This window comes from Rhea pennata, chromosome 23 (genome assembly GCF_028389875.1).
Source record: "Rhea pennata isolate bPtePen1 chromosome 23, bPtePen1.pri, whole genome shotgun sequence".
Taxonomy (NCBI): domain Eukaryota; kingdom Metazoa; phylum Chordata; class Aves; order Rheiformes; family Rheidae; genus Rhea; species Rhea pennata.
The window spans coordinates 2,012,219-2,154,972 of NC_084685.1; the positions used below are offsets into that span (position 1 = coordinate 2,012,219).

The 142,754-nt window shown below is 51.5% G+C and overlaps 1 protein-coding gene across 1 annotated transcript; it reads left to right on the forward strand.

Annotated features, from left to right (window-relative positions):
• Positions 1–60,170: 60,170 nt before the first annotated feature.
• On the forward strand, positions 60,171–112,320 carry FOXO6 (forkhead box O6). The gene is made up of 2 exons (XM_062594258.1): positions 60,171–60,602; positions 107,039–112,320. The coding sequence occupies exons 1-2, from the start codon at positions 60,171–60,173 to the stop codon at positions 108,449–108,451; spliced, it is 1,845 nt and encodes a 614-aa protein (XP_062450242.1). The 3' UTR covers positions 108,452–112,320.
• Positions 112,321–142,754: the final 30,434 nt, after the last annotated feature.

A 142,754-nucleotide genomic window follows, 5' to 3' on the forward strand; every position in this document is an offset into this window, starting at 1 on the left:
GCTGCATGGAGTTAGGATTTAGGAGATTTCCCTTGATTTCAGGAAGCAAATACTGGCAGGATCTAGGTAAAAGGCCTGCTGGGAGCAGCAGGGAAGATCTGGTAGTGGGATAGTGTCCACTAGGCCTGGGGAGGGATTCCTCAGGAGAAAGACAACATCTTGTTCCAGAGGGAGAAGATCTCCAGCACCTTCTAGGCAGTGGAGGTTCTTTTTTAAAAGAAAGCTCAGCATTTCCTTTGCTGTTCACATGCATACATATGGTTATGCTGAGTGAATTGACATGGCCAGTCCTAAGCTGTGAAGTAGGGACCATGAGTGAGTGTGGAAACAGTCAGAGCAGAAAAGTTGTCTGAGCCTGAGGCTTGGAGCTAGGACTTTTGATACTCCAGACCCGGGCCTGACCCTGGTCTTCTCCGAGGCCTCGGGGTCAGTTGCTTAACCTTTCCTCATTTGTGACATTACTGACCTTGCAGAAGGGCTGAGTGTTAGGGGCTCCATAAAATTTGGGGAGGGATTGTGTCTTCTTATGATATAGAATGGAGAAGAATTTGGGGGTCAGGTTAGTGGTCTCTGTAGCCTGCTTTGCAAATGCTTTCTGATGGATTTGACCCATCCTGTGCTCCCCCCAGCACGTGTCTGCAAAATCCTGCTAGCACAGGGCAAATGGAAAAAATCATCTGAGTGCATCAGCAGGGTTGATTATCTCTCCTCTCACTCACACTTATGGAACAGCCCCTCGCACCTCCTTCCAGCTGTGAGAGAATGAGAGAGATCAAAGAGAGAAGCAGAGCCCAGGAATAAAGGCTTAAATCTAACAGGAGGGCAGGCAGAGATTGGCTGGGCCACCCCACAGAGTCAGGGAGACAGAGGGCTCCCCCTCTTCCTCACCGAACGTGAGAGGTGCATGGCCATGAGCATGCCATGCTAATATCCTCTGCTTGTCTTGCCAAATGTTAATGCTGATGCTTGACAGGCTTACTTAAGGAGCCTTAGCCAGTGTCCAAAAGAGATTTCCAAATCTTTTTCCCAAATGAGTTTTTTCTGAGCAAGCTGTCAGCAGCTTCCTGCTTCCAGTTGAGGAGGACCTCCAGGTCTCCCCATGGAGATGTACCTTCCCTGGAGGGGCTGACTCACCTCCAAAGGGCTTGAAAAGGCCGAGGAAAGGTGCTGGACTGTGACTCACAGATTCAGTCTGATGCCAGGGAAAACTGTTAGATCATCTCTTTCCACCTGCTGCTTAGCACTGGACCCCATATTTCACCCACAGACTGGTCCTCTTAACCTGGATCAGCCAAAGTCTCTCTCCTTAAGGCACCTGGACTTACAGACACATGAAGAAAGAGATTCCACCTCTCTGGGCAGTGTGTGTGAATGTCTCTTCACCTATGCTCCAAAAGCCAGGCCTGAGCTCTCATTTGAGCTTGTCTGGTTCTGTCTTCCAGCCAGTGTCTCTTCTATCTTCCTTCTCTAGGGTGAACCTCCTAGTACCTGGAATACTGCCATGTGAGTGTCCACACAGCACACATATAAAGTGTACTGTTCTCTGATTACTTCTAGTTCCTTCTTGCCTCCTCTTCATTTTCTAACAGCTCTTTAACCTCAGGACAGCAGAGCTAGTTGCACTTTCTCATTGCTAGTCCTAGCATGTGCTACTCCCTGTCGGGGAAAATCACTGCCCCTCACTCTTGCTCCCTACTTTTTATGGACACTTCCTAGGGATGCAGGTGGCCTCTGGTCTTCAGACAGCCTGTGCTAGTGGTTGTCCAGCTTTTTCCATTTGTGGTTCCTCCATACAGTGACAAGTAGCTCCTCATCCTGGCCTGCACTTAACTGCCCCTTTCAGACCCTTTGAATGCAATCAGATAACACAAGGCACTGTGGTCTGAAGGCTGACTTGCTGTATATCAGATTCATAGGTTCATTTTTCCTAGCTCCAACAGCTTCTCCATCAAGGACATTATCCTCCCCTTGCCTGTCCTGGGAGCTGGTGCATGTCGCTGCAGTCTCCTAACTCTCCCAAGGGCTTCTGCTGCTGGGACTAGCCTCACTCTCTAGGCTTAGCTTGCAGGCCTCCTTCTAGGTGTACCACCTTGCATCTGAGGCTATTAAAACATATTTTGTTGGAATGAGCCCAGGAAAGAAAGCGATCCAGCTCTCTGAGTGACTGCCTCATTATTCACAACTCTGCCAATCTTTATGTCATCTACAAATTTTATCTGGAGAGATTTTGTATTTACTGCCAAGTTATTGATGGGATGGTGAATAGCATCTGGCCAAATGCTGACACCCCTTCAGCACTAAGATGATGTGGCCAGCCTGGAATCATTTCCTAGCTTACTTACTACTCTCCTCACTGACCTTCAGGATGTCATTTAGCTCTGTATCTTCAAAGATATTTAAATGCATAAAGCGCCACACCAGTGATAGAAGCACTAAACAATTTACACACTTGATTTACTAGAATCATATTTGTCCTGGGTATTGCAGCAAGACCCACTGGGAAGTACCAGTACCTTCACAGAAGCGGCTTGAGGGGAACCAGATCCTATGTTTTATTTTGCCAGACGACCACACAGACCTGTCCATATACTTAAGTTTCCTGGTCCTGAGAAGAAGAAAAGGGCAATTTCTGTCTCATGGGAGCTGCCAGGATACTCCTGTGAAAGAGCATGAGCTGGGCATTGTTCTGACAGTGGTGACCAGGAGCATTTCAAGGTGGGTAGAGAGAAACTGGAGATGTTTCTCAAGCAAGGGTCTATTTGCACCATGGGAGTAACAGCATGCTTACTGTCTGTGTGTCTGTGTTCATGGCTACCTCTGTGTGGTACTTCTCCTATCATCTCCCTTGGGAGACATTATTAGAACCCAGGTAGTCCAAAATACTGTTTTTCCACAGACCATCTGAATCTGATTGCTTTCACGATCTTGCTAAGAGGCACATGGGATAGTAGGAGGCTATTACTACAAGGTAAGGAGGTCATCTGCCCATAGTACAGCCAGGCTGACATTCGATCTAGGTACTACCTGCACCATCATATGCTCCATCATATGCATTCCTATTCACCCAGCACTGGAGCTCTGCTGGTGCCTGGATCCCTAATAGAAAGTCCCAGCACCCCTGTGCTCTGCCCCAGAGCTAAGCATTCTGTAGCAACAGGAGGGAGACAGGAGATGCTATGGCTGCATGCTGAAGGGTGTCTGACATGGCAGCAGTTTGTGTGCACATGCAATCAGCTGCTCAGAGTGCAGGGCTGGTTAATGAACTATGTGAAAGTGTCATCCATGGGATCACACAGTCTTTTGCAGCTCTGCTGGAGGAGAGAAAAGGCAGAGGAGAAGCAGGCCAGATAATGACCTTGCCCAGCTTGTAACCTTCACACCCCCTTGTAACATATTTGGCTGCTTTACTCTCTTTTTAAATTAAAGCATAGTGTTGTTTAACAATTAACAGATCTGAAGGAAGCGATTTCCAGCGTAGACTTACACAGAGTTGCAGAAACTGTCCAAGGCTTGCTGAAGCAAGGGCTGTCCTCAAGGAGGAAAGCCAGGTCATGCCACCCTCCACCTATAACTCCTCCACCCCCCAGCTACTCCTGCGTCATCAGTGACTGTTGGCACTAGTTTGGAGGGGTTGGAGTCCATCAAGACAGAAAGAGGGACTCTAGCCTCCAGCAAAATATATCTCCTGTTCATTCCTCTCTGCTGGATCACCTGAATCTAGTGTGAATTACACAGCACTGGTCTGTTGGAGAAAGACAGGGTAAGAATGAGTTGGCTGAAACCTTTTATAGAGGAAGGTGAAACCAGACACATTCAAATACGAGATAAGGCCCAAATATTTCACAGGATGGGAACTGAGCAGCGAAACATGCTGCCCAGGCAGTAGTGAATTCCTCATCCTTGCAGTCTCCAGATCCAGATCTGAAGCATGTCTGGAGAGCACTTTCACCCATAAAAATAATGTGTATCACAGCTCACAGCTGTAGAGATGCAGCAGTAAAACGAGATACTCCAGTGCTCACTCCTGGCCCTGCACTCTATGGCTTTGAGAGCAAAGATCGTGAGAGCAAAGATCTGGGACATTAGAGATCTGCCGTCCCAGAAGTTTGCCAATTGCACGGGTTGGATATAACATTTCCAGAAATTTGTTACTGTCTTTATTGCCCTAGACTGTGGGATTTGTCTGACTGAGTGTGAGTGTCTGCAGTGTAAATGTCCTCATGGGAACTAGCCACCCTGGGAACTTGTTGAACACCTAGCAGAGCCCAGGACTTTTGACCACATCAGGGTCTGTTCCTGCATGTGATGAATTGCTCCCTCATTTCTGTACTCCACTGGCTGACTCCAGTGCAGACACTGACATGTAGATACCAACCTTCTGCCAGATAGATCCCTTCTGCAGATGCTGCAGGCTGTTCCTATCAGAGCGTTCTTGAATGAGGTCATTTGCTAGTGCACAGGGGCCTGCATTAGGAGCCAGCCTCTGCTGACATGTGTGAGCCAAGAATGAGGAGGAGGCTGGGTGTCTTTGCTAAGAGGACCATTGTTTTCTGAGGGTCAGAAGTATGTGCATGTGATGATGGTTCAACAGACATTATACCTAGCTGCTGAGTGAACAGAGTTGCATCAGCCTGGAATCCTTTTCATGCATGATTGGTGACATACCTGGTGTGAATGCTGATCTGCAATGTGAGTCTGAGGGAGCAGGCACTGTGAGGGTTAATCTCTGCTGAAATACACGCATGGGAATCAGCCAGGCAGCTGCCAAGGCTCTATAGATTTTGGAGCCGTAACTCTTCAACTGGAGAGTGAAAAGGGGACAGATAATGAGACTCATGAGATCTGTTAATACTTAACCTAATGCAACACCTACTGGCCCCGGCAATAAATCAGAGATGAGTCCTGGTATGTTGTTCCAGCAGCATCCTGGCCTGCCAGCAAAGGCCCCACCACCAACGCACCTACAGGGGTTCCTCCACTCTCACCTATCTTGGAGTTCAGTTTCCCTTCTTCTCTGCTCTGCTTTCTGAGAAGTCTGATGGAGACTGGTGTGGCTAGTACTTCAGAGAGGTCTGGAAAGCAGCCAGAAAGCCCACCTCCAGGGGATTGTGGGCTCAGCTCTGGAAAGGTCACAGGCATGTGAAAATTCAGTCTAATGGTCTGAGGGTGGGAGCATTGGGTGGCAGCTTGACATTCATTTTTTTAAAACCTCTATAGGAAAATCTAGCTTTGATTTAATCAGTACTGATTAGCTTTGGCTGCCAGAGTAGAGACTGCTGTCCACAGCTCTGCACATATAGAGAGCTTGATTTCCAGCGCTTACTCTGATTCTCAAGTTGCTCAAAGACTTCTGTGCTTTCATTTAGTGCTACAATTAATTTCTCATGCAAAAATCATCCAATAGAGGCAGAGCCCTCCTGGTGGGACCATGTTGCAGTGTGGTGGCTAAAGAGGTGCCCCCTACCACGAAAAATACAGAGTGCTCCTCTTTAGGAGGCATAAGACATTTCAAAGGCAACACTAATCCCCTGTCTAAACTTTTTAAATGTCCATGTAACAGCAGAAACAAAACTGAGTTTGTTAAATCACATTAAGGGTCTTTCAGTGCTAAAGGAAAGGAAAACAAGGAGCTGCCTTTCCCTTGTATACATGCTCAAACCTGGTCTTATGGTCTTATGTGTAGGTAGATGCCAAAGGGGCTGGGGAGAGACCAGTCGGTATTTGTTAGTACTGTTCATATAGCAGAGATCACTGTTACAAAAGGGCATCTAACAACAGAGTCTATTTCATGGATTCCAGGAACTGTGGTAGCTGCAAACATGTTTGGATCAGACAACATGGTACCATCTTGGCTGGTGGTTTCATGCTTCGGACATGACTGTGTCTGCTTCTCACTGTGTGGTCTGCGACTGACATTTTATCTTGCTCTCCCATCTGTGGTGCTCATGGAACAAGTTGAGATTAGTTGGTGTAACCTGAAAACTCATTGGCTTTTGGCTCTGGGATCTGATTTGGATACGTTCAGTTTTCTGAGGAGATGGCTCCAGTGAAGCTCTCAGAAATTTTCTGTGATTAGAATTCAGTGAAAAATCATATATTAGATCAACAAAATGGTGAAAAATCCTTGTTCTTTAAAGGAAACTCACAAAATACAGCATTTCAGAATAATCTCATTTTTTAATGACCTAATAGTTTCCATTGGTTTTATCTCCTCCTTTTCCAAGAAGGCAAAAAGGAAAAGGAGGGAAGGGAGACAAGGAAAAGAGAGGGAGAGACAAAAGCCCTGGTCTGGAAACTCCTATACTTTGGGAAGAGCACCAGGACATCTGGAATAAACTAGAATAATCAGTCTGGGGAAAAGTCTACAAATGGCGCATTTCTGCTAGTCTTCATAATATCATTCTAAAGCTCCCCAAGATGGGCTTCTGGCAAGCATCTGCCCTTACTGGCAGCTGAGAGCTGGGGGTTTTACTTGGTGCTGCCATTTGCACTTCACTTCCAACCTATCTGACTATGTACCATATGGGTGAATCTGAGCTGATACACCAACAGGAATTGCTGAACTGAACCTCTCAGAAATCATACGCACTTATCTGTCATCCTCAACTCCTCTAGAAATCCACGGTGAGCAAACTCTAAGGGAGAATTACATTTCTACTTGATGTGTTGCCAATCACAGCCATTTCAAAGAATTTGAGTCATGTTCCTCTAACAAGAAACAATTTTCTCTGTCAAATCCAGCAGATCTGTGCTAACATTGGATCAAAGATGTGAAACTTTATGAGTTTCTGTGGTGTTTCTGAGTCCTGTTCCCTACTTTGGCTGCAGAGGTCACACATGGGAGATTTATCTCTGCTATCAGCAATCTTGTCTGACCAGTGTAGGACAGCAAAGGCCGTCTAATCCCAGACAGAGTATGTCTGTGGATGATGTTTAACAGTTCCAATGCCATGACGTATATTTTTAAACGTAAAGTCTTGGCATCTCTTTAGCCTACTAGATTGACGTGATCTTTTGTGCTTGGTCTTTGCTGAAGCATGTGTGTCTAATGTTAGAAACATTTTGTGTGTGTATGTGTGGGTGTTCCTTTGAGATGATCAAATTCTGCTCTGAGACCTTGTCATGATTTTTAGTCCAAACACCTCTGTCTGCAGTTCCACTCTGTCGCTCTTTTAAGACATTCTTGAAAGGCCAGTGCTGAAGGGAGTTCTCTACTAACCACTGTTTTGCAACAGCTAATATTTTTTCAATATCAGGATTGCTGCATGTTGCCTAACAGGTGCTCTGGACAGTGATACGAATGATAAGCTCCCAAACAAGGGAAAACAAAAATTGGCCTTCCCCCAGAATCATAAGACTAGCTCAAAAATCAGAAGATTTGAAAACAATTACTGGAGCGCTTCCTGCCTTCTCAGGATGCTTTCATCATCCTGTTTGCAAGCAGTCTCCACCATCATGTGCTTTAGAAATTTTCACAACTGAAAGAAGCCAAGACTCCCCTTTGCTCACATGATGCCAGGACTAGAAGCTATGTGAATATAACATCAAACATCAAAGATGTACAGTGAGATCATGAGATGTGGTCATTCCACAAAGACTTAGGGCTCATCTTTATCTTTTCTAGCCTTTGACTATCAGCACAGCCTTTCTATGGGATGACTTCTGCCTCCCACTGGACCATTTCCCTGTATTTCTGTCTGCTTCTCCAAGAAGCATACATATGTGGACAGGACACAGAAGACTGAGTCATCTGGGATGGGTGATCGTTCCAGACTCAGGGAGTGGTGACACAAGCTTCATTACATAGTTTGCAGGTGCTGAACCTCATCCTGAGAGGAGTGTGGCTTCTGATCCTGGCACTTAGCCTGCCTATGGGAGGACAAGTCTAACTAGGCTCATGGAACACCAGATGAAAGAGAGGAGGACCATGACCAAACCCTGCCAGTACATTTCCCTGGTAGTTTTCTATCTATAACAAGTCAGAGAGCTAAATAAAAAGAAGGCAAGCAATCCGCCAGCCCACTTAACTGCAGTTTTCCTCCATCAGGATCTATTTAGTTTTATTCAGTCTGACATTGCTCAGACAGAGGAAGAAATTCTGGGAGCCTAAAGCCAGAAGGAGACCACACAATGTGTGCTGGACGTACTGGGGGAGCTTGTCTCTCTTATTGTATCTGACATCAGCCAAAAGGAGCCAGGGTCTGTGGCTGTGGGTGTGAAGAGCCTTTCCAGGGATGGAGAAACCCTCCCCCACTCCACGGTGGCTGTGCAGACATTGGGATCCTGCTTTTGCTGCCATCCTGCATTCTGAGAAACACATCTCTGCCAAGAAGGGAGTGGGGCCTGATGGACAGTATACTGCCAATAGCCCCCAAGCCTCTAAGTCTCTGCTCAGCTCTGTCATGCAAATGTAGGTGATTCTATGATTCTAACTGCCCTGGTGGTGCTCCAGCTGTGAGCTGGGGAGGATGACATTAAGCCTACATGTTGGAAACCACAGCTGCATTTTGTAGGCAGAAGCACATCTGTGTTCCTGCTTTCCAGAGAAGCCTCTTCTCAGCCCAGATTGCCATGGAATAGGATCTAATGCCATGTAACACAGACAAGAGGAAGGAACAAACATGCTAGGATGCCCGTCCCTATAGTAGAGCCCTTAGTTGTGGGATTTGCCACACTTCAATGGATGGATTATTTGATATAATGAGGTATGGGAGTGTGGGGTCTACACGGTGAAATACTGAGGCCTGCCAGGCCATGGGAAGTGGACAGTTCCCAGCCTGTGACCAGCACTGCACAGATATTGAAATATTCTCATTAGTTCCCAATGTCTTGGGTGCAGCTCCTGCTGAGAGTGAGAGCAGTCCCCAAGTGCTGGGATGCAGCATTTATCCAGGAGACAGAAGTATCTGAAGGGAATGGGAGACGTTATAGCACTATCATAACGATGCTGTGGAGGGCATATGTCTAGCTGGGTCTCTTCTGAAATGATCCCAGAAGTAGTCCCTTGGCCCATCCTGCCCCTGTACAAACCATTTCTTATCATGCTTCAGCCCGAGGATAAGCTGTCCTGGACAGGACAATTCTGAGGCAACTCATCATGCTTCTGGCAGTGTGCACTTCTGCATTTTTCCCATGCTGCACCTACCTAGAGCTGCATAGATGACCATGTATCTGAGTTGACCGTTTCTGAGTGCTGTCAGAGCCCCTGGACCTGCTCATGTGGACACTCACAGGGATCTTTTCTTGCCCATCCTGTTTTTCTTGCCATGCAGTCTTGTTAGAGCAGCAGCACTCCTGTGATACTGCACCTCCTGCCACCCAAAATGCTTCTGTCTATCATCTACCGAGCCAATGCTCTTCCTGTATCATACCTCTCTTTGAAACTTCCTCCTGGCTTAGCTTTTGCTAGTACATCAAATCGAACTACTTATCTCCATTTCCACAGCCTGTCCTGCTCTGTTCCCCTCTGAGCTGGAGTCTCTTTGCATGGAGATTTTCTCTGTGTTTTTACAGCACCAAGCACAAGGTGCACCTTTTCCACATTGAAATCTCTTGCAGAAGTGCAATGGCACAACCAGCAATCTTGGTGCTCCTTCTGCATACAACATCATCCATCCTATTGTCTCCTTATCTGCCTCTTTCCAGGGACTGTCCAGCCTTGATCCACAATGGTGCGGAACAGAGTGGGGGGTGTTCAGAGAAGAGCTGCAGGAATGACTGGAGGTTTGTAACTCCTGGCTGACAGGGAAAGACTGAATGGCTCAGTCTATTTGGTTTATCAAGGGAAGGTTAAGAGGCAACTTGATCATAGTCTATAAATACTTAAAGAGGGAGGAGATTTCTGATAATGGAGGGTTTTTTAATCTAGCAGATAAAAACCTAATGAGATTCAATGGCTGGAAGCTGAAGCTAGAAAAACCTAAATTGGAAATAAGATGCATCTTTTAAACAGGGAGTATAATTAACCACTGGAGCAATTTGCCAAAAGATGTGGCGGATTCTCCATCATTTGTGGTCTTTAAATCAAGACTTTCTAAAAGAGATGCTCTACCCCAGCCAGAAGCTACTGGGCTCAGTATTGTCATTGCTGCAGGAAGGAAAACATTTCCCTGTGCTGCAGGAATCACTGGTGGATACTCCATCTGATATAGTATGGGGGTTGAACTAGGTGACCACCATCATCTCTACTGCCCTTTCAAACTGGATTTTGCATCACCTTCCAGCCTGCCTGCTAATTTGCACATGAGCAATGTATTCCCAGATAAGAATGAGAGTATGTCACCTCCTCCTCCTGAGCTGGGGGACATGAGAGATAAACAATGAAAATCCAGGCCTTGTGCATGTACCACACACCTTGCATTTGCCCAGCTCAAAGACAAGTGACATAGATGAGACTGGAAGAACTCATTACATAGTCTGGACCCTGCTGGCGCTGCCCAGGCCCTTCTTCTACAGCTCTTTATGTGCATCCTCTGTGGAGGATGTGCTGGAAAGGAGGGAAGAAGGACAAGATGTGCAATAAGCCTTGACTTCCTTGGAGAAAGTTGTGCTCATCCACCTGCTTTTTCACCAGTGTCCATCTCTACAAGTTCCCCCTACAGTGGGAGTGCCTGCCTCAGGCAGGCTGAGCACCACTGCAGGAACTTATGCTGCAGCATCTTGGCACCCTGGCCTCCAGGCCTATCATTTAGGGTGACTGCTTCTGGGAGCCTGGCAGCCACACACACTCCTTTGCTGGTGCTGTCACTTTGCTGCTTCTTTTCTTCCCTTGGTTTCTTTCTTGATATTTTTTCCTTGCTGCCCTATTTTTTTTTTTCACCTATAATTTTCTCCATTGACTTTAATTAAGCTCTCCCCAGGCTCACTCTGTAGGCAGGCTTCCCCAGGTCTAATTAGACTCTCATCATAAGTAATCTACATGGAAAGCAAACATGTGTGTGTGTGAGAGAGCCAGTGAGATTTATAGAGAGCATGCAGGGAGCAGATGGGTGCATAAAACACTACAAATAATTCTGGTACAGATGCAAAAAAGGCAGGCAGTGTGGTGGGGACTGGAGTCTTCCCCACATGCTCCCATAAGTCAAATTTCTGTCTCTCTCTCTCTCTCTCTAGGTATCACCACATTTCCCACAATAAAATCAATAGTGCAGATCAGAGTAAATCATCTTTGACTGGAAAAGCAGGACTCGTTGATAGCAGCAATTCCCAGATGAGACTTAAGGAGATGTTTCACACTGATCTGTTTCTAACCATGCACTTAAGACCCAAGGTGTATGCTGAAGTAATTATCAGAGGTAGGCTGCCCATGGTGAGAGTTTTGTGCTGTTTGCTCAGGGATGCAGCAGAGAATGTTTTACGATGTGAGGATGAGATGCCTGGTGTAGCCTTGGAGCTGATTACATGCTCCTGCCGCCTGGGACCCCGAGGGAGGCAGAGCCCAGCACACCTCTCAGACATGAGAGTTGCGAGGAGCCTTTGCTGCAGCAGGAGAAAAAAAAATTGCCCTAAAGGGAAAAGAGAGATTAGAAGTGGGCAGGTTTGAAACTAATGAAGGGAGTTAAAAATACCCACCAGCCAGGGGTGTGTGGAGTGCCTTCCCTCTCTGTGTGATGCCAGTGCCTGTCTGCCTTGGGCTATCTGCCACCAGGGAGTGTGGAAAGCTGATCCAGGATGGCAGCTGTGCTCTGGGGCAGGAGAGGTCTTGGGATGTCATCAGTGGGTCCTGTTGGGCTGTCACAGTAGCTCCATGGTCTTGACTAGGAGATACCATGGCATGGAGGAGAAAGCTTACCCGCTGTGCCCTTTTCCCTGCTCCTACTGGGAAGCAGTTCCTAGTAGAGAAGACAAACAGAAGATGGAGAAGAGCCACAAGTTGTTCTGTGAGCTCTCCTGGGGGTATTCTTGCATCCATAAACAACTGAAGCCTCACCTTGTTCTTAATCCCTGCTTCATCGCTTATCCAACCAACCTTGCACAGAAGCAGGGAGTGAACATCTACACAGCCTCTCCCCAGCCACAGTGGGAACGGCGGGCAGATAGGAGAGCTGACATACTCCCCACACCAACTGAACATCCAGAGATGAACCATCCTGTTGTTGGGCACCAGGGACTTTTAGCAAGCAGTTTGAGGGAGAAGGGGTAGGAAGCCAAGGCCCAGCTTTCAAGCTGGTCTCCGTGCTTGACCCTTGTATTCCCCCAGCAAAATTGAGAGCATCTGTCATACCTGGGACGGAGACAGGGGCAGGCTGAAATCCAAGTCGAGCACCAGCTATGGGGCTCTGAATTCTGCTTCATGAAACTCTTGGTGCTTGATTGGCAGGAAGGAGGACTCTGCCTTGTTGCCCATTCCCCAACCCCAGAAGAGTTCTGTGCATGAAACCACAGTTCAGTTGCACTGCATCCTGCACTCTCACAGTAGGTAGTGTGGGTGACTGTGTTCTGCAGGAGGGAAGCCACTAGACATGCCTGAGATGTTTCGCTCACAGCTGAGTTTTCCAGGGACCTAACCAGCAGGCTCTGAGTATCTCCCTAGGAGATGGTTTGTGCCCAGCAGACCGGGGACATGTGGCTCACCTATGTTCCGGTTTGCATAGGGAGGTGATGCAAGGGAAGAGCATGTGCTGGTGGGCTGGACTTACCCTTTTTCTCCACCCAGTGTGACCAACCTTTCTTAGCATCCTCTTTCTCTTCATCACTGCTAACACATAAGATTGGCACTGATCTTTCCCTGGGGAGTTCTACCACTTCATCTGCTTCCTAGAGGCTGATTAAGATTTCTCTAGAGCATCTTTCATTTGCAGTGATTGACCATAGCAGAAATGTGATTCTGTGTGTCCAGCACAGGGCAAAGGCTCAGTGTGTTATATACCAGAGCATAGTTGTCCTGGTTTGCTTTGCTTGGTTTGGGTCACATACTGCATCTCTGCTCTTGGAGGAGGCAGACAAAAAGCCCTATTGTGTACTCTGCTAGGCAAGTACTGGCCAGGAAGACATGCCCAGAGAGGCTTCAAAGGTGAGATAATGAGAGAAACTGGAGATAGGTGAGTACAAGGAGTCTATATGTGACAACAGTGTCTGCACACCAGCAGTTCCACAGGGTTTAGATATGCGCCCATATTTGTTTTGTCCCAAGACATCTTGGGCAGGAATCCCAGTTCCATGGCAGTGCAGGTGCAAGTGCACTGTGTGAAGACGTGGCAAATCCCTGCCTGCCTCTGTAATGCCTCCCAGGCCTTCTTTAACACCCTGCATTCAGGAACAGAGTGAAAATAGGCTGGCACCCAGGCAATAATGGCTTGAATTGCTGGAGACTGTGACAACTTGGCCTAGATATGGAAATCTGTGACCCTGGATCTTGGTAACTTGTACTTAAGTGAGAGCTCTGAGACAGAAAGAAGGTGCTGCTGGCCATGAAGAAGGACCCATGATTCACTGAGTTGAAAGACTGATGAGGCAATTGAACCGTCTAGATCTGGTGGTTTCAGTTTTTTCTGATGTGAGCTGTCACTGAGCAGATTCTTGGACAGGTAATTTAAGTCCTGCTGGCAGCTTTTGGCTCTTCTTCATTGCTCCTTGAGGACCTTTTGGCTGGTCCTGTGGAGTTTACTAACACAGGCTGGGAACTGTAAGTTCTTATGTCCATAGCTTTCCAGATCAGATGCTTTCCTACACTGCCCTGTGGTTTAAGCCCCATACTCATAGCTGAAACCTCTTGGCAGAAACAACATGAGATGGAGCCTCCACTGCCCCGACTTTGTGGTTGAAATTCCCTTGCACTAAAAACCTGTGCCTTATTTCTAGCTGAAGTGGTTGTAGCTGTGTCTCTAACCTGGAATGGATTCTGTAGACTCTGAGACTGCTGAGATTTAAGCCCCATGCAACTACTTACGGATTTTTTTTTTTTTTTTTTTTTTTTTTTACGTTGTACTTGTTCAGTGGTTCCCTGTAAGGTGTTTTCTCCATCCCTTGTATTATTTCTGTGGCTCTTTTCTCATCTTCTGCGAACTTTTTACAACCTCCATAAAATATGGACACCCTAACCTAGCATGGTATTCAGGTATTTGCCTCATCAATGCTTTTTCATGCAGTATATAATTACATGGTGAAACTCACTACCATACAATGTCACGAAGACCAAAGATATAAACATCTGAAAAGGCAGATTAGACAAATTCTTGGAGAACAGGGCCACTGATGACTGCCATGGGACCTGCTGGAATGACCCAAACACTTTGTACAACTTCATGAGTCCTTGAATCATTGGCTATTGGAAGTTGGTGGATGAGTATCTGCCTTGATTCTCTGAGCATCTGCAGCTGCACTTGTCAGAAGTAGTCCAGGGTTTAGCTGGAGCTTTGGTCTGGTACAGTCCACCAATCTAATGTCCTTTTGTGCATAGAGAGAAAGAAGAGTCTTCAAATGGTGAAATATCAGCTTCTCCCGTGCAAGTGTGTCTCTTGGACTGTTCACCCAGGCTCCTGTACAGACTTTGGATACAAAAGAGCACTTCCAGGACATGAATTAGCTTGTTCTGAGCTAGTCATGTGAAACAGGACAGACGATTCACCACCTAAAGTGCCTGATTCTCCCTGCTGACCCAAGGAAACCACTGTCCTGCATCATCTTGGTGCTCCACTGCTCCTCTACAAAGGAGGGCAGTAACCTTTGCTACACCCACTCTGTGTGGGTCATCCCTACAAGCCGCTGCTGCCATTGCACATGGAAAGCATTGATTTAGACTCAGCTCACCATCATTTTCTACCCTTTTGATTCTGCAATACCATGATCAGGCATAAAACAAACCCTAGCTACCTCTAGAGCGTGGGGAAAATATAGGCAGCAGGAAATCTAGTGCTGGGCCTACAGACCTCTTCCAGATCCCCCTGTGTGACTGTTCCCTTGAGAGTCTTTAGGGTAGTCTCTTGAGCCTGGAGCCACCAAACCTAGTATCAAACACCCATTTGAAGGTACCTACTGGAGTGACTAAGTATAATGGGAGGCAACAGATCTCTGCAAAGGGCAGTTCATCCCTTCAGACAACAGTTCTACTGAGCAGACTTACTGGAGCTGCATCTCTCTCTGGCAATTGTTGAGTCCTGTCTGTGCTCCTCTGATGTGTCTGGGGACCAGGCAGAGTCTGAGTTCTGGACCCGACCCATATGAATTATCTCATTTTCCTGGTCACAAAATCATTTAACATTGACACTAGAGGGTTGCAGAAACCCTCAGCCAGCTCTTTTCAGACTCTTGATGTGTGAAATTAGTCTGAATATTGAGATTATGATTATTTTTAGGGTGATTTAGAAATGTTTGTCCCACATAGATGTTGTTTGACATTCTCCTTGGATACAAAGAGGCTGAAGAGCTCTTCGCTGTCCTTGCATGTTGCAAGTGCTTCTTTCCAAATATGCAGAACAGAACTACTCATTGATCATGTCTGCCTCTTCTCTCTAGTAGCGCCCTTTGCCATCACTAGGATTTATTTTATTCCTAATATACCTCTAAAACTTCTTCACCTTGCCAGCCCAGGAGTTTGTCCCAATACTTTTGCCACTTATGACTTGAGGACTGTCACTTTAGTACCAGCAAAGCAGGCATGGAGAGGCGCAAGCATCTGGAGAGCTTTGGGAGAGGCTAGTACAGCAGAAGGACTGGATGAGTGCCAGCAAGGGATGGGAAAGATCACAGACATGTCCACATTTCCGAACTCACCCTGGGGAGCAGACCCAAACCAGCCCTGGTATTGTGGTTGTAAAACCCAAAGCAAACTCTACAGTCACTGGGAGACTGAATGCAGGAAGGAAGGGTGAATCTGGGTCACTGGCAAGCCAGAAGGCACCCAAGGCTGAGCTGGTGTGGTCGCCCACACAGTTTCTGCTGAAAATGTCTCCATGTGGCAGGGTGTTGGCAGAGCAGGGAGTTTCACCACCCAAGAGGGACAGTTGATGCATCTCCATGGCCAGAGCCTCTTTCACTCATTCTCCTTCCCTGATTACACCTGCAGCCTAGAGGTTCCCGATTGCTGTCCTTGGGGGTGGTAGTGTTGTCAGGCTAGAGGGTAGGGAATTGCTTCTTGCGTTATCCTTAACTGAATGCCTGTGGGTTTGCTCCACTCATCTATTGTCTCCAGTTACTGTGCTTGATCTAGGATATACATTGGCCCCTCTCCAAGATATACACAGTCCCCTCTGTGGCATAAACACCATCTCCTTTCTAAATACTGTCTTCTCTATGGGTTATACACCATTGCCTCTGAGGTTGTGCTGTGTTCCCAGGCTTCTCCATGGACTTTAAAATAACAGGAGAGAGGGAGACGCTTCTGTCTTCCAGCCTCTAGCAGGTCCTGGTGTGGGACAGTGCACCCGTTGGGTTCTTTTACACCTGGTCACTCAGAAGCAGAGTTGCCCTTTCCAGTATCATTGCAGCACTGAGACAGAGCCGGACTAACTGAACAGGTCCCAACCCGCCAAATTTCACATGTGCCTGACAGGGTACCTTGCCTCACTGTGTCATGCAGGGCCCTGTACCTGCGTGCCCTGTGTGACATGGGTACCTTTTAGGTGTCAGCTGGTGGGTGTGACTGTGAAGGACTGTCATCCTCCCATCCCTGTTTCAGTCACACTGCATGTGGACAGAGGACCTGTGTAGCATCACAGCCTTTTGTGTACCTGCTTCCTTTACCTGTGTGCCATGGCTCAGACCTTCCTGAGGTCTAATAGCTGCTTCCTCGCCTGTCACATGGGGAGAGGGGAAGGCGTTCTCCCAGTGCCAGATCTCCATGCCCCTGACTCCTGTTTGTGAGGCTCTGGGCATGGGGCTGAGTGCAGAAACAAAACAGCAGGTTGCCTGCCCTGAGCAGGCTGCAGCCTGTGGTGCCTCTTTCACATTGCAAAGGCACAGAAAGATTTGTAGATAAAGGGGCTTATGATAAAGTTGATAAACCTTCCATGGATGTCCCTCCACCACAGCAGAACCATGTTGTTACCAGCAGAGCTGAGCTCAGAGAAGGCTTTGCACACACCCAGGAGGAGATGTGCCCACAGCTGACTTTGGAATAACTGTCCTTGCTCCTTGCTGGACCAAGCCATGGAGCATAGGATGTCCAAAGGGATATTCGCCATCCCTTCTGTGGCACAGATGACAGCTGAGGACTTGTATTTGTAATGTTTTGAGCTTGGAAACAGCTGCTTATTCAGCGCATGCTATGGGAACAGTTGTTTGCACAGATCCAGCAGAGGCAAATGTCCCAGGTAGAAATGGGATTCACCCCTGGGGTGGGACATTGCCCATGAAATGGCCAAGGTTAATGGATAAACAGTGGGTGACCTGCAGTGATGTCCACATGACAAGAACATGTGATCCCCTAACACCAGAACTACAAAGGCTATTTCCACAAATAGTATGATCTCACTGTCATTTTATGGGGCTACTACGGAATTTGGCTGCACTTGGGCAAATCATTTTGGCTGAAAGCCAAATGCAGAAAGGAAAACAAAAAGTTTCCCTTTTACAAATCTGAAAGATTGATTTTGTTTTATAACCAACCATGTTAAAGAGGTGAAAAGAAAATCAAGAAGAGAAAAGATATGAAAACAAAGTCCACTTAATTTGGAGAAGAATAAATTCTTTTAGGTCAACTCAAAATGTTTCCTTTGCTTTTGCTGTAGAAAAAAAAAAGGAAATTTCTAATTTAGCTTAACATTAACCATTTTTCTTCTGTTTTACCTTTTGGTCCCCAAAAGAAAATTCACTGGGCTCTGCCTGATGTGATGACTTTCCTCAGACACTGGTGCTTGAGATACTCCAAGCTGCCAGCTTTACCCTGAGACAGCCACTACCTGCAGCTCCTATGGGAGCAGTCAGACCCTTACTGAAACTTTGGGCCATTCCCACCTGCAGCATTTCTTGTCTGTCAGCCTTGTCCAAGTTTGGACTACTGCTTCCCTCTCCCTGGTGCAGGATAGCCCCTGACTCGTACACATGCAGACAGAGAAGGACAAGGAGTGAAGGTTGCCAGCCCTGAATCCTCTTGTCTACCCCTGGAGAGTGTATTTGTGCTCCGGCTGCTGGGGCTGGCCAGCCCAGCTGCTTCAGCCTCCACCGGCTGGATCTGGTAAACTGCACATTGTATATTTGTTTCAGATATTTAAATACATCTCAGGGTTCAGATCACAGCTTCTCAACAGCAGTTAAATAAGTAACACATTCATATTTTGTAAACTGTTTCTCACAGCTTGTTTATTTAGGGTTATAACTCGATTTGGGCTCCTTATGGAAGTGTGACTCATTGTTTAATGTGTCAGCTCATTAGCCATACTTGTTTTTGCCTTATATTTCTGTGCTACCACTAATTGCTGAGCCCACTGTGAGCTTCAATTTCCAATGGCACTGTGGAAAATGCAAGAAAATAAATGAGTTACTAGATAAAAGGCAACAGAAATAAACAAACCCATGAACCTGCCGAGGAAGCTTTTTAGCTACCGTAGTTTTACTCCAAAGAGAGACTTCCCTTGTTTGGTAAATTGATGCCACCAGTTCCTGGGCTCTTCTATTAGAAGAATTTGAGCAAGACCAGGTTAAGGAACAAACTACATAAAAAAAAAGAATCAGGACCAATTCTTCACATCAACACAAGTGGATTGAGCACATAGAGCTCAGAAAAATTCAGTCTTCTGTTTTTGATTAGCTGAGAGAATTCTGTGCCTTGGTGCCCCAAGAAAGGAGAAATTCATGAGCTGGAATTTGGGCATTTTCTCAACACAATTTTTTTCTTTGATACAGTATCCCCTAGGGCTGGGAGAAAGGTGTTCAAAGAAATATTCACCTTTCTCCCTTTGGGGAGAGGACAATGTGTCCCAAGAAATAGCCTTCAAGGTCCTTTGTAGACTTACGTAGAAAGTCTGAAAAAAAGCATCCTCCTTAGAGAGACTGCAGACAAAGCTGAAAGCAACTCCAGCAACCCCCCAGGATGAACTGTAGGAAAAACCATCACAGAACAAGGATAACTCTGCCATAGCTTCATACGCAAGCTCAGCATCTCCTCTTCTTGGCTGACTGCTTTGCTCTGAAATAGTTTGTAGAAAAAGTGTACAGGCTGTAGGATGGGTGGTTTCTCATTTACAGTTTTCTGCTGGGACCACATCATGTCTTTAACAATTGGCAGCTAGAGACAGAAGAGCCTTTGTCATTTAGGTTTCACATGATAACCATGACCTTTCTAAAACAAGCCTTGAAAATCCTAATGTTCATGGTCACATTGTCTCTGACAAAACAAAAGTTCTGGACATTTGAAAATCAATCTTGCTTACTTGCTTCCTTCTCTCTGCATCACTCAAGTAAAAATCTTTGCTGCTTTGCTGGCACAAGCTTCAATTTAAGAAGAAAAGTGCTAATGTTTTATATTGTTTTCATAAAGTATTTGAAGAAACAACAAGCACCAAATGAAACACACTTTGTGGGAGAGAGGTGAGAAAAAAATGGAGGGGCCAGTGATGATGACAAAGAAGGGAGAATGAGCCAGACTTCTCTGGCTAATGTTTTTAATGCTTTTCTCTTTGCATAACCTCTTTGGGGTGACACTAGGAAGGGGTTACTGGACCTGGCCAGTTCCCTGAAGGAGTCAGGCTGGAAGTGATGTTTTTCAGGTGTCACCTCCTGCTCCAGCTTCCTGCTCCAGCATCTCTCCTCCTTCTCAGGAGGAAGGAGTCCTCACAGGCTGCTGCTTCCCCGCTGCCTCACAGTTGCTCACTCTGCTGCTGGCTTCTCTGAGAGCTGCTTGCAAAGAAGGCTGCTGGCCCTCAGTGTGTGTCACTGGTGAGCGCTGGGTTGAGGCTTATCCCTGAATTGCTGTAAAGTGGTGGCAGGCAGAGGATGCACCAATACAATGCTACTGGCCTCAAAGGTAATATTTCAAATAATAAGAGGGAAGTCAGATAAGTCTAAGTAAATGCTGGCTAAGAAGAACACTGCAGAAGCAAAAGCTCCAAGGTGATGCCTCCGGCAACAAGTGCTGCAGATCTGGAAAAGTGTCCATTAGAACTGGGGAACATACAAGCTGGGTATAATCTGGCCCTGATTTCAGTAATACTGAGAGGTGATTCTTATGTAATCAGTTATAAATCAAACCTTCTCCTACTGAAATATAGTGCGCAAAATTGAGGAAAGCCCACTGGCAGAACAACCTTGGCATTCAGTACTTATCTGCTAGGTTCCTCAAGGAGGCCTTTGTGATAATCCAGGTCTGTATGGGGTTGCTCAACAGCACCGAAAAAACAGGCTTTTAAATACAGCTGGGAAGGTCTCTGCTACCCTGCTACCCTCCCTACAGTGAAATGTAACACAGTCAGTGCATGAACTAAAATTTAACTGCCCCGCTCTGGAGAGTCATTGCAGTATGTCCTGGGCTTCTCTGCTAGCTCTGTGGGAGACATCCAACCCATCTTCCCCAGAGCTCTACTGAAGTTGAAGCCCAAGACACACTAACTCTGTCTCTGTTCAGTATACCAGAGAGAAAGAAAAATTCATTGTCTACTAGATGTAACAGGGGAGAATTGCATTTTCCAGCTCTGAGGAGGGCTTTGCAAACAATGGAGATTAAAAAATAAATAAAAGCCATAAAATGTGCTTGACAATGCCCCTTTAAATTATATTTTTTTTCCTGAAAATATGCAATAAATCCCATGCAAGAGTCATAAAAGTACCTGAAATGCTCTTAGAAAGATTTATGGGCATCTTACCACTATTCTCAATAAAGTGAATATGCTACTTCAAAGATAATTTCTCATCACCCATACTTCAGATTCCTTAACTCCTTTCAGTCAGCCTATCCCAAGAAATACTGTAACATCAGGCTGTCTGAATTACGTCTTCTTAGAAATAACCTCCTTGTCTGATTTATATGTGCTAGCTGAGACCTTTCTCCTTTGCCCACGTTGCTGAATCCAGTGCTTTTTAGCTTTGATCAAATGCCAATGAGCTGCCCATGTAACTTTTACAAAGAGCTTTGTCTTCCAAAAATAATCTAATTATTGTCCGAAAATAGTTTGGAAACTGCTTCTGAGACAATCACACCTGATATGAAAAATAATACGTGTCTAATATTTGCACATGGGATGTTATTTGTCAACAGAGGCACCTAGGAGAAGAAGGTGGAAGGGATACAGTTGCGTCTCTCACTATGAAAAAGGAAGAAAAAAATGACTTTACTGGACAGGACAAACCACTGGTTACAAATGGAGATCCTGTTCCCAGGCCCACCTGCCATGCAGTCTAGGATCACTCATGACACCCCTCTGAGCAGAGCGGCTGCTAGAGCAGAGGGCCTGCCCAGCCAAACTTTGGACTGATCAAGGCAACCACTGGTTCCTGGGTCACTGCTCCTGGCTTCTGCAAACCAGTGTGCCTTTGGTTTCGCTGCAGGGCCTGCACTCACACTGGTCAGCATCTTCATGGTTTTGCATTGCTTGCTGGAGTTGTTACGGGATAGTGTCTATCTGTGGGCCTGTGGAATTGCTTGGCCTCTTGCTGGATGGTGGAAAGGCTTTAGACAGTGCAAGATTCAGGTGACTAAAACATGACAAATATGATTCCAGCATCAGCCTCCAAATGGCTCCACCTGAGATGCGGCAGAGCCTTTGCAGGTTGCCCACTGAGGCAGGGTGTGAGATGCGCTCACGTCCTCCTTACCTTGCTGTGTCTTCTCCATCAGTCACATCAGGGAAGGTGCTCACATTCCTACTAAAATAATTATCCCAGGCAAATAAATGCAATGATGTCTGAGATTTCCAGAGACATCTACAAGAACTGACAGCACTTGGCTTACTCAGGAATGGAATTTATTGAGAAGAAAGAAACATCATTGGGGAGGAAAAGCCTCAAATAATGGTGTTATATGTTCATTCCCCAGCAGGGCTTTTTTTTTTTTTTTTTTTTAATTTTTTTGATTAAAACAGTTATCCTCTGAAAGAGATAATAACTGCAGAAGAATGATACCCAGAACTGTTAAGGGCTCTGTGTTTATTGCAGTTTTTTACCTTCTTTCTTTTCCCACAGTCCCTTTTGTCAATTTTCTAAGGTGAAGAAGTTTGCAAAATTAGGCAGTGGCAAGGGGAAAATTATAAAAAAGAAAGGAGAATAAGAAGAAAAGGCAGCTGACATTGTAAAAGGCCGGTGCCCTTAATCCTGACAAAAGGATGTGGAAAATAGCAATTTGTTAAAGGACCCTAAAAAATGGACAAAAAAGGCAAATTATTTTTTCAACAGCAACAAATGGGAAATCAAAGAAAATTATATCCATGGGCTTTTGATGAAAAGATGTATTTTTATTAAGACATTATTCTTACAGGTTTCTTGGGACACAATTTTTGTCCTCAGAGTTAACTACTGTGGTCTGTCCCGTGGCATCTCAGATCAGCTGTGCAGTGAGATGTTTTTGGGAAGCTCTTACCTTTGAGACTGTATGGTCCACCCCCACCAGAACTGTATAAACCTCACTAAAATCTTTGTCATGCCTTCTTACTAGTGAGAAGTAGTGGTGGCATAACACAAGGTAGCTAACAGGGAGGTAAACTAACACAGAGCCAACAACAGGTAGCAAGTCTAAGATATTTTTCCTGACTGACACTTAAACATATTGCTGTTTTCCTGTGTATTTATGTACTAGCATAGCTGCTCTCAGTGAAGATCTCCCTGGCTGTTCCTACCTGGCAAATTCAGGCATGCAAGGTAAGCACAAGAAGGGGCTACAGGAGAAAGTACAATATCCTTTACAAGGCAGTGGCCATTTTCTCTGTTTTCCGAGGTTTAGTAACTAACTGTAAGGTAACTAAATGCTCCCATCTTGCTAGCACTATCTGATAATGAATAATCTTCTTTTGGTATGATATAATTCTCTGTTGCCTTACACAAGCATGGACAGACACACATGCAGGCATGCATTTATACTACAAACTTTTCTTTTGAGGCCCCTAGTTAAAAATCATTGCAGCATCCACCGTAAGGAAGTGCATAGCTGAGGGTGTGAATTTTCTTGCAGATGCCTTTGATCTGCCAAAACAGAAGGTGCTCGGAAAGCAAAGCACTGTGAAGAGCACAGCAGAGTCCTGTCACTACTAGGAGCACCAGGGGCTGAATGTGTCCCAAGGGGTCTGTCCCGGTTATATTAAATCTGATCCCACCATCCAAGGACAGATCATCCACAAGCCTGCCCGGCTGAGCTCTCAGCTCAGGGCAGGGACAGGGACTGGCAGGCTTGGGTGAAGGCAGGTGAGTACACCAAATCTAGTCTTGCTCTCATCCTAAGGCTCAGTTGGATTCAGCTCTAAGGACCTTTAAGATTTCTCTGCAAATACCTGTGCTTTCTTCCAGTGAGTATGAAAAATCAACTCCAACTCAGAAGATGAATTTACAGGAAATAAAAAAAAAAAAAGAAAGAAAGAAAAATCTCACTTCACTTTCATACATTTCTAACTACTTTCTTTAATGGCAACTGCAATATTGGAATCAATGAGTTAGATCAAGGCAAGGATTTAAGTCATTCAGATCTGCAGAAGGGAGAAGGTCCTTGTTGTTAATCCGACTGAGACAGGATCGGAACCTGTCTCCCAGCACTGCTCGAAGAGGGGTGGAGGGCACGACAGACAGGCATTCACCCCATCCTTCAGGAGACTGCTATGGGCACAAATCTCCATGCTCAAAAAGCCTGTCCCAGCATCACAAATCAGCCTTTTCATCATTGCCCAAGTATCTCCATATTGTATCATCCCAAAGTATTGAGAGAATTAACCTCAAACTTAGTAACGTTCTTAGCTGTCCGGTCATGCATTTCATTGGTGAGATTTGGGGTTTTGCCTTATACATTGTCATATAAATGTTTTATTACAAACATGCTTATTCATCTGTGGTGAGAATCTTTGTGAGAGCCCTTGATCTGTGTCTCAGCCACTGCAGAAGCCCACACAAATGCCGTGGGCTGTCCTGCACTGTCCCAGAGGGGTCTGCTCTCCAGCATTTGAACCAGTTCCTCTCATTCCCTGTGTGCACCAGACAAGCTTCCCAAGGTGATGCAGTCATGCTGGAGCCAGAGTGCTGATCTAGACAGGGCTACATTGACCTTGAAATGGTGGTGCTGGACCTGGGGCTTGATTTTCCAGCTGGTTGCCCTTGGCTGCTCAACCTGATACTAGAGCAGTCCTGCAGAAAGAGGTGCCAGGTGCATGCCTGGCTGCCTCTTGGAGAGCACAAACACGGAAATAATCAGGGAGCTGTATACACTGAAGAAAAAGCCAGAGTGGAGATGAAGGAAGGACTGTGGCACATGGCCTCTTTGGCAAGATGGAGAACAAATTGAGAATTCAAATAATTGCAACAATTAATTGCTTGTGTGATAGGAAGCATGCGCTGACTATAAAAACATTCCTGCGCTGGCTCATGCTTCTGGAAGCACAGACACACATGGGTGTTTGCACACCAATGACGATATCATGCTTTCATGAGATTTTTTGATGCTGTGGTCATTTGTCTGCAGCATTGATCTGTCTTAAGGAAAACCAGCTGTTCTCTATCTGCACTTCTGGATCTGCTGCTACAACAGCATCCTTTGAGCTCTGTCTAGCTCTAAAGGAACTGGCATCTGCTAGCCTCACACCCCATTCCTCAGAAGGGCAAGCCATACTACTTGGGATGGTGGCATGTGATATGAAAGAAGGGGATAAAGTTTGTTGAGATGTTTGAGGCTGAACAGACTCACTAGGGTGAAGGCTGATTGCTACCTTTTCCCTGCATCCTTGCCTCAGCCCCCATCTGATCGAGGAGGAAAATGACTGCTGCCAGTGCCAGGTGTCTGCTGTGATCCCTGTGGGATCCATCTCTCTAAGAATAAGCATCTGTGTCTCCATGGGCTCTGGAAAGCCAATCAACAGTACTCATTAGCTGCCATTTGGGCTCCTAGTGCCTCCAGCCTATAATTCAGTGGCTTGCATGTGTTAATTGTCAAACTCCGTGTGCTACAGTGCCCAGCCTGACTTTCTTGTGGTTTATATTGGCACCTTTCAGCACAGGCTCACCGTCCTTCAAGTTAGCTTTTAGACAAAGAAGGCTTTGTGTCTGAGGCTTTGTTCTCCAGGTTACATCAGTGGTCCTAGCCTCTGTGATCTGGTTCCAGCCCAGTCAGCTGGGATGTCCCGGGTCTGTGAGAATGAACAGCACCAGTGCTCCCCATAGGAGCACAGCAAACCCTCTCTCGCCCTTCTGCACAGATCTGCAGAGATTCTTCAATGATCATGGTACTATCCAGTTATCTTTGAGAGCTAACAACAGCCTTTAAGTCGATGATGTCTCATGGGGCTGGGTGCTTCTAGCTGCTGCCAGGCCATGCTCCCAAGTCCTTTGCAGCATAGAGAGATCCAGAGCAAGGTGGCCATCTCTGAGGATGTTACTGCAAGTCATATGATTTCCTTTCAGCTTGCAGTCAGGTGATCGTAAGAGTGATAGGACTTTTAAACTTATTGGGTAAATGTACACATGGGGCTCCCAGGTTGGATCCAAATGCATCAATGTGTTTTCACAACTCAGTGCAGGCTGATAGACCCTCCACTCGGAAACCATATCACTGTTACCCAGATGACAGAAGCATGCCACAGAGCTGCATCCATGTGCTCACAAAGCCCATGCAGACTCTGTTGCATTGTTCATGCAACCTCTTGAAGCAGGCCAGTCTCAACATCCTTTAAAACACTCAAGAAAATGAACCTAACAAACAAATAACTCAAGTGACTTTATAATTTGCTCATCATCCTCTGTGACTCACTAGTGAGTAACATAGCCTGAGATCCTGGCTGCACCCCCTGTTTGTGGGTTGCAAATGCTCATTCTGGGCAGATCTTTGATCTCTCATTCAGAGATGTCTTTTACCTGTCATAAGCTGCTGCTTGCAATATTACAGCAATAGTGTGTGCATGGGGAGAGAATTAGGGTAGGTAGATAGGAGCCTTTTATACTGTACTCTTCCATCAATAGCTTAAGTTCCTCCTGAAACTGTGGGTGCATCAGGGATCATAATGTTGTATGGACCTGTCCTTCTACTGTGTATATACTGGGCTGCATTAACAAGAGCAAAGCCAGCACATTGAGGGAAGTGATTATTTCCCTCTAGCTGGCGTTGGTAAGGCCATGTCTGGAGTGCTGCTTTGGCTCCTCAGGGCGATAGAGCTATCACAAAGGTGGAGAAAGGCAGTCAAGATGGTCTGCGAGCTGGAGCACATGATGCATGAAGACTGGCAAGGAGAATTAGGCTTGTGCAGTCTGGAGAAGAAAAGGCTTTGGAAGAGGGTCAAATTTCTGTCTTCTACTACTGAAAGCAGCTGGTAGATAGAGAAGATGAAGCCAGACTCATGACAGATGTTCAGTGAGAGGACAAGAGACAATGGACAAAATTACAAAGGAAATGCTATATGGACCTGAGGAAAATATTCTTCACAACAACAGCAGTGCAGAGATGGAACCAGTGCCCAGAGATCGTGGAGTCTCCATCCTTGGAGATTTTTAAAATTTAGTTGGACCAGGTCCTGAGCAAGTTGCTGCAGTTTTGAAGCCATCCCAGCATGGAGCAGGAGGCTGGACCAGAGAACTTCAGAGGTCCCTCCCATCCTAAATCTGTCTGATTCTGTGTTTCTGTGATTTCCAGTCCCTGTCTGTGTTCAATTATATTTTACAGTTCTGTATATTCAGTGGCCATGAATCCCACAAAGATTATGTGTGGTTTGGTTTAACTCTGCTACCTGATCTTTCCCATAGGGTAACTTCAGCTCCTTACTGTGAGAAATGACAATGCTTTCCTCCCTGTGTTGCTAATGATTTTACAAACAACTATGAAACCTCTCTTATTCATGCTTTCCCCATACTGGAGGGAACTTGAATTCCTTCTGCATGGGTAAGAGATGCTCCATATGCCAGTCTTCAGGTCTACCTTTTGGTGTCTTCATCATTTGTATTTCACATTTTGATTGCTGGGATGCATTGTGTATATCAGCTGCAGGATTATGGTTGCAAAATGATGTATCATGTTTTGTCCTCCAGTCCTCTCCTTAAGTTTGCCTTTCTGACCACCACTAAGTTCTGAACTGATGTTTTTGCTCCACTCTCTTCAATGCCTCCCAGCTCACTTCCCTCAGTAATATGAGCTAATTTAGAGTCTATCTTTGCACAGTCTATGTAGCCTTGTTCTTCCTCATGTACACTGCCCTGTGTTCACTGGTGTTGAATTTAATCTGCAGTTTTATTTCCCAGCTGCTCAGTGTTGGATTCGTCTGTCCAAACTGCAGATGCATATACCTAGCCATCTATATTTCCTTAAGAAGGAGAGAGAGATCAGCAGTTCTAAGGCATAATTCATCTCGTCCAGAGGAGACCATCTAAAACTGGGCAGTTGAGCTGCGCCACAAGGTGCATGCTCCTCTCCAGTAGCTCCAGTGGGACCAACTCGAATAGAGGACTTCCTGACAGAAGAGCAGGGTAAGTGGCTGGTAATGAGTCTTCCCCTCCCCAGACACATGGGTCTGTAAGCAAGACATTAGACATAGGGTAAATGTGAGAAGCAGGCAATATCATGGAAGCACAAGCCTTGCAGTGTTGGTAGATTTTCAGTTTCTTGTGCCGAAAACTAGTATTACATCTCCCCATCAACCTTCTGGCACCCATATAGCACTTATACTGTCCATCTAGTATAAAGCCAGGCTCTGGTCTTCTTGTCTGCATCACCTCTCGAGCCCTTTTCAGAGGTATCACATCTGCCCTCCCTGTTTCTTTGCTGCCAAAGATAATTGAGGATCAGTAGTTCAGCATTTTCATAACTGGGTTCCTGAGATCTCCAAAGCTAATTCCACGTGGTTCCGGTGATTTTCTCTTTCCAACTGATATCTCAGTTTGAAATGCTGCCTGGACCCCCATTGCCAAAGAATAGTTCTGGCTCAAGGACCTCGTGAAGCTCTCCCTGCGAACAATGATGCAGATAATTCATCTGTGTGACCTTTTCCTTACAGGGTGCTTCTCTTACATCTTCAGCATCTCTTGGCCCTGCAGACTTTTTGGCAGGCACTTTCCTTCTGATGTATTTGAAAAAAAAACTTTATTACTAGCTTTTACACCATTAGCAAGCTGCTCCTCCAGGCCTTACCTGGCTTGGTCTGCCAGGGTTTAATATTTAGCTCACTTGCCTTTATGTCATTTTGTTATATGCACACACTGGGGGAGGCTGGTCTCAGCTGCCTGCGTCCTGTGTGTGTGTGTGTGATCTCCCTTATGTCCCCCAGGGTCTTCCATTCCCAGAGCAAATACACGGGCAAAACCTTTTCATTGTATGGCAACATTTGGTGCTTTTCTTAAAGCTTCAGCTTCTGGAGCCAGGTAACTTCCTGGCAATCTCAGCTTTCACTGTCATCTTCTTCCAACACAGAGGCAAGAAAACAAAAAAAATAGTTAAGGCGGCTTCAAGAGCACTGGGAAAATCAGTACCCCAGGATGAAGTAGGAAAGGCCAGAGAGGATCAAGTGGTAAGAGACCAGCAGCAGAGGCCAGTGAGCCAGGAGCTGAGATGTAGTATAAGGTCATAAGTGTTGTGGAGCTACCTGTAACTCTGGACAGAGGACAGTGAACACTAGTCTGAGTGCTCTGAACGTAGGTGGTTCTTCAGACACACCAAGGGCTCTGTCCTCCTCTCCAAACTAACTAATTCAGTCCGCACCTCCAAGGACCATCACACCAGTGTCCTCAAGGTCCTGGTCTGGGTTTCACAGTAGCAGGCAAAATTACCTCTTGTTCTACAGGTAGTCTAGATTACAAAATTTTCTTTGATTCAGAGCTCTTCACATGTCCAAGCTGGAGTCCTGATAAATGTGGCCCAACACATATCCTGTTGGAAAGCAGCTCTTGATGATAGTTTTCAGACAAAATTTCTCTTCTCAGTCCACCACTGATGATCATGGGGTGCTGGTGCCCTATGCTCCCTCCCAGGCTGGGCTACCCGGGCACATAAGGCCTGGTCTCAGTTCCTTTCTGCCCTCCTCAGAGGATACAACAAGCCCCAGGAGCATCTTCCACTGAAGCACTGAAGCATTTCAATTCTAGCTGCCGAGAGCATGTTAGGGTGGTTCCATAAGCTGGTGGTGGGAAAGAGACCACTTCATACCAGCTACAGTATTTAATAAATAGTTCTCGTTTGATACGAGAGTGAAGTGATCAGTTCTCCTCCATGCTTTGTCTCAGTCCATATCACACGTGGAAGGCAGAGAAAGTCTACTGGGGTGAGACAGTAGGACACAGGGTTTCATCTGGATGTTAACAGAATTCAGACAGCTGATGACAAGATGCTTGAGCCAGACAACTGGCAGGAACCACCTCTGGCATTCAGCAGTACTTGTGTGACATGGTACAGAGCCACTGATTACGCCGAAGCCCTTTGGCTGGGTGAGGGGACATTACAATCAATAAGCAGCTCTGGATATTATTTAAGAAGTCAACAGTACCAACTTCAGAACTCTCTCATCAGATAACTAAGTGGCTGGGAGAAATTCAGATAACACTACTGTGTGGGAAAAAGAGGTTAAGAGGCACAGTTGCCTCCAAGCAGCACAGACTATGTCTTATCTGCTGAGGTACTACTAGGCTTTACTGTCAGACTTTAAAGCTTTTAATGATACAGTCTGTGAATGAAAATAACCCCTTTAAAAAAAATTTGGTGCCATTTTTCAGTCTTCCAGTATTAGCAAGCAACTGTTTTTCATACGAACATAAAGATCTAGATTGGTTCATGGTACCCAAGGAGAGTACAGCTTAGGGGCTCCGAGCAATGCACCATGGGCTGACATCTCACTGCAGGGCCAAAGGAAACTTCTCTTTCACCCTTGACTTTACTTTATTTGTTGCCATCAGCTGGGGTTCCCCCCCCCAACAAATGGAGAAATTTTGCTCAGTTAGGACTGCAGCATAAACAGAAGTTGCAATAACAGTACTCTTATTTCCATGTAAAAGGCCTGCTGATAAGGAAGACAGGAAGGAGTCTCTTACCTGGGACATCACTGCACTCTTAATGAACTTGTTCATTCGGGTGAACTGCTTGTAGTAGCTACAGACATAAAACAGAAGTATGCTCTGGATAAAGCATGCTGTGATCTGTACTGTTTGTGAAGGAAACTTCGGGCAGGAAGAGTCTACAGGAGCAGGTTACAATGCTGCGGTTTGGTACTACCCTGTGTAACCAAGAAACAATAAAATGAGAGAAAAAATGGCATCATCCTCAGCGCATTCACAGGTTGAATGTAACTGGGATCCATTGCTGGCAATTGGTATCTCTTCGAAAAGGAAAAGAATTTCTGGCCATCTTCTGAAATGAGCATATGTGCTGTTAGCTGAGGAGGTCTTAAAGTTTCATTCTGCAGAGATGCTGCCATCTATACCTATTGCCTCACTGTTTGAAGAGGGGAATGCAGAGGGTACCTGCAGGAGAAAGCCAGATTAGGAACAAGGGAGTGGTGTGGATTGTGGGTCACAGAAGGGAGAACCAGCTTCCCCAGTGAAGTGGTGCAACAGCTTCCTGACTTCTCCTCATGCTTCCAAAACAAGCCCTAAATGCATGGATACTGATCAGCTTGCCTGGCTTACAGAGGTCCACTAGAAAATATTCATATGGTCCCTTGTATTAGCTGCTCCTAAGTGGGCCAGTGCTGGTTTTGGCCACATACAGCATCATGTGCTCTGCACTAACTGCTGCTGACAGACTCTGGAAAGACATTCAGTGTAGAGGGTGTCCAGAGGTGGCTAGGAGGTGATAGCTCTTACAGTGGTGAGAAGATCACCTTGGGCACAGCACTGGCCTGTTAATGGGATCCTGCCAGGTCTAGCTGGACAGCCAATGGAAACCATAGCCTATCTGATAGATACTGAGATACTGAGACATGCATGCATCCCTGTTTTTTGGGACAGCAAGCTCCATCACACTGTTGTCAAACTATGGGCTCAACATAGTTGATCTTGTCAAATGCTGGGATCAAGCTGCTCATGGATGAGATACCTTCCTGGAGACCCTTTCCTGGAGACTCACATGCAGTAGTTCTGTGAAAGGGATCATGGTCTCTGTAGAAAGCAGCCCAGCATAGGCTTGTCTTGCCTTGCATCTTTGCCTGTGCAGTGGGGTCTCAGCTCTGCTCTCAGCTGTGCATTTGCCAGAGAAGAGCAGACGGGTCCTGCCTGAGCTGGTTGCAAGAGTCTGTGCAGCAATGCTGTGTACAGCCAGCTGGGAAGTGCTGAGGTGATTTGGATGCTGTACTTCTTCAGGGTTTTTTTCGCTTCATGGTGTACACAGCTGGGGAGCCCAGAGGTGCTGGGGCAGGCCTAGCTTGCTCACAAGTACAGGGCAGCTGTGGAGGGAGCAGGCATGTGCCTCAAGTTGCATCAGAAATCTGCCTTCTGCACTGAAATCTCGGATCTGCTTTGTCTCCTGTGCCATCATGCTTTCTCTTGCAATGCTGTTGCCCCTCTGCTTGTCCTCTCTCCCTTGTCTTCCATTCCTTGGGACATCCCAAATCTGTCTCTGGACTGACTTACATCATGCATTAGGTCATCAATGCTTAATGATGTCCCCAAGAACTTCTTCTCAGGCTTCTCAGTCTCAGCAACTGGGTGGGGGGCTGAGGACAGAAGCAGCTTGTGCTTCTGTGAGCTATTAGTGAGCTCCCAGACAGGGCAGACAGCTGGGAGAGGGAATGGGGCCAAGCTCCTGCTAAAGACCAATTTTCATCATGCCCCCATCCTCAGCACTGATTTACCCCTCCCCTGCAATTTCATTGCTGCTTCTCAGACCCCTCTTCAGCCTGATGGGGAGTCTACAACCCATGGACATGTGCCAGTCAAGTGGAACCTTTTCCTGTCCATCTTGATTCTGACCCTGGCCTTGCTAGTCTGCCAGGCAGAGGAGGAGTTTGTCTGAAGGAGGGTGGACTCTGCAGACAGAAATGCCCAGAGGTGCAGGTAGTTGTGGGCAGCACCTTCTGAGGAAGCTCATGAAGAATGCTCCTTCCTCTGCAAGAGCCCTGCCACTTCCTCCAGCATTCACACCTGCGCAGGGCTCTGCCCTGTGCCTGTGGCATGCTCGGTTCTTTCCCTCCCACAGTGTGTGCAGACTTCACTGTTCCATGGGTGATTCCTGAACAAAGGGTGTTTTTACAGGGGAATTTTGGAATGGAAATGGGCCATGTGCTAGGAGTGTCCAGCCCTCTAGCTGTTACTGCCTACTGTTCCATCTCCAATATTACCTTCCCTCGTGCTATGCTGGTGCTTGTGGCTCTCTGGGCTTGAAAATGTAGGGCTGGTGGCATCCTCTCCTAGTGCTTGCAGTACATTTAGCACTCATAAATCCCTGGGGTCATGATTAATTCTTCATGGTGTTATTTATCTACTTGCCAGGGGTTCATATGGATAACTCCAGGAAGATGACAATTTAGGGAAGGCTTTACCATATTGTGCTCTAAAGGGAGTTGCTGGCTTTGAGTAGCTCTGTGAGCAACCACTTTTCCATCTGGACAATTAAAATAAGGGATATTAAAGTACAGCGCTCCTGATTTGACCCCATGATTTGAACAATTGTATATCCATGGGATCGTTACTTCCCATAGCCTTTTGGCCGGTGGTCCCCAGAAAACTCCAAATTTTAGTGCTAGACTCCTGCAGACTTTGAAGTCATCTAGATTTCAGTCCTGACTTCCTACAGCTTTGAGTTCCACATAGGTTTGACATTGCAGGATTAAATATTTCTTTTCTGTTATTCAACTTAAAATAATCTATGTTTTTATGGGGAGAAGCTCCTTGATCCTTTAACACAGGGGAACAGTTCAAGGGGAACTGATGAGTTTTTATAGTCTCCTCAGTCCTGAAGAAGGCTGTGAGTCCCCCAACATCATCCTCCCCCGGTACCTTCACTTTTCCCTTCCCCATCCCCTTCCCAAAGCTACTTCCTTCTTTGCAGTCTTGTGTGTATTGCAAATCTCTGCTTTCCCCAGGGCTGAGGTGACCAATTCTCGACCTGCTCTCTGGGGTCCCAATAGCCTGTGATATACAGGGCTGTTACCAAACATTATGCTCCAGTATCTGCCATTCACTTTCCAAGGATAGTAAATAGCTGTGCTGTATGCACAGGATATTCCTAGGAGGAGGAGAAGGATCTGACTATAGCCTTTAGCATTGCCTTCCTCTTCCCTGCTCACTGTGGTATTTCCTGCTGCTCAGGAGCTTTGGCTGAGATTCTGAACAGAGCCTGAATTTCTGAGATGTTCTCCTTCTCTGGCTCATCAGGAAACATCCAGGCCCATCTCCCAGACTAGAAGAAGAAAAGGTGAAAAAATTTGAGATTGCATTCTAGATTTCCTCGTGACTGAGCTGCAAGCAGAGCATGATTGCTTGGATCGGGCAACAGAAGGACCCATAACATGCTGTCAACCTACTTCGCTGTCAGCAGAGTCTGTAGTACTCAGGTCTTCCCAGGCATGCTCAACTCTATGCACCCTTGAAGAATGAAATAGGTGAGCTGTGCAGTGTTTCACTCCCCAAAGCATCAAGAAAGATCAGGGTTCCAACCAGTCATTGGGAATGGAATGGAAAATCTGTGTTCCTGTGAAATACGGAACTCCTTCATTAATGACACACAACCTTGAACGTTTTGATTTGATTTGGCAAAAGAAAGAAGGAAAGAAAACAAATCTGACCTAGCAACATGGTGAGCCTCCCCTTGAGGAAGAGAAGTGTGGTATTAACTCTCAGGGTGCCTTGCTGGTACTGCCCTGCCTGCCACTTCTGTCTTGTTCAAGGTCTGGGAAGTAACAGAACTCTTCGTTCAAAAGGAAGAACAATTAACAAGAAATAAAATATCAGTGAGCCTTGAAAATCACCTGGAAGATAATAAAGGGAAGACAAATCTATCCCGTTTTTTGAGAGCTCCTCTCAGCTCAGTAGATTTATTGTTGCCTTTTTAAATTTTAACAACTTGTGAGACCAATGCACTGACTTCCATTACATTAAAACTTTCGCTTTTTATTCCCTAATTTGAAGCAGAAGGGAAGCTAAATCACTGAGCTCTGAGAAGTTTGCAGTTGACAGGCTCTACTGTGCAGGGAAATAGATTTCTCTTGCAAGATGTCCCGTCTGCTAGGTGGCACTGGGGTACAAGGGAAATTGCCTTCCCCAGTTCTTGGGGATGAGCAGGGAGAGAAGCAGGCTCTTGCAACCTCTCAGGGTCCCTGAGAGCAGGTGAGAATTTGCTCTGAGAACCCACTCCAGCATTTTGAAGTCACAAGACATGTATTTCCCAGGACAGGGCCTGGTTGTGGTGAAGTGCCCACTGAGAGACCTAATGTCTTAGAACATAGATGTTTGTGGTTTGAGATGATTCTGCATGAGCCAAGTGTGTTGCTCTGCTCCCACAGGAATGAGGTCTGATCCTACCCAGTGATGAAGAGGTCTCAGTCTAGCCAAGACTAACGGGAAGATGCTGTGCTCTGCTGCTCACTTTCTCTTGTTGCAAGACCACGAGCAACATGCTCCTCTCAAGCTTCATCTACAACAGAGACCAATAAAAGGTATCTTCTTTGAGAGTCTTACAAAGCTTTCTCACTTGTCATTGTTTGGAGAGGAGCCTCAGAGGGATGCTCATGGGGGTTTCCACATCCTGCCTTCACCCACTACATCCAAGCACAGGGAATACTGCACTCCATGTTTCCATCTGGGATCCTCAGGTTGGTCCCTAAAATTCAGAGAGCCAGGACAATGTGGAGAGGTGCAGTGCCTTACATTGCCTTCAGAAGTTCTGGACCACAGGAGCCCAAAGAGATGTGCAGGATGCCACACAGGGCATGGCCATGATTGGGGCTTTCAGGTCCTAATACTGATATGTGGTAATCACCCTGGACAATGAAAAAGACAATTGCACTGAAGGTTGTAAATATTGTGTGCAGCTACATGTTCCTGGCTCAGTGCACAGGTTTCCTGTGGTCATTAGACTCATTGGGGGTAATTAATTAAAATTGTTGAGCCTGGTAACAATTCAGTGAATGCTTCATTAATGAGGGGATGTGGTTCGGGTAGTCCATGCCAGCCTGACAAATCAGAGCAGGCAGACAAGCTGGGGCAGCTAGACATCCTCGCACACTATTTTGGAGGCCAGGGAGTGTATACAGCACTGTGCTCATTTGCACATCCTGGTAGCTCCTTCTCCTTGTGCTCTGCCCTGCCAGCCTCGCCAACCAGACATTAAATATTGCCCTTCAGATGCAGGGCAGCTTGTTCCTGCTGGGTCTCTACTTTGCAGTTCTCCACTGGTCACAGAAGTCCAAAGCAAGCACAGATGTTCTCATCTTTGACACATATATGGCTAAATCCTGTGGGTTTTATTTGGCCAGAATTCAGGGGAAACTCCTAAAGGGACAAGTTTTCCATCCTTCTCCAGCCACTCTCACCTTTTTTAGCATGTGCCACACTGCCAAACACCAATCCACACCCCTACACCACCTTGTCCTTCTTTGGTGACTCCAGTTTATAACCACAGCTCCTACCCCCTGCTCTCACTGCAGGATGGCCCTAACTCAGTGATCACCCTGCAGTAAATCAGCTCTGAGGCTGATCTGTGGACTTTGATGAGAAATTAACCTGGGAACAAAGACCAAGCAAGGTCTACCAATTTTGTTTCTAGCTACTGTGTAAAAATATTCAGGGTCACATCCTCTTCCTTTACATGCAAAAGATGTTTCACTTGGGAAACAGGTTTTCCTGGCCTGGGAAACCTTATGGCCATTATCCTGCAGGTGCCTAAAGTACTGCATTACCCATATGCCAAGGGGATCTGCCAGCACAAAAAAGAGGGTGATGCTCAGGCTTCAGATTTCATCAGGATGGAAAGGGAAGCGAGATGGCACAAGCAGAGGTTGTGCAAGCATGTGGAGTTACTCATGGTCAGATGTAGCTTTAAGAACCTGCTTTTCATGAGGAACTTGACTTGCTAATGGGCCATGAATCTGGGTCAGGCATTTCCCACACTGGGAATGGGTGGACACAGGTATTGGCACCCTGCCAAAAAACCTGAAGACATGAGGCAGAGCAGCAGAATTGTCTTTTGCTGGGCCAGCCACAGGTGAATTTTTGCAAAAGGCCCTTGGCTTCTGTGTCCTGCCAGTTTTGCCAGGTTGGGGTATGTGTCCCCCCTGGCTGAGAGCAACCACTTTTGTGAATTTGGCCCTGACATCATCACGGAAATTTGGCTCTTAACTGAAGATGCCTGATGCACAGTGGGTACAAGTCCTTTCAGGCCCTAGCTCCTCCTGGCATCTGGCTGAAGCTCATGGATGTCCCTCTCCTAGGAGCAAAGCAGAAGCTGCTTTGGAGATTATTCATTACTTTTCTAATGCAAGAGAAGTCACTCTGTGATTTCTATGTGCTGCTCTTTGTGGGGTTTTCTGGGTGAGGGACTGACCTAAGCTGTGTATCAGAAACCAGATCCTGATCCATGTGATACAAAAGCAGGTGCTCTCCCAGCTTAGCTGAGCGAACATCTCTGCAGATTGCTGTCTGGGTCAGTGCAGCCCTTGTTCAGTACTCTTCAGCTGCTGGGGTGAGAAAGACATTCTCCAGCACCTCCTTGAATGTTCTCCGCATGTCCATGAGGATACTGACATCACTGTGGGGGCTGTTGCGCTCAGGGACTGTCTGCCAGTTCTGGCACCATGGCATGTTCTAGCTGAGCCCTCAGGGCTACACCATCATAACCACAGGGAGAAAGAGCGCATCTTTCATCTCCTCTCTGTCCTGCACAGTGATGTGGTTTGGGTCACTCAGATCTTTGACCAACATTTCAAAAATAATGCATAGCAGCCTATTTCATTTGTATGCATGTCTGGGCACTGGATTTGAATATGAAATTGGTGAACTAAACAGGAGTTAAAGTACAGGCAAATGGCTAATCAAATCTTTACATCCTGTGTGCAGACTGGGATGCCCTTGCCTGATTTGCAGGTTACTCTGCTTGTAGTCCTTTAATTCCTTGATCCAAGCTGCACATTCAGTGAAAATCAAAGTAAATAAGACTCCTGTGGTTCTGCCTCTCCGCATCAGAGCCCAGTACTCAAGTCAGATGGACCAAAACTGCTCTCAGTGACTTACTCATTTTTTAAAATGAATTCAGCCCAGAGCAGGATTACATGGATTAGCAGCAGAGCATTCCCCTGCCTACAAAACATACACTGCCAGCCAGCCAGATATTTGCTGATGGGAACCCTGTCCTCCAAACACTACATGTATTTACATGGCCTCTTGGCTGCTTGCATTGGAGCCCATCTGTTCGTCTGATTTGGGGTCTGCCCATACTCCTGAACTGCTTGGACCTCTGCCCTGGGGTGGGGATGCCAGGCACAGTGCTGTAAGTGGATGAACTGAGATTGCTACGAGTTTCCTTCTCTGTCTGCAGGAAAACTACTCCCTGACAGTATTGCATACTGATGGGTGTCATGGAGCCAAGCAGAAGGCCTCCTCAGAGCAGAGGAGTATAGGGAAGCAAGGGCTCTGGCAGAATAACTGGCATTTTTTTACAGCTGGATGCCAACAAAGCTGATGGCATTTTTGAGCAGACCCCTTGGGGAGGTCCTGCCTGATGAAACACCTGTAGAGGTGGGAAAAGGATGAAGTGTGGCCTGAAGTGATTAGATCAAATCCCTTGCTAGGAGGGATGTATTGGACCACAAAAGCACTGGTGATTTCCAGGCCTCAAAAGGCACCTGAACACCTTGTCCAGGACCCTCACTGGGATGTGATCTCCAAGTCCCACATGAGATAGCAGAATCAGGCATGAGATCCTCTACCTGTAAAGAAAAATCGCAATGGGACCTTCATGGAAGAAAACAATATCCTAGCTGTAACTGTGGCCAGCAGCACATTGGCAGCTGAGGGAAGGATTTCAGTCCTGAAGGGTTGAGTGACTCTGAGCCACATGGAGCAGCACAGAGAGGGCCTGGATCCATCCTCATATCTGCCCCCTTGAAGGGTCAGCCCTGGGCAGAGCCCACTCGTCCCCATTGAAGGGCCTGTCTTCTGGCCAGCCCAGAGGAGTCAGTTTGGGGGCCCAGCTGGGTCAGTGGTGAACATGTAGGTTTGTTGTGGTGCAGAGAGTCCACTCAGCTGAGTCATGCAGGTGGGTAGGACCAAGGTGGATTGCTTCCTGTGGAGTGGGGCAGGTGGGATGGGCCATGTGTGTTGTCAAAACTTCAGGAATACAAGCAAGCGCTGCGAGGATGGCACTACATCCCAGTAGGTCACTGGGGATGCCCTTGAAAAGCAACCTGTGGAGTGAGAAGGGATTGTTGATGGTGGAGAAGGAAGGAGAACAGTCTGGAGTGTCTCACAAAAGAACTGATGTTCCAGCCCCCACGCACTGGTTGATGCTTTGACCGACATTAGTGTCAAGTCCTTCCTCACCTCCTTAGAAAGTTCTTGCTCTTCATCCACATTTGCTGCTAGGACAACACCAAGCTCTAGAAAATGTTTGCAAATGGTAGCCACCATAGAGAGCCACACAAGCTCTAAAGTTGATTGCATGACTCTGGCTGCTGCCAGCTCTGCTCTGCTCTTCTCCCCACATGTGCCCGCACTGCCTGGTATGAAGTAAAGGCCACAGCACAGAGGAGTGCTGTCCTGCCCCAGTCCCTGTGCGAGGGAAGCCCACTTGGTTAGACAAGATTATTTTCTTTAATTGAAGTGTTTAAATTGCTTTCCACTGAACAGAGCAAAGTCAACTCTCTGCCTTGTCCTTGCTTAGAGAAGACAGCTGGCTCCTGCCCTGATCTGGCCTCCAATGCTGAGTGCCAAGCAGACAATACATGGGTCCCACACTCTTTTTCATGCATGCTTACATGAGGAAAGGGGTGCCCATGCAGTTGTGGGATAGCTGGGACTGCTGGATGCTAAAACCTGACCAACAGTGTAGAAATCCCAGCCCTGAGTAGACACTGTTGTGTTGCCAGAGGAAGCAGCAGGCTCAGGCTCTGACCCCCAACCACAGTTCATGGGAACTCCCTAGGACTCCCCGTGTTGGTGAACTCCCCTGGGAATTCCTTCTTGTGGGCCCAGACATGTCACAGCTCTGCCCAAGGAGTGACAGCTTGAAAGAGACACTCAGGCCAGTTCAGACAGGTGCTGACAATCTCCATCCTCTCTGGCAGATATTCTGACTTAGTCTGGTTTGAGGACTGTGGACTGCATCCTCCCACCTGCATGGCCAGGCTCCCTGCATGGGCCTGCCCTGTTGTGTTCCTGCAGAGTCATGTCCGTCTCTATAAATAATCCCATATAGACTTCCCAGGAACTGCCCCTAGAGTTAAAGAAAAATTTTGAGGGGGGAGATAGGTGGTAGAGCAAAGCTGAGGTGATCAGAGATGGCTGGGTGGCTAGCTGAACAGACAGATGGATGGATGGAGGAATTCAGAAAGGATTCTGCTTCTTTTGAAGGATCCTCTTATTAATGTTTTGCTGGTGATTCCTATCTTGTTCATAGCAGAAGTCACCTGGGCTTCTTCTACCTTGCTCAGTGTAAGATTTGGACATGAATGGGCTTGTGATTCACTGAATAAGTGCCGAGGAAAAGAAAGTATTGAGCAGCTTTGTTATTCAGGATGCATTGTTCCACCTTCACTGAAAAAGGCAGGGGTGCATGCTAATAATCTGAGATCTCATAATTAAATATCCTGCAGCCTGAATATGTATAAAAAAGAGCAGTTACAGTTTCATGGACAATCTTACTCATGACATTTCTGTGGGTTGCTTTGCTTTGTAACCTTAATACTCATGTAGGGCTTACTGTATGTGCCATACTATCAATCATAGGTGCAAAAAATCCCCCAAGCCACTAGAAAATGGAAACAATCTTGAATGTTCCTGAAATGAAAGCACAAAGACATTCCCAGGACAGCAAAATGCCTTTTTAAGGAATTCAGACAGAAAATGTAATAAGGAAAAGCTGTACAGAAAAAGAAAACCCCACTACCTGCAGCAATGCAGTAACATAGGATAATTCATGATGGAAGGGACTTCTGGATGTCTCTAGTTCAACCTCCAGCTCCAAGCAGTGTCAGACCAGGTGGCTCAGAATTTTATCCAGTTAGGTTTGAAAAACTCCAGGGACAGAGACTTCATAACCTGTGTGGGCAACTTGCTCCAGTGCTTGCCTTTCCTCATGTAGAAAAGCTTTTGCTCATATCCAATCCTCGTTTCAATTCTCAACACTTGTTTCAGCTTCTCAGCTCTCTTGTTTCAGTGCATATCTATCGTTTCTCATGCTTCCATAGTACACAGTTGTGAAGTGCCTGGCTCCATTCTCTAGATGACCTTCTTATACTTAGTCTCAAAGGCTGTCATTAGGTTCCTCTGAAGCCTTCTCATTCTGAGACTGAACAAATCCATATCCCTCAGCCTTCCCTCGTAATGACATGTGCTACATCTTGGTGGCCCTCCATTGAACTTGGTTCAGTTTATTGATGTCTTTCTTGTATTGCAGGGCTCAAAACTGGATGCACTATCTAGATGTAGTCTAATGAATGCTGAGTAGAGAGGAATGACAAAGGGTCACAGCTCCTTCCTGAGCACCTCTAACCTTGTAGCCTGCTGCACCAGGCGTGCTCTCCCCCATCAGGACAGAGATGTTAACATAGGCAGGTGGCCAGTGAGGACTACCTGGGAAATCCTGAGAATAACAGATCCCTGGATGTGAAAAACTTGACAGGAGAGGACTAAAAGCACCATCCTGGAGTACAGCTGGATAGACTGGCAACTGAAGGTGATGACACCATTTTCCAAAGAGGTTACAGTCTGGGAAGAGGACAACTTGTCCTCTCAGGGACAGCATCAGACCCACAGCACCTGCCACCCCTCTGAAAGGCTCCACAGGCAAGTGGGAAGACAAGACATCAGTCAGGGTGGAGATGTTCAGTGTGGGGAAATCAGCTTGGCTGTGGCTTCTCCATGGCAGAGAGAAAGTGCAGCACCACCCTCCCTTGGGGCATGAGGCCAATGTGTCTCTGCAAGAATAGGCAGAGCTTCCTGAACACAAGACAGACCAGCATTCACTGCAGAGACACTATTGAAAATTTTAGAAGAATTTCTCTACTCTTTAGTGCCTCCTGGGAGGCATCTGCCCACTCCAGTGTACATACTGCTGCATCAGAGGGACCTTGCCAGTGTAACAGTCATGGACCTAAATTCCAAATAAAAATGCTTTCAGTGGAGGCTGTGAAGTAGTTCCTCAGCTACTCACACATCTGGGAAGGAGCAGAGCCCTGGCTGTGCCCACCAACTGTGATGGGATTGTTCAGACTCTAAGTGATCTTTGTCATGAATTTATAGCTAACGCTGAGATACTAGAAGTGACTTCTAGTCACTGATGCAAACAAAGGCCTACCTTAGTGTCAGGGCTGAGACATGTGAGGTGGAGGAGTGGTTCACACTGTCTGCTGCTGAGGAGAGGAGTGGGGATGTTGCCTGCTGTCCAGTCCAGGGTAATGTCTTTTGCTGAACATCAGCTGAGTGTGGCTGGGCCATGGGTTTGAGGTGGGTGCTGGAAAGTGCAGTAGGTTGCAGGAAGAACTGAGGTGGATGCTGTAATGCTCAGAGTTGGGGCAAGAGTTTGGTGTATGTTGTAAAATCTTCACTGTCAGCTACCCATTACATATATATTGCTTAACTAATTTGTCTGCTGCAGTCAGTTCTTACCTTTTCATCCTGGGACTGTGGTGCATGTAGTATTTAAATGCAGATTGCCTGGCACTGAAGTACTTTGTTTCATATTTACGGTTGCCTAAAGAGTTCTGCAGATTGTCCAGTTTTTAAGCAGTTAATTGCAGAGCTATTGACATGTCTGCAGTGCATCAGAAACTGGAGACATGTATTTTTTTCAAAGGTCTGCTGAAGATTAGACAAATCATCCAGATTTGCTGACAAGAACACACTTTGACCTGGACTCCCTTGTTCATTGCCAAAGCAAGCCAAGACCCTGGTAGGCAAGAGAAATGTTTTCAGGTAAGTGTAGTCCATGCACTGGGCCTTGGAGAAAAGCATATCACAGGAATACTGCTTGTAAAGTGCAGTCATTGAGGAATTACAGTTTTCCACCAACATTTTGGGAAAAACAATCACAAAATAATTTCTTCTAAACTCACTTATTATCCAGGAGAAGTAACTAGGCTCTGGGTAGTTCCTATGACACATCTCCAGACCAACTTGCCAACTCTCAGGGTGACATTCACAGATGTCTGGGAGAGAGATGAGTCTAATCTGAATCCTAATTTACTATCTTCACTCTCAATCACCCACAGCATGAGGAAGAAGAAGACACTTGCTATGGGGCTGGTCTGGTCAGAGTTAATCGCAAGTGTCCTGGTTCAGGACATTGTCCAAAGCATATCACGATCATCTAATGAAGATCCCACCACTGGGAATGAGTACCCCATAGTTGCACTGCAAGCAGAGAGCTCCAGACCACGCAGGACAAGATGCCCATGTCCCCCATCTCTCCTGGTTCTTGACTGTAGCCTGTAGCAGATGTAATTGGCCACTGGCCTGCTGTGCGGTAGCAGGATGGGTGGAGGGCAGAATGCGGACTCAGGTTCAGCCTGATGGACTCACCTGATGGCTGACAGGAGGCAGCACTTCCCAATGGCTGGATCAATGGCATGAGAACCTGGGTCTTCCTGGCTGCTTCAATTGTCTACAAAATGGGGGCCAGTGCATTGCTCGACCTCCATGCAGCATCTCTCCCAGTCACAAGGAATGAAAACTTCACATTGTTGCAGTGTGTCTCTGTGCCTGGGTGCCAAGGGCCTGCCAGGTTTTGTGAGGTGATTGCATGTTGGTATGGGACAGTGTTAGCATGTGTTGGTACATGTGTTGAGTGTGCGTGGTCTGCGGGTGAGATCTCAAAGGCATCTTCCCACCCTTGTCCAGGCACTTAGCTGTCACCCCTTGGTGCTGCAGCAGTGCCTGTTTCATGCACTGCCACTGGTTCAGCTCAGCTCTTGGAAGCTATATCAGGCTGAGCGATAACTGAGGCAGGCCAGCAGTACAGGAAAGGGTGTTTGGGGAAGGCAGAAGGGCTGTACTGTGAAGGTTGGAAGCAGTGGGTGCCAAAAGCAAGGGGCATTAATTGACCTGACTGTCCCATAGGCAAACTGCGAGCAGGTGACTGCATCCATCAGGCTCTTCTGTGCAGGGTGGGACCTTTGGCTGTGGGACCAGAGACTAAGGCAGCACTATTTATTTATATAGCTGTTGGAGAGGAGCTGGCGGGTGAGCACGGCCATGGGGTTTGGGCCATGTGTCAGCCGGGGTGGGGAAGGCCTGGCCTTCTGCTGGATGCATTTGCCTTTCGGGATATCTTGGGCTTAATGCTTTGCACACGGCTGAACAACTGAAACGGTAGACGCGCCTACTTTGGGGAGTCCTAGGGGTGTCGTGGATGAGTTTAGCATTCCTCCAGCGCTTTTGGAAAGCCTGCTGTTTTTTTCCTCCCTGTGGGCAGAAGCAGGGAACTGAACGTACTCTCTGAGCTGACCTCTCCTTTGGGGTCAGCAGGTCCACTGGCCCAAACCGCAGGAATGCTGGAGCACAGGCCGTTCAGATGTCTTGCTAGTTAACTTTAGTCTGAGCACTGAACTCATTTAGAACTATCCTCTGACAACTACCTGCCTCCCTCCTCAGCACAAACAGGGAGCCTCTGCAAGGAAAAATATCACCTAGTTCTTTAAAAAATATCTGTAATTTTCCATGAGATGGAGGTATGCTTTTGGCTTTCCTGCCCTGCAATTGCTCTGAGGTCCTTGCACACCATCCTGGGGACTGTAGCCACCAGGGTTCACCCTGCCCCTCCACCAGTGGCTTTCCAAGCTCCGGCTGAGCATGGAGTGGGAGGGAGTGTTACCTACCCGGCGTGACCCTGGAGGGTGAGGTTTGAAGAGACGCAAGCACCCGCCTAAGACTTCCCAGCAAGCATCTGGCACAGCAAAGCTGGGAGCAGGTCCTGCCTCCCATTCCTGCACTGACCCGCTCAGCCGCACCCTGCTCCTCTGTTTGCCTGCGCCGTCTGCTTTGCGCTTTGAGTTATTCCCTGAACACCAGCAGGTTGGCACTGCCTGCACCAGCTCCTCACCTCCATCCTACACGAGTGTCAGGCACCTCCCAGCTGGCAGCTTCAATGGCCTTTCACACTCCCATGGGAAAGAGCTGAGATGGGCTCTTGGCTCACAGCCAAAGTGGGTTGCCTGACCCTAGTTTGGGACATTGGCAGGAAGCATGTTCCTGGACAGGAGCCTAAAATCAGACACAGTGTTTGGAGGGAAGAAATGTCAGTCTTTGTGTCTGTGATGAGCTGTGCTGGATGCCCTCATGTGCTCTCAGAACCAGTTCTGTGTACTGAAGCTCTGACTAGTGTCATGGTACTGGAAGCTGTGGGTGAGAAATTCCCAAACGCTTTCAAGGACCATGTACCTGACTGGACAAGAGAGGAGAGAAGGCTGCAAGGGGAGAATGCAGCCTTGGGGAAAAGTCTGGCAAGGGTTAGACACAAGAGCTGCACAGAGGCACTGGAACATGACTGGGTTGCCCAGCCTCTGGGTGCAGTACCCAGCCCCATTTGTTGAGATTCTGCTTCAGCCTGGAGACAGCCTTGGGGACATTCTCACTTTGCAGACAACTACTGCGCAACCAGCACCCAGCCAGCCCCTGGCTGTGAGCATCAGCTGGAGGGGAAGAGCTTGGTCCGGGGACAGGACCAACGTGTGCAAATGTCTGTTATGGAGCGTAGTTCCCCAGCCACCCAGCACATCCTCCTCAGCACTGCACCCTGGATCCTTCTTGCAAAAAAGCATGACTGGCAGTCCCCTAGATGGGTCTCTCTCCTTGGCACAAATTCTTGTTCAGCAGGGACTGGTTGCTGGAGAGAGCCTAACTCCCAGTAGTGAAGGACTGGGCAGGCTCCTCCTGGCCTTTAGCTGCATGAGGAGAATGTGTTATTGAGCTCCAGAGCCAAAGAGGCACTGCAGAGTGGAGAAAAGATAGTAAGGGGGGGCTGAGTAGCATTAGAGAGAGCAGAGGGAGCTGGACCCTGGTTCTCAAGGCACGAAGGGTCCGCGAAGGTACTGTCAAGGATGCAGCGCTCTTGACAAGTACAGCTTCTCTAACGGCAAATCCGGGCTAGTGCTTCACCCAGGCACTGTGGAGCACACCAAGGCACTGGGAGATGCCCAGCCCTTCAAGATCTGGCCCTGGTGCATCTCCCCAGATCAATCCCATCTTCCCTATTGGCTCACACCAGGCTGTGGCCTGTCCAGCTGCCTGTTTTGTCTCCTCCAGATGAGCTCTCTTCTGCATGCTCTGTCCTGCTGGGCCCTCCCAGCTCTCCCCAGGCATGTGCAGCCAGGATGCTCTAGAGAGACAAGAACCTCAGCACCATCCAGATGGCTCCAGGAACAGGAACAGGCATGAATGTAAGAGCAGTGCACAGACCCAGGAGTGCAGGACCCTAGAAAACATACTGTCCTTCATCATGAGAATGGTGTAGCTCTGTGCTCAGCATTGGCAGGGAGAGTTAGCACAGTGATGCTCTCAACTCCCTCTGTGGGTCAGTGGTGCAGGACCCACCTGGTCACGTGCTGCAATGGGACAGGATTCCCATGGTCACTTTAAGAGCAAGGGTTTGTGCCTTTTGTGGAGGTAATTTCCCTCCTGTGGAGCAGCACTGGCAGCAAAGCCCGGCAAAGTGTCAGCTGGCTGTACTGAGAAATGCTCTGAGTGGGCAGAACATTAACCTGTGCTTTGCACCTCATCTCTGAGCTGTAACCCCGGCGGCTCCTCGCAGCCCCTGTGCTGTGCACCCGGCAAGCGCTAATGAGAAACACATTCCCTGCACTGCTGTGACCTGCAGCGCTGCCTCCTCCACCCCCACCGCTCGCTGGCTCCCTTCCTCATGCACGCAGAGGATGCTTCATTCCTGGCTCATGATAAAGCTGCCTGCCAGGCATGTTCTCTCTTTGAGGGGCAGAAGGGAGACTGCTGGGCTGCGTGGCCTGGCTGAGGTGTGGAATGCCATGAGCAGTTGGCATGGGCTGTGGAGTGTGGCTAGCATGGCCTGCCTTTGCCAGAGACACACAGAAAGGCAGCGTAAACCCAGCACTCTCATCTGTGAATCCCCAGGAAAACTGAGAGTCTTGGTGGCATTTGAGTGGTACAGGGCTAAACGATCTTCGTGGGACAAGACCCTGGGCACTAGACCTGAGTGGTGGATCCCAGTCTGTGCAGAGCAGGGCAAGGCCATAGAAGGATATGGGAAGACCTGGAGCAAGGGATCTTCAAGTGCCTTGGAGGCCTTGAAGCACTTCTGTTCTCCTCCTGACTGTTTTAGATACAGCAAGAATAGTCTCTGGAGCCCAGTGGACAGAAGAACTCTGTTTCAAAAGTGGCACAGCTCTGTTGCCAGAACTATAGGCAGCCTAAGGAAGTCAGAACTCCCTGGCTCTGAAACTGAGTCAACCATAGCTCACGGAACTATGACCTCTGAGCAGGTGCATGTGGGTTTCTACGTGAAGGTGTGTGTGTGTGCGCGCGCGCGCGCGCGTGTGTGTGTGTGTTTGCATGGCAGATATACATGCACACATGTATGCATATGCGTGTGTATGTATATGAATGTGGGCACATGCATCTACGTGCACATGTATGTATGCGTGTATGTGCACATACCAGTGTGTGCACAGGAGATTGTGCATGTGTGTGTGCCAGCAAGTGTGTGCATGCATGCATGTAGATGTGTGCATGCATATGTGTCTGCACAGACGTGTGTGTGACCACGCTCATACAGCCTTGTTCTTTTGCTCTATGAGCTTGCTCCACTCACCTTCCTACAGGTGGAGGTTCTACATAGGAGTGCACATATCCCCAGGAGCCTTCCTGCAGGCATGTGCACTCCTATTCTCTCTTCCTTGGAAATGCAGGTATTTATGTGTGAAAATATGGGCACATATTCAGTCTCTGCTCAGTGACCTTCAAAACCATCCAGCAAATTCAGCTTGGACACTGAGCCCAGCCAGATGGCCCTTCTCAAGCATGTTGGCCGTGCAAACTGGGGTTTTACTCTTGATTCCTGCTCCTGCTCCAAGGCAGGCTCGTGAAACAGCGTATTCAGTATGTGCTCTGGGAAGGCAGCCACGCAGCCTGGCTCTGAGGAGGAGGATATGGGGAAAGCGCCAAGCCGAGGTGGAGAGGGAGGCGGGGGAAGGGAGGATGCAGTACGCTCCGGCAGCCACGGGCAAGCAGCCGAGAGGCTTTGGGATTTCTAATTGAAATGTGAAACACAGAGTTAAGTTTGGGGAATCCAAACAACCCACAAGCTCAAGGAGAGGGGGGCTACTGCTGTGCACCCGGAAGCCCCAGCTGAGATGGGTAAGGAGGCCGTGTGCAGCCGCCCGGGGACGTCAGTGCCGTCTCCAGCTGGAGTGGCCGCTGGAATGTACGCGTGAGGCTGGGGGCGGTGAGAGACATCTCTGACACTGGCAGAGAGGAGCCTGTGGGAGAGTGGCTGGGGCTGCCTGCATCTCCTGCCCTGACTAATGGAACTGGACCTGGCTGCAAGGCCAGGGCTGTGCACTGAAGACTCTCTCATGGAGAGCTCACATCCCTCCAGTCTGTCTCCTTGAGGCTGGGACTCCTCCCCATCACTGTGCTACCGCCAGCCGCTAGCAGGTCAAAGGCACTGGTTGGGACTGGTGGCTTTGACCCAGCACAGCAGCCTCCCAGAGCCTCCCCAGAGTTGGGGCCACTGAGAAGAGACAGGCTTTTATTTTGAGACCCTCAAAACAATGCCATCCCCTGATAGAGGTGCTAGAGTGAGGGCCAGACCCATGAAAACCACCATCTTGGTCTGTGCCATCTCCCTGGCTGCTGACTGTTACCCTAGCTGGTCCAGTCAGTCCTTGGTTGCGGATTTGTATAGCTTCTGGCATGTGCTCCCCATCATGCATAGGGATGATGGTTGCAAGTGGCTTCCTGGTGCCAGGAGCAGGGATGGCTCTGCCTGTGGTTGCTGCCAGCTGGTGAGCAGACCCAGAAGTGCATCGTGCCTGTGTATGTGGCCAGGCCCAGTTACACTGGGTCAAGTAACAGGGATGTGTAAAGACAATTTAGCCCCTTGGCAGGCTTGGAGCCTAGTGAAGAAAGGCATCTCTTGCATCTCCTTCCAAGGAAATATCTAGTAAAGCCCCTGTGCCATTGCCCTAGGGCAGCTGCTATCCTTTCCAAGCAATTGCCTTCCTCTGCTCTGAAATGAGGAGATAGCATGGGGGAAAGGGTCTGGGGATCATATTTGGCAGCCCCAGAAGCTGATGGGTATGAATGTAGCAGTGTGACTGACAGGGCTGGGCATTCTGGAAGAGGAGTTGCCTATAAGAGAAATCAGGTCCAGGTCTCGTAGTGCCCTACAGCCCCAGACAGCAGCACTGCTCAACTTGCACAGGTTGATTTGAACACCTGATCTTACAGACAGACACAGACCCCCACAGAAACCTGTTCTCGACTCCAAGGAGTCAGCAAGACTCGGATCTCCGAGGAGCACCATGAGAACAGCATGGTTCCTGAATCCTGGAAGAGAAGAGAACCAAATCAAAATAAAATAACCTAATGGAAGAGTAGAGTTAAAAGACCTGACAGAGCTGTGACTCTGGAAACATGGGAGACAGCTGGAAAAGATTTAAATAACTCTTTACTGTGTTTCTGCAAGCTGTGGGTGCCAGCAAAAGGTAGTCTTATTTCTGATAATATCTGGTCTGACACACTCAATGTGTTTAACAGTTTTCAGTTCACTCAGGCAGATGAGACTAACTAGGAAGCTATAAAGCAGGAATTCCTGGATGCTGCATTAAAATGCAGTCTCCGAGAGGAATATTTTCAACTCTACATGCAAATAGAAGCAGAAACTATTGAAGAATCTGTGACTGATCTGAGCCGGGAGAATAAATTTTGCAAATTTAGGGGTAATCGAGTCCCCAGCGTGGATGTGATCATACTCGGAACCAGAACGAAATCGGACAGAAAGATATCTGGGAGACCCACATGTGACACTTGGAGAGGCAGTCCAGGGCGAAGTACAATGCTTTGTGCAGGCAAAGGTAGATGGAGCCTGGATGCTCTGACTGGACTGAAAACCCAAGAAAAGGGAAAATCCACTGATGAAAAAGGTGAGAGAAACCTAAAAACAAGCAAGAGGAGCTGAAGAGATTGTGCATGCTGCACATGCACAATCACCCAGGATGCAGTGAGAGGGGCAAGAAATGCCTGGGCAAGCTCTGAGGGACTTCTCATAGATGGCTCAATTTCCCATGCCACTGCAATGGTCCAGTGTCATCCTGAAAGCAAACAGGCCTTTGCCTACCTCCCCACTGGAGACTGGGCCACAGGAGCCAGTGCTGGCCCTGATGGGGAAACTGCTACAGGCAAAGATGTCTTGGTGCCTGGGCAACAGGGAAACATGTAAATCTACAAAAAAAAGCCAAGTACATGCAAAACAGGACTAGCTGCAGCATTCACAGGGAGAGACACTTTGAGGGAAGTGGCTGATGCCAACTATTTCCTTCAGATCAACAGGGTTCTGTCAGGGCACTGATAAAAACAGAGCTTACTGACATGGGACACAATCCCTAGTAGTGACCTGAGAGGTGCAAAGGGCTCCTCAGAGGAGGAGCTCAGTGCTACACGGGAAAAACAAAACGCAAATGTTCCTAAATGCTTCCCATTGTGATTGGCACAGTTAAGCAGCATGCCCCAGCTGAAGACCTGCTACCTTGTGCACCGTGGATGCTAAGAGCACACTGATGCAGTCACACAGAAAACGAAGCTCTGGCAATGGTTTCATGTCCTCCTCTGTGGGACACCAGCATTATCTGGAGCTGATTGCATCCCACCAGGAGCCAAAACAGTCCTCATTGGAGCTAGAGGACTCTGCCCAGGGAATCAGGGGCTATAACAAGTAAATGGGCACTGTTTAGGTAATGCTGTGGACAGAGGAGCTGATGCAATCTTTTGTTATAGAAAAAGGGGAATGTTGTGCCGGCCTGGACAGATTTTATTGTCTTTGCGTTTGGCAGTGCTAACTATGCCAGGAGGTGAGATTAGAAGGTTCATGAACTTGTTATATGACATCCACTGTTTTCTATCGAGCAAAGATATTTTTAATCATATGGAATTAGTACCAGGAATTAGCATTGAAAACTATTATTAAGCATTACTATTATTAAAGAGTAGCTACAGCGTGTTCTCTAAGTGCCATTCTGCAGCAAAATTTAACAGCAAAAGCGTACATCAAAGGCTGGTCAGAAATTTTCCACTCAAATTGTATTGCATCAAAAAATGTATTTATCAGCTACATGAGACTGTTTATGAAATTTCTGCTTGATTTTTCATCAAAGTCCCAGCAATTCAAAATGCAAAGATTTTCATTTTCAACCGAAAATTTTTGTTACTGAAATTTCTCCAAATAAAGGCAGGAGTATTTAGTTACACTTTTGTCCTTTTGGTTTGACATGAACATGAGGAAAGGATTAACCCTGCTGCTGATGGTCTGCCTGCACCCCCTCCTCAAGACTAAGGCTTCAGGATAAGTCCTTATCAGATGCTGGAGAACTGAGCCCTGAGATGCAGAGTGGACCTGGTAGTGCCGTCAGCATGAGGTGTTCCCTGTCTCCATCCTTCCTCTTTCCAGGGGATGATGATGGCAGTCTTGCCTCTCTGGCAGTGCCCACTGCAGCTCCAGGAAACAGTTCAGGTGACTTACAAATGGGTGACATAGCTCTTTGCTAGAAAACTCTCTAAGTAGTGCTGAAGAAAAACATTGTCTGGAATGGTTTTCCATCAGAAAACATGGTTTTATTGAAATCAAAGCTTTCCCTGAGAACTTATTGATTTTGATGCCATTTTCTACAGGAAAAAGTCTAGCAGAATCACTTTGACTTTCTTGTTTCAGCAGTGTCAAAATGTTTATTCTGATCATGTCAAAACACCAAACTCATTTCAGGAAAGTAAAAATATTTCATTTTAACTTTATCATTTCATTCGCTTAACTTCAAGTTTATGTTCCGTGAAAGTATTTTTTAATATGCACTGCTTGAAATCTTTTTGCACGGGAATATACAAATGCTCTGAGAAGAGATGACTTAGTATTGCCACACACAACTTTTCAAAGGCCTGAATTAGTATTCAGGCGAATTTTCATTTCATAGGACATGCTTAAAGTGTGTCTTTTCCTTTTAATGCAGAACAGATTTTTTTCTTTTTTTTCAGACTGCTGGAATTTTCTCAGAACAGAAGTTCCTCCTGGCGCTCTACAAAAATCCCATGGGAAATCCTGTTAGTCGATTCCCACTGGGACTGTGGTCTGCCAAGCCACCTTGGAGCCAGCCCATGGTGAGGGTGGTGGGCTGCTGTGTGGGATGAGCAACCAGGAGGCTGTGGAGAAGCAAGGTCATGTTCATCTCCCTAGCTGTGGCTTCCTCTCATCTCACATGATCTCAGTGAAGTTCACACTGAACCTCACACAGGTACAGTTTGTTGTGACCCTGAAAGTTGGATTTCTCCTTGGCAGTGAAACAAACTGGTAACAAATGTAGTCTTTGGATCCTGCTGGTGTTTTTGCGTGGACTCATCGCTGTGAAAAACAGCGCTGGGCAAATACCTCCATCTGCCTGCCACTGGGGCACTCTCCAGTCCAGTCCCTCCTTAGTTCTCACACTGGCCCACAGGAGCTCCCTTGTTCCTTCCAGAGACAGCTCTGCTCTGGGCCCTGGCTTGCTGGGACACTTCCAGCAGTGACAGTGAAGGGGCAGTGGTTTTGAAACAGCCCTAAAGTGTAAATCTGTCATCAGTGCTGCTGAGGAATCTCCAGCATGGTGGGCCCAGGAGGCTGGAGGACCTTGCTGATGGGTAGCATGGTGGTGGTGACTGGCCTGGGCTGGCTGTGCCCTGTAACAATTAAAAATCAGAACTGAAATGCAAATGAAGCTGCTGTAAAGAGCAGCAGGCAGCAGGGAAGGTGAGAAGAGTGGGTCTGCCTCTGCAGGCACATGCTGCAGGAGTCAGTCAGAAGGAGGAGAGATCCAGGTCTTGCTGCCCTGGTGGGATAGGAAGTCACACCAGCTCCAGCCATGGACATCCAGGCCTTGGCTTTGTCCAGAGGCGTAGAGGAGATGGCAGTCCAGGAGCTTAGGCTGGCTGGGCTGCCTCGCGTGGCTACCAGGCTCCAGCTGGTGAGAAGCTGCTTGGATCAGGAGCTCTCCTCCTCCAGTGTCACATAACTGGCCCGTCTTCCTTTGTCCCTCCTCTCTGTGGATCTGGCCCCACCACAGCTCTGCCCAAACACTGTTGCTGGGATGCCATCTTCATCAGGAGGATTTTCCAGAGGAGCAGATGCTATGGGGCTCTGCATGGTACATGCTGGAGACCTTCCTGCTATGGTCCCTGTGGAGACGATTTAGCCCAATTTTGCAGGCGAGTTGAAGTAGCTGAGACACAGAATGAGGCCCTAGGCAGGAAAGCATTCACCTACTTACTACTATCACAGATGTGATGCTTACTAGGGGGGCAGTGCTGGGACAGGGCAGGCACAGCCTCCCTTTCTGCCACCTTCACTTTGAAGAAGTGGCTCACACACATATGGCCATGGCAAGATGTGATGGAGCTGGCCCTCCTCACCCCTGTCCCCACCACATTTCTGCTTTCTCCTGCCACCCTGGAGATGGCAGACATCTTGCTGAAGCTGGACAGATCCAAAGAAAACATCTCCTCCCTCCCTTCCCTGAAGTATGATGTTTGCATGATAAATCAAGGTGTTGAGTGGCATCATCATCAAGAGAAAACTGGCTCTTCCATGCCTGTTTCAGAGCCAAGTAGAATCACAGGAGCATGTTTCCTGGCTGGCAGGCTGGGAACAGGGGAGGTGAGGACCACACCCCAACGGAAAGTGTTTTCCCAGATGCTGCTGGAAGCCAGCAGGTAAATGACAAATTTGGCAGGCAAAGGGGGACCCTGGCTCTGGGAACGCATGGCTCACTTAGCACCCAGCCAGCCCAAAAACTGTAACAGCCCTCATCCCACCAAGTCATCTTCACACTGCTCTGAGAAGCTGGAAGAGGGTCCTGGATGCATTGTGTTGTGTTGTATTGTGTTGCATTTGGCAGAGGCTGCACCAAATGCTAACCCTATGCCAGGGCTGTGAGTACTGGAGAAGGGCCAGGCCATGTGAGGTTATTACCTCCTATGATTAGGACACAGGCTGGTATCTGGAGTCACACACCTGTGTGATCCTGGGCCAGTCACTTGTGCACAATTTTGAAAGATGCTGGCTGTGATGGCACAGCCTATCCTGAGCTTATCAGACCTGTTGTAATCACTAGTGGATCTGGATAAAAGTCATAGAAGGAGCTGGTATCTGGGAACCTGATACCTATGGAGGGTCCAGACCCCTCCAGCCCTGACCAGTGAGAATTGTTCCCTTTCCTGGCACTGCACAGAAGGAGCCCGGCCAATGGGTCTGCAAAAATCTGGCCAGAGGGGGTCCCTCAAAACCCTCTGCTGTAGTGCACACCTTGGCCATGTGGCAATCCCTGAAATCCAAGTGCTTGCCCTACAGAGCTTGTCTACCTCCCTAGGCAGAGTGATGCAGTGTTGTGGGCACCAGCAGGCCCTGGAAAGGCAATGGAACCAACTTACGTGAAAATCGGACAGGGTCAGGCAGGCCTTTGAGCTGTCCTCCTACAGTCTGCTCTCCCTGCTAAAACTTTCAGGGTCAGGCAGCTGGGTCAGTAGCAGACCCCAGCGGGAAGTCAGACAGGATATGGAAGAGAGGTGAGACAACTTTCTGTCCCCACAGCTCTTCTCCCAAAGCTATGTCTTCCCCAAATGGCAATGAATGAGTAGCAAGGCCTGTTGTTTAACTGGGATGGTGTCAGTGTGCAGCTGGCTTAATAGAGATGCTCTTGCCTCATGTCAGGCAGTTAAGTGATAATTAATCAGGTGCTGAGGAAGGTGATGCTGGAAGTCAGCTCTGTGCTGCTCCTGCAGGGTAGAGGGTTGAACATGTACCTCCATATGCCCCAGACTTACGGGTTAGAGCTGCCTCTGATTGGGCTATGTTGTGCCCAGAAACACACTGATCTGCACTCTCAGGTGCTGGAAGAGGAAGCAGAGGCCTTTAACATTTGCCCAGGCTGCACTTCCACACTTCAACATTTGTCCAGGCTGCACTGCTTTCTGCCCCACATAGGCAATGCTCTAAGTGTGGTGCTGGATGGTGTCTTTGCCTTGGGGCCAGTGGAGGCTACGTGGATGCTGCTGGTCCTAGAGGGCAGTGCACCTGCCAGGAATGGGCCCTTAGGCAGTCCAGGTATTTGGGAACTTTGATTGTTTTTAGTTGTAAGAAGAAGTTATGAAGCTAGACAACAATTGCCCATCATCTTCATCACAGCTGCGAGCAACCATGCATGGTTTGTCACTGCTTGATCACAAGAGTATGCACTGCTTTACAAGTGGGGAAACCAAGGCACCAGGTGAGTGAGAATAGCATGTTTCTGCAATATTAGGTATTGATAAGATCAACATTTGACCTGACAGTATGGACATGGAAGTCTAAATGCTGTTGCCCAAGGGGCTAGGCAGCTGGAACATGACATAGTGCACCAGGTAGTTGCAGGAGAGATGGACTCATGCTGCAGAACAGGCAGCAAAATGCTGACAGAGCTGTATGAGAAATTGAGCAGTCATCATGCAGGAGGAAACTGGGGGAGGCAGCTAGGTTGGCTAATACAACTAGGACCAGGAGAAGGATGGCTGGCAAGGCACCCATGAGAGCAGTGGGAAAGAGCAGTGCCCCCCTGCAGTCGTGCAAGGGGCAGCAGCACCAGGACATTCAGACTGGGATCCTCCTATCCTTTTTGGCATGACAGAGCTGGGTCTGGCCCTGAATACTTGGAAATGGCTGGAAAGAGGCCAGAGGGAGCACTAGGAGGTCTGGAAAAACAGGGCTCTAGTAGAGGATGAGAGATGTAGGTGTGTTTTGACTAATAAAGTCAATGCTGAGGGAAGAAACACTACCAGCTTCCAAGTGGGCAAAAGGCTTCTGAAAGAGGGAGGAATGATCCTTCCTCCAGGCCCTAAGAGTAGGTGAAAGAAATTGTGGGTATATACTGTACCAAGGGAGATTTAGGATAGATACTAGAGAAATGCTCGGGTGAGGATGGAGAGGAGATTTGGAGGCTGACTCTCTATCCTGGAGGTCTGTAAGGAGAGGGGGGGGGGACCGCTCGCCTACCGGGAGCGGGTCTAGTCACAGGTTCATCATCTCTGGTTTTGGGGCTCCTGTCCATATAAACATTGGAGTGTGGGAGTGGTGAACTCAGAGGGGCAGGAGCTGGGGTGGGCAGCCTGGCCACAGCCTGGCAGCGTTGGCAATACGGCCCACAGCCGCTTTCTGCCACCTTCGCTCACAGTATGACCAGACACATGCCCTTATGTGATTGAACAGAGGTCTCCTTTCTCATGGAGGATGTGTGTCCACACAGGACAGACATGTGATGTAGCTGGCTACCCTCTGTCACACATGGGGACACATGTGCAAGCCAGATCAGGATGGAGGCTGCCTCTGTGTTGGCCACATAACAAAGATGTGTGGTCACTCCAGGGGAAGGGCTGGGGGATCTGCCCCCTTTGGCAGTGCCCTGGGCTAACAGTGACCTGGCTAGGTGGGGTTTTTGGCTGAAAAGTGGGAGCTGCTCTTGTTGACATAGAGTAGGACCGGCTCTCGGTGCTGCACATACAACTTACTGACTCACCTGCTTCTATTCTGACTTCTCATGAGCAAGAGACCTGCCACAAACTCCAGGGCCAGATCCATCCTAAGGCTGTGTTGCCCTAAAGGGGCAATAGGCTGGCATTGCACACCTCGTGTGGTTGCGTATGGGCTGGGGAAGGTACATTTGGTTCCAGTCAAGCAGAGCCCAAGTGAACCAGCTGAATCAGTAAACATGGGTTTTGGTCAGCGGGTACCAATCTGCACTGCAGGCAGTTGGGGAATGTAGTACCTTTTTAGCCTCCAACTGAAATGTGCTAGCAAATGCCTCCAGTGATGGCTGGGGGCATCTCTAGACACCACTGCTTGTGGGCTGTGTGAAGCAGAGCACTTGTCAAGGCTGTGCAGTATACTGTATTGTATTGTATTATTAGGGCTATCAGGATGAACACTTCAAGGCAGGAATCATCAGCTTTCCAGTTGCTTGGGTAACCTTAGCCCATTCCCTTGGATAATGAATGGGACTGCAGGAAAAATACAGCATGTTACTGTGGCACTGAAGAGAGTGTTAAAATACAGGCACAACCGGTGGTGGCAAAGGTGACAAAAAAACCCAATATCTCCCTTTGTGATATCTGGCTTTTTCACCTATGAGCACAGCGCTTCGTTAATTCTCTCCCATGTCCTCCTGAAAGAGGAAAAGTCAAAGGAAACACTGAGAACCATCACCCTCCCCCAAGTTAGCTGAGTTGTAACCTACAGCCTCTGGGGTAAGCTGTAGCAGCAGGCAAGGGCAGAGATTGTTGGTGAAATGTCTGGCCTGGTCCACGTCTTCGGGAGGAGTCCCTCAGCACAGAGATGTGATGGCCCTCATGGGGAAGCTCTTACCCAGCCTTTCTCCTTTCTCATCTCTTCACCCACTGCTTTGGTAACTCCCACAAGCTCTCAGCAGCAACTTTCAGTGTGGCCCAGCCTTAAAGAGCTGGAGTTCAGCTGTTGCTTGGTGCAAAGCTGAATGTCCCAGAGACAGTGATGGATGGGGAACGTGAATATTTGGCCATCTGAACCTCCTCAGAAGCCACACAGTGCAGGGCGTGCTCCCACGTGAACCAGCTGCTGTCTCGTCTTACAGCATGTGAGCCCAGTTACAGCCTTGGGACTGACCTGGTCCTCATGGTCCTCACTGCAATTGCATGGCCATGTGATGTGAACATGTGGCAGAAGCTGGGGCCAGCTGATGCACAGGGATGTGGGCACTGGGATCCTCCTTGCTTCTCTGTACAGTGGTGCACAGAACTGTGTTGCCATCTGCACAGGCTGAGGAAAATCCTTGACTGAGCCTCTCCAGGGCTGGTGAAGCACAGTGAGTGGGGGAGGGTACCACCAAGACTGGAATGGGGGAGCAGGGGTGAGTCTGTTGTAGAGATAGTCACAGCAGGGAGTGTGGAGTGGGTCTGCTGTGCGGACAAGACTGGGGGGCATGGACCTGCTGTGAACAGCCATGCCCCCGGGAGGTGCAAAGGCCTCAGGTCCTCAGTGGGTGCACAAGGAGGCATGTACTGGCCGTGGGGTGGTGGTGCTCAGAGGAGCAGGGGTGCATCTCCAGTGAGTACGAGGCAGGAGGAAAAGCAGTTGATGTGCACCGCTGTCCGGATGCCTTTGGGGAACACCAGCTCGCCCACAAAGCCCTCCTGCCGCTCTGGGCCCAGCCCTGCACAGGGGCAGCTGCAGCCCCACTGCCTTGTTGGAGCTGGGAGCAGGCACCCGCCTGGTTTTCACGCTCCAGCCGTTCCCGTCACCTGCGTGTGTCCTCCCCATCGCGCCAGCAGCATCAGCCGTAACACCCTCGGCCTGGTTCGTGCTCTCTGATTTCACTTCAGCAGCATATCACTGCAGTGAGATCATCAGGGAGTCACCGGCCCAATTACCCTAAGGAGCGTATCCTGCTGCCATGCCAGGGGGAGCGGTGGCCCAGCCCAAGCTGCTCCTTGCTGTAGGACAAGCGCAGGAAAAGTGGGCCAGGGCCAGCACCAGAGCCTGCTTCCTGGAGCAGGGACAGCAGGTTCCCAGGGACGGCTATTACCCCATGTCCGGCCCTGCTGGGAGGCACTAGCAGAGACTGGAGCCGTCCCAGGCCAGCCTCCTCCATCGGGAGACCCAGTTGAGGGTCAGCAGCGTGGGGGGTGAGACGGGCTCTGAGCGGAGCAGGGTTGGGCTCATCCTGCCCTTCTCCTTGTCGGGATGATGGCAGGAGCCGGCGCTACCCCGGAGCCCACATGGAGGTGCTGCCTGTGTGCAGGCCCCAGTGCCGGGGGCTCCCGGGACGGGGGTGTGGGTGGTGCGTGCTGTGGCCTGTGCATGCCTGGATCCGCTCGGCCCGGAGCTTGGCCCAACACCAGGGCAGCGCTCAGCCTGAGGCGGGCTGCCCGCCGCTCCCTCCGCGTCCTCACCCCAACCCCGTGCGCGCAGTGCCGCCGTGGCCCCGCGCAGCCCCACGCTGGCTGCAGGCCTGACGCCTCGGGGGCAGCCGAGAAGCGGCCCCCGGGGGAGGCTGCCCCGCACCCACTGCCAGCCCCGGGGCCCGGGTGGGCCAAGGGGGCGGGGCTCCGCGGGGAGGGCGGGGCTTCTGCGGAGAGGCGGGGCTTCCGTGTAGGAGGCGGGGCTTTCAGAGCAGCCTGTGTGCGACCGGGGGCGGGGCTCTGATGAAGGAGGCGTGGCCATCGGATCGGGGCGGGGCCTGCGCATGCGGCCGCGGCGCGCGGGTCTCCCTGTCCCCGCCGGCGGGGGCGTGGCAGCGGTGGGCGAGGGGGCGTGGCCCGTAGTAAAAGGGCGGGGCTGGCCGCGGCGGCCGCGTTGCCCGGGGTGACGCACGGATACGGCCGGCACTCCTGACGTCACCGGCGGGGAGGGGAGAGAAAGGGGCGACGCCCCCCGCCCCCCGCTCGGCTGCCGGAGCGTCCCGCCGGCGGCGCGCCAATAGGCGGGATGAGGGGGCGTGGCCACGGGCCGCCTCCCGCCAATGAGGCAGCGGCGCCGCGGGCGGCCGGGGGCAACAATGGGGGGGTGGGGGGGGGGGACCGCCCGGGGCACACGTGGGGCCGGGCGGGCGGGCGTGGGGGCCGCGGCGCCGCCGCCGGGGGCCGCGGGGCCCGGGGGCGCGTCCCGCGCCGGGATGCTGCGCGGCCCGCGGGCGCGCCGCTCGCCCGCCGCCTTCCGCGCTTCCCATTGCCCTGCACGGTGCTGCGCGGGGCACTCCCCTCCCCCGCCCTCCTCCCGCCCCTCCCGGAGCCCTCCCCCTGTGTCGCGGCGGCGCTCGCATTCGCGGCGGGCACGGCGGAGCGAGCAAGCGGCGGCCGCCCCAGCATGCGGCCCGCCCGCGCCCTGGCGGCAGCGCGGCGGCGGCGGCGGCGGGCAGGTGCGCCGTCGGTGCGCGGCCGCTGAAGCCGAGCGGGGCGGGGAGCGGGGGGTGGCGGGGCGCCCGCGAGGGGCGGAGAGCCGCCCGCCCGCCCGCCGCCGCCGCCGCCGCCGCCGCCCTCCCCAGCGCTGTCAGGTGCGTGCCGCCCGCCAGCATGGCTCCGCCGCTCCGCCGCCGCCGGACTTAGCGCCGGGTCACCCGCGGGTGCTGCCTGGCCCGGCGGCCCCGGAGCCCGCTGCCCGCCGTGCCAAAGGCTCTCTCCCTTCTCCCCGCCCAGGTGACCGGCCGCCGCTCTCCGGAGTCGCCTCCAGCGTGCGCCGGCTCCCGGCCGAGGATGCCGCCTGCCGCCGGCCGCCGCCGCTCATCTGTTGCTGCCTGACCGCGCTGCCCCGGCGCCCGGTGCAGCCTCCGCCGATGGATGCGGCAGCCCCCGCTCCCTGCCCGCCCGGAGCCACCCCGCTTTCTATTGTGCCGGGTATTATTCCGGAGCTCCGTGGCTGGTAAACCCCCATCTTGCCCAGGGCTGGAAGCTCCTGATGAATATGCGGCATCCCCCCCGGCTCGTCTCTCCCGTTAGCCTCCCGTTTCCCACCGCGGCGCCGGGCAGCGCTGCCTCCTAGAGCTCCGGACTTTGGGCTGCTTTGCGCTCTCCCCCGCCGCCTTTTGCACCTCGAGGATCCGGGCGCACGGACCGGCGTCCCCCCTCCCCGCCCCCCTTCCCTCCTCTTCCCCTTCATCTCCCCCCCTCCCCCGCCTGCCTTGGAGCCCTTCTTCACACTCCTCTCCCTATCTCTTCCTTTTTTTTTTTTTTTTTTTTTTTTTTTGGTGGAATTCGACAGTAACTCCGGGGCGGGGGGGGGGGGGGGGTGGACCATGGAAGAAAAGCTCCAGGCGCATCAGGTAGAGATTGACCCGGATTTTGAACCCCAGAGCCGGCCCCGGTCGTGCACCTGGCCTCTCCCCCACCCCGACTTCGCGGCGGAGGAGGAGGATGGGGGCGCGGCGGGCGGCCCCCCGGCGCTGGCGGCCGGCAGCGCGGAGGGCGCCGAGAACGCGGCGGCCCCGACGGAGCGCAGAGCCGCCGCGGCGCTGCCGCCGCCCGGCGCGGATGTTGGACAGCTCCGCAAGGCCAAGACCTCCCGCCGGAACGCCTGGGGCAACCTCTCCTACGCCGACCTCATCACCAAAGCCATCGAGAGCTCCCCGGAGAAGCGGCTCACCCTCTCGCAGATCTATGACTGGATGGTCCGATACGTCCCCTACTTTAAGGATAAAGGAGACAGCAACAGCTCCGCTGGCTGGAAGGTACCTGCCCCCCTGCCCTGATCCCATCGCGCAACTTTCCCCCTCTCCTGGAGGCGCTCCGCCGCATGCTGCCCGACTGTAGCCCTTCGCTGGGGCATTTTGGGAGTGGTGGGCGAGCTGCGACCTGCTGCTTTCGTCGTGGCTGAGGGAAAGTGAGCCGGTCAAGTTTCGGGGGGAGGCACAGTGTTGCGTTGTGCGGGCGAGCGGGGAGGGTGAGCTTGGTGCCGGTTCACCCACTTGCCCTGCCGTTGGGGCTGCGCTCTGGCTTAGTGACGTGCCAGTCCACAGAGCCCTGTGCCAACATTCTCCCGGGGTCAGGGGGATCACATCGCGCCTCCTGCTTTGCTAGTAGGGCTGGTGGGCTGCACAGTGGGGACTGTGTGGAGAGGGTAGCTGTGGCTGCATCTCCTTCTGGCGTGTGAGCACCAGAGCACTGTGAATGACAATCCTGCTGCCCCAGCTCCGCCTGTCCGTGTATGCAGGAAGACCTACCAGCAGCACAGTGTAGGCACTCTGAGCTGTCCCAGGCACTGGGGCTCAGTAGTCCCAGTGGCGTGCCTGGGGAACACAGCTGGAGGAAGGGTTTTCCCCAAACAGGTGGCTCCTGGCTGGCTTTAGCATAGTTCTGCTCTGCGTCTCTCTGTCCTGACTTTGGAGGCTCTGGGACTCCCTGCCCCAGCATTCCCCCAAGCCATGCCCCTCTTCCCTGGGGCACGCATGTAGCCTTCTTGGTTCCACATTCAGTTTTCCTAGCTCTGCTCCAGGTTGGTGCTGTTGGTTTGTTAGATATCCCTGACAGCAGCAATAATTCCCCCTCTTTCTTGGCTTGTCCTGGGGCTGTGTTACACAAACCCCCCTGGAGATGGGAGAGAGCAACGAGGCCACCCGGAGTTGAGCCGGGCTTGGGCCGTGCTGGCTGCAATGATCCTTTACCCCTCCAACCGGCACTTGCTCGGCTCCCAGCAGTGACACTAGGAAGGGGGAGACACACCTTGTGTCCAGATGGTGTCAGTAAAAAGGAGACTGTTTCTTTTAAGCCCTCCCCTAAGCGCTGTCACCTCCAGTGTGATTAGCGTGTGTAACGAGGCTTGTGGCCTCTGATACTGGCCTGCTGTGCTGGATGGGCTGAACTCTGTCCTACCATGGTGATTCCTGATCTCCATCACAGTGGGTCCAACCTGGCCTGCTCAAGGTCCTGGTCTGGTAGTACGTGAGGCTGCTATGTCCTCCCATTATGTTCCCAGTGCTCTTGGGGGAAGAAGGGATACCGGTTTCTCAGTCCATCTGCCTGTGGCACCTGTGGCTGGGGTTGTAAGAGCTAGTATTGCAGGTGGTTGTATGGAGGTCGGACATCTGCAGAAAGATAAGTGTTGTGCTGGGTGGGCAGGAAGGGAGCTGGTGGTCCTGGAGTCCCTGTGTAGTGATTTCCTCACTCTGGAGAGCGGAGAGTGTCAGGACCTGTGGAGAAGGCAGGATAAGGCAGTTATTGTGAGGGTTGGTCAGACCTTCACCTCTGGAGAGACCTATATGGCCTTGGGCATGTGCTGGTGGAGAAGGCTCATGCTTTTGATAATTGCTGGCAGAGCATACTGATGGAATTAGCGGAGGTGAGGGTATACTGAGTGGGCTCTGGAGGCACAGGCACGCAGCGGAGATGTTTGTCAAGGCTCTGCACTGGTGGCCAGGAGCACTGGGGTGTTTTTGGGTGAAGAGCGAAGGGATTCCCTGGCAATCCCGTGCCCAGCTCTCTGCCATACAGTGTCACTGGGGTGTGTGGAGTGCTTGGGGATCCCGCATGCCGGGCATCCCCAGAGGGCAGCCTAGGGGAACAAGGGCAAGGGGATAGTGCTGTGAGCAGCAGCAAGTTTGGCCGCTGAGGTCTAGCTGGGAAGAAGCAGAGATGGGTGAGTTATCCTTCTCATGGTATGCTGTTGCTGACCTGGCATATGGGAGGTGGAAACTGCCTTTGAGCTTTGTCAGTCTCTGCTCTTCTTGCAGGTGTTAAGACCACTGGCCCAGGGCAGCACAGGCTGGCAGCTGGGTTGGGAGCCTGGCACAAACGTGACATCCTTGTCACATGTGAGTGCCAGGGTTTGAGCATCTGGTGGTTTGCAGGGTGGAGGAGTGGCTGGTGTCTTCTGGGGGTATGAAGGCCATAGTGGGGACACTTGGCAAAGCGTGTGTATATATCTTTACGTGCAAGGTGGCACCGGCTTCCCATTATTCATACACCAGCAGAAGCAGTGACTTTTGGTTTCTGGGCAAGCGCAGACTTTGAAGCTAGCTCTTCCTTCCTGGATCAGTCCTGAGAAGAGGTGACCCTCAAGGGCCTCCCTTCTGGAAAGCAAGAACAGCCATAGCCAGTTTGGCCCATCACATGGGTGTCCCCTACCTCAGTTCTCTGCCATGGGCGACTGCACAAGCCAACACCCTCTCACACTGAAGCCTCCACCAGGGAGCGTGTGGGAGCAATACACATTCTTCAGCTCCATTCTCTGCCCCCTATACCATTCTTGGGTGTCCCTTGCTCCTTGGGTAGGCATGGTGTCTGGCATGTGTCTGCACAGCACTGAGTATCTGCACTGCCTGATGTACACTTTAATACCGGTAGAGCTTCGTGGAGTACTGCAGTTTTCATGAAGGGACAACATTAAAGAAGGTGGGAGATAGGAAGGGTACAACACCAGGGGATGTGTGGCCAAACTGCGATGGTGAAACAAGGGTGACGTCTCTCTGCAGAGCACCGTGGTGATGTCAGGCAGGCAGGAGGTAACACCCGTGGGGCTGTGGAGAGGCTGGCGGCATGGGGAAACCAGGTCCAGGGCTTGCTTTGTAGTGTGGTGTATGCAGGCCAGAGGAAAGGCTCAAGGCCAAACGCTGTTGGGCACAAAGGGGTATTTGCACAGGCAGCTTGCTCAGACAGGCACATCTGGATGCACTCTCCAATGATGGAGGCTCTGCAGGATGGCAATGTGACGCTCCCTGTCTCCCTAGCCCTTCTCAAGGAGCCCTGTCTCTGGGATAGAGTGGTTCTGGAGGTGGCCCTGCCGCCCAAGGCTGTGACCATGTAGCTGCACTGTGCAGACTGGCATTGCTGCAGCGGGTAACAACCTGTTCCTTGCAGCCTCCCCTGAGGTAGCATTTGGACTGCATCTGAACCCTCTCACCCCAGCACAGCAGTTGGCCTGCAGGGACCCATGCCTGGAGCTGTGGAGCTAATCGGAGGGCTGAAGGCCGTGCTCTTCCCAAGCACTAACATCTCTTGTGGGTGCCTGATCCCGATCTGGGCTTGCGGTGTAAGGACTTGTGGCAACCTAGGGGCAGGAAACAGTGTGCAGAGACCCCCTTTGCTTAACTAATCTCATTGCTGCTGGCTGAGAACTTGCATGTCAGGGGTTAAACACCTATGCAGCCTTCTCCTGCCCAGCAAGGACTGGCACAGCCACAGGGCTGTGGCCAGCTGCTCCTTGCTGAAACTGGCTTCTTCTCTGGTCACTGGCATGCATCTGAAACATGGGGACAGCAAGGACAGCTCTGCTTCACCTCTCCCCCTCCACAGCTCTGGGTCCGTCCTGGCTGTCCCCTCCAGCTGGTCCCCGCCTCCCCCCAATCCTGGATTACACCGGGGTGCCCCATTGCGTCCCAATCCCCAGTGGGAGCTCCGTTCCTGGCACAGGGCAGGCTGGCAGCTACACTTCTTGGCAATGTGGTGCTGCAGTATCACCTGGAGCGCTGGGCAGTCAATTTTGTAGTAACGAGCTGTTTGCAGCTTATTAAAGAGCCCCTGGAGATCCCACGTCCCTCCTGCCCCAGGCCTGGGAGAAGCATCATGGATTTAAAGCGTTTCATTACCAAGCACAGCAGTGTCGGAGGGGGGTCTCGGGTAATGGACTGTTCCTTTAATTAGCTCCTTCGAAGAATCCCCATGCTGGGGAGAGCAGGACTGCCGCAGGTTTGAGAGTCAGGCCAGGGGCACAGCTTCCTCCATGAGGAGGTGGCTGAGGCCACACTGCCAGGCAGTGTTGGAGTTGTGACTCCTGACAGGCTCTAACCAGTAGGCAAGACTTTTCCATATCCAGGTACCCAGCTCAAATGTCGGGGCTGGAGCTCACAGCAGGACCCCAACGGTCCTGACTGCATCTAACCATGGATCAGCCCACAGGGTTTCTGCACCTGTGGCCAGCAGAGGCATGCCTGGAGGTGACTTGTCCATTAGGGACTTAATCCCCTGGACTGGGAATTTACCTTATGGAAAGGATGCCAATGTGGTGTGTGTTTTGGGGTCAGGCTTATTTTTTTTCACACTGAGCTGTGGGTTGCATTATGCTGCTTTCCGGAGAGGTAAACTGAGGCACAGTTTTCAAATAGCCTGGCTGTGGTTAGCACTAGGACCAGGATACAAGAGTCTTATTTAATAGGCAGGGAGTGCTCTGACCATGAGGCATGCTGCTTCCCCAGTGTCTAGCGGAGGTGTGCAGGGCAGCTCTGGGCTAAGCGTGAGGTTGCTTCTTGAACATCTCCGTGCTGCAACGGGCTAGGCTGGTGCATTGGACACGTGCACCGGGAGCTGCTGCTGTTTCCCAATGCAGGGCAGCAGGCGCCTGTGACTGACAGTTCTGCTTAATTAGGGAGTTGTTATTTTATCAATTCCAAAGCGCTTGAAGTTTTCTGCTCCAGCTCACGCTTTCCACTTGTTAATGGGAAACCAACACCCTCCGTCAAAAAGGCAGCAGCACTGATGCATTTTAAAGGTTCTGCTTGCTCCAGTTTGACATCCAAAATATAACAATCAAGCAATCAGCTGGTGGATGCCTGTTTGATGTGGCTCTGACAGTGCTGAAAACCTTAATTTCCCAGCCCTCCCCTACACCTCCTCCTCTTTTATATTGCTAGGTACACAGCAGGATGGGCTTCTCCTGAAGCGGTGGGCAGGGTGGCCACGGGAACCCAGGCTCCACTGGGCCATAGGTGCCTGGGAGCACCGTGCGCTTGGGCCGAGGGCTGCCACGCAGTGACCCCACGATTGCCAGCTTCCCTGTTGCAGGGAAGAATGGAAACAAATGGTGGCAGAAAAAGGAGCTGAAAGGGTATTTGGGTGGGAGCGTGGTCTGCACACCCTTCTCTGCCCACCAGCAGACTCTGGGGCCGGTGCATAAGGGAGGACTTCACCTGGAGATCCCCAAGATATGACCCCCATCCCACAGTTAGCAAAGGCAGGTGGAGCTGTAATGCTCACCCAGAACACAACTGTGCCAGGTGCTGTATGAACACGGCAAAAATATCCTTTGGGTATATCCTTGGGAGCCAGGTCAGGGCTCCACATGGTTCTTTTGCTACCACTTGATGCCAAGCACCTCTCATTTCACCTCTTAGATCTGGGCTGGTGCATCCACATGGGACATTGTCCTATGCAGCTGAACAGGCTTGAAACTAGGGCATGAGATAAATGGGCAAAACTTTCCCCTTGGGGAGGGCAGCCAGTTGCTGGGGAGGGAATAGGTTGTGCCCTGGATGGGCAGGAGAGCGATGAAGGGGGAAGCAATGGGAAGGACAGGGGTCAGATGGTGTAGATGAGAGCAGACTGGGCTGGTTTGCATTTACCCCGGGACTTGAAGCCCATTCCCAGGCTGGATGGGGCCCCTCCAAGCTCGGTGGCTACTGCGGTGGGGGCCTTGATGGAGCTTCCCCATCTTCTCCATATATGAAGATCTTCCAGCAGCGGAGAGCCTGATGCTCCCGGCTGGGAGCAGGTGAGCTGTGTGGGGCTGGTCTGCCCCGTATTGCCAGGCGGGAAGCTACTCGCTCCTCTGCGCCCTGGTGCGCCGGCCCTGGGGAAGCACTTCTGCTTCATCCCACAAATAGCTCCGGAGAAGCTGCCCTAGCCCCCCCAGCAGGGGAGCTCCAAATTGTTCCTGCAGGATATGAGGTCTTGAGGCAGCCCTGCCAGATGCATTGCACCCTTGCCCGCTGTGGCCATTTGCTGCTGGGTCTGGGTGCCAAGGCCGCATCCCCGGCTCTGCGTGTGGCAGTGGTGCTGGCAGAGGGACCAGCTGTGCCCAGTGTGCGACGTGCTCTGGTGCTGCTCACAGCACTCAGCAAGGCAGGTGCTTGGGGCATGGCCTACAAGGGATCCCCCAGGCTGCTCTCCTCCTTCCTGCCTCATTTTTCTCTCTTCTCTTCTTTAGGAGGTTTTCATCTTCGCTTTTTTTTTTCTCTTTTTTTTCCTTCCCCTCCCTTCCTCTCTCTTTTCTGGAATCGCTTTTCATGCAGCGCTAACTGCTGAAGTAACACAAACCTGCTAAATGGTCCGGCTTTATGATAGCATAAAAATGATACTACAGCAGTGAGTGGGGCTTTATTAAACCCAAGGGAAAGGCTCCAAATGAACAGCTTGCTCTGCTCTTAGCTTCCCCCCGCCCTTTATTTTTAATAACCACTGGAATATAAACTACAGTTAAGATTCTGTGGACTAGAAGAGCACTTGGAGACCGTCGCTTGCTGTCTCGGTGTATCCCCGCCACTGTGCGTGTGTGCCTGTGTCTGTGTGCGTCCCTCCCTCCTCTCTGCAGCCCGATGCTGTGACGCGAGTGCCAGATTCCTGGGCTGGGGAATGAATTTCCTGGTGTTTGGATTTGTACTCAAAAAGCCTCATAAATATTTTGCAGGGACTCCGGTGCCTTAGTGGATCAGGCCGGGCTCGACACAGGAGCAGGCTGAAGCTCTTGGAGCTCCCAGGAACTCTTTGGCCTCGATCTCTTTGCTGTTGGGATCCTCGCTGGGATGCTCCCGGCTGGGAACGACTGTCATGCTTGGGGGCCTGGGTGCAGTCGCTAGTGCTTTGGGAGCTGGATTTTATTCCTTGCTCCTGATTTTGCCATGCCCTTATGGAGCAGGAAGGGGCTGTATCTCCCCTCCTTTCTTCCCTCTGTCTTGTGCAGCCGAGTTGCAAACCCTGAGAGCATCGCAGGCTGCTCTTGCTTCTCCGCCTGTGTGGGGCTTGGCAGGTCTGACTGAGGCTTAACTTGCAACAGCTCCGTGTTGTAGCAGGGCTGGTGCTGCCGCACCACTGCCTGTGCCCTCTGGGCCTTTGCCCAGGGAGAAGTTTCCTCGGTAAGATGCAGAGGATGCAGGAGAACAGACCTGGGGTCAACTGCCTGAGAGGTCACAGGCAGTGTCTGAGGTATACGGAGGCAAGGGCAGGGCAAGCATGTTTCTGTTGCATTGATGCAGCTTTTGGGCTGGTTCAGGGAGTGAGTGAAGGGCTCTGCCCAGGGCTTTCCATGTTCCACAGTCCTGGAGTTGCCCCTTTTTCCTGTGCTCCCTCCTTATCCTCATCCCTTGCAAGGGGCTGTTCAAGGGCTGATGGCCATGGATGATGCCATAGGGCTGAATTGGCCCCTGGCCCCAAACTGACCTCTCCACCCTGGGGGGTCTGTCCCAAGCCCTTGCAACTGCATTGCCGTTTGCCCTTGGGTCTCCTGTGGGCCATCCCCTGGCCGTGGATAAGCTCGAGAGCCAGGGCAGGGCTCTGCATGGGGTCTCTCCTTACCCTCCTACCCCTGGCTGTGCCTCTTTCTCCCCCCATCCCAGCTGGCCTGCAGGGAGGTGCCCAGGCAGCTGCTTTTCCTCCTTGCCTCCCTGAGCCCATTGACGGGGCCTCTCCAGTCCCCGATCGCATTACTTTTAATTAGCCAGACACTTCACGTCCGCTCCTCTCTCCTGCTGAAGGTGCCTGATTAGTGCCGAGGTGAAAGGCACTTTAGGTTACGGAAGGACACTTGGAATGGCTTGCCTGTCTGCTGCTGAAGCTCATTTTGGACAGCATCTGTTCATTATTATGTGTTGTCTTGGCGGCATGCCAGCAAGGAGAACTGAAAGCACGACACAAAGATTGCTTTCACCCGCCGGAGGAGGAGGCAACCCATGCTGGGAGGGGGGCACAGCCGGCACGCTGCAGCACCCAGCTGCCAGAGTGGGAATGGGGACCCCTAGCACCCCCTTCACTCCCGGTAGGGATGCCAAGCCCAAGAGCTGAGGCGGCTTTCGCTGTCCCCTTCTCTGTCTTGGTCACGGGGCATCTTCTCCCCCAGGCCTGCTGTGGGCTCGGGGGGAGGCTGCCCTGGAGCGGCACGACAGGGATGAGATGTCAGTGATCACTTGTGATGGGATGGTGTGCGCAGTCTGCTTTTTTCCAAAGGCGGTGTGTCTTTCCCTGGCCCAGCACCCAGCTGGGAGTGGGTGCCGAGGAGGGGATTGGCAGGATCCTCCCCAGTGTGGCAGCAGCACAGCTCCTGGGGGTTTTCTGCCCCCTGGCCCTCCGGGCGTGGGGACCAGGGGTTACTGCCTGTCTCCGCTGCCGTCTGCCTCCGGCACTTTGTTCCCGCAGATGTAGCAGAGACAGAGCCTGGCTTGCTGCTCCCCTGAGGCCTGCGTGACACAGAGGAGGTTTCCCAGGCAGTGCAGGGTGCTAGCAGCCTGGGCACGCGATGGGGGGATGCCAGAACAGGCACGCTCACAGCAGCTCTGCCGAGTGTCTCTCCGCAGAGTGGGAGAAGCTGTCCATGTTCCCTGGCACGGAGAAGTCCTCGTCTTTGCCTGTCCCAGGGGCTGTGGGACTGGGCAGAGCATCACCAGGGCACGAGGTCCCGTGCCACAGGGAGCAGAGATGGTGACCCTGGCATCCGAGAGTGCCTCGTGGGACCCCACTCTGCTGCCACGTCCCTCTTCTGCCAGGTGCCCTCATGCCTCTCCCAGCACCATGGGCCCTGGAGGCTCAACCTAGATCAGGTCACAGCATGTGCAAGTGTGCAGACCGATGCACCTAGCCCAGTCGTGAGTTCATACAGCACCGTGCGCACATGTGGCTGCCACGGCAGCATGCAACCGTGCGCTGGGCCTTGCATGGGCACATCCGTGTGCGTATGTGCATCCAGCGATTCCTAATTTGCACGTGTGGACTTGCACATGTGTGCGTGTTCATCGAGGGCACTGGGATGCCATTGGGGAACATGCTGCACCATTGTGCTCCTGTGCTAACATGTCAATCCCTCAGGGGTGTGCGGATGCATGCACAGAGCTCATTATGTGTTGACATTGGCACTGGTGTGCACACACGTGCACTCACACTCGCATGTTGCATTTGGATGTGCACAACTGGGTGCAAAGTCAGTCCAGGGAAAGGCTGCGGGATGGCAGCTGCTTGCCTTCCCTTAAACTCATGCCAGGCTGGACTTGTCCTGCTCCCCAGCCTTCCTCGAAGCTGGCAAGGAGAGTCTCAGCATTGGCAGGGGGGTGGGGAGGGAAGAAGAGGGCCTTTCTGCTGAGCGGTGGGTATCAAAGGGGCTGGAGTGCTAGGGTGCTTTTGAAGACGTGGCCGTGGCTTGGCGTGCTGGGGGAGCCCCAGCCGAGAAGCTGAGCAGACACCTTTGATTTGCTTGGAAAAAAAAATAAAAGAAAGAAAAAAAAAGAGGAAAAAAAAAGCGAGGGTTGTTAGAAGCTGCCTGCCACCTGGCGCGGTGCCAGCCCGGGGACGCTCCGACGCAGACATGCCAAGCTGTAATTGCAGACAGACTCATTTCAAGAGACGAGACGGTTATTTTTAACTCGCGTTAAGGTACTGCACTGATCTCCAGCCTGTTGGTTCAAAAGTTCATGCACCCCCTGCCTCCTCACCACCACCAAGCAGCTCGCCCACCTCAAACCACTGCTCCCAGCAGTGCAGCCTGGCTCCAGGTGCCTTCCTGGAAAGTGCCCAGCCCCTCACCCGCACCCCATGGCAGGGCGGCCCGGCCCGGAGAGCCCTGGCTTTGCCCACAGGGAGGTGCCGGCTATGCTCACGAGGCAAGGTGGGAGATGAGGAGCGTCTTGGTTCAGTCCTGTGGCTAGGCACCCATGCTGCAGAAAGTCTCCTGCCCCAGGTGTCCTGGATCCTGCTTGGAGCCAAGAGGGAATGTGCCACACCAGCCTTGGGGCGCTGGCACTGCTGGAGTGGCACTTCTCATGCTCCAAAGACTCCACAGGTTTTCCAGTCACCCTTGTACAAGTGGTCGCACTGCCCGAGGAACCTCGAGTTTCTCTTTCAGCGGCTGGCTGGAGTGGAAGGCGGCATGGAGATGTGGGCTCCCTGCCCCATCCATTGCCCTTTGGAGGGTTTCACCCCACAACCCTCCTCCAACTTGTAGGGCGTCCCCATGGCTGAGAGCCATGCCAATCCGTCTGGGAGCCCAGCATAGGGCCTGGATCTCTGAGCTGCCTGTCTGGTCAGACCGGCTGCTGAACTGAATGCTCCAATGCTGTTTGTGGGTTATCACCAAGGACTGCGCATGGCAGTGGTGGAGCTCCTCAGTCCTGGCTGCAGCGGGTTGGAGAGCCCAAAGGCCATGTGCAACTCTTCTGAGCATGCTTCCCACTGCTGTGGCCCTAGCGCTAGGGCACTTGCATCCCTGGGAGCTGCCACACGCCCTGGCAATTCAACGCCCCGGCATGGGATATTTCCACTCCTTTTACATCAAAACGTATTGCAGATTTCTGGGAAGGGATGGGTGCCTGCTGCTCCTGGGGTAACACCTTTGCGTCCCTCTGGTGGGGAGAGGGACTGCAAAAGGCAGTGCTGATGGCTGCGTGGGAGCCAGGAGGTGCCAAGCCCCTGAGCGAGAGCACGAGGCTCTGCTGAGCCTGGCACTTGCTCCACAAGCGTCTGACAAAACCATCTGAAGTGAAAGCAAAGCAGAAGCGTGTTATTGCACATCAGATTTAGACCCGTAATAGCTTTAATTACTCCTTTGCCCCCTGATAGCCTCGCCTGTGAGGACTGTGTTCACTAGGAACTGGAAGGAGTGAAGCCTCGTGGTGTTCTTGAGCAGTAGCAGAGTGTCTGTCCGTCTGTCCCCAGATGCCCTCTCTCTCTCCTAGCCATGGTTTGCGTCATCAGCAGTTTGCGAGCCATCCAGGAACTCCCCGTGTGGCTGAGATGTCTTTTGTCTGTGGCTGTCGCATGGCTATGATAATGCAGGCATCATCACTACTACCTGGAAAGATGCTGTTTGTTTGCTCCTCCCTGCTCTGTGTATCTGCTTGTGGTTGTAGCAGTCATTTGGCATCTCCCTATGCTCTCTCTTCCTGCCCAGTAGCATATGTGTAACTGAAGTAGCTACTTTGGGGGTTTTGACAGGAGCATGGAGTATTGTGGTCCACAAGAACCTGAGGGTGACAATGCAGGCACGAACAGAGGTGAGACCTGGTCGACTAGAGATGCAAAACAACTCCCATGAAGCTGAGACAGTTTTTAAGAAGTTCTGCTGCTCACCCTGGCTCTTTGCTGGCCCACATGGCTGTACGTAGTCTGCTGGAGTTGATAAATCAGAAGGAATAGCTAGGATGCATCAGTGGTGAATTGTGGGCCATTATCTGTAATGAGTTCAACTAGGATCGCACGGTGTGAACTGCAGGAGGAGTGGTATTGGGAGCCTGGGATTATTTCTGGACAGCGACCCCAGCAAAGTGTGGGGCTCATTCTAGATCAGCAGAGTGGCCCAGGCTCTGCTGGGGGCTGGTGGGAGGATTACATGTTTAAATGCTGCGCAGACCTGCACAGTGAGGAGGATTTTCCATAATCCTGGTTTTCACATCCCTCTCTGAACACTGGGAAAGGGGAGCGGAGCAGGACCTGCACCATGTGAGTCCCACAGGCCATGTCAGAGCATCTGCTGATGTCTGTGGGAGCTGATGTGGCCCAGGTGGCTGCTGAGAACACGAGCAGCTCGACATCCCTTAGATGGGGCTGCGTAGAAGAGCGGTAGCTGCTCCCTGGTGCACTCAGCAGTGTGAGATCGCAAGCACCCACCACGATCCCCAGAGCTGCCCAGGGATCAAGAAGGAAGAATCTCTTCCCCTTCCCACACGCCACATCGAGTAGGGCTATAACGCAAGAAGTGTGTCCCCCTCTGCAGCTCCATCCCTGGGCACCATCTGCTCCCGGGAGCTGCAGAGAGGACACAGCATGTCCCCTGCTCCAAACTGCCATGCTGAAGGGCTTCGGCAGCTAGGATGCCTGCTGTCACCTCCTGCTTGGGATCTGACTGTCCGGCAGCCTGGCCCCTTGCTCCCTTCATGCCCAAGGTGGAGGGCACATGCGGAGATGCAAGGAAGGAATTAACAAGCTTGTTGTGGAGCGACAGGCTCATAAATTCCACAAGGTTTTTTGAGACTGTCAAACCTATGTCTGTCCCAGGGATGTAAGACAGCATTTTATTGCTGCCGGCTTGATGGCTGTTCCCTTCTCCTCTGCTGCTGTGATTTATCTTTGCACTTTGCACTGATTGGATTAGAAGTTTAAATGCTAAGGGTGCATAACAATATATTTTTCTTATTAATATTAAAAAATCATTATTGGATTTTTTATAGTTCTGTTTTGAATTGAATCCCCTTGCTTGATTTATTCTCTCTCCCAGAGTAGAATTTAATGCTAATAGGAACAATCATTGCTTTGTTTTGAATCTTTGACTGTTTGGAAAACTTTCCCTGCAAAGGGAAATTAGAGCATTATTAAGAGTCCATTAAAAGAGGGTTTGCCCATTCCTGGCTGTTACCTGCAAGCCAGAGAGAAAACAAAAAAGCAAAGACAAAGAGTCTGTTTTGCAGCGCTCTCTGCTTACACCCTTCCCTAAGTGTAATGTAATTATTATGCCAATTATTATAATCATCTCTATTACGTTGCAGATATTAATTGCAGGTCCCATTGGTTAGATTTCTTGTGGGACGCCTACTTGCAAACGTGTATAAATCATGGCCGAGTGTGACTCTTCTGTGTTAACCTGCGCATGGGCGAAACGTGGGTTTGGCTGGCCACGATGACGGGAGATCCTGTGCGGGGAGCTAGACTTGGTGCACAAGGACCGCAGTGACTTGGCCTGGTGTGCGGGTGCCTGGTCCACCCCCTCACCCTCCTTGGGTCCCGTGGGGCTGCCTTGGGGTCTGCCTGGCAGGCACCTTTGGATGGGTCCTGGCCACGTGATGCTCTGCTTGCCAGTGCTGGCTGCTGGATCGCTCTTGCATGAGGTCTCAGATGGACCTCTTACTTCCACAGCTTCTTTTCAGGGCTCTGTCTCTTCCCATTGGATATAATACTTTTAAGAGAAATTTGGGAAAGGAAATGGCAGCCCCTGGTTGATGTCTTTGCACTGTGGGTGCCCCCTCGCCCCACAAGAGCAGAGCCCATTGGCAGTGTATCCCTGGGGTGCTGGGTGCTGGGCAGCAGGATGCAGGATGTCAGCTTTTATTCCGAACAATCCCTTTAGCCCCAGCAGGCTCCGTCAGCAGCACCGTGGCTGAACAGTCCCTCCGCCCACAAGACGAGTGGAGCCAGCCAGCCGGGCATGCATGTGGAGCTGGCTTAGGGCTCCAGGCACGGGTGAGAGCCCACGCTTTTCTGGTCTGTCCAGCTGGTGATGGCAAGCCTCAACCACCCCAGCTTTGTGCCAGCCCTCAGGTCTTGCCACGTTCCCCCAGCAGAACTGTGCAGTGGCAGGGCCAGTGCATCCATGGCAGGCAGCGGGGCTGAGCTCTCCATTGCCATCTGCACAATCCTCCCAGAGTCGGAGCAGAGAAAGACCGTTGGTGGGCTGGTTCCCCATACGGCTGAAACATGGCCATGGCATTTCTTGAACTTGGCTGACTTGTTCCCTTAACCCTTCCAGTCCCAGCAGAGCTGAGGGATCATTTCTTTTGGAGCCGGAGGAAAGGAGCTGGATCAGGGTGATCCCTGCAGGGAGGTGATGCAGGGGGAAAATGGGGCACTGCTCCTTTTCCAGTGCTGCTGAGCAGCAGCTTGTGCTCCTTGTCTCCCTTGAGCACTGCATCCTCCTGGCCCTTTCCTGCCCACGGTCTCATTCCTGTGCTGCTGCAACACTGTCCCAGATAGCTGGCTGGGGCTGGGCCACCAGCTCTGCCGCAGCCATGCTGTCTGCCTTTTGGGCAGCTGCCTGGCCGCCGGCAGCCAGTGGGGCCCTCGTGGGTGATGGGCAGGGTGGCGAGCGGGTCCTGGGCTAGGAGGGTGCCCACAGGCAGGTGGGCACAGGGCCATGCGCAGGTGTGCTCCTGGCATTATGGGCTGTGCATGGGGCAGGGGCATGGTGGGGATGGGACTTTGCATCCCCTGGTACCGCTGGGGAGCTGGAGACATGCCCAGGCTCTGCTTACGATGCTGGGACAGGCACAGTAGCAGCGGGGAGCTGAGACACGCTTGGCGTGCACCCAGGCTTGTTGGCAGAGAAAGCACAGCCTGCCCAGGCACAGTTAGGGCAGGCCTGGTCAGCTATTGCCCTGAAAAGCACCAAGGGAGAGCAGGAAGGCTGCTCAGCGGCTGCAGGGCTTATGTGGGAGCAGTAGGCACATCAGCCAGAGACACTCAGCCCAACTGGCCCTGTGGCCCCAAACTGGGAACTTGCTCACCTGGCTCCCGTGGCAGTCCAGCACTCCTGTACCAGCACATGTGTCACTGCAGCCCTGTGCTGTGCCGGGCTGCAAACCTGTGTGCTGAGACTCTACTTTCAGTTCCTCAGCTGGCATTTGTGTTTTGTGAACCTGCAGCCTGTGCTGTGCCACGTCGTGTATCCAGCCTCCCCTGCGCATGCCATACCCTGAACCCACCCACCCTGAACACAGCCTGTGCTTGATGCATGCCCTGTACCTGGATTTTACAGCCCTAGTACTGCTACTCAGCCTACCCCATGCCTGGAGCTTACTAGCCTAGAGCCCCTCACCATGTCCTCACTTCAGGCTGCTTTGCTGCTCTCAGCCCCTTGCCTGAGCCCTGCTGGCCTAATGTGCCTCACCCTAGTGCATAGCTGGAGGGAGCAGCCAGAGGGCCCTAAGGACTTGCTTGGGATGCTGTGCTCTGGAGGTTCCCTAGGAGCTGCTGGCAGCAGCAGCTGTCTGCCCAGACGCGACTTCCCAGAGGTCCTACACATATTTTTGTCTCACGGTGTCTCCAGTGCTGGTGGTTGGGGACTCTGGTTAAGTAGTTGAGCTCTCTGCGGCTCTACTGTCACGCAGCTCCTGTTCTGACCCATCTGCACTTTTCCAGCTCTCCTCCCCGCTGAGGCTGCTGGAGCTGGGAGAGGAAGCAGGAAGGACCCACGGCAGCAGGCAGGAGAGTGCTTTCATACACTGCTCTGTGGGGTTCTCCAGAGCTGCAGGGCTCATTGCTGTCTCCTTGCTGCTATGTTGGGGTTGCTGGGCCCTGACCTAAGCCAGCTGCTGGTTGGGAGCTGCCCTAGAGGCTGCCTCTGCCCCTAGCTGTCCGCCTGCCAGGCTGTGCACTGAGCTGAGTGTTGCGGAGAGAAGTGTTCAGCCAGGACTGCCAGACCAGCAGTTAATTTGCACCTTGTCCTGTGTGAGAACTGCATTTTGGAGTCATGGCTTGGGCACCATCACTTGCCCTTTGATGGTATTCCCAGTTGGACCAGCTCCCTGGTACACCCTGAGTGCTGGGAAGCTCCATCTTTCGTGGCCACTGCTTGTGTAAGTGAACCTTTCTGAGAAGCCCCAGTGTGCTCAGCTCTATCCTCCCCTTCCCTTTGTGCTTTGTGGGCCAGCTGGTTGCATGATCTCACTGCAAAATACATTGCTAGTTTATCAGCCTAGGGATTGAACTCCTGTCACCCCTCACCTGTCCAGCACCCCATGGCATGCCAGCGGGAGTGAGGAATTGGGATGTGCCACCTGGGAATCTCCCAGCCTCCTGGCTCATGGTCCCATCATCCGCAAAAGGATGTTGGAGGCTAGTGTGGTGAAGGATGAAAAATTGGATCCTATGCCAGCAGGCTAATGGGGACAGGAGGGCTGCAGCAGATTAGGGAGGCATTTTCTGGAGGGGTCCCCCATGCAGAGTTGACTGCATGTCCTCTCATACTCTCTGTGCATGACAAATCTCACAGGGAGTTTGATTTAGGTGCAAATGGCTTTTTTAAATGCTCAAAGCCCTATGGCTGCAGTTTTGTCTCTTTGTGGCTTGTGCTGCAGTGCGCACCCCTCTCTGCTCATCACGTCAGCTCAGCAAAGGGCTGGCTCATGCTGCTGTTGGCTCCTGAGTCCGTTTCTTCTCAGCTCTGGCTTGTGTGCCGAGGGGTCTCAGAGTGCATTGCTGTCCTTTAGGGATGGCTCTTTGCTAGGGCAGGGATGGGGGTCCCCAACACACCTCTGTCTCTTGGCCTGTGTTTGTGTGATCCATTTTTAGAGAGCGCAGGGATGCACTTGGCTGTGTGTGTGTGGCTGGAGGCTGGCAACTGCCAGCGTTCCCACTCACCCTGCTTTCCCACGGCATGCTGCCATGCCTGCAAAATAGTTTTTCCACCACTGACAATGCTGTGGCAAATGCACACAGCAAAACAGAAGCCCTCAGTATAATGAGAAAATGCCAGACGGGTGCGTCAGATCCAGGGCTGATCTAAGTTAACCCAGACACACAGTGTGGTCTGGCTACCCCTGGGAAGGAAATGAGGAGGTGCCGTCTCCAGACCCCTCTGGAGCTGTGGGATGGGCCCCTCCTCGCTGCAGCCTGGCAGCGGCACCCTCAGCATGCAGCATGGAGCAGATGCTCACTCAGAGGTGGTCCACCAGCTCCCCTCCTGCGCCCAGCTGTCAGCCACTGCTGGACCTGCTGCAAGGACAACTCCATGGCAGACCCAGCCCGGCTGCATCCTGGTGCGTGTCTGTGTACACGTGTGACCCTCCCTGTGCTAATGGGTGGTAGAGGCACTGCAGACACACACTATGCACAACCCTGGGACAACTGCCAGAGACAAGGCACAAGCTTGAGGGACACCCATGTGGTATCCCCAGGTAGCAAGCAGCGTGTCCTTAGAAGTCCTCCTGCGAGCAGTGACCATATGGCTGAGGTTTCCCAGCACCCAGTTCACGGCCAGGCAGCTCTGGAATCCCGGCAATAGGATCTGCTCACCCTCCGCGTGCATTTCTTGGCTGACCTGCTCTTGTTTTTGCTGTATCCTGGAGCCTGAGCGCGCCAGCCAAGGAGCGGCTGTATGGGGAGGCTGCCTGCCAGGCCCCTGAGCCAGCTGCTAGACTGCAGGATTTATGGCAATGACAGCCCTGCACTGGGTTAGTGATGGTGGCTGCAGGTTAGGTTTTGAGCACGGAGCCTTGCATGGAGGGAGGCGGGGAATAGCTTCTGCCTGGCCCTGAGGATGTACAGTGGGATCCTGGCAGACACTGTTGGATCTTCCAGCAGTGAGAGGCAGCCCTGGCTGGCTCCATCCTTTCCACAGCATGGCAGCATCTCCACTGAGCCCCGTGCCCCATCACGCTACCTGTGCCTTGGAGGCAGGGACATGTTTTCATGCCCCTCTCCAACTAGTTCATGTGGAGCTTATAGGGGTGGCCCCACTGCTGTGCATTGGGCCAGGCTCATTTGGAGCTTCTCAGAAGGGTGGAGAACACAGAATTTTGTCACTTTGAGGAAGAGATTCTGGGAAGCAGGGCTGGGAGCTGCTGGGCTAGAGACTGTGAGGTGCAAGGCTATGACCTGGGGTACAGGTCTGGAGGACATGGAGCATGGAGCTCAGGGATGTGGGGAGGAGGGCTGCAGAACCTGAGCCACAAGGCTATGAGATGTGAGGTCAAAGGAGTGGGTCTGTGAGGTGTGGGGTGGAGAACTATGTGATGTAGGGTGCAAGGATGGGAAGACTGGAGTGTGGGGCTGGGAGATTCAGGGTACAGGACTGTGTGATATGGGGTGCAGGGCTGAGAGGTATGGGGTGCTACAGCTGCCATGGGGAGGCAAGGGGGCACATAGGGCAGGATTCCCTAGCAGTGGGACCAGCCCCTGGCCCCCCAGTCTCATCAGCTCCCCCCACAACTGCTACCCTTGGTGCAAGCCGGCTTCTGCTCCTGGGCACTTCTTGCACATCTGGGGTGCAGACATTTGGGGATGAGTGCCAGGCAAGCACAGTGCCATACTGGGATGGGTTCACCGAGTGCTAGGAAGGGTTTAAATCTTATGGGCTGGCGTGTGAGCAAGGCTCTGCTGCTGCTCCTCTGCAGACAGTGCCAGCAGCAGAGTAGGGGAGCCAGTACCCAGCTCCAGAGGGCCAGGGCAGGAGCCTCCAGGGGTTTCCCTGGGCAGCAGAGGGTATGTCTGCATTGCCAGCCTCTTGGCTGAAAGATGAAGCCTGCATTGTGTAGGTGGCTGCAAACATTAGTCCTTGCCTGTGGCCTCCCCAGCCAACACTCACAGGTGGCTCCTCAGCAGGAGGCCCAGGGGGAACAGGATGCCTGTGTTCTCTTCCTGGCTCTGCCACTTCCTCACTGGGGCACCCTGCAAAGGCATGGCCTCAGGGAGATGGGGCCCGTGATGCCTTCCATCCCCAGGTCCCATTTCCCTGCCCCCAGCTCTTTTTGCAATATGAATCCAGATCCTGTCTGCAGAGAGTGAGCAGAACCAGGGGGCTCCTATAATTATCATTATGCTCTGAATAATTCATGGCAGCATTACTCCGACAAAGCCTCTCCCTGCCTAAGCTCCCCACCATGCCGCCTGGCAAGCGTCGGCAGGGTCTGATGTGGTGTGAAGTGCGGGCCAGACTTGCTGTCCCTGTGGCCGGGATGGCGGGATGGGAATGGGTGCTGCAGCACGGAGGGATGTCACCTGCCACCAGTGTCCTCTGTGACTGAGATCAGGGTTGCTGGGCACCGTGAGCAAGGCATGGAGGAGTGGGTGGAGGTGCTTGCTGCAGGGAGCATCTCCATCCCAGCGAGACCTCCAGTGTGCCTCTCCCCTCCACTGCTCCCCTGCACCGTGTGCCTCAGTTTCCTCCTTGTCACAGTGCCAGTGATCTTGGCCCGAGTTTGATGCTGGTGCAGTTCTTGGGGTGACCAGGACCTATGTCTGCTCAGCCCTCTGAGAGCAAGTCAGTTATTTTGTTGCCTGACTCAGGACGCCAAAGCTTGGCTTTGCAGTCTCTGCACAAGCACTCAGCACCTCTGAGTCCTCAGGCCATTCCTGCAGGGCTGAATTTGCCCCAGGAGAGTCTTGGAGGGGGCTGTCCTGTGGGAGGGGGTGTTTAGTTGGTGCCAGGGACCAGCTGGGCAGGAAGGAAGCTCCTGGCACAGAGCACCTCCTAGGCTGAGAGCTGCGAGGGGTTAAAAGAAATAAAGCCGATGTGAAACTTTTGGCTCTGGAGCTGCAGGCAGAAAGTGCATTTGTAGCCGCAAGTGGCCGCCTTGAAGACAATCCAGATCTGTCTGGGAGCCGTCTGCTGCTAAAACCCTTTGATCCACTTACTTCTCTCCAGGGAGCTCCCTGCAGCTCTGGTGCTAATGCCCCCATGGCGACAGGGGCTTAGCTGCCAGACGGATGCAGGAAAGACCCCCCCTCCCTCTGCCAGGGAGGAAAGTGCAGCAGAAAGAGTGAGGGAGAGAGGGGCTTTGAGATACAGAAATGATGCCACCAGGCTTAACCCTTACAGTCCTGGATGGGGGATACTCTCTGGGGTTGGGAAGCAAAACTGGGAATCTGGACAGCACAGAGTATTTCCAAACTGTGCAGCAACGTGACAGATCCAAGAAATCTGTGGATGAAGACAGCCTTTTTGGGTGGTTGTCGTGAGCCGGGTCACAGGGAGATGGTCACAGGGAGGGTTCATGTCCCTGATGGATCCCCAGATCTTCACATTGTGGAGGCTCCCTGCCCTGTGCCTGACTGCCCTGCTGTGGGGACACATGTAGGGCTTGATGCGAGGACTCAGCACTCACCAGCCACACCTGCCAGTGCTTTTGGTATCGCACAGGCCTGGAGCAGCTCTGTTCAGATGAGTGTGTCCTTCTGCCTCCCTGCCAAGTCCCAGAAGCAGAACACAGGCCTCCCTGGCATGCAGCCCTCCTGGGGCTGGGAAGGTAGTGGTGGCACATGCTGGCATGGGGATGCTCTTGGGGGTGCAATTCATTCTTGCCTTTACCCTGCTGCAGCTCCACAGCTGGGATTTGTGAAGCAGGGGGACAGGCTTGGTGCTCAACTGTGGATGAGTGTTTGGTGTTTATCCAGTGTGTGTTCATCCCCATTTCCAGAGTGTGTGACACCATGGTCCCTGTGCCAGCCTTGCTGAGCCAAGCCAGTGGACATGGGGCTAGCAGTGTTGGTATGAGTGATGATGTGGGGTATTGAGAGCTGGGTTCAGAGGAAGTTGGGCAATGTTTTCTAGTGGGAAATGTTTTCACAGAAAAACAGCAGATTTGGATCAGCTGGACCAGATAGCGAATTCAAACTGAGCTCTGCCAAATGGGCCAGCTAAAATAGAAAAGCAGAAAACCCAGCAATGCTGGACAGACTGGTCACAGCTCCTGCAGGGTTAAATGAAATTTGGGGAATTTCAGTTCACAGAGATTACTTTGATTTTACCATATGTAATTTTTAAAGACTTTGAAGCTAAAACTGGCTGGTGCACTGGACCTCTTTCAGTGGGTTTCAGTAGTGTAGGTAACTTGAAAGACACTCTCGGCTTTCATCCTCAAGCAGTCCTGTTGTCTGCCCCTCTGCAGGGAGGAGAGAGATGCTGTAAGGGCTGGGACAGCAGTAGCTTAGGGAGTTGGGGAGTGATGGGGCCCAGCATGGTGCTTAGCCATAGAGGGCAGACCTGGAATAGACTTTAGTGTGGGTTACACCCTGCAGCCAGATGTAACACGTGGACTAGTTGAGGACAGATCCATTAGCAATGGGTGTATACTGTGCAGGTCTAAGCATAGATGGGGCAACGGGCAGGAGAAGGGACATCACATTATATTATCTCCTGGATGAGGTCTTGGGTCATGGAGTTTGGGAACTGGTGCTCCAGAAGATAAGGGACGCAGGGACCTCCACAGCTGTGGTGCCTGTCGTTTTGGAGATGCTGAGCTGCCCTGCCAGCACAACGGCAGCGCCTCTGCAGCTGCCAGCAGCCCTGGCACAGCGCAAAGGCTGACTGGGCTCTTTGGTGAAGGGGAAAAGCAGGCAAGGAGGTGGCAGAGATGTTGGAGGTGCCAAGGGATGGTCATGGCCTGGTCTGGAGGGTGTGCGGGGAAAGCAGAGGGACTGAGGGGGGTGGGATGGAGGTGTGAAAGGAGGTGACTCCACGGCGCTAACAAAGGCTCCATTGAGTGACAGCGCTTGGCTGCTCTGCTTTGTGTGGAGCAGGAGGCTGGCCAGGAAAAACAGGGCCTGGAGCAGGGAGCACATCGTGTCCCTGGCTGGAGCTGCCGGAGCCCTCGGTACATTCTGTTGCGGAGGAAGCTGGCTCGAGCGAGGAGGCTCGGCTGTCAGGCCAGCTCTGCACATCTGACCTCAGCTGGGAGAGGCTCGGGGCCCCCGGGCGCTGCGCCCTCCGACTACACAGCTCGCCATGGCTAATTGTCTGCATAATGAGCCCCATTGAGGCCAGCCGGACCCCCTTGCCCGCCGCTCGGGGGGCTGGAGGCTTGTCAGTTCTAGGTCAGCGCTGGGGAGAGGAGGAGACGGTGCGGGGGGGTCAGATTGCAGACAGCGAGTGGGCGCCTTGCCCAGGAATTCGAGGATGGTTTGCAGGCTGCTCTGCCCAGGCAGCAGCGTCTAATTCAATTAAAACTCAGTGTCACGAAGCTGGGAGGCCGGCAGCGCGTGGGATCTGAGTGGGGGCCCTGCAGGGAAGAGGCTGTCTGAAGGGCTGCCAGGTCCCCTGGGAAACAGCCCGTACGTCACCATCCTAAGGTCCTCACCTGCAATATCTGCCCAGAAACCTGGACTGCTACACGTAAGGCTGTGCCAGGCACGACAGGACACCACTGGCAGGTGCTCATGTCCTGGCAAAGATGCTAGGACCAGCCCAGTGAGCTGCCGGGGGTGACAATCCCCCACATTAGGAGGCATTAAGGCACAAATCTGGACCCTCAAATCCCTTGGAAAGGGCTTCTAGGGGACGGTAATTAGCATCAGCAGAGTTGTGCATGAAGGTCCTGGGCTGCACTGGCATGGGTTGGGTAGGTGCCAGCAGAGAGCGAAGCCTAGCTGGAGCTGTCTGGGCTCTTGCACCGGCTCTAGTGCTGGGCAAGACCCAAGCAGGCACGATCACTCATGCACTAGCTGCCTTCCTTTGATGACATGTGGCTTCTTATTGCTTGCATCCATCCCTGCCAATCCACTGCCCAACACACTAATCCTGATGGCTGACACACTTCCTCCCCACCCCAGCATCTCTTCCCCTATCCCATACATACTTTCCCACTCCATATACTCCCTCATGCCCCAGTATCTCCCATTCCCTCACTCTAGCATCCTCTATCCCCTATATGCTCCCCTGCTCCCCCAACCCTACACCCTCATCCGTGTCTCTCCACACTGGCCCTCCTCTGGTCCCCATCCTGTAACACCTGAATACGTTACTCAGCCACATTCCTTCCTCCTCCTCACCTGCCATCCCCTCTATAGCCCATCTCCCCCCCTATATAATGCCCCCAAGCCTCTGCCCTCCTCTGACTGCCACCCCCATGCTGCTCACACCTGTCCTGGCTGTCAATGTACTCCTCGCAGTCCCGCAAACACCCTCCCTGACCCTATTCCAGCACTATTTTTTCCCATGTCTCCTCTCCCACCTTGCCCATACCATATCTTGGCTTCACCCCCCTACCTCTCCATACAAGGACATGGAGTGCTTTGTGGCCCTCTCCTATTGAGTGTCTCTGGCCTGAAACCACCACGCAGGAAGATAAAGTCAACATTAATGACCATGCAGATTGTGGAAGGGGTTCAAAACCATCTGGTTCAGGCATAGGTCAGTCTTTCCCCACAGTCTGGGGCATGTTTGTTCCTCATAGCACAAGCCTGGGTTTCATTTCTTCCTTCCCATTAGCTGGAAATTTTGTGATCCTTCCGGACACCTCTGTTGGTGGCTTTGTTTCCAAGTGCCTGATTCCTCCAGCTGAAACAGCTGAAAGACAAGATGCAGCTGGTAGTACAGGCCTGAGGACGGGCCTGGGGCCGTGCAATGCCTGCAGCAGTGAGCAGAGGAGCCCAGCAGACTCGTGCACTGATGCCAGTTCACAGGTGGGCTGTGCAAGACACAGAGTAGATTTTCAAAGTATTTCCTCCACTCCCGAGAGACTTGATCAACACTGATAAGTGACTCTGAGCATGCTGCCTTGCCCAGTTTGGAGCATCTCCACCTGCTTCCCAGTCCAGGTCAGAGGAGGAGAGCTGGCCCCATCACAGCACCCATTGATCAGTGTTCGCTGGAGGCCCCCATCATGCTCTGGCAGCATTCAAGCAAGGCAGGCTCCTCCCTTGAGAAGCATTGGGGACCAGCTGCTCTGGCAGGTTCTGGATGATGTAATTTTTGCCATTACAGGTAAAGCTGCTCAGCCTCAGGTGGCCAAGCTCCTCCGAGACTGGCAGGTGCGGGATTATTGTGTTCCTGTTGCTTTGTAACACGCTAATGGGAAACCTACTGTGTCCCCAGGTGTGTTGGTCTCCTCTTGGAGGGCCTGCTTGGGCTTCATGCTTTGGTTACTAATTCCCTCTGAAGGGGTATTTGAGGAGCTATTCTGGGGAGCAAAAGGGTCAGTGCTATCATGTGTACAGCGCTCAGCACTTCTTATCCCATCGCTCACTTCTCTTATGTTTCTTAGGGAGAATAGGAGCTGCCCACGGCATTTTCCCCCACCAGTGACTCTCCTGCAACTCCCTTTGTTGCTCTGTTAACTCGTTTCCCCTAGTTGTGCTGGTTTTGTGCCTAGTTTGGAGGTATTCCACACACACAAATCCTGCGTCTTGCTGCAGCCGGCATGCATGGAGCACAGCCTGTAGGCTGCTGGGCTGGGCTATGGCTGTGGCTTTCCTGTCACCCTGTGTGGTGGGGTAGGGCTTGGTGGGGATACCTTGCCCAGGGGAATGGCTCATGGTTGGTGGGGATGGGCAGCTGAGAGTTACAGCCAGGAAAGTTTTGGGCTTCTGGGGAAATCCTGGAGTGTTCCTGGTGCTTCTGAACTCTTGGAGGGAAAACTAGAGGCTGTGATTAATCTAAAGACAACTTGGGAGTGCTATTTGAGGAGTAAAGCTCATCCTCTCCAGGGTGCAATAGCTGCCAGACCCCAGGCAGAGCACTAAAAGATGGGCTGATCCTGGAGAGCTTCAGGCAGGGCAATGTGTCCCTTGGTATCATTGTGCTGAGTACGGTGCAGAGACAAAGGCAGAGTGAAAAGGCAACAGTAGGGAGGCAGCAAAGCAGGCACTTGTGTGGGGGCCTGAATAAGGGTTGTGGTGCAGTAGTTCTTGTCTTCCTGCCACGAGTATGCTCAGGAGAGCAGCCCCAGCTGCAACGGCAAGTCTTCAAGTGGAAAGCCCTCACCTTGCCACCTTGTCAGCCCCTTCATGAGTGGACCCAGGGTGGCAGTGGAGTAGTGAGGGAGTAGCCAGCACTGTCCGCCTCCCAGGTGTGTGTCCCCGTCTGGAGTGCAAGGACCCTCTTGAAAGAGGAAAATGCAGACAAAGCATGGCTATGGCACTTGGCTCCACCTTCGCTTACCTGCGGGATCTCGCTCAGGCCTCAATGTTTCCTTGGCAACGGCAGATGGCATCCCTAACTCCTAAAGCGAGAGTTTCCCTGCCTTGCCTGCGATGTCATCAGCCGTTTCCGGGGTAACCCAGAATCCGGAAGCTGGTCCTGGCAGGCAGGTAGAGGAGGACCTCAGCCCACTACCTTTTTATCTGCATGTGCATTTGCTGCTTGAAAGCTCTTCCCCTTTGCTGGTAAAAGGCCACGGTGGTGGAACTGCCCAACATGGTTGTGGAAAGCTGTAACTGAGTGGGCTGAGCAATGGTGATGGTTTGACAGGCCCTAGGGCTGCTGCTTCTAGACCTAGTGGCAGCATAGAGAAGGGCTGGAAAGATAAGAAGCATGGTCCAAACAGCCTTGGCAAGGCTGCAGGGGAGAAGGCAGCCCGTGAAAAAGATGCAAAGCCCTGTCTATGCTTTGATCCCTGAAGGTGTCTCTTGCATCTTTTTTGCACTTTGAAACATGACAAACAGGTGGCTTGGGAGTTTCGGGAAGAATTGATACATGTCTTGGGGACATGGCAGTGTTAGCAGCCTGCCTGCCCTACTTCCCATCCCCGTTCCTGCGCAAAGGGCTGGACTCTTGGGGAGTCACCTGTGTTCCTAAAGAGAGAGAAAACAAGAGAAGTGGGAAAGTGTTCAGTTCAATTGGTAATTTCCTTTTTCAGTTGTCTTTGAGCAAATGGTCTCAGACTCTCATCTCAGCACTGCCAGCTGGGAGCATTAACCTCTGGGAAGGCACTTGCAGGCAGTGAAGTAGGTTGGGGATCCCACTCTATGCTGGTCCTGGGACCATTTTCCTGTGGTCAGTTCCCCTCATGCCATGAGCCTGTCCTGAGTGAAGGTACAGATCAGAAAGTGGCCTGCAGGCTGTAGCTGTTTTGCGCTCTTTCTTTTTACAAAGATTTTAACCAACAGATTTATTGGTTATCTCCTAAGGCTTAGCTCAATCTCAGGTCCAAGTGGCAAATCCCCCCCCGTCTAAGCTCTGAAAAGCCAGAGGTGCTGCTAAGTCTGGCTGCAGGAGAATTCAACAGTGCTGGCGCTTGGGCCTGAAGCAGGAAAGGATATGACCCTCCAGCTCACATATGCTCAGGGGGCGCTGGGAGGTGGAGTACCCCAGGACAGTGGCAGCCCCAGGTGCTTTCTCCACCAGCTGATCATGGGTCTGGAAAGCCCTTTGCTGATACAGCAGTTGTCAGCCCTGCCCAGGTCTGCTGCAGAGCCTCCAGCTGACATATCTAGGCAGGGCAGTTATATTTGGATGAAGTCAGAGCCTGTAGTGCTGCAGCCACCAGGGTTTCCCTGTTGATCGTACACTCTTTGCCCTGTGCTATGGGACTGGGGAAGTAAAAGCAGGCATTGACCATTTACTGGTATAATCGAGGTGAACTGTTACTCCGCTGGGAGCCAGATGCCAGGTGCATCATCTTGGGTCAGGGCTGGATTGATCCCATGCCCTTGTCTGTGCTGCATAGGGATCCATCAGCCCTGCCCCCCTGAGCCCCTGAGGGCAGCAACCCTGTCCAAAGGATGGCTCCCTCCTTCCCAAGCACCTCTATGGGACTAGGTTCATGAAGGAGCGTGCCTGCCCCACAGAGTATGAGCATGTCAGTGCAAACGTTCATGCATAAGTGCATGCGAGGTGCATAGGGTGATGCCAGGAGTCCAGAGGCTGCCTTGTGCCCTGCCCGGCTGTGGTGGCACGTGTCCTGGGCAGGTTGGCAGGAAGCTCAGTAACCTACAAAAGTCTCAGTGAGTGTCCAGGGGCCCACAGGGTGCTGCAGGCAACTTCATTTCCCTGTGGTCAAGGCAATGGGAAGTGCCAGCACTCCAGGAGCAGTAAATGGCCCGAGTCACCTGCCCCTGTGCTTGCCAGGACACTGGGGGCCTGAAAGCCTCCCCAGCTGGCCCTGTGCAACTTGGCAGCTGATGTGTGCGTGGGAGGCCTCCTCTCCTCCTGGCTCCTTGCGTTATGAGTAAGCACAGGCTGGTGAGACCCTGGCGAGAGGAGCTGAGGGGGCGGAGGGGGGCCGTAATTAGCAGGTGCAAAGCAAGCTGCTGCCGGTCAGGTCAGCTGAGTCACTGCACAGCCGGTGTGCGTGCACGCGTGCCTGTGCATGCATACGTGGGTGATGGGGGCATGGGGACCAGGGCACCTGCAAGGGACTGGGAGGGCATGGGAGGATGCAGAAGACAGGGGGCTGCTGATTGTGGTGTGAATGCAGCATATGTGTGTGTGAATGCACACCGTGTGGAGGCCTGGGAAGGTGTGCGTGTAGGGGGCATTTATGCAGATGGATGCATGCTGTGCTCTGTGCAAACATGGGAAAACCCATGTGTGACTGGGAGAGGTGTGTGACATCCTGCTGCACACTGATGACCTCCTGGCAGGGTCAGGGCAGTGCGATGTCTGCCAGCAAGGAGTGCTGGGCCCTGCAGTCCCGCAGTGACCTTGCTCCACTTGCGTGACTTTGTCCTGCTGAGCATGTGCTGGGGTGGACTGGTCTCAAGATGCAATAATCATATCATGAACGGTTTGTCCCAGCTGGATGCTTGGGGGAAGGGGGCTCTGGTCAGCCCCCCCTGTGTATTGCCATCTCTCCGAAAAGGGTCTATTTGTGGGTAGGGATTGTGCAGCACAGCCCCGGGCGCAAACTAAGACCTTTCAGCTGAGGAGCTCCTGGCTGGGCTCCCTTAAAGGCATCGCAAGTTCAGCTCTGCTCAGTGCCAGAACTGGGAGCTCCCATCCGGACGCGTCTTGCCCTGGGGTGTTTGCGCGCGCATGTGTGTGTGTGTGTGTGTACACGCAGCATGAGGAGGCAGCTAAGCTCTCCCTCCCTGCATGAGACAAACAGGCAGCAATTCACCTGCTGTTATTGCTGGCACTTGGATGCTCTGTGCTGCCTACGGGGCTGGGGCTGGCTTCCAGGGGCCCCTGCAGCAGAGGGTACCGCACTCTGTGGCGTCTCACTCAGGCCAGCGTCTCTGGGTTGCCTTTCCCTTGGAGGGGGTGAGGACCATGGGTCAGGGTCTGGTGCCACTGATATATCCCTCGGGCCTATCTGGGCTAGTAAAGATGCCAGCATGAGGCCATTTCCCACTGCGAAGCCCCATGCCGACTGCCTGTCCCCATCCTGGTGGGACACTGGATCCAGTCCTTGGCACCAGGGCATATGCCTCTGCCAAGCAGACAAGCACAAGAATCCACTTCCCCCTACTGCAAATAGCACCTGGGAAAGGGCTAGCACCCCTTGGTGCCTATTAGGTGCCTCTGCCCAGGCAGGCTCCCTCCAGCCTCTGCTGGTTCTGAAGCTGCTTGAAGGGCTGCATGTTGCTGTAGGGCCCCATGCTGTGGGCTGTGGGGCCCTACATGTTCTTGGCTGCGTGATTCACCCACAGCTGTCATTGGGATCTTCCAGTTTTTTGCAGCGTCTGGGTCAGGTTCCTCTCTTCTACTCCTTGCTCTGCCTGTCCCTGGTGGGGTGGATCACTGGCAAGAGACTTTGTCTCCTCAGCTTCCTTGTACCACACATTGGGCAGTGAAGGGTTCCTGGTAGAATAAAGGGAGTTGCATGATTTTTGGTGGTTTTCTGGGCTGCAGCATGTGCCAGCATGGGCTTGGGCTGAAGGGGCTGGTGTGGAAGCCATAGAGAGGGGCAAACTGGTCACATACTGGTAGAACTGGTAGAGGGTATATAGGGCAGGAGTCTGTGTGGGTTGGGCTGGGATTTGCAGGGAGGTTACAGGACTGCTCAGCCTGCATTTGCATGTAAGAGGGGAGAGCAGGTGGGCGGCTTTGTCTGGATGCAGCTGGTGACATTTTACTTAGAGATTTTCTAGTGCTGCCCCCCTCTGAACACCCATCATCTGCGCAGTGGGGAGAGCATCCTCCAGCCCAGAGAATGCTGTGGGATATAACATCTTACTAGGCTCAGCTAGGTGGGATGCCTGGATCTGGCCTGGGGCAGGTGCTGCTCTGGGCTGGAGTGTGTTTGAGTGTGGAGCCCTGTCCTGGAAGGGGGACACCAGCATGGGGGGAGTGGGGTTAGCAAGGGAGCATGTCCACATGGGCATTGGTGTTGGTGCAGAGCTAGGAACAGGTAACTGGGGGCTGACAGACCTCTGGTCCTTCCTGGGCAAGGAAAACATCCGAGGTGTGTCAGAAATTTCTGCCCTGGAGCAGACATACAGAAGGGGTTTCTTGGCTGCATGGAGACCTGCACTGGACTGGTGCATGCACATAGAGTGCCCAGTTCTTAGGATTGACCAGAAAGAAGGAACAGAGATGAGAAAGCCACAGCTTGACTGGAGCAGGTGGACCCAGACACTGGAGTTTGCTGGAAATTGCCAGTTATTTTTGCAGACATGTTTGAGATAGTATCTTTCTGCAACCTTTCTCTACTGCTCTGTACTGCAGGTACCCATGACAAATATTTTCTTCTCTAACCCAAAGGCATTCTGCTATTAACCTCCTCACCTTTGGGGTCTAAAATCTGCAAACTAGTACAAACATTTATATTTCTCTTAAACAACTGGGAAATTTTTATCGGAATAAGATTTTTTTTCACAAAGCATCCTTCAGCAAAGAACATTTTGAGGGAGAAATTCAGCTTGCCATCTTTCAAACCATTCTGGTCCCCATCTATCTTGGAGCTGAGCATCCTAGTGTTCCCAGGCCTTCCCAGGCTGGCCACAATCTCCATTGATGCATGCTGATGGCAAGCTGAAATCTCTGCAGATATTTTAGCAGGGAAAGGCACCTGTCTAACTGCCATGGATTGTCTTTTCCATGCCCAGCAAAATCAGACCCTTTTCTCCTGGAGTTTCTGTTGCAGAACATTTTTTTAAGACAACTCTTTACAGTCCTCCAAAGATGTGGGTCAGGTGCCCACAGTATTTGAAAACCACATATTGAGTAGGTTTGACTGGGGAGCCCCACGGGAAGGGCTGAGGGAAGGACATAGGCTTTTTGTTGGCTGTCCTAAGATGCATTTCTATGCATTTCCCAGGGTTTGCTGCCATTGTCAGTAAGTTTGCAGAGCACAGAATCTGTCCTTGCTCTAGGAGCCAACACAAACTGATTGGTGTCCTGGATGAACATCTAGGATACAGTGTATTGAAGATCAGCATAGAGAGGGTTTGGCTTAGCTCCATAGGCTGCATACAAAGAAAGCACAGAGGAGCTGTCTTTTGGATGGAGCCAGGGGGAAGAGTGCAAAGGCACTCACTGCTCTTCTGAGCTTCCTCTCTGTGCTGGTACCAATGTGGTGCAGGGACACATAAAAGGCAGAGAAGGCTTGTAGCAGAGCAACCTCCCTCCTGCAAGTCCTCAGGGAGTGTATGTGCCCTAGTGCATGGCCCTGTGCCCAGCTGTCTGCTTTTTGGGGTACAGTCTAATGTAGATCACAATCTGGAAAGTAGTGCCCAGGTAACCTTAACAGAATAGACTGCTTTGAGACAGGCTGTCCCACCACGGGGAGCAGATGCTCAGAAGCACAGGATGGATGTGAAGCCTAGGAAAAGGGTGATGGTTCCTCCAGGGGTTTGGAGTTTCTGCTTCTGTTCTGACATTAGGTCAGGACAATGATAAAAGGGTAGCTCATGGCTGGGACCCCTGACTTCTTCCAGGTGGCCAGTGACAAAGTGATGGGTTTTTTTTTGCTGCACCCCCATGGAATGGTCATCTCCCTGGCTCATGCACAGATGCCCATCCACCACTTTCTAAAGCTGTATGGCACAGGCTGGTCTCCACTGCTTCCCTTGTCTTCCCTCTGTGAACTGAAAGATGATGATGAGCATGCAGGTGGCTTCCCTGCCAGGAATGATCTGCTCCTTTGCACTGCTGTATTTAGAGCCCCCATAGGGACTGATTTTCCTGCTTTGTGTGTCTTGTGCATCTCTCATGGATGCAGGGTCTCTCCAGAGTATCTCAGAGCAGTTTGGTCTTCCGTGCCTTCAGATCTGGAGCAGCTCTGATTTGCTCCAGCTGTGCTCAGTGTGGGCACAGGCTAGGTTGTCTGCAGGTAGCAAGGTTGTGTCCTGTCCCAGCAGTGCTGCCCAGCCAGCCCCAAAGCTGTCTGCTATGCTGGCTGTGCCAGCACATGGGACTGACACAGCTGCGTGGGCTGCGCTTCCATCTCAGCTTTCCATGCAGTGAGTACAAATAGGAAAAGCCAAACTCTGAGGGGATTTTGAAGCAGACATGGCTCTTGGGGCCCTGGAGGGGTCTGGGGCTGTGAGCTGTGCCACCTTGGCTCCCCTAGGCTGGCAGTGCTGAGAGAGGCAAGCATAGCCCTGGGATCTATGGTTGCCTTTAGTGATGCTGTGAGATACAGCTGCTCCAAATCTCTGGGCCTGGTGTGGGCTGCTTCTGCAGTGAGCAAACCCAATGTCTTTGGTCCTTGCAGATGTGGTCACAGACTTGGGTCTACCTTGCCCCATGATGGTGCCTCACATGCTATCTCTCTAGCCAGTGGTGGCCCTGGCACCCAAATGGCAGACAGAAGCAGTCAGTGGGGAATTAAAACAGTACCTGAGGAAAAGGGAGTGCTGCTGCTTTAATTATTTGGCAGCAGTAAGAACTTGGTGTGGAGGAAATTGAACCCAGGGGAAAAAAATACTGTAATTTCATGCAAAAATTACATGGCAGTTCTGTGTGATTTACTGCAGCTATTTTGGTGGCCAACTCTGGGGTGTAATTAGAGTATTACTGGATAAGTGGCTGATACTGGAGAGGGTCTTTCCAAGGCATCTCAGCTGGTTTGGCATGCTGGAGAAGAGGTCCAGGCAGGCTGGGCCTGAGGCACTGGAAGGGGGCATGTGTTTCATCCAAAAGCAGGAATCCTTGCTGTCTCCCAGGTATTTCAGCATTGTGAGCAGGCACCTCACAGAGCATCCCCAGCTGTGCAGATGCCTCATGACTCACCAGCACCCTTGGGACCCTTGGGGAAGCACCGGGTTCTTCTCAGGTTCTGGGACTGCTGGTACAGAGTTGGTGGTGTGACTGTGTTGTGTCTCTGGGGGAAGGGGGTGCACGGGCTCAGCCTTACTTAGGAGCTGTGCTGATGGGATTTCCCAGCATCTCCTGAGTTTTGGTGCCATGGCATTTTCTGGGGAGCCAGAACAGAATGTGATTTCCAGTTGTGGGTGTCAACATGCTGAAATCTGAGATGCTGGGTCAGGTCTTCACACTGTACTGCCCTGCCCTCATGCAGGGGATGACAGGTGGTGTCTGGGGCTTTCCTGGCATGGTGCAAAGAGCAGTCCTCAGCTGTTGCCAAGCCCGTCCCAAGCATTACTGTGGGGAGAGGAGAATGAGTGGGAGCAAGGACCCCAGGGCCTGGTGGTGGGTGAACAGAGGGGTCTGGCACAGGTCTCCCTCTGGAGGGATCGGCTCTGGGCTGTGAGCAGCCTGCCAGCTCCATGCCCAGGAGCCTTTACCAGGGCCAGCCGCTAGCACTGCGAGGTCCCCCTGCCATCTGGCCAGGGCAGCAAGCCCAGCAGCCCACAGCTCTGCCACAGCCTAAAGGCGAGCATACAGCCATGCCAGGACCTGCCAGCTTGGAGCTGTGAGACACAAAGTCACAGACTGTCTGGTCCATAACCTGCCTTTCCAGTGCCGTACTGAGCCCCTCCTTTGGCATTGTGCTATGGGGCAGGAATATGGGATGTGTGGGGAAGAAGGTAGGCAGGAGGGGGCATAGGCTCCTCTCCTTCCCCTGCCTCCCTTCAACCCAGCACTGGCACCAGGGTGCAGCCTGTAAACAGGGACCCGGAACCAGGGAACTGTGCTGAGCTAGCCCAGCATGGATGCCTCTGGGCATGTTGGAGCACCAGGCTAGGTCTGCCTGGGCTCTTTCTCTTCAAGGCACTTAGAGCCAGAGTGAGCTCACACGTACACCTCCTTCCTGGCCACACATCCAGCCCCTGGCCCAGCCTGCTCTGCAGTGCGAAAGCATAGAATCATAGAATAAGTAAGCTTGGAAGTGACATCTGGAGAACATCTAGCCTAACCTCCCTGCTCAGCAGGATCACCTAGAGCATGTTAGACAGGGTTGCATCCAGGCGGGCCTTGAAGATCTCCAGACAAGGAGACTCCACAACCTCTCTGGGCAACCTGTTCTAGTGCTCCGTCACTCTCACAGTGAAGAAATTCCCCCTCATGTTCAGGCGGAACTTCCTGTGGTTCAGTTTGTGCCCATTGCCTCTTGTCCTGTCGCATGGGACAACTGAAAAGAGTTTGTCCCCGTCCCCTTGACACCCTCCCTTCAGGTACTTGTACACATTGATAAGATCCCCCCTCAGTCTTCTCTTCCTCAGGCTAAAGAGGCCCAGCTCTCGCAGCCGTTCCTCATAGGGCAGATGCTCCAGCTTAGCAAGGGGAGCTTAGGGGGGTAACTGGGGGCTTTGACACCGTATCAAGCCCTGCCCACCACCTACTGAGCCCCCACTGCCACGCCACGCTCACAGCTGCCCCTGAGGCTCCTGGCTCCTGGAGGAGTGTCCCCAAGCTCCTCAGCCTGCTTGCACCCCGCCTGCTCTCTACCTGCCTTCCCGAGGAGGCGAGCATGCATGTTCATTACCTAAATCAGTCATATTGCAATCTAATGAGCCCTTTGGAGAGTGCATGGGGTGGAACAGACAGTGCTGAGGGGATCCAAGGAGACAGCATTTTTGCTGGAGAAGCAGAGGGATTACTGCATTACACACATCACACCGCTTGCCCTGGGCTCTTCTCTGAACCTGTCCAAAACCCACACCCTTGCCAGATTTCCACAATCACCCCTCCAGCAAAGCCACTCTGCACTGGTAGCACTGAGCACTGGAGCAATGTCCAGTGCCTATCCACTAGCAGCTCTGGGGTTCCCCATACACCCCTGAAACAGCTGCAATCCCAGCAAAGGAAGCCAGGCCTGGTCTGCTACAAGCACAAGACATGGGGATAGGGGGACCCAATTTGGGTGGGGAGTCAGGAGGGTGCTGTGTGCCAGGTCCTCACAATGGAGAATGCAGAAAGTTTCTGGCAGCTGTTTGCTGAGATGTTCTAGAAAGCCATGAGCTGTTGAACAGGCTCAGTGTGCAGTGTCCGTAGAGCCCTCCTGCTCCTCAGCCTTGGCAAGAACAGTCTGCCAGACACGCTGCCTGGGAAGGCAGCAAGGCATTCTTCAGAGTGATGGACTGGGCTGTCCAGCAGGGCAGAGCTTGACTGTGTAGCCTGTGAGGCTCAAACACATTCGGGCATCTCTGCTCTGGCCTCATATGGATGTTGTGAGGTGAAAGTATGTCTCCTCTGCCAGCCACTTATCAGCCACACTAGGAATTCACCCTGTTTTTGGATCTGTTCTAGTCCTGTCTGGAGTACCTAAAAGCTTTGGTTGAGAGGCACAAACCAGAGTGGAAAGTGTCCTTGAGCAGGACACTGATGGCTCCCACATCACAGATTGTTGTCCTACTTGCTCAGGCCTGCAAAATGGAATTTGATGTGGAACCAGGCTCCATGACAGCCAGATATGCCTGTTCTGGCCTCCTGACTGGCCTGGAGTATCGTTCATGTATCTCACTCTACAGCACCTTAAGCCTCAGAGCAATCCTAGGCACCATGTCCACGTCTCTCAGGACATGCCCCTTTGCCTCTCAGGTCCTGAATTTACCTTCCAGATGTTGCCTCTTCCTCCAGCAGTGAAATCACCTGGTGCTGGTCCTGATCCAGTATCTGTGCATCCAGCCCCTTCCCCTAAGCTGGTGGGATCTGTCACCTGAGCTGTGTCACTAGGACTTGGTGGCCAAGATGTTGTTGATGATAATGGCTGTAGCAGGAAGCGGGGAGGATCCCAGTGCTGCAATTGTCCCTTCTGGACTTTGGAACAGAAAGCTGGCTCACAAGGATGAGTGTTGTGGCTGCTGTCTGGGTTCACAGCAAGATGCTCTGGGGATAGGGGCAAGGCAGGTTGGGAGCTGAGAGTGCGCTGTCCTCTGCCCAGGACTGATCTTCTCCTGGGACAGGGAGGATGCTCTGTCTGATGTATTTTCAAAGGGGACATGGAGCGATGGCAGCTGGCTAAAATAAATCTGCTGCCATGGCAACAGAAACACTCCCATTGCAGAACTTCTTAGCAACCAGCTGTTTGGCAGCAGTGGTAACCAGGGCCATGAGGGTGATGCTCGGCCTCTGTGCGCCTGTCACCTCTGCTTGGCTGGCAATCACACGGGCCTGCAGCGCTAGAGTGGCACCAGGGGCCAGCCTGCTGTCAAGTGGGCTATTTTGTACTTTAGCATAAGAAGCAACCTGATGTGGCTGACCTATCCTCCACCACCCTGGCATGCCCTGTGTCCCCTGGCCTGAAGGTGTGCGGGCACTGGCACCTTGCTGCAGAGCCCTGGCTTGCAGAAAGGGCTAGATCAAGCATCCACATGCAGTTTACCCCATGGCACTGCCAAGGCCTGGCACACGCCTGGTGGTCTCCAGCATGTCCTTGCATTGAACCATGGCATGTGGAGGCTGCTGTACTGGGATCCCCAAAGGGGCATCCCTAACTAAGGGAGCCTGGTGCCCTGTTGGGCTGTGGAGCAAGCTCTGGGCACAGGGGACTGCACAGGGGGCGTGGGGGCAGGCGCTGTGGTTTGATTTGCGTCAGTCACTTCTCCTGTTAGTTTGAAAATAACTTGCATAGCTCATGGTCAGGAGGGGGAGGGAGGCACTGAGCCAACTACGAAACACAGTCTCAGCTGCCAAGTCCACAGGGGCGGTGAGGGGAGTGTCATGCCAGGGCATGCAGCCCGAGCTGCTCTACTTGCTCCACAGTGCTGTGAGCAGCTGCCTAGGGCCCATGAGGAGGTTGGCACAGGCAGGGAAGGGGCAGAGGGTGGACCTACTAGTTGTACAGTAGAGGTAGGCCATCCTCTGTGGGATCAGCATGGTGCCATCCAGTGTATGGGCTTTACTTGGAGAGCCATCTAGCTACTACACTGCTCAACCCTATCCTGAAACCTGGTCCCAAACTCAGACAGCCACAGCCAGGCTCCTCTTCGCTCTAGGGCTTGAGATAGAGGCTGGTAAGTCCTGGCCACGCATTAGAATCACAGTGGCAGGGATTTCCACTTGGACTTTCTCCTCCAGGAGGGATTGCTCTGGGACACACCATAAACCAGTGAATCACAGAGGGATGTGTTATATGGACTGGGGAGGTGAGGGTCAGGCAAGTTTTTGCCCCAGGTTGATCCTGCTGAGCCCCACAGTGCAGAAGAGTCCCAGCTCTGCTCCTACACCTCATATCATGAGGCTCATTCAGAGATATCCTGGCTCTCTTCTGGAACCTTGGCCCTATGGCAGCACGGATTTGTAGGGCAGGGCAGGGCTGGACCCCCTGCCCAATCCCTGCTGTCCTTGGCACCTCGCCAAACCCAGGCTCTGTCCCAGTGAATGGTGTAGAAGAGGGATGTGCAGGAGCTGCAGAGGAGGCTGCAGCCTGGCCTCCTGCCAGCCTGGTGGATAAGGCCCCTGTGTGTCCCTTCCTTTCTGGGCCATGGGCAGGCTCAAGACTTGGCAGGGCAAGAGTCTGAAGTGGTGTGGTGGGAGGCCAGCTGGGCATGGTGCCTGCTGGCTGTGCCACTGCTCCTCAGCAGGGCTGGACCCACATCCCTGGGCAGGGGGCACCTGTAAGTGCCAGCTGCCCCTCTCCCCCAACATTGGTGCATGCCTGGAGGGTGATTAGCAGCCCTAATGAGATGCAAGCTGGGCTTAGACTGACAATCTCCCACCAGCCGTAATGCGTGACGAGGCAGGAGATGCTTTGGACAGGCCTGTGCTGACACCCGGAGCTGCCTCCAAGCTGCCGCCAAGCTCCTTGCGTGTCAGCCACCTGCGATGGTGGGCCTGTGACTGACACGGCCCGTCACGCCTCTAATGGGCATTTGGTTCAATTAGCGGCACGTCAGGCCAGCTCTGCTCAGGCGAAGCACTGACCTGAATACCCTCGCCTCCGCTTGGCAGCTACCGGCGAGACCCTCGCTGCGGGATGCCGCCACCGCACAGTGCTGGGGCCACCCGGGGAGGCAGGCACCCGTGTGGCGGCCCCTGTCTGTCCCTGCGCCCCAGCGGTGCCCTTCCCGGGGGCTCTGGGCACTCAGCGTGCCTCCCCCCCTCCCCCCGGCCTCACTCCAGGAGTGATTCTCTGGGAAAGACGTTGCTGTGGAGGGCACGGCAGGGACAGCCCAGGCTTTGCAATCAGGGAGCTGTCAGAGACAGGTGTGGGGCAATGGCTGGGGTGCAGAGAGCTGGCAGTAGGGTGCCAGGGACCGTGTGAGGGTCTCTGGAGTGCTTATGGTGCATTGCAGGGGGCTGACTAAGGGATACTGTTGGACACTGTAGAGGACTGGCTGGGGGACGCTATAGGGTGCTGCAGAGATCTGTCTGTGGGACACTGGGGCACTGTAGAAGGCTAGCTGTGGGGTGACGTGGGGCACCACAGACAGCCAGCTTTGGACCCTGTAAGGTGCTGTGCAGAGGGCTGGCTGTGGGGTGACAGAAGGCAGTGCAGACAGTTGGCTGGGGGTTGCTATGGGGCAGTGAAGAGCACAAGCTGCAGCTTTGGGTCCCATCTGCATTGCCCAATGCTGTTAAGACCCAGGGCTGGGGATCCCAGCTGCTGTGCTGCAAGCTCTGATTAGCCTCGTGCCTGGCTCTGCTGGCAGGGGGCAACAAATTAATTATGGATGAAAGGAGCAGTATCTCTGCCCAGGCCTGGTGCGAGTGAGCCTCCACTGGACTCCTTGCCGTCTGTCCTTGCTCCAGCTGCCCCCTCCACCAGCAAGAAACCGGTGTGGGCATTACTAGGCAGCAGCAACCCACCCCATGGGCATCCCTGCCTGGGTTGCACCTGGCCCTGCTGGCTGGTGGTTCTACTCTGCCCTGGCCTCCAGTGAACAGCACGTAGCTCAGAATGGGCAAGCCGTGCTCCCCTGTGGCCTGCCTGGCTGCTGGGAGAGGGTTAAAGCTGCGCAGAGCTGGCTGCGGATGTCCCATGTGTGTGTCAGTCAGCTCAAACCCACTCTGTCCCATGCACAAACACCTGCTGGAACACCAAGCTGCCCAGCCGTATGAGCAAGCCCTGCACTGGGGCTGCCCTTCCCCTGCAAGAGACTATGTGCCTCTCCTGTCCTGAGGCAGCCCTGAGAAGATGGAGAAATTGCTGTGGCTGCTCACATCAGAGGGGCCAGCAGGAATTCATGGCCCTCCTGAACCTGGCGTGCTGCTGATGCCAGGTCATGTCCTGTCCTAGGAGAGCTTGGTGCAAAGCTGGAGAAACCTCATCATGCATTAGCCTGGATTTATGTAGTAAGTCTGCTGCTCTGGCCCTGGTCTTCACCTGTGTGGATCTTCCTGCCTCCCTCCATGTGTCACTCCCGGCCTGGATCAGGTGCCACTGGAATCTAAGGCACATTGGAAAGGCTGGTTTTGCCCAGATATGCAGGAGGGTGCTCTGTGGAGCTGGCTAATGTGACAGGGCCCTGCACTCAGCTCAAGTGCTGCAGCTATAGGAGGTGACACTGGTCTTGTCTTGCTCCCTGGCTTGAGCATGGCACAGGAAGCAGGCTCCGGGGAGGACTGCTTTCAGCACTGGCCATCTGTCCTGGATGGCTGACATCAGGAGATGCCATGAATATCTGGGGCACTTCCCATCCCTCTGGCATGGTACATGCTGCTGTGGCATGCCAGCTCCCATCTGCTCATCAAGCAGGCGTGGGCCGTGCTCAGGATGTGGTACTTTGGTGCCAGGACTGGTGGGCTGTGCACAGCTACTAGCCTTTTTAGGTGGGATGGAGGGGATGGGCCCATGCTGGGGCAGTCTGTGTCATGGTGACGCCAGTAGCAGCGAGTTGGGTTGACCCATCTGTCTGGGCTCCCAGGGGTGATGCCAGGAGGCCATGGTGATGCCCATCCCTGAGATAAATGCACTTAGGAGTTGCTATACCTGGGAAGTGCCATCTTTTGCATAAGGATGATTTCTTTAGTCCTCTCAGCAAGGATGCCATGGGGCAATGATTGCTCTGAAGCAGTGCCCTTCACCACCACTAGCCATCAACCCTGCATGGCAACCTTCGGGGTTGTTGGCAGCCTCTGGTCCTTGGAATATTTCCTCCAGTACCTGCAATTTTTATGTGCAAGAAGTAAATAAGCATCAATTAACCCCTAGAGCCATGCTCATGCTGCTGGAGAGCACTCGGCAGAGCACTCATTAGTGGCCCTGTCACTGTTTCCTCTTGTTAACTAGCATATGAATCTCAGCCAGGTAATGGGCTCATTAGCTGGCCTGACTAGCAGCCAGGCCAGATGTGCAGCCCCCAGCAGGCCCACACCAGCAGCCGGACCACTTGGCCGTCTGCAAGGGGATTGGGGCTTTCTGGGAACTCACAGACTCTTCTGCGAGTGCAGCCAAACTGCCTCTGCCAAGACAAACAGAGGAGCTCTTGGACTGGCTCTGCAAAGCTAACCCTGCATGCTTGCCCCACCGCTACTCACTTGGCAGCTGCAGGGAGTACTGACCCTGGCCTGACAGGAGAGCCCTGCACAGACGCTGCTGACAGTGGTTCCCATGCATGCTTGGAGCTGTCAGTGGAGATCAGCCTCAGAACTGAGGAAAAGAGGTTTTCAGGGGGACAGAGCACATCTAGAATGAAACTACTCTGTTGGTCCTCCTTGTGTGCTTGTGCTTTTGCTCAGAAAGATCCCAGGCAATGTGTGGACAACATGAAAGGGTGGCAGACCAGAGCACACTGATTGGGACAGGATATAGGAACATGGTTTGTGGCAAGGGACACGGGCAGGTCAGTAGGGCCTGGACACAAGCCAGCTGCCCTGAATTGTCCCTACTGCTGTATTAGGGAAAAACTTGCACATGGCTCCAGACAGGTCACTTGTATGTTAGCTCTCCTGCAGGTCATAGGAGAGCAGGTCGTGCCTCCTCAGGTAGTGGAGAGCTGAGCTGGGGGTGTGGGATAGAGGAAAAGCCTAGAGCTCCCTGTGCTCTGAGCTTGGACCAGACTTCCCAGAGAGGCCTATTGGATCCCTCACGGATCAACACACTGGAGATGGGGATGGGACATGATTCTGCATGTTGGAGAGGACGGTATAGGTCAGCAAATAGGGATCATGCAAGGTGTGAAACAGTGAGCTGACTTGACCCAGCATGGGATTCGACCTGGGCAGACCTGTTACAGAGCTGTGAGCTCCAAAGGATGGAGGATCCAGCCTTTTCCAGGCTCTCAAGCTTGGCAGGGCCACAGCACCCCATGGTCATTTACACTGGTGGCATCAACCACACGTCTTATTGCTCATCTAAATTTGCTTGGTGCCGAATTCTGGTCACCGACTCTTGTTCATGCCTAACTCCCATCACTGGCTAAGCTGGATCCAGCATCCAGCTTCCCAGCAGTTCATCCCAGGGCATGCACGTGGTGATGAGCAGGGGCCCTGCTGCCTTTTGCTGCTGGCAAGGGAGCTGGCTTCCCTCCCGGGGCAGGGGACAAGAATGAGCGGAGAGCGGCATCCACCGCAAGACGGGGCCTGCCTCACAGCTCATGCATGGCCCGCGGCCCAGCACCTGCCTCCCCACCCTCTCACCAGCTGCACCAGATATAGGGGCCCCTTTGCTCTGTGGCTGGCCTAGACCAGGACTTGTGCAATCCTGCTATCATATGAATTCCACTTGCCCCATCTCACCCCTTATCTCCTTGGGGCACAGGGAAGATGTGCAAGACCTCCAGTCTCCCATTGCACTCTGAGAGCCTTGGGCATCTCAAGGGTAGAGGAGCAACCCCTGGGGCATGTAGCTTGGGTCGTACTGGCTGCATGGTAGTCTGGTGGCTGCAGGGATGAGCTACATAATTGGGGTCTAAAACAGTGGCCTCTTTTGAATGATACTGAGCACCTGCAGCTCCCCTGGAGGAGTCCCCGGGACTGAGCACTGCATTTGAAAATGAGAAGGGCTGAAAAGGTAGATGGCTGGTCGTCGGGCAGGCTGGTGCCAGGCCGACCTTGGGAGTGCTCTGACGAGCCTACATTTGTGCCCGGCAGGGATGCCGGGGTCTGAGCTGTGAACCCCCCTCCCTGCCCCTGCCTTATGCTGCTGGCTCCTGCCACCCAACTCTTCCTGCCAGCTCACAACAACGATGCCAGGCACAACCTCACCAGACAGTGTCTGTCCGGTCAAAAGGACACAGGGAAAATGCTCCAGTGCAAGGATGCCAGATGCAAATTGATAGTCAAGTCACTCATCCAAACAATGGGGTCTGGCTAATCCTTTTACAATGGGACTAATTGCTAATCAGACCGATTTCACACTGGCTGTTCCCCTGACAATGAAGCTCCGTGGAGAAGGGCTCCTCAGGGGGTGACGAGGCTTCATGGGAGCACCACAGCTCCCGCCAGCCCCCGAGGGCTGGGCCCTGCACCAGTGACTGTCTGAGCCAGCTGCAGCAGACAGGCACTATGATGGCACTGAGGTCTACTGTGCTGGGAAAGCCTCCAGCAGCCAACTGCTAGGACCTCCTTCCTCATGCGTCTGGCACAGGCTCTCTGGGCTCTGATCTCCCCCCACCCTACAACCAGCTCTCTTGGCTGCCAGGGTCTAGCAGTGCCTGAAATGATGGAGAAGTGTCATGTCACAACAGGGAGCCTTGATACAGTCTGGACGCCGTCTGGAGGCTGAGGATTCCTGACTTCCCTCCTCCCAGTGCAGAACATTGCAGGGATGTGGTTTGGGGCCATGGAGCTGTGCGGAGTGGTGCTGTGGGGGGCAGTGAGGATCACTGGTCAGTGCACTGTCAGCCAAGCTTTGTGGCCCTGGGTGAGGGACTCTGCCTGAAGGGTCGGAGGTGGGATGTTAGCAGCATCTCCCTGCTCTCTGCCATCTCTAAGATCTTGTCCCAGGATCTCTAGTCTCTCTAAATAGGGATGATGCTAACCACCCCAGTGGTGCACCCACTGGCTTGTGTGATGAGCTGGCAGTTATTTGTATGGCTGTGCCCAAGAGGAGCCAGTCACATGTCTCTGCTTTTCCAGGAAGGATGTGTATTGCAACCTCCACCATCTGGGCCTGGGGAGCTCACCGCAGGCAGGAACCAAGCCCTGTGCTCAGCCACAGGGCCAAAGGCAATGAGGTGAGGGCATGAGGGGCTGAGCCCTGCGTGTAACATTACCCTGGAGCAAATGGTGCTTAAGCCCAGTGCCAGGCTGGCTGTGTGCCACCTGCACATATCTTGTGGTGCTACTGGAATGGGGGCACAGGGCAGAGTTGCATGGAGACAAACAGGACAGACAGGGAGACAGACATGGTCATCCTTGCTGGCTGCAAAGGTCTAGTCTGGGGTGTGAAGTGATGGAGGACAAAGAGGGGCAGAGAGGTGTTGGAAGTACAGTGGGGCACTAGACACTGGCACCTTCTTTTGCATGCTTCCACCTGCACCCTGCCCAGCTCTGCAACAGCCCTGGGCATATCCCAGCTAAGGCAGCAGCTGACCAGGGTGGCTGATAGCCCTGCTGGCTCCCTCCCTGTCCCTGATGTCCTGTGCACATCACTGTATTGCCAGGGGCTGGCTGGGAGCTGAGCCCCTTTTCTGAACATGCAACCAGGTCTTTCTGCTCCCAGCCCATGGCTGGGTGCTGTGGGCCAAGGGTTGCTGGTGGAGTTGCCTGAGGGGCTGCTAGGGAGGTGGCGGGCAAAGTAAGTGTCTGCCTGCATAGTGCTAATAAGCTCTTGGCCCGCCTCTGTGCAGCTGGCTGCCCTGCTGAGGTGCACCCAGAGCTGGGGCCAGCCAAGCGTGTCCGGGTGCTAATGAGGAGTGAGCCAGACTTGCCGCGCCTTGCACTTAATTGCTGCTGTCTTTCGGCTCTTAATGAAGCTCTGTTGCTGAAGCTCTGTAGCTCAATGGCCTCCCCTCCCCTCCTCTCCCTCCAGCAGTCTGACCCTGCCAGCTGCCCCCAGCCAGCCTTGTCCACTGCTTGATGCCAGCCTCTCCTTGGCTGCAGCCTGGGCAGTACTTGGTGCTTGAGTGTCCTGCACTGGAGGGGCTTAAACAGGAGAGAGGCAGTGGCTGTGGAGGAGCTTGGCACTGGGCTGGTTGTCATCCCTGTCTCTTGGCATTTCCCAGGGCCACTGGCTCCAGCAAATCCCTTTGCTCTCTCCCTGTTGCTCCAGCTAATGGCTGGTCCACAGGGTGCTGGCCTGATGCTTGCTCTGCGGCAGGGGCAGTGCGAGGCTGGCAGCTCTTCTTGCCACCTCTGATTGCTGCTTGCTTAGGGGATGCCATGTCCTCTTCCTGCCTGGGCCACAAGTTTCTGGGCAAGGACTGTTCTCTTTCCCTCCCTGTAGCTGGATGATCTTGGGGCTCTGCAGCTGCAACCTGGCTCCCTGCAAATGGACTGGACCTGGTCTCCCTCATCATCCCCACAGTGCCTCCACCACAGGAGATGCTATGACCTCACATTCCACCAGTGAACCAAACTCCACGCTGAGGGAAGGACCCCCAAACACCCAACACCTCTCTCCATGGTGTGCACAGCACCTCAATGATGGAGGGCTATAGCTCTCAGGCTGAGCAGACTCAGGAAGGGCATGCGGTCTGGCCTGGGCCCCTCAGCTCTATGGAGAGTTCCCAGTCCTGCATGAGGTGCCCAGCAGACCTGTCAGGAGAACAGCCACTGCCACATGCCTCCCTCAGGACCTACTTGGGACCTTGTCACCTATTGAGGATGGGTGGGTCCATCACCCCACAGAGTAGTGGGAAAGGCCACTGGCTGCTAGGTGATTCCAAGAGTGGAGTTGATTCTCACCTGGAAACTGGCCTGAGATGCGCTCAGTGATGCACTGGCTGTGGCCAGTGGCTGTGGCCACACTGGAAGGGTAGCTGTGAGTGCCACATGCTGGTAGCAGCAGCAGAGCTGTGTGTCCTAAGTACCAGTGCTGCATTACTCGTGTGCTGGGAGGGCACTGGGCACCCCACTCCTTAGGGCAGAAAGAGAAGCCCAGAGCTTTCCTCCCTCTTCTCTGCCAAGTGGGCAACTCCAGGCATCAGGTAGGCTGGCTGCTGGCTGCTCTCACCAGCCCAGGCTAGGCCCTGAATAGGTATCCCCAGCCACCAGGTATTTGTGTGTGGGTGCAAGACAGCATCACTGGGGCTGAGCTGGCCTGTGGGTCTGCCCCTGCAAATGTGCTGGCCACTGTGTACACTGTTTCTGTCCTCTGCCATTCACACAGTGGCTTAGTTGCATGGTGGGGAACATGGGTCATGGCATAGCTCAAGAGAGAGGTCTTTTTAAGGAGGGAATGGAAGGCTTTCCCTTGGCTTGCTCTGGCTGAGGGTGCTGAGAGACAGTGTGGACAGGCTGTGTCATGGAGAAGGTGACAGGGCAGTGCATGTCCCAGTCTATTCCCTGAGCTGTGCCAGCCCCAGCCTGCTCTATTCCTGGCTGTGCAGTGGGGCCACGCACGAAGGGGTTAATGGCTAGCCCATACCTGCAGTTGCATTTTAAAGATGTGAAATTAAAGCCCGTAATTTATTCTCCCCGCACACGAAGGAGCAATTAGTTCTAAACACGGCTTAATCAGTCAGCGCGAGATTGATTTCTGTAGACTTGGATTTGGTGGCTGCTGGCGAGGAGCCAGCCTGGGAGCAATCTCCAAATAAATGAAGTGCAGAGAAGTAAGCCATTACATAATATGATAGATGAGGCTGGAACTCACTCGCCTCTTCATTAGTATTCCACTGTACACCAGCAAAGGCACCAAATTTTCTCCCTAGCACCTTGGTTTTCCCACCTCCTCATCTCTCTACCCTTCCTGCAGCTCAACTGGGGCCAAAGCTTGGGCAGAAGGAGCCCACATGCCTCCCTTTGGCAGCCCAAGTCCCCTCTCTGTAAAGCACCTGGTCTTCAAGCAGTGCCAGCACAAGGATTCCTACACCTTGCACCTGCTCTTCTCTGGTCTGCTCTTCCCTGGGGTCTGCGTCTTGCCTTTCCTCTTTGAACACTTGGGAAACTGAGGCACAGAGTACTAGGACAGCTTCCAATGAGCTACATCAAACCAGCAGTCAAGAGCCAGATATTCTCAGCCATTTTGGTCATCAGTCCATCAGTCTGAAGGCATCACCTGAGTCCATCACCCCACAGAGTAGTGGGGAAGGCCACTGGCTGCTAGGTGGTTCCAAGAGTGGGGTTGATTCTCACCTGGAAACTGGCCTGAGATGGGCTCAGTGATGCACTGGCTGTGGCCAGCGCTGGCACAGCTGTGGGAGCCTAGTCTTACCTCCTGCAGGGTCTAGGACAGCTCATGCAGTTCCTCACCGAGCTCTTGAGCTCTTAGTAGAAATGTGGAGTAGCTGGGCATACTTGCATTGGGAAGAGGCTTGGGGTGAGAGCTTCCTTCCTCCTCCTGCCTTCTTTAAGAAGCTCCCTGCTCCACCCAGATAGCTGTTTAGAGCTGCAGCAATAACAAAGAACAAGAGGAACAGAATACTACTCTGAATAAGAAAATCCCTTGTGGTGCTGGATGTGGACCCAGAATGCCAAAGGTGTATGGGAAAAGCATTCCCTCACCAGCCCTTGTGTTGGCAATGGGGTTTGCAGCTATATTTGCAAATCTCTTGTGTGGCAGTATTAGAGCCCCTTGGGCAGGGTGTGCTGTAGAGAGCTAACTCTCCTCTTGGGAGATAAGTGCTAGCCGGGCTGTGGCTGCTGCAAGTGTGCCACTCTCACTGGAGCTGTGTTTTTGTGCAAGACTGTCCTTGGACTGCTAGTTTCCAAATGTCCTGCAGGGATTGAGACCATAGTGTGTTCTCAGCCATGGCTCCTGCACAGTGTGAGTCTCACCTGCCTTGTGTCTGTGCCCCTGAATCTAAATCTTTTCTAAGTGCTCCCATTTCTGCCACACAAACTGCAGAGACCAGTCTCTCTGTTTGACTCCCTGTCCCCACTTGTTGGGTAGAGCAGGCCTTTCAGAGACAGGATGTCTCTCTCTCTCGCATAGGGTTGATGCTTTGCTTTGAGCTTCTATGAAAGTTTCCTCACTGTGGAAATCATATTTCTTCCTTTCTGGTGATGAGGGAGGAAGGGGAGCTCATGATGTCAGAGAAAGTGGTTTGGAGCCAGTATGGACTACAGTCCTGAGTGTTGGTACCCAGGGTGAATGTGGGGCCATCTGTCAATGGAACAGGGGAAGAAACTAGCCACAAGGGCCTGCAGTTGCCTGGCAGTGGGGAAAGTGAGCTGAGACCTCTGCAGAGATGACAGTGTGCCAGGCTGTGCTAGGAGCATCCCGGTGGGCTATTCTGGGCTGAGTGGGTGGTTGGGGCGGGGCTGGGGGGAGAAGTTCATGACCTCCTCATTGACATACCTGGCTTCAATGTGGAGTAAGACCCCGCTTCCCCTGCTCTTACTGCCTCTGGCACCTTTTTGCTCCCCAGGCTCCAAAGAGGGCCACTCCTGACTCCTGTCAGTGGAGGAAAGTTCCCCAAGACTTTGCCTGTTGTGGGGCTGGTACAGATCTTCCAGGCATGTAAATACTCCCCTCACGCTCCCCGTCATGACCAAAATTACGTTAACAGATCCTCTTGCTGATAGATTCAACAAAGGGCCAAGGACCACTGGTCCTGCAGGTGAAATGCCTGGCAGTGCCATTGGTGAGATCCACCAGCTGAACCCTTGGAGTCCCAACAGAGCAAAGCCCTTCTGCCTCAGAAAGCTGTGGCAACCCAGAAGATGCATGGTCCCCTGCATCACCCTGTGCCCCTCCAGTCCCTCTGGCAGTCCCCACTGTGCCTGTGGTACTGGAGCTGATGCTGACCAGCTCTTCTGTGCTTGTTGTCTCTGCAGAACTCCATCCGACACAACCTCTCCCTGCACACCCGGTTCATCCGTGTGCAGAATGAGGGCACTGGCAAGAGCTCCTGGTGGATGCTGAACCCTGAGGGTGGTAAGACTGGAAAGACACCCCGCCGGCGGGCAGTCTCAATGGACAACAACAGCAAGTTCCTGCGGATCAAGGGGAAGGCCAGCAAGAAGAAGCAGTTGCAAGTGACGCAGGAGCGTGGGGAGGACAGTCCTTCCTCCCAGCAGGCCAAGTGGTCAGAAAGCCCTGCTTCCCACGCCAGTGATGAGTACGACGCCTGGGCGGACTTCCGGACGCGGGCCAACTCCTCAGCCAGCACAATGAGCGGGCGCCTCTCGCCCATTATGTCCAACCATGAGCCAGATGAGTTGGAGGAGGATGATGGTACCCCGTCCTCTCCTCTGATGTACCCCAGTCCCTCCAGCACCATGTCTCCTTCCCTGAATGCCCGTTGTTCTGTGGAGCTGCCCCGGCTGACGGATCTGACTGGTACCATCAGCCTGAACGAGAGCCTTGGGGAGAGCTTGCTGGATGACTTACAGGATGGCTATAACATGAGCCCTTCACAGCAGCTCCCCTCAGCTGCCCTGCGGCAACGGAGCTCCAGTTTCACTTTCAACTCCAAGTGCTCTACCATGGGGGCTGTCACCAACACGTACTGTGGGACTATCTACAGCCAGCCGGCCATGAGCCTTATGCGCCGCCTGCCCATGCAGACCATCCAGGAGAACAAGCAAGCCACCTTCTCACCAGTCAGCTCCTATAGGAATGCCTCACTGCAGGACCTACTCTCCTCCATCTCCTACGCACACAAGGAGAGCATGGTCCAGGCGGACCTGCCCCTACCACAGGCCAGCCCCATGGTGCCGGCCCGCGGCCACAGACAGAACCCACTCCTGTGCGGGAGTGGGGAGCAGGGCTTGTCCTCCTACCCAGCCCACTCAGCTTCTCTCATGAAGAGCAACACTTTGTACCACCCGTCACCAGCCAGTCACCACCCTGCGGTCAACACCAGTGCCTTAGCTAATCCTGTCAGCCTTATGAGCTTGCCCAGTGACACATGTAGCATGACAACCATGCCGCACCATGGGCATCTGCATTCCTACGCTAATAACCAAGGGGCACACATGAGCTTACTGGATTCACTGCAGGGCCCCTACCCAGGGGCTGTCCACCCCCCTGTGTTGGGCCAAGACAGGTTCCCAGCAGACCTGGACCTGGATATGTTCAACGGGAGCTTGGAGTGTGATGTGGAGTCAATTATCCTGAATGACTTTATGGACAGCGATGAGATGGACTTCAACTTCGACTCAGCTCTTCCACCGCAGAATGCGCTCAACATGCCCACACTACCTGGGGGCCCGCAGCCCACTAATCAGAGCTGGGTGCCTGGGTGATACATGTCCAGACACTCACCACCAAGAAGTCACAAGGGGAACATTGAGACTAACTTTTTTTTTCCTTTCTCTTCTGCCTTTATTTGTTAAGATGGGCTAGAGCCATCGGTTTAAACTTGAGATCAACACTAAACACAAACCATAAGGTCAAATATTGATAGAGGCATAGGGCCTGGCCCCAGCCCCTAGCCAGCCAGACAGGAGTGGCTGGGCATACCACAAAGCTAGTGCCCAGTCTGCTGGGGTTCGCTGCCTGTCAGGTCCTCCCACTAGCACTTGCTGGAGGAAGCAGGGTGAGCAGGCGGGAGAAGCAGCGAAAGCCATGTGCAGTTCCCCAGGGCATGCATGGGGGAGCAGGAAGGAAAAGCCTTTCCAGACAGTTCAAATGCCTCGCTGTACTGGTGATGGTTTGATTTCTCCTTGTGTCAGTTGTCCTTGGGCTGGGCGATGGAGCAGTGAGGGCTGGTGATGTAAGACCCCCTTATATGAGCACTGCTAGTGCACCCCTGTCTGGAAAGGGACCCTTTTCTCTGAGCCACCTCAGAAAATTAAGTCTCCAAATGGAAGTATCAGGAGCAGGAAACCTGCTTCAGGGTAAGAGGCCTCACTACCATCTAGATCTGAGCTCTGGGAAGATCAGCCCTCAGGCTCACACACCCAAGCCATGTCCACTGTAGCAGTTTCCTTGTATGGCTCCAGGCAGGTTTTCTTATCAAATAGGGAGAAGCAGGGGTTAGTGATGGCAGAAGAGTTTGAACTCTGCAGCTGAATCCAAGCGCTGCCTGCCCAAAGCACATGTGTGCACATTCTTGCATGTGTGGTACACAGCTCTGTCTGCCCTGGCAGACACACAGAGGCTGTGTGTGAATGTGGTCCTGCTGGGAGTGACATGCTGCTAGCCTGGATCCCCTGTGGCAGAGGCAGGCCAGGGGGACCTCACAAGGTCAGGTGGGGTGGTGGTGGTGTGTATTTATTTGATTGCATACACTCTTCTGCCATTGAGTTGCTGCATTGAGATGAAGAATCCAGCTTAGGGAAAGAGGAGAAGAAAGCCTGTGGGCAATGCGTCACAAGTCCCATCTTGGCTCACCCATGGCTTTGGGTGTTTGGTGCTGGGGCTTTTAATGTAAGTTGGGGGACCGTGATGTTGCTCATCATTGGCAAGGGTGCTTATGTGTGTGTATGTATGTCAGGAGGGAAGTTGTGGCCAGACTTCTAGAGAGAGCATAGTGTTAGTCCTACTACTCAGGAGGGACCCCAGGATTGCTCAGCTAGCATGACCCACAGTACTTGCCTCCATGCTCCTGGAGGTCTTTAACTGTTCCAAGAGTGATTCCAGCCAATAGCCACCATCCCTGTCCGTGAGGGCTCACCACCCTGTACCTGGGCTAACAGGAGAGCTGGTAAGGGCAGAGAGGCCAAGGAAGATGTCAGTAACAGCGGGCCAGCCCCTAACCTGCAGACACCTTAATTCATCAGTCTGATGAGGGCCAGTGCCTTGTGGGGACTTGCACCATGAGACAAACATGGCTTTGTTGTATGTTGGAAGCCCAAGTCTGCCTCACACTGTTTTGCAGGGCAGGGATGAACTAGAGCTCTGGGCATATGGACTTGTTGCCATCTTGCACAACTAGGGTGAGGGCTCTCTGCTCTGGGGCAGCGCAGCTGTTGATGCATCAGGGACTTTGCCCTGGTCTTTCTAGTGGGCCCCCAGGCAGCCTCACGGGCAGCTGGAGAGGACGTGCAGGGGCTGGGAGGAGAGGGCTCTCTATCCTATCAGGCTCTCTGTACAGCCCATCTTCCTTTTGGGCATCACAGACTTTCACTTAACCCCCCTGACCCTGAATTGCAGCAAAGGTTATTCTACTGGATTGACATGTTTCTCCTGTCTAGTTCTTCCTTTCCCATTGCAGCACCACTTTGTGTATGATGGTCCAGGCACTGGGTCCCACTGAGCCATAGGGGAAGCACAGCTGCTCAGCCCTGGGGCAGTGTGAGACCCGCAGATGGGTATCCCTCACACTCCCCTCCTGACCCATGGCTGGTGTCTGTCTGTGGCAAAGTGTGACAGAGGAGCCCCATGTGCCACCACTCACCTTCGCCCCGGGCACACAGAGGGCATAGTCTCTAAAGACATTCTTACAGGTTAATTATGTTTACATTATTTGATCATGTACAGAATTTAATATATTCTATTATATATAATCTTTCTTGAATGCTTTTTTAAAAAGGATTATTCTTTGGTCAAGATCATTACTGCATTTGTTTTATACACCACCTCTTGTTTCAGGTATATTTAAATCATTGGAAACCCATTACAACTTCAAGCGACTATTTAATACCTAGCACCCCAGCTCTGCACATGGGGTGCAAAGGACTGTTAGTGAAGAAAGGTAGGGAGGGCATATGAGGCTGCCATGGGAGAAAGGGTGTTTTGCCTCCCAAACACGGAAGAAAGGGAAGGAGCCCTGACTCTCCCAAGCAGCTGATCTTCAGGCACACTTCTAGCAGCACACCAGCACGCAGGGCAGCATGGGTGAGTTGGGGCTAACCCCAGTGATCAGGTTTTGCAAATGGGTTGATTGGAGGAGCCAGCTTCAGGGCCTCCTTTTCCACCATAGCAGGTCCCCTGCTCTTGACAGGGCATTTTTTCTCCTGCTGCTGGCAGGAAGCTGAGCTCTGACACCAAGTTGCTTAGGTGCAGGGACCCTCAAAAGTCCCAGAGAGCCCTTTGGTGTCACAGATATGGGCTATCCATCGATGTGGAGGGGAAGCCATATTAGCAGTAAGAGAAAAGCCTCCCTGTCCCGTGCCTGCCCTGCTCCTCCCTGCTCACCTCACCCTGCCCCGCAGTGTGGTGCACCTGGGCATCCACCCCCAGGGCACATCTTATTGCAAAGGTGTCTTTGTGGTTTGTGACCGTGGGGTTGTTGTGTGTGCGGTGGAGTCGTGTTGGTAAGCGTCATGTGTACAGTTGTCGTGCAGTGCGAGGGACAGCGGGCAAGGGGAGACAGGAAGCAGGCATAGATCACTGCAGGGGGAGGTGAGATGGGCTGGCCCCGCAGCTGTGGAGGAGAGCAGAGCGGAGGGGCTGGGGCATGCCTGGGCTACGGTGCCTGCATACCCTTGCAAGGTCATGGCGCAGGGTGATCCACCTTACAGGGAGCCATGCCCCGGCCCCGTGTCCAGCACAGGGACAATGTGGCTGAGCTTTGTGCATATGGGCCCGGTAGGTCTCACACAGGGCCTCGGAGGCAGACGGCTTAGCCATTGCCTCTGTGGCTCTCACCATGCTGCTCTTGGCATTGCTAGGAGCACAGAGAAGGGGAAGCCAGGACTTAATTCCACTGTTTCGTGGGGATGGAGCCAGTGGCAGAGGCTCAAGCTTTCATGGAAACAGCTCCTGAAGCACAGGCCACCTCATGCCATCTCTCTTGGCTTTGACCTTCCCACACTCTATCTCCCCCTCTCCTTCCTAGCCTCTGCCAGCCCCGTCCATCTCTGTTGGCCCTGTCTCTGCCCCACAGGACAGCCTTTAGGGGTAGGAGGTACCCGCCTGCTCCCGGTCCTGCTCCCAGTGAGCCTGAGTCCTGCCCGGAGCAAGGAGCCAGTGCTGAGGGGACACTGAAGGGGCCCCACTGGATTGCTTCATATGGCAGTTTCAGTTCATTCTTTCCCTCGTATTTATAACTGTACAGACTTGGGGGGAGGGTCTCTGACAGGCGTCATCTCTCACCACACATCTATCGTAGGCAATGGTAACTTTCTTGATTGTGCTATTAGAGTTTGTGTATGTGGCAATGTAAAGAACTGTGTATAGTGCATTGTACAGCATATTTTCATGAATAAAATTGTTTTAAATATTACAAGGTTGGGCTGCTGGCATCAATGCTTGTGTGAGGCTGGGCCAAGCTTGAAGGGACAATGCTGGACCAGAGGGTAAAGCTGGAAGGGCCTGGGGACATCTCCTGAGCCCACTGAGGAGAAGACATGATGTTTGACCAAATAGAGCTTGCCCCTGCCTCAGTGACGGCAGAGCTGTGCCGTTGAGACATTGGAGTAGCCCTGCTTTGTGGATCCCTTTGTGGGGGACATGGAGAGTGTCCTATGGCTCTGCCAGCCTGGGATACAGGCAGTGGAAGTGGTCTGGCCCTGATCAGCCCTGACCAGGAGAGGTTCTCCCTGTGCTAGAGCCTTTCCAAACAGGTTGTCTTGGATGTGATGCTGCTGGGGATTTAAAAGGACCCACCATTCCAGTCATAAAACAGCCTGCAAAACAAAGATAGGAACTAAACCCATCACACACACCCCAAACTTGTGCCAATCATCTGTGGGAAAAATAGTTTTCTACATTATCTTGACTTTTTTATTGATACAAAATATATATATTTAACTGACTTTAAACTTTTATTAATACTTTCTAAGACTGACAAGCCTGCCTCAGCGTCACTGCCAGCCTTGCACTGCCTGGGCGCACACCTGTGCAGTCCTCACGGGGAAGGGCCTGTTGACTGCAATCTACAGGGGTCAGCGCACACAGCTAAAAGCATCTGAATTATGTCTTGAGCCTATTGCACTTGTAGGGCACATGCCCAAGCACCCCAGCGTCACCAGTTCATCTACTGCCACTAGCTGATGTTGTAGGTAGAGCATCTTTCTTTATCTTTCTTTTTTTCTTTTTTTTCCCCCTGCTCTTGTGGATCCAGCGCTGTCCCCATGCCACAGCCGTGTACCAAAGCTCAAGAATTCTGATGAGGAGACCCAATTCTTGTCCACTGATTGACTTTTTTTCATTCAGTGAAAAAATCATCAGTGTGGCAGAGTGGGAATGTCTCACAGGTCTTCCCAAAGGCCTCTCATATTCCCGTAGGCTGGTTCCTAGGGGTCAGTCCTGGACAAAATGATGAAAGGTGAGAAGGAGGTTCAACTACTAAAAACTTTCCCATAAGAAAATGTGATTAATGTGAAACATAATTACCACAGGGTAGGAGGGCTTTATGGAGAATTGGATTGCAGTTCCTGACAACACTGAGCTTTGCTGGCTAGGGGAGCCACGTGGCTCCACACTGGCCTTTGTACCATGTGAGCATGGTATTGTTCACCCTTACAGAGCCCAGCTGAGGGGCATTGGGGCAGCTCCCACTGAACTGTGACCCAAGGTTTGAGTTAAGGGCAGCTGCAAAGCAAAGCACCATTAGCAATGAAAAATCCATGTGCAGACCAGGAAGTATAGAGATGCCAGCAAACAGCCCCCCTTGTGCAGTTGCGCCAGGCACCTTCTGCTGGCACTGCCAACAGTGAGGAATAAGTGACAGACAAAGCAGGTGCCCATGGCTCATCCAAGTGCAGACAACCAGGTTTATTGCAGTTTCCCTTCCCCCAGTGAACTAAATCTAGTTGAAAAGGAGCCGGTGCAGCTGAAGGTCCACCTGTCACAACAGGCCCATGTGTGCTCTTGCTCTGGTGTTGTGAGTGATGCTGTCATGGGGCATATGGGCCTCCTGAGACCTGGCACGGCTGTGCTATAGTGTGTGATGGAGCTGTGTGCACCTCAGGAGCTACTTAAGAGCCAACAAGCTTGCACAGGAGGGATATTAATTCCCAGAAGGGGAGTTTGGTAAAGGGATTTCTCTGTGATGTTGGAGGAGGTTTGATGCAAAAGGACCACAGTGCAGAGCAGGCAGGAGGAGTGTAACCAGGATGTTATCTGAGGAAAGTCACCAGGAACCAGGTACTTTTCATAAGTTTCCACAGGAATTTGTGCATGACTTAAAGCTTCTCAGTATTCCTCATAAGGAAACCCGCAGCATAACACAAGATCCTCACTAATAGCTTCTGCAGAGGTTACAGGGCTGGCAAGATAGAATGATCACAGAAAACAATCATCAGATATGGGTCCCCGCTTAGCATTTTGTAGCACCAAGGAGCAGAGCTTAAACTGGTGTAATCATGTCCCTGCCAACAGAGATGCCAGGAAATGTCTGGGGGCCAGAGCAGCTCATCAAGAGCTACCATTGCAGGCCAGAGGTCGGAGTGACTGCAAATGGGGCCCAGAGGAACAGGGAACTCCTTCAGCACACGGTGGAGAGATGGACATGGGAGAGCCATAGGGTGCCTATAGAATCATGTATTGAGAGGAAAATGAAACTCTCCCAGAGTATCATTTCTCAGAGTGGGGAGTGCCAGGATGAGCACAGAGCATGCAAGGACAACCCAGCCCAGAACAAGCTGTTGGAAACCAACACAAGGCAAATCACAGCTCAAAAGAAAACCTCCTTTTCCCCTAGCAAAAAATGCTCCCCTCCACTGATAGTTCTGAGTCCAAAGTTTCCTACTTTGTCACTGTTAAAGTCTTAACCTTTCCCAGATAATGGGGCCAGAAGGGAAGCTGGGTCTGGTGCTATTGATAGCCCATATAGGCTGTTGAGCTTTTCTATGCTTGTGCTTGGAGAGCTGAGGACTGCTCCATGGCTGGCAGGGGAGTGCCACAGGACTATCTGCATGGCTTACCAGGTGCGAGGTGAATTCAGACCATGGCCTGGGGTGGTTTGCAGGCTACCGGTTCCTCTGGAATGACTATGTCCCATGGGATGCTGCCTCACTGGAGACATGAAACCACCCAGGATAAATCATGGTACTAGGACTGGAGAAATGACTGCAAAGTACCAACAACAGCATCTTGGATGAGATGTAACTCTTACTCACATTGTCCCCTTCCATGAGCAATATTAGTCCTTTGGCTGCAATCTAATCCCAAGTGCTCCTGATTCTGCAAACCATCCCCTGTATCCCCAACTCTGCAGAGTCACTCCCTCATCACAGGCAGGCCCCTTGTTAGCTCTGCTGGGACACAAACCATCTGCTCTGCCTAGCACATCCTTCCCACTGCTGGTGGGACATGCTACAGATGAATCTCTCTTGGAGCTGTGCTACAGTATTTCTGATCTGGGCTGGTTTATAGCTTGCCACTGTACAACTGAATTCATGACTTATTCACTCTGAGTCCAACTCACGTGAGCCATCTGGGTTTCATACTTTTATAAGAGAACATCACATGGTGCTCTGGTGACCTGTTACTGTTTTCTGCGTTCTCAATAAACCCTTCTACCTCACTGAGGAAACTTATAATCCTGTTAAAAAAAAAAAAAAAAGGAAGAAAGACATCAAGTTGGTTTGACAGGATCTGTTTTCCATAAATTCCTGTTGATTGGCATTAATTATATCACCCTCTCTGATTCTTTATTCATTGCGTTCCATATCAGCCCTTCCATTATTTTGCCTAAGATCAATGTCAGGCTGACAGACTTGTAATTACCCGTGTCGTCCTGTTTTCCCTTATAAAATATTAGGCTAACTTCCACTGAAAAAGTGGGAAAACCAGGGCCCTGAAAATTCCAGTGTGCTCCAGACCATTTCAAAACCCAGTGACAGTGGTCCACAAAACTCCTCAAAGTCTTTTAAAACTCTTGGATGATGGTTATTGAAGACCGCAAGCCCCCAACACAGGGAATCTTCAGTTAGCTCCTCCTGAGCAGAGAATGGTTATTTGTTCCCTGTGATCTCCAGCAACTGGCCATCTTCCAAATGCTCAGTAGAACTGTCTGCTGACAGCTTCTGCCTTCGCTGCACTGACTGACCTTTTCCCAGTGCGATCTTGTAATGCCAACACTGCCACAAAGAGTCTAGTAGGCTCAGTATTCACATAGCTCACAGGGCATGGATAGAACCTTCTTATGCAAACAGAAGTTTTGGTCAGCTATGAGGGTGGGATTTGATGTTATACCAAGAGGTCAGGATGGATCAGTGGCCTTTCTGTCCTGAAATTCCCTGAGAACACAGGCTGGGTCACTTTGCTCCCAAATCCACTCATGCTCTAGTGGCATCATCATCCCCTCTCCATCAACTGCCTTCCCATGAAGCAGGCCACTGTTTTGTAGTTGTTTCAGATCAAACTTCACCTCTCCCCCCTTCCCTTGACATTGTTCTCATGCCGTCTCTTGACCTAAACATCCATCATTCCCTTTGTTCCCACACTCACAGGTCTTATCAGAGATGTCCTCCACCTCCATCTCTCTGTGCCCTAGCTGCTCTCATGTCCTTCTACTCTTCCCTGCAGGCCTTCCTTCTCCTGCCACTTTCTCAGCCTCACCATTAGTTGGGAAGATGGCCATCACAACAACAGGCTGAAGAACTGGATTGTGCTGGCACCTCTGCCATGGTACATGGACACTTTGGATGCAGGCAGCATGTGATGCAGCATTAGGAAGCCAGGGTGCCAGAAGTGACCTTCAGTCCTGGCCCATGGATGGATCTTCCCAGCCACAAGCTCATGGATATGGTATAAATGAACAAGGCCAGCAATGACATATATGTTCCAGTGTGACTTAGGGACAATGGACAATTCCATTTGACAATAAAGACAGACTGCCCTGGAGCTGTCCTAACCTTTGTCCTGTTCTGGCGATTGGGAGGAAATGGTGGAGGAGGACCATGCAGCAGCTGTGCTGTCCTGAGCAGGGAACAGCTGCATGCAAGGTGCAGGCACTGCCCTGCTCCTGCAGCCACAGATGGCACAGAGCTAATGCTCTTACAGGTACAGGGAGAGTAGCTCTGGCTGTGTCCCCCATGGCCTAACCCTGAAAGAATCAAGTGGCTGTCCGCAGCTAGGATGGACATCAATCAGACATGAACAGACACCTAATGGCTGTGAGCTGGGCAGAGACTTGGCAGCTTATAGCTTAGAAATCACTGAAAATGCTCAATGATGAGAGCTGGACTTGAACCCACAGTTTTGATGAGGAAAGCTGTAGAAAAGCAAGGTTGAGAGATCTAGAGCTAAGACCACCCAAAGGACCCTTCTAGAAATTGCACAAAGTAAGGGCCTGTGAGAACCTTTCCTTCTCTCCTCAACCTCAAAGCTGGCATAGAGGAAGAGAAAGGTACTAAGGCTCTGTCTTGGTTTCGTGCTCTCTGGTCCTTCTGTGACCTAGGCAAATTCAGCAGGGCTGAGGAAGGCTGATAGCTTGGCCCATGCTCCTGCAGCATGGAAAGCAGTGATTAACATTGCTGCTCTGTGAAGGAACAAGAACCATCTGCCTTTTCTGCCAACCTGCGAAGGGGATGTTCTTTGGAGAGCAGTGCCCAGGCCTTTGCCTCCAAAGAAGACTGTATGCAGCATTAATGCACATAGTACTTCACAGATTCATGCTAGCAACACCCAGGCACAAATATCCCATTAAGGAGGCCTGGCAAATGACCAAGGGATATGTGTGGACTTTTCAGTGTGCATATAGTGCTAAGGAGAAGGACAAGACACTCGTGAGGAAATAAGAAGGACAAAGGAGGGATGTAGAATTGAAGGAGCAGGAGGAGGCAATGGATGGGGCAGAGACAGGGAGGGTTAGACAGAGACCCTGATGACCTCCTCTGGGGAGAAATATTGCAACATGGAGAGATTTGTAATGGGAGGAGCCAAGGGGTCCAAGGCAGCCCAGGCAAGGAATTTCTGTTTCCCATTGAGCTTTGATTGAGCCCAGGAAGGGGCCTTCACTGAGACTTCATTAGGTGCTGAGCATGTCATGTAGGAAAGGTCAGGTAAAACTATGCACCCAGCCTCTTCTTCATACCCTAGTTGCAGTCTCTAGGCCACAATTGTCCTTATTCATTCCCATGGACTGATGGAAGGAACCATTGCCTGCTTCTTGAGTAGAGCTGGGTGGCCAGCCCAGCCCAGTCCAAACCAGTAGCATAAGCCAGTGACACAAGGAGATTTCCACAAGGTATGTCTGTATTCCAAGCTGGGCAGCCTCTCAAAGAGCCCAGAGGAAGGAAGGTTGGGAGACAAGGAAGGATGAGAACATTAAAACAAAACATTGGCAGGGATCTGTGTGGTGGTAGGAGAAGAGGAGATGGAGCAGTCCCAAGGGGAGCAGTGCCTGGCTGAAACATGCTCCTGTTGAGTAGGACGAAGGCCAGGCTCATCCTGCTATCTCCACAAGATGTGGCCACCCGAGGTAGGACATACAGCAGCAGAGCAGAACCACCCAGATGGTGCCCTTATCCCTTTCCATCCCCCAGAACATACAGCATACAACATGAAGAAAGAGAGACAAGTATCCTCATCGAGACACAGGCAAAAGGAGAGAGGTCAAAATCCAGCCATTCTGCATTTCTCCTTGCTGTTCCTGCTCTCCCTACACCAGCGCTACTCTGCCTGATGCTTTTGCCAGCCAGCCTGTGAGGCAGGGCCAGCTCCACAGGGTGAAAGGGCACAGCTGGAGTTGCGCAGACATTTGTCTTCATTTATAGGCTTTGGCCAGGAGGCCGGGAGGGTATCCAGCCTGTGAAGACAGCTGGGGCTGTGCCTCTGACCTTTCACAACCCGCTCCTTCCTGCTGGCCCAGCCCTGCACTACGACAGAGCTGGGGCTAGTTTCATCTCACTGATGTTGGCTGCAGGCTTGTCCTGAGAGGATACTTTGACATATTTTACTATTATATGAGATAACTGGCACTTGAGAGGCTTAATTGGAGAGCTGCAAAAGTGTGCTGCTTTTTATTCCTTTGAAGAAACCAGCTCCTCTGTGGCCATGAATACTCTCTCGACTGCACCAGTGGCCTCCCCATTACCCCTGAGTTTCATTAACTCAGTTCCTCAAAGCTCTTACATGAGCTGGAGGGAACCAGCCTAGAGCTTCAGCTTTACTACCGTAACTGAAGGTCATGTTCTGGGGTGGAAGACAGTGGCTCCTGGGGGTACCTGTGGGACAGGAGCCAAGCCAGGGCATTGCATCCATATCCCTGCAATCCCACAGGCAGATGTATCCACAGATGCCCTTGGAGCATGCAGAAGAGGATGAGGACAGAAGGCTATAGACAAATAAGGAGGAAAGCCTTCAGGAGCATGTGTCTGTCATAAGATATTCCCTTGCAGAAATCTTGGAAACCTTAGAAAGAGTTTTTGCTCAATGTTATTAATTAAGGCAAAAGAATCCCCATATGGAAAGAGAAACAGTCAAGTTATATTTTTGCTAAATACGCAGCACCATATGGTAACATACAGAAAATTGGCCACATAGGCAGCCTAGAATATATGTTACCATATGTTCATATGTACTTTATAATTTCTTTGTTTTTGAAAGAGGGCATTGTCTTATGGGGCAAAAATGAGCAGCCCACCCCAGGGAGAAGGAGAAACATCACAAGCTGCTATTGCTGAAATAAGCCCAAGGAAGCAACGCGACCACCTGGCCTGGAGGCCGTCTGTGCAGACAGGACAGATAAGACAGCATGAGGGCAGTGTGAGCTTCTTCCATGCTCTGTGTCATCTGCGAAACCTCCTCAGCATGGGCTGCACTGCTAATAATACGTGTGTGCCAGCTGGGGAGACCCAGTGGAGAAGAGGAGTGAAAAGCCTCCCTTTGTGCCATTCCCAGGAAAGCTTAATTTCCCTGCAGCAAAGACAAGAAGAGAGAGAGGAAAAGATCCAGCAGGGAGAGCAGCAGGGATAGTAACCTTGGGAAAATGCAAAGAGCCTAGGTCCATGTTTGAGTGCAGCCTGTGTGCACACAGCAGAGTCCTATGTGCCTGTGCGCAGGGTGGGGTGTTGCTGGAGGGGGGTGGTGCAGGCACTGTCACAGGAGTGTGCATTCAGTCTCCCTGTACAAATGTGTGCTTCTTCAGGAAGGTGAGAGGAGGGGGTGTACATTTTGCACTGGCTGGGTGTGAGTGCACATCCACAAGTACACACTTACGACACTTTCACATCAGCTGTGGAGCATCTCATAGCTCGTTGGGGGAGTTTTGCTGAGCAGTTGGGTCAGAAGACAGTCCAAAGTGAATCAAGCTCCAGGCAGAGCCTCCAAAGTCTCGCTGTCACTTGTGTACTGACAACTGCCTGTGCCACAGCCACAGTAATGTGTATCTGAATGGACAAGGGTGGCTTTGGGACTGTGGCTGTATATATCAAGCTCTAATTCAGCTTGTATCCCAAAGCAATTGGATTGTGGATCTCCAGACAGTGTGTCTGCACTTGTACATATGCGTGCAGAGGCATACGTGTTCATGGAAAAAATGCTATTTACACAGTGAGGTGGTTGTTGCAGTGGGAGAGAGCCAATGGCATGGCACGATGTCCCCAGAGACCAGCTGCTGCTTGCATAGCTCAAACTAGATGGTTGGAGACCAGGGGCTGATCATGTCCTGGGGTGTTTATGGAAGGTTCATATGGGTACACCAGTATCCTACAGCAACCAACAGAGACTGCCAAGTCTGTGCTGTCACATGGACCCCACAGCCTCTGCAGCCCCTCATGTTGCAGAGGTTAGCATCAGTCAGATCACATCCAGCCATTTGGTGCCCGTTTGCTATTCATGCCAGGCACTCTGTGGAGACCCACTAGCCCTGCCACACTGTGCATGCACTGTCCCTGGGAGTTCAACTTGGACCCCACATTGGCCCTCAGCTGTAGTATCTCAGATGTCCCTCCGGGGAATATGAGGAAGGCAGTGCCAGCTCCCCAATAGCTCTTCAAGAAGAAAGGCTAGCCATAACCCCGAGGACAAAGTGATGGCATGGAGGTTTGCTGTGTGAATGGGCTCCACGATTTGACCCTCTTTAGCATAGCCCTAACCTCTTAACTATTTTTATGCTTTTTTTTTTTTCCCTTCATATACCCTTAATCATTCTCAAAGGACAGGCTTTGTTTTTTCCCTTTGCAGGACACTGCAGAGAGCATTGCACAGAGGTAACCTCCAGGCTGCTGTGCACAACCCCCTATGCTTTAGTAGTACCCAGATGGCTTTAGAGAGCCTGTGCCCTACAGTTCCTCAGAAAGCCATAATTTAATTCACAGACCCGAGAGCAGAGTTTCAGGGCTTGTGGCTGACTGATTAATAGGCAGAGAGTCTACGGGCTTGTGGCCTTCCTGACTTCCCTGTGTTGTTGCAGCTGCAGAGATTTTAATGCAGAGTTACTGAGAACGCTGCCTTTCTGGGGTTGCAGTGTGCCAATGCAGTATGCTGCAGGTGGTGCTCTCTGAGCGGTGGTGGTAATACATCAACATTCCCAAACCTGACAGTGCAGCTCTGGGGTGGTCCTTCACTGAAAGTGCCTGCTGGGGACCATGGGTTCACAGCCAGCTGGGCAAAGCGCAGATCTCTCCTGCTAGCAGACACCTTTTCTCCTGTTTTGGTGGGATGTTCAATCACATGCAACTCCCATACACAACCTCTCCTTTCCACGGCTCAGCCCTCTGCTACAGATATGCCTGGCAGTTGCCAAACACTTGCTTTCAAAGCAAAGCTCCTCTCCATGTCCATCACCTGCCAGTCTCTTGTCGGAGGTTGCTTGGGTCTTCTTGGCTATCTGCCCTGCTCTCTCCGCAGAAATGATTCAATTGCAAGCATGTCCCTTGGCTCTGGGAAAGTGAAGGCTGCAGTTAGGCTGTGTGGGCTGCCCCTGTCCCAGTGTGAGCTGGGGGGATAACATCTTGTGCCCACATCCCATTCAGCACTATGGAGACTGCACCTACTCGCCATTGTGCTGCCTTCCACCAAGAATAGAGCAGGACATATGCAGGAAAGTTCCTCTGTCCAGGAGCATGTCATGAGCTGTATGGTCTCAGGAGACAAGGGAAGAATGAAGGAGGCCTGGATACTGTCTCCCCAGTTTGAAAGTGCTTCATGGTTTTAGCAAACTTGACTTGTCTAGAGGAGTACTCTGCACTGTGAACCAAGATCCTTGACCTTCTCTGAAATCATTGGCCTGAAAATGGAAATCTCCACAGTGGAGAGGAGAACTCCTGCAGTCGCCATTTGGCTTCTGGGAAGGATGTGAATGCTGACCTCTTTGCATGAGGCAGTGCAAACATAGGAACAAGTTGCATTTCCAGGGGGACAAGCTCTTCTTCACTGGCTCCTTGCATGCATGAAAGTGGGCTGCACCCAGAGGAGGGGTTGCTGCAGCTAGCAGGGCCCAGCACCCAGGTGCTGCACAGTGGGGAGTCTGACCCCAGGTTGCTCAGACCATGTGATCCCTGGAAGTCAGCATCCAAATCCGCAGCTGTATCACAACATGATTGCTCCCAGGTGTTCATGGCCACAGTGGGACATCTCCAGCCAGGTCAGGTATCCAAGAAAGAATATATGGGCTTTACATGGGGGCTGGCTGTGTGTCCATTGGCCCAGAGTGGAGAAAGAGAAAGGTAGGAGGAAGCAGAGTCTGAAAGGAGCTCTGGTCAAGCAGTGACCCTCTGCCACCACAGAGCGCTCCTCAGCCTCCAGCTCAGACTGCGTACAGGCTCCTCTCAGTCTGAGCCACACCTCCGCTCTGTGCTCACACTTGCCTTGCAGGCCACCAGGACCTCCCTCTCTGCCAGAACAGCCTCTCCCCAGCATGCAGCACAGCTGCAAGTCCTTTGTGCTAGGGTCTGGGTGGCTACTGCTGCCTGGGCTGAGCCAGCCAACCCTTCCCACCTCCTGCTGTGAGTTGGACTCCACACACGCAAAGGCAGGGCTTTTTTCCAACCCTAGTTCTAAGCCCCCCCTCGGCTTGAAGGAGCTTCATTAAAAGGAAACACAAACCAGAAGCAGAAGGAAGCACTTTTAAGTTGCTGGCAGCTTTGCCTGTCTATGAGTTATGAGGTCTTGCTTTATTCATGGGGCAGAAAAAATGCTTATCTCCAAAGAGTCCATTATGTTTCATTTGGAGCCCTACTGCAATCGGTGCTTTGGCAGAAATATCCCCCTGCCCTGCTCACCCTCCCGAAACTTTATCTCCCTATTTCATTACTGGGAGTTGCACTCACCCTGGTTTATCAGTGGTGATAGAGTGGATTGCAGACTTCTCTGCTGTCCTAGCAAAAATGAGGATGGAGACATTCTACTCCAGGTTCCTGCTATTTTCAGAGACCTTGGCTGCATGATTTATTCATAAAAAAGCCATTATTTATGCCAAAGAAAGAAGACAGAATGGGTTAGCTTTTTAAGTGCTTATAATGCATTATATGGTACCTTAGCCTGCCAGACATCATTTATAATTGTAGAATCCCTTAACCTCCTTTTTCTCTTTTTCCTACCCTTCACATCAGTGCAGAGGGTGATAGCAAACTCGGTAATTAGCAGAAGTTGACAGATGTGGCAAGGAGAGGTAAGGTGAAATATCATCGAAGGAGACATTTCTCCAGCACCTAAGTGAAGAAAGACCCTCCCTCCTCCCAGCCTTGATCTCCGAGCACAAGCAGTGCAGGGAATTGAATGCCATGATGGAGGCATTAGCTTGCAGGGCTTGACACCAGTATCCATCCAAACCATCAGCCCAGCTTCACACTCAGCTTCTCCACTTTTTTTTTTTTTTTTTTTTTTCCTGGTGGCCTGCAAGTCTCCTAGCTGCTTCCCATCTTCAAGAGGGATCTGAAAAACTCTTTCCTGTTTTTACCATGAGCAAACAGGCAGTACTCCAGCTCCCCTTTGCTGCCATAAGCATCCCAGGCACTGTAGCTCCTGGCAGAGGTCAGTCCAACCCTGCAACACCCCAGGAACCTGCTTTGCCACAGATGTTCTGGGGTCCTACCAGCAACTGACCCTCACTGCAGTCTCAGGGTGGCCTCAGGCCCCAATCTTGCCTTCCTCAGCTCTTCTATTAGCTCTCATACAAGGAAAACAAATGTCGGGTCAGTATCAGTCAAAAATCTCCCAAAATATCCAAAATGTGGCAGTGCTGAAGAGTGGAAGGGGTTGTAGGCCAGGGACCATTGGGCTGGACAGGGCTTAGGGGCTGGTGCAGCCCTATTTCATTCAATGGAGAGGCTCTCATCTGCTTCAATAGTCTGTAAAGTCTGATACTGCCTTAGAATACCACTGGGAAACCCTCAGAGAGAAGCATGGGGAGAGGTATGTATGCAGGGTCAGCCCATCCAACCACCACTCCTCACACACCTCCGCCATCTTCTACAAGCACATTAAATGACATTTGGGCTGCGTTTCTTACAAAATGGACACTCTGGGGACAAGATTTTATTTGTGCAGCTGAGAACACTTTTGGTGCAGTTGCCTGAGCTCTTAAAGACAGGTCTCTCTTGACCAAAAGGTTCCCTCATCACTATTTTTCTCCCTATACCTCTGGCTACAGAGAGAAGTGTCTGTCTGGGCAGTGGGTGAAGCATCAGTATGATCTTCTGTCTTCATATCTGACTTGTCTCATGCAAAAGAGGGACCAAAGAAGATTTTAAATATCTTCATGTTTTCTGGGTCTTCTAATGTCATACAGCCTGTGCCCCACATCACTACCAAGCGTCCCATCAAGGCTGAAAACAGTGAGAAAGGGAATTATATCCTGGGTTTTGGAAGAAACTACAACATTCACAGTGTCATCCATCCTGGGATAAGTGCAGAGGTATCTGTTAGAAGCTACTTGATTTTCAGGAACCAACTATATTGTGTGTTTGGGACGCTGGAGAGAGCAGTGTTGGAGAAAAGGCTTGCCTTAATAGCTGCCCTTTTTTTTGTTTGCATCCAGTCTTTGCAAGGGCAAAAGGAAGCAAGAGGTTTTTCCCAGTAACATGGGGAATGTGAGGGAGAGAAAGGACCATTTTCCTGGTTTGCAGAGGCAGGAAGAACTTCCTGATGCATTCCACATGGGTGTGCAATGTGATGCCCAGTGGGACAGAGCCCACCTTCATGCCAGGTCATCCCAAAGCAGGGAGACTGTGCTGTGCTATTTCTGTTCCCACCTGCCACGAGGTGCCCATGCTCCAGCCTGTGAGATGAAATGCTGGAAAAAACAATTAGCTACTTGGAGGTGAGAGGCTGTCTTGCCCTCCAACTTCTCTTCTAAGCTGGTTTCAAGTAGTAGAAAATCCCCATTAAAAGGTACTGCCATTTCCAAGATCCTTGAGTTCAAAAGCAGAGACAGAATCTCAGCTCTGATTTTGCTTTTTAAGCCCAAGATAAATAAAAATGTAAGAGACGGAGAAGTGATGTAATGTAATCATCAAGGAGAAGAGAAACCAAAGGCTCAACTCTCACACACACATGCAAATATAAACACACACATAGAACACATTTTAAAACCAATTAAAATCCCTTTGCAGAGAAAGCTCTTTCACCCACTCTCCGGGATACAGGCTATCTGCTTCCTTGGCACGCTGTATATGAATAATTAAAAGCTAAACATATGTTAAAAAATACAAACAGGACATGATCCTGGAAACTTCCCCTACTTATTACTATTTCCACAAGAAAGCTGTTAAATGGTTATAAAACTCGTGAAATAAGCCAACCTTGGCATCTCATGTAATTCCCCAGTTTGGCTAAGAAGGAGTTAAAACCATTTGGCAGAGACTAACCCATTAGGCCTAATAATTATGAAATTATAGAGGTACTCAGGTGACTGTTAATTTCACACATACTGTTCAGCTCTGTGGCTAATGAGAGCCTGAAGAACTCAAGTGCCTCATCTTTCTTGTTGAATGGTGACCTGCAATTAATGAGCTTCTGCAAGAAAAGGCAGCATTTTGCACTTGGGGCTAATAAGATGGCTTTTGTGCAGCAGCATTGTGATACCAGGAGCTTTCGAATGAAGATTAAGAACTTTTCCCCTTATTTATTTATGAGCACTATGCAGTCCAAGAGACCACACATGCAGAGAAGCGGCCCTGGTGTGAGTCTTGGAACAATCTTAAGAGCACAGTTGCTCTAAGGCAACAGCAAGAATCTTCTGTCTCCTGTGCTGGTTAATAATAAGATGGAGATAGCAGAAAAACAATTACAGGGTGATCACCCATGATGAGGAGGTGCAGAGGAAGTTTGGTTGTAGGAAAAAGAAACAAATCAAGAACTGTCATGGCTCCCATCTGTACACATGCACACACACACACACGTGCACACACACACACATACACACACACCACACAAACAGGCTCATGTGCGTGCACATACACATATTTATTTATCCTTCACCACAAAAAGTCCAACCATGAAATAAACCCCTTACGAGTGACCCCTGCCCCCAAGTGACCTAGCATTGCTCCTGCATTCACAGTGTTTTCCACAGCATCAGTTTGGGGCCTGCACAAAGACCTTGAAATTGATTCTAGGGATCTCCAGAGACACTGGCACAATTCCTGCCTGTTAAACCATTGCTTCAGTGTTCTGAAGACTGGATTGCTGGGATGTGCATGCATGAATCCTTAGGCCTTTAGCTGCTGGACAGCAGCAATCCAGTTATTCGGCTAGACAGTCCAAGCCTAAACCAATTGACCTACTGCAGTTCTTTAAGTTCTCTGAGTGTGTGCATATATTCTCTGTTAGAAACGGGGATCTCTCTGCCCTCACTCTGTCAGTGTTTGTATGGTTATTCTTGGCAGCAGTGTTATCATAATCATTATTATTAGCAACATTTCTATCTTTAAATACTTGCTTATATTGACATTTTCTTTACACACATGCATATAGGAAGTAATAAACCACTGCTATCTGAAGCCAATGAGCCGTTTCAGAGTATTCACTCAATTATCCATATCTGAAGTATCTCAGAAATGCCTCCTTCAATAGTCCTAACCATTTCCTCCTCCACTGATTGACCATCTGGGTTAGCCTTGATGCCTATTCAATGTTTAGGTGTTAGCAAAAAGAGTAGAAGCTGGCCCAGAACACAGGTATGTGAAGCAGCAGGCTGGCATCCAGGAGACTGGGGCTCTCTCCACGGCTCTTGTTCACTGGCCATGCAAAAGATGGCAGTGCATCCATGTAGATCCAATGTTGCCTGGCATTTGTTCATACTCCTGCATTCTCCATCATTACGCCTGTGGCATCTCCAATCTGCTGGAGACTTAAGTTGGTCTGCCAAGAGTTTCAAGGATAAAAGTCTTATGGATGTCACAGGACATGTGATTGTTGAATGCTATCCTCAGCAAGGTCACTCCTTTCTTTGCAGTTAGGGATTGATTCTCCATGGACATGTTCTTTTTGTGCTATTTGGCCAATTTGGGGTGAGGATAGTGAATCCAAAATACTTTCCAGGTCAGTACTCTCCACTAAAGTCTGTGAAAGCTCTTTGCCTTTGGTACTGTGTTATTGGAGGTAAGTGCTTCTTGATCTAGTAGCTCTCTGAAGATGCTGGATGTTGTTTTTGTGCCTTAAAAGTGTGATTACTGCATTATGGGAATCCTTTGAGAGGCCACCCCCTGTTTGAGACCTCCCTGCCACAGCTGATCCAGGACTTCCATGTCTGTTATGCTTCTTTCCATACTTAATGTGGAAGCTGCTGACCACAGTCCAAGATATACAAACTCTTCTTTAAAATGTACTTTGAAGAGCTATTTCTTCATTTGTCCTAGTTTCTTGGGGGTCTTACCTGGGAGTTCTTGGGTGTTCTGCTGTCCATTGGTATCAGCAGACACTGATATGAGTATCAGAGATGCCCATTATCTTCTTTTCTCTATTCTCTGTGAAAACCACCACATCCATCCCTCCATTCCCCATATGGACAGCTGCACACAGGCAGTGTGATATCACACAGACACACTCTTGTTATAATCACTATTGGGTCCCTATGGTTTTCATGTGACATTCTCTTGTTGCTGTGAGTATGACCTAGGTCTTATGGGCAACTGATCACATAACTGCAGCTGTGCTGCCATGTTCCAGGGGCAGAGTTAAGGTTACTTACCCTTTGGGTTTGAAGGAAACAAGCCTTTTTTCCAAGGGCAGAGGATTTAACTTGTTTGATACATTCTGACTTCCCAGTGCTTTCTAGTCCCCGTGTTGATGCCTTCAACCTTTAGCATCAAGAGACATGGCTCCCTCTGTGAAGATCCCCACAAGCTACCTTCCAGCACGTTGCTCTCACTGTATTTCTTCCTGACAGGCTGCATCACCTGGAATACTTGTATGGGAGGTATCCACACTCCTTCATCTCACATCCTTCTCTCACTCCCCAGTGTGACAGCAGCACACACTCCCCTGTCTCCGTCACAGGTTGCATGTCCCCAGCCACCCATCAAATGTTGAGATACAGATGTAGAATCATAGAATCAGTAAAGTTGGAAGGAACCTCTGAAGATCATCTAGTCCAACCTCTCTGTTCAAGCAGGGTCACCTACAGAATGTTAGACAGGGTTGCATCCAGGCAGGCTTTGAATATCTCCAGAGAAGGAGACTCCACATCTTCTCTGGGCAACCTGTTCCAGTGCTCTGTCACTCTCACAGTGAAGAAATTCCTCCTCATATTCAAGCAGAACTTCCTGTGGTTGTACACTTTAGTCAGGGGCATGCTCCCCCTTGTTGCTGTTTGGAAGCAGTCTGAGTGCTAAGAGCAGCCAGCCTGATCCAGTGAGACGCTCATCTGTGAAACAGAAACCTGGGGCTGCACAAAGTAATTTGCATCCCAGCCCCCCATCAGGGAGTTTGGTGGGGCAGCTTCCACCTGCTGATGGAGAAAGAGAAGTGTCATGTCACAGGAGCCATGAATGATGATGAGCTGGGAGGCAGATCTGCATGCTGTCAGGAGCTAGAACACGACTTTCTACAAGCGGCCTTTGGTTGTTTGCCTTCTTAAATGTAAAGTTAATCATGTGGCCGTGTGCAAAGCACCCTTCACAGGAATGGGGAGTTGTAGTGTAGTATCCTTGTCTTGGATAGACAAGGCGAGGGGGAGAGGGGGGTGGGATGTGAAGACAGGAGCTACATGTGATGTCAGCTCACATAGACCTGCTGAGGTGCTGGGCTTGGCTGCCTCATATCAGCTGGAGCACTGGGAGGTGCTGTGCCTCAGCAAATCAGGGCACCCACAAAACCTCCTGGTGCTATGGCAAGTCCCTGCAAGAAAGAAAAGGAGAAGAAGAAGGAGGAGGAGAAGGAAGAAGAAAGCCTTCCTGCCCCATCTTATCTTCTTTGGCCTCATCTTGGTTTTACACCAGGACTGGAGATTCTGAGAATCAGTTTATGCATTTAAGTGCTATCCCAGTCCCTTCTTCATGAGGGACAGTCCCTTTCTGGAGAACAACAGTGGAGATGCTTGGCAGGACCTGACCTGAAGAGTTATCCCATGCCTAAGGGCAAAGCATCAACCTTTGTGTATGGCCACATCAATGGGAAAAGGCAGCACAGGAAAGCCATCATGGTGGGAGGAGGAACAACTGTCCAGCAACCCTTGCTCTTCTCCCAGGTCCATCCAGTCACCCCTCTCTCAGCCAGAAATAAAAACCTCCATTGTCAACTGCCCCATTTCTTTGACTTCCATCTGAAAAAGAACTGGTGAGTCTCTACCTCCTTCACAAAGTAGTATTCAAACATTTCACTCATTTCTGCAACGCCAAAATAAGAACATGCATTTAACTCTCTAAAAATATCCTGTTTTGTTTGTGGAACAACCACAAGTCCCAGTGCTCGTAGCACTACTATGGGGTAGAGAAATGCTTCCTTCTACCTCATGCAATGACAAATTAAAAGCAAAGGTGTTCTAGTAGAAAAAAAAAGCCATTTTAGGAGTACCTGGAACTCTTTACAGGAGCCATGCTTTAACTCAGAAGCCCTTGGGTGCATGCCTGCTCTCTTGGTGACATGCGGAAATGAATTTTTGGCCTCTCCCTGCCCTAAGAAGAAATAGCTCCCAGTGTCTAGACTCAGGAGTGCAGCAGACTTTGAAGCAGGTATCGGGGATGTATCTGGGTTCAGAGTCCTTGGTGTGACCAGGTGTGTCCCTAAAGTTCTGTTCGAGTAGGCTGTCTCAGCAAAGAGTTCAAGGAACAGCTCATGATGAGAAACAACATTGGGCTGAGGTCACCTGGCCCATCATTGGCCACAACACCATCATCTCCCCATTAATACTCCCTCATGCATGTTGCTCTTGACATCCATCACTGTTGGAGCCTCCAGGACTGACCTAGGCTGTCTCTTCCTGGGCTCTGCTGTCCTGATGATGAAGAAACTTCTCCCATAGTTTCATGAGACTCACCCTTGCTGCAGTGTTCTTCTCTCTAGCTACTTCTCCAAGTCTGAAGGCTGTCAGTTGGCTCTCCTTACCATCTTCAGGCTGAACAATCCCTTTTCTCATGGATCATGCTTTCTAGTATGGCCTAGGCTAGCATGATAGTTCTTCCATTCTTTGGGCTTACCCCATTTAGGCCACTGCTTTTTTGACATGTGGCACCCAAAACAAATTGATTGTCCAGCTGAGGTCCCACTGGGCAGAGCCTGAGGCTGATGTGTCTCTAAGGCTAGACTATTCCATGCACATCTCAGGAGAGGCAGGTTCTTTAGATCTGTGTGACACTCTATGTTCTGCAAGACTGCCTCAGCCTGCTGTTGGATTTGCTTTTATCTGTCCTGTTCCTGATTGGAGCCATTTGCAGATTCTCCCTACCCCAAAAGCAGGTTGCTAATGAAAAGAAAATAGCATCAGAACTCAAGGAGGACCTTCAGCCCCACAGGTAGCAGTGCAGCTCTCCTGACAGACAGACAGTTAACGTGTCTTCAAGCAGAGCCTCTCAAGTACTTTGTACCCATCTGACGCTTGCCTTCTCTCTTGGCCACATTTCCGCAACTTGCTTGTGGGAATATCTTGAGAGACACTGTCAGAAGTCTCACACATATTTAGATACATGACATCTCCTGCTTCCCTGATTCGCTAAGTCTGTTACTCCGTAGTAGAAGGAAATTAGACTGTATGACATATTTTGCTCCTGACAAATCCAGGCTGGTTGTTACTCATTTCCTTGCTATCTACTACACACTTGCAATAGCTTGTTTAATTGTTCCAGTGCTTTTCAGAGAATTGGAGTTAGGCTGACTGGTAGGGAAATCCTAGCTCTCCTTCCCAGAGTTTGCCTATCCCGAGGCTCCCCTGACCGATGAGCTCCTTGTCATGGTTGAGAGTAGCTCCGAGATGACTCCAGCCAGGCTCTGAGTACCCTGAGCCTGGCAAATCTGACTGCAGCTGAGTTAGCTCCTTTCTCCTGTTAGTCTGAGAGCTTTCCCCATTGCAGTCCCTCCTATTTCAACAATAAATGGAAAGATATTAGAAGCATCATCTGCCTCTGCCATTCTCCAGGCTGCCCTGTGCACTGCCTCACAGAGGGACCCGTTCTTGGTGTTGATATTCCTGGGCACCCTCTGGTACCCCAAGGTGTTCGTTCAAATTGTAGTATGTTATGGAGGGGAGACGAAAAGCTCCTGTCCCACTATGCCTGCTGCCTATCTCTCAGGACCTCAACACATCTTGGAGATCCTGGAGAGGGGAAGGGCAAGCTTCTGCTGTGCCACCTTTGAGAGAATCCCTCACTTTCCCCTTTGAAGATCCAAAGGTCCTTGCTTGAGCCCTGCAGTGTAGCATTGAGCATCTCTAGGAGAGGCTGGAGACTTCTCTGGGATGCACATGGAGCTGCACAAAGAGACCTGGGCAGCAGAGATGAGGACCAATCCATCTCCTGTCCCCTAGCAAAGTTGTATCCTGAATCTGTGGGCTCTGATGTAAGACTTAAATGGGGCAAACTCCCCCTTTCCCCTCAGCATAAACTGAGTGAAAACATGGTGAAAGGAGCTAGTCTTGTTTCTATAGAGCATTGTAGGAGCATTAGGGACTCTTCCCAGCTCTGCAATCAACTTACTGGCTAGTAAGTTGACTGGCATGACTGCCTTGGTTTTCCTGAGCCTCCAGTTCCCCATCTGTATAGTGAGGACAATTAATCTTCCTGAGGAAATGGGCAGAGTGGGTAGGATGGCATTTGGAAAGCTTGCGACATCTTTTTCTGTAATGTCTTTGCATCAGGCAGAGCTGTAACTATGTGTGCTTATCTGACCAAAGAAAGAGACGATAGAGGTGCAGGTCTGTTAGTTGATACAGAGGTACACACAGAGAGGAGTCATCACCTCAGAGCATGAGCAAACCCAACACTTGGTCTGACACATATAGGACTGAATGAAGCCCAGAGACGGGCCTCACAAGCAGTTGGAGAGCAGGAGAAAACCTTGCTGTGAGACATGCAGAGCCCAGTCTGTTCAGCTTATCAGAGACAAGATTTAGAAGTGTTTTGATTGCAGTGTATAAGTAAGTGCCTTCACAGGGATAAAATCCTAGGTACTAAAGGACTCTTTAATCTAGCTGAGAAAGATAGACCAAGAACCAGCAGCTGGAAGCAGAAGCCACAGGAGTTTTGCTTAGAAAGAATGTTGCTAATGGAGGCAGAGATAGGGGAACTAGCACCAGGGGTGATCCAGGGCAAGGCTGGACACCTTTCTGGTCAACATGTTTAAATGAGCATGATCTGGAGAACACTGCAGAGGGGAAGGAGGGTGAGGACTGGCTTTCTGTATCAGGAAGGTCAGATCAATAGTGGTAAGACAGTGTGGTCCTATATCAGAGGTGGTGAAACCGAGGCACAGAGAACGAAACTGGGTATCCTAAGATCATTTGTTAGAGAAGAAGCAAAGAAAAGTACTCAGCAGTCCTCAATGCCAGCCTCATGCATTTCCAGTCTGCCTCTGCGACCTAGATACTCTGTTGCCTGCAGTAGGGCAGATCTCTCTGTATATGTGTGTATGCATGTAGGTTTGGGAGAGCTGGATGTATGCACAGATATATCAGGTATCTATGTATTTAGGTGTGTCCTCTAGCATCATGCTGATGAAAGCCAGTGCCATTTGAGACACCCTGGGGTAGTCCACCTGGCTGCCATCTGCCACACCAGAAGGGCACAGGTTTCCTGTAGATCCTGTGTCACATCTCTTAGCACTGTGGAGATGTCTCAGTTACCCCAGGGCTTCTTGAATTGCACTAGGCATCTCTGCTGGGTGACTGAATTGCACCCCTCATCTGAAAATTCAGCTATTGGCAGTGTAATTACTCTACATAGACACTTCCAGTACCACCCAGATGAGCTACGCCGTGTTTCACATACCTTTCCCTAGGCACTTCATTATAACAGCCTGACATGTGGACTGCTCTGATCTGAAGCCCCCTGACAGTTTTTTTCTTGTCTCCAGAGAGCTAGTGGGACATGGTGCATGTATCGTAAGTGTGGTTACTCCCTATTTAAGCACAGATGTGCAGGTAGTACATCTGATAGTAAAGGATAACGAAGACTGGTTCAGCTGTGTTGTGAGATGTCTAAGTACTCAAGTAGCCTGTCCCCTATGAGTTACTCAGTTGTCCCTGTGGGCCAGCCACTGCTATGAAAATATAGATGGTGGGTTAAAGGCCTAGATCTGTTAATGACTGAAGCACCTAAAGCCCATTGCATCAGTGGAGATTAGAGGGAAAAGGCCTCCCTACTCCTGACATCAGACTCCCTGCCAGCATCCCATGCAGAAGACAGGGCAGCTGGGATCAGTTTCCTGATTAGCAGGACAGGCTTTGAAAGAGCCTTGAGAGCTGTCTGTCTATGTGAGGGTGCCAGGTGCCCCGGAACAGCCACTTGTATTGCTCAGCCAAGCCCCAGGTCCCATAAGGACAATAGGACCTGGCTGTTCCTCTCTTCTTCAGTGCTGAGCCACTTCCAGGACTTCTGGCAGGCTGGGCTGGCAGGCATCCAGGGTGGCTGACAGACACCTCATGCCTGCTTGGGGCAGCATGCCATTGCTGTCCCTCTGTTGAGGGTCACCCTGCACAGTGCAAATTTGCTGCCCTGCAACAAGGGGACCCTGAACCTGAGACCTTCCTGATCCATGGCATCTACTCACCCCTTTGAGGCCTTCCAGCCCTGGCTATTTTTGCAGTGTAGCCACACGCAGCAACACAGGTAGTGACGGTGCCACAAAGAGGTTTTTGGGTCTGGCTGAGACTCATGCCTCTGGGCAGGAGGCTTTGGCTTGGCTCTGCCTGTCCTCTGAGGCTTCTTTGGCCTGAAGTGGTGCTCTGCCTCATCCTGAATCTGACCCAAGAGGAAATCACACAAGATGCAGCACAATCCTCTACCCCTTGCCTGCTGCCTAAAGAAACAGTGAAGGAGTAGGAAATGGGCTGGCAGAAGACACGTGCCAAAGGCAAAACTTTCACCTCAACCTTGGCTCCATCTCCTCCAAGGGCAACATGCAACATGACACATGCAAACAAAGATGCTGGCCTCTGCAGAGGGCATGAAGTAAGTGAGCCAAGCAGGCCATCATTTAGGGTGCTGCTTCAACAGCAAACTTAGGGAATAGAGAAATGTCCCAATCCCACATCACTGGAGATCCCAAGAGATACTCATCAGTGCTCCTGGGCTCATCTGAGTCCTGCGCCTGTGCTGTCTGGAGAGAGATAACGCTGTTCTAAGAAGCTGAGCACTGTGAAGATTTTATCTTTTTTAACTAAGGAAATACTTCCGCGCTTAGCAGCCAGAACTGAGCCAGGGAAGCAGCAGCAGCAACTGAAAAAAGGGCTGCATAGTAGAAAAGGTATGCTCGTAGATACCAATTCACACCTGCTAACTACTGCAAGACGCTGCTGGCAGCACCAGGAGTTTATTCAAATGAGCTTTGCACAAGCAGGTGTGCCATTTAACCATTGTCTGGAGTCACCGAAATGCACTTGATGAATCTCTTCCCTGGCAGCCTTCCCAAGGAAGTGGCAGTGTCAGGTATCAACTGGAACTGGAGGGGTACTAGAATATGCCCTTGGTGCTGGCAGGCCAGCCTGGAGGGCTGCTGTACTCAGGATCAGGAGCTGGATGGCCTTCCATGCCTGCTGGGCTCCTGGGGGAGCAAATTCCATGGCATAGCTGCTAGAAAGCCAAGTGGAAAAAGTCAATCTTTTTCTGTACTGTCTTGCAGCAGAAAGCTGGAGAAGGAGCTGTAAAGATCAAAGTAATCCCTTAGTTCCCCAAATTGCAAGGGGCCAAGGAGGAACAGCAGGACCACAAGCCTGGAGGAGGCTTTCCAAAACCCTGCCAGGGCTCTGTCTCTCTCACCAACTGCTGGCCACAGAGGTGGGAAGAAACGTGCAATCCTGCCTGGGAAGTTTTAGGATGCCTTTTCCCGGCAGGTCTCCACCTGTCCAAGGACAACCCTATGGTGTTGACAAGCCACTGAGCAATGGGAGCAATCCAGCATCTCACCTCTGGCTGTCTCTCCCCTCCTTGGGACTAGTAGCACAAATGGTTGCAAACTGCCATGAAGAAATACCTGTGTGTGTATGTGTGTGTGTTTGTCCTCTGGGAACCCAGTCACCTCATCAGTGGCATACAGTCATGGGTGGATGCATTCAGCATCTTTGTAGAGCTTTGGATGCCAAGCCTGTGCCAGTCACACAGTGAGGCCAAAGAGATGTCTAGTTTTGGTCACCACTTTCACAAGTCTCCTCCGGGAATTTTCCTCCGGGAGATTTTCCTGGGGTTCCCACCCCAGGAAAAGCCCCTGTGACTAGCCTGGAAGACAAGGTTTCCAGACTTAATTCAACAGCCCCACTGGAGACCTCTAAATCTGCTGAGTGAAGACTTCACCCCAGGGGAAGGTCTGCAACCAGCAGTGAGTTACAGTAGGGAAAGGTAACTTTCCTAAAACAATGCAACATTTATTAGGCACTGGGGAACAGAGAGAAGTTTGCAGTCAGAATACCAACGTAGCAAAGCCCTGACATAATCCAGTATATCCAGCTCCCTCCAGGCATGGGTCTGCCCTTACTCTTTCCTTTTTCAAGCAGTTGCTTTGATCCTTTCCTTAGGGAGAGGTGCCTGGGTCATTACTAAGAACTCTTGACCAGTGAATAGTACTGCTATCCCATCCTGAAAGACACTGGGTCTCTCTCATTCCACACAAGCCCATTCTCTGTCCCATGCACCCTCTCTACCCCATGCACCCCTGAGCCCCAAGCTCAGAGAGCCGGCTGGCTTGATGGCATCTCCTACAGACACACAGAGTCAAGACATTGTTCCTTTAGACCTCAGTGGACAGTTCTGCCCCAAACTAGGTCCCTTGCTCAGAGATGCAATGGGGCCCAGTTTCCTGGGGGTCTGACAAATCACAGCCTTAGGAAAAGCCTGGCACATGCTTGTGCCAGTGTGAGTGAAAACCACTGTTGCCTCAAATGCCGTGCTCAAGAGGCCAGCGTACAGCTAGCATAGTGACAGCCACAGTGGACAGGCACATGGCAGAGCATTTTCTTGGGAAGGTGGATGATGTTGGGGAGTAGGATTGCAAGAGCAGGGTCAGAACAGGGTGGCTGCAAAGGAGGAGTTTGGGTTGGAGGAAGCAGGGCCCTGGAGAGTCTGACTTGCAACATACTCCTAAGGATAGCCATCTCCTGTGAGAATCTACAGCCTTTCCCCAAGGGTACTGTGAGGACTATGACCTGCTCTCTAGAGAAGGGCTGATTAGCTGCAGATTTCACCAGTTTAAGCTGCAGCCTGTGTAATGAAAATGCCAGCGTGCAGGGAAGGGATAACAGCACACTGAGGAGCCCTGCTCCCTCCCACCCATACCATGCTTGGCAGGGCAAGCGGAGCTGAAGGGGAGAGCTGCCCCTTGCAATGGCAGCATGCTGCTCCCAAGCCACCTCTCCAGGACAATTTCATTTAATAACCCAGAAAGTGCTGGTGAGACTGGGATTCACAAAAATGCTAACTGGCCTTCCTCCTGCTCATCAGCATGACAATTGCTCTCTCCCGCTCTCTGCTTTAGATCCTATCCTTAACATTTAACCACTCCCCATTAATTTCCGAATTGCCACACACATCGCAGTCATTTCTTTCCTGCACTGCTCTCAGTGCTGGGGCCGAGCTCACTGGCTATTCCCAGGGAGGCCAGGGCTGGGGGTGCTGCAGGGCAGACCTGGCCACGGACCCCCAGTCCTGGGAGGGAGTATGGGAACAGGACAAGAAGGGAACTGGGGACTCGCCACTTGGCTTTGTCCTGTGGCAGACACATGGAGCACATTAACAGCCTTTCAGTGGAAGTTTGATCGATGGGGAAGTCTTTCTAACTGACTATCAAAGCACGCATGGTATGTGAGAAGCAGACACCAATTAGTGATGTCTTTTTAAAGGCTGCCTTGTTAAGAGGGGAATAAGGGGAAAGAATGAAATTGGCCAGAAAACATGGAGCTATTTAACCTTAATTAGAAGAAAGGTGTGGGCTTTGTGAAAAGGCCATTTCTGAAAGAGTTTTTTTTTTCCCCTGGGCATAAAGAGATCCTGCCTACTTGTTAGAGACTTGTTAGAGTTTATAAGACTGGGCAGGAGGCTAACTTGTAGAAATGCCTTTTATGCCACTTGAATGTGTGGCTTGCTTATTATAGTCTGCCATCATGCCAGGGTGGCTGGTGGAGAGGAGAGGAGAGAGCAGCACTGCCAACTGGCTATAAATTTCATGAACATCATAAATGTAAGTGCTTTCTGGAGAGCTGTACAGATTGCACATAAAAGTCCCCCTTCTGTCCCTGTAAACTAAAAAGAGAGCTTTTTTGGCAAATTAAAAAATGTAGAGTGTATTCCATGCTGAGCTAGGAAGCAGTGAGGCTACAAATCCACAGCTACAAAGTCACAGTCACACAGGGATGTTTCCCACACACACTGGCATCTCTGCTCCCCAGCAGCACTGCAACTTTGGGGAACAGAGGACTGAAAGCAAAGGGGGCTGCAATTCACCGCTTAGGGTCTCAGCACTAGGACCCTGGTGCAAGGCTAAGCTTATCTCTGCTGCAAGGGCTTCTGGAGGGAGGTGGACGATGCTATCTCAGTGCTTGTGCTACTGCCAGGAGCCAAGGTAGGGCTCTCCAGTTTGCTAGATAACTGTGGCTGGTGGACACAGGAGAGGGCTGAGAGGGATTTTTCTAGGAGCCATGGGATGCTCCTGGCTCTGCCTCCATCCTCCTCGTGACCATGGTGCAGTCACAGCACCTTTGGGACTCAGTATCCTGGCTCTTTTACTGTTTGGAGCAGGCAATGCCCAGACATGCAACACTGCACAGAGAGCTCTCTAGGGCTGGCAGCATGAACCGGCCCCTCCAGCAGCTCAGAGGCTGTGTGGCACTGAATCAAGGAGAGCCCTTTGAGAGGGGAACATGTGCTCGTCCCCTGCTGTGGACCCTGACATCAGACATGGTAAATAGGCACAGAAAGAGGCATTTTCTCTGTTAGCTGAACAAGACTGTGCTTTATCCCTGCCACTGCTCCATTGCACGCTGCTGGGCTGTACAACCCTGCCAGGAACATTCCCAGCCTGCTCCTGCCTGCCTTCCTGCTTGGCTGTTAAAGATACAGAGCTCCTTCCTTGTGGGGCTGCTGTGGCTATCCAGACTCCGCGTTCAGATGGCGCCTGCTGTCTGCATATCCAAGAGCGTTCAAGTTCCCACTGCACATACCAGATTTTTTTTTTCTGTTTAATAAGGACCATAAATATTATCTATTAAATAAAAAGAGCAAGCATCTAAAGAAGTCAGGACTCACACACACAACATGACACAATGCTCCCCGCCAGCTACCTGAGTCCTGGGGGCAAAATGTTCCTGCACAGAGAGTGGGAGAAAGCATTTCCCAGTCCAGGCTAATGATTTTATGCAGTCTAGCAGCTTCCTGTGATAGGTGGGCAGGTAGATGGGGATCAGCACTTTGGTCATTGGTAACAGTAATCCATGCAGAGCCACAATAATTGCACAACAGTTGCTTGGGGTCAAAATTGCATTTTGCGGGGCAGGACTGACCAGGACTGTCCAGGAATGCCCTGCATAGGCACGGAGTGATGGAACGTGCCATCACCCATCCCAGTGAAACATATTGAACTAGACTGAGGATCCTTCTCAGTTTGCTGCTTGTGCACCATCAGCATCTGCTGGGATGCCAGTCTGAGCCACAGCTCTGCTTTGATGTGGTGGATGGGGGGCACCACCACTGGGCCCATGCTAATGAGCTTCAGCTGGACTGCATGCCTGATTTGCAGCTAGATGCTACTTACTTGACACCCATGTGAGAACAAGGCCTGTCATCTCCATGAGATCTCTGGTAACATGTCATACCCTCATGGCTCCCACATGCCAACTGCTCCTGCTCCCAAACAAGCATGGCTCCCTCTTCCCCAGGGTGGTACTAAGAGACTTGTTTACCTTTAGTCCCCAGATTCCTAGTGATTCAGAAGAGAGCTTTGCAAAAGACACTACAGGCTGCACATGGGCATCTTAACTCTGGCAGCAGTGCTGGGCTCTGCAGCTGACCTACAGTCCTTAAGGTGGGAGGAATGTGGTGGGGTGAAATCAAATTGCCCTGGGAATTACCTCATTAAAACAGATCCATTTTTACCCAGTTGTTCAGGGTCTTCCTTGGCCAGTAGCATGTATAGCTCCCAGAGGTTTTGCAGTTTCATTCAAGACTCAGTGCATAGTGGCACTGCTATTGCTCCTTCCTCCAGCCATGAAACATTTCCTGCCATTACTCCTCAAGGGTCTCCCTGGACCAGAATGGAGGGTGCTGGTGCCAAACCCTGATGGTTCCTTTCCCTTTTTGCAGGGGGTATGTGCCTGAGATCCCAGGATAAGCACAAAATTGTGGCTTTAGCGAAATAAAATCCAGGACTCAGCAAAGCTGCCTACTTCAAAGTGATAGCATGGCAGTGTGTACAGGAATACGCTTCATGCTCAAATCCAAAGGAAAAACATGTTCTGAGGGGCCTGAACACTGATTCTTTTGCACACACCCAGTTTCCCAGTAGTAATACATTACACTTGGGATCTTCTAAGTGGTAAAGGAAGGCAGCAAGCAAAGCAATCTGTCGTAATGAGACCTTCAGCCACCATGCTGTGGATTCAGGCCATGGTTAGCCCAGCCTGGCTGTGCTGGGAGGAAGGTGATGGATGTTGACACATCCCCATCCTGTGCATGGCTCAGGTGCTTCCTCAGTGCAGGACAGACATTTCCATCCTGTGCTGTGGCCCCAGCTCAACAGAAGAGACTGCATTTCTATTAGGAAAGCAAACAGTGCTGGCATGTATTCCTGGGTGCAGGAGCTCAGTCATCACACAGCTGGAGCATGGCTTTGTCTTGAGAAAACTTTGGCATTGCTGGGCATGGTCAGGAGATACAGCATGCTAGAGGTCACTCCCAGATGACAGGTAGGACTCAGCATCCTCCTTTGAACCTAAGGGAATTCATTGGATAATGCAGGCCATTGCACATCTGCTGTCCTCGGTGAACAGGAAAACTTCTGAGTAAATTAAATTTACCCATTTAGATACAAGTCAAGGCTACTGTCTGACCCCAGAGCTTTGTGACCAGTCAGCCCAGGGAGACTAGGCTTGTCACACTGGGGCTGTGCTAGGCCACATCACAGATGAGCACTGATAGCTCATGGTATACCTCCTGTGCCACATGTACAGCCCAGAGTGGGTGCCTTCCACTCCAACCTGTGGCCTGCTGCCTTGCTTTAGGGAAACTCAGTGCTGAGGGGACCATTAGTGTCTCTGTGCTGCTCAGCTCCCAGATACTGCAGACTTTATCCCACCCTAGTGCTCAACCTTTTTAATTCTGGGGATGAGTGGATGCCAGCAGCAGAGGAGAGCAGACACTTTAGTGCCATTGCCATGCCAAGGCAAGGATGGGAGAGAGTGAGGTCTGTCCAGCCAATTTGGAAAGCGAGCCTCCCCGACCGTAACAGAGATCTACCAAAGTCAAGAGGAATAAAAACAGCACTAGCAGAAGAGTTGCAATAACCCAGTGTTACAGATAGGTAGCTGACCATGACCACAGCTTAGGATGGTACTCTCCTTGTGTCAGCCAGTACCCAGGCCAAGAATATGCTCTAGAGCATCCCTTGGGGAAGGTAGGTGCCCAGGCAGGACTGAAAGACCATCTTGAAAACACAGCTGAAGCTCTGTGTAATTTTGCTCAGCTGTACCTCTGAAGCCTTGTGTTCCCCCCGCCCCAGCACTCTCAGGCTCAGGCAGTGAGGTTTCATTAAAACCACTCCACTGATGGCTGTGACCCCCTGCAAAGCCTCACTCTGCAGAAACAGGCTTGAATTGAGCGTGACCTGTCCTCAGATGACTGAGGCTAAACCAAAATAACCCCATCCCAAGCCAAGTGGAACTGCCAGGACAGCCTTTTGCATCAGTTCCCTAAATTAGAATAATACTGAAGCGAAGCTGGCATGCAGACAGGCCTGGCGCTGAGAGGGGGGCAGGAAGGACACCAACAAATTCCCAGGCCCCTTTCACAGCAGTGGGTCAGGCTTTCTCCAGGGCTTCTCTGTGAAAAGGGTCCAGGTCTTTGGAGCCAGGGAACAGAGGTCGGGGGCTGTGATGTGGCCAAGGCACCACTGCTCTGCAACCCGGCTCACCATCCTCGAGTCCCTCTCCAACACATCCTGCTGCATGTGCACTGTGAATGCCTGCCCAGGTGTGCACAACCAGGGGCCAGGTGTCTGCTCTGGAGTGCAGCAATGTGGGCTGCCTACTCTCAAGCAGAGAGGAAGTGAGTGTAGGCAGAAGCGGCTCTTACTTGGGAGCGCTGTAGAGGCTCTCTCACAGGATGCCAGCTCTTTTCCACAGAAAACAGTAAAGCAGAGGATCAAGTGTTGAAGTCTGTGCTGTATGTGGGTTTGGACTGCACTATGACTGTATGACTGGTGAAGAGAACCTTGTCCAAAGGTGCCCCCCCCCCAGTACGAGAGTGCTGCGGAGAGGTGAAGGACCTCTAGGGTAGGGTGCCTCAGGCCAGCGCTTGTGAGTGGTTAGAGTAGGAGGCAAGAGGTCTATTCTCAGCATTGCCTTGAGTGACACTGGTCGGGAGGATTTGGCTGCGGGACAACTAACTTCCCAAATAGTGCTCTAAGAGATGCTCTCTCTTTAAGGGAGACTGAAGACTTTGTTTGGACACACAACTATTTATACAGTTTATGGGAGTGAGGAGATGCTGCCTGGCTTGGGGATTTGAAGAAAAGCAGAGCTCTCTCCCTTGGTTAGGTGGGCAAAGCTCACTACCATGTCTGTACTAGGAGTGGTGAGTGTAAGGAGCACCCACTCCATGCTGAGCTGCTCAGCTCTGTATCTGGCCTTTGACCCATTTGGCTGAACTGCAGCCTCAGGTCTTGGAAAAGGAGATTTGGTGGAAATTCAGTCTGGCCTATGCTTTTTTAGAGCTCTGAGTGATGAATGCCCTGCCTGACTGTCCCTGTGGTGTCTTCTGCCAGTGTGGGGACAGATCTAGAGAGGAAGATGAGTATATCAGGGATTTTTTGTGTTAAACTGCTAGGTGAGAGACATCTCTGTTGCACCCTCTTCTCTTCTGCGTGCCATGGGTCCTGCCAAGAGCCACACTGTGGCCCCAAGAAAAGCTAGGTGGTGGCTGATATGCTCTGTCACTGCTGCTCCACCGCTGTGTGGGGCACTACTGAATGCCCCCAAGC

Coding starts and splice junctions, on each gene's coding strand:
- FOXO6 (XM_062594258.1), top strand. CDS start 60,171: ATGGAAGAAAAGCTCCAGGCGCATCAGGTAGAGATTGACCCGGATTTT. Junction 60,603..107,038: donor ACAGCTCCGCTGGCTGGAAG/GTACCTGCCCCC, acceptor TTGTCTCTGCAG/AACTCCATCCGACACAACCT.